This window comes from Ovis aries, chromosome 17, assembly GCF_016772045.2.
Source record: "Ovis aries strain OAR_USU_Benz2616 breed Rambouillet chromosome 17, ARS-UI_Ramb_v3.0, whole genome shotgun sequence".
NCBI lineage: Eukaryota > Metazoa > Chordata > Mammalia > Artiodactyla > Bovidae > Ovis > Ovis aries.
Genome location: NC_056070.1, coordinates 44,656,881 through 44,790,745, shown reverse-complemented (window position 1 = coordinate 44,790,745; position 133,865 = coordinate 44,656,881). Strand labels below are relative to the sequence as shown.

The 133,865-nt window shown below is 57.8% G+C and overlaps 1 protein-coding gene and 1 long non-coding RNA gene across 37 annotated transcripts; one reads left to right on the top strand and one right to left on the bottom strand.

Annotated features, from left to right (window-relative positions):
- Positions 1-23,822: 23,822 nt before the first annotated feature.
- LOC132657991 (uncharacterized) lies at positions 23,823-25,502 on the bottom strand. The gene is made up of 2 exons (XR_009596850.1): positions 25,093-25,502; positions 23,823-24,653 (listed from the first exon to the last, which is right to left on the bottom strand). It is a non-coding gene; the product is annotated as an uncharacterized LOC132657991 (long non-coding RNA).
- Positions 25,503-43,139: 17,637 nt separating this feature from the next.
- On the top strand, positions 43,140-127,175 carry FBRSL1 (fibrosin like 1). 36 transcript variants are annotated; one of them, XM_042234456.1, is made up of 20 exons: positions 43,140-43,811; positions 59,160-59,360; positions 76,033-76,137; positions 78,317-78,352; positions 94,506-94,535; positions 112,830-112,875; positions 115,376-115,691; positions 115,805-116,022; positions 116,758-116,826; positions 116,995-117,194; positions 117,899-117,949; positions 118,147-118,242; positions 118,785-118,853; positions 119,005-119,037; positions 119,254-119,325; positions 120,586-120,715; positions 122,908-122,985; positions 123,149-123,232; positions 123,418-123,625; positions 125,072-127,175. In XM_042234456.1, exons 1-20 carry the CDS (start codon positions 43,533-43,535, stop codon positions 125,901-125,903), a joined length of 3,153 nt encoding a protein of 1,050 aa, XP_042090390.1. In that variant the 5' UTR covers positions 43,140-43,532; the 3' UTR covers positions 125,904-127,175. The 36 variants fall into 36 exon arrangements, with proteins under 36 accessions (XP_042090390.1, XP_027812165.1, XP_027812163.1 ...); XM_027956364.2 differs by having other exon boundaries at positions 115,802-116,022; positions 119,008-119,037; positions 119,257-119,325; XM_027956362.2 differs by having other exon boundaries at positions 115,802-116,022; positions 119,008-119,037.
- Positions 127,176-133,865: the final 6,690 nt, after the last annotated feature.

The window sequence follows — 133,865 nt, the reverse complement described above, 5'->3', positions numbered from 1 at the left end:
ATGTGGAGCATCTATGTTTCCAAGCTTGAGAGGGCAGTTGCTGCTGGGCTGACTGGATTCATCCTTTGCTCCCTTATTCATTCATCAATTCAATCAACAAATGCTTATTGAGGATTTGCTGTATGTCATACACTGATTCGGGCCATAGGGATTCAGCAGGGAGAAAAAATAGACACACACAGAGAAATCGCTCTTCTCACGGCCCACACATCCTAGCAGCAAGTGAGGGGAGACAGGAAAGAGTGCTGAATGCTGACAAGGAAGAGGAAGGGACAGGGCAGTGGGAGGGGGTGGGGTTAAGCAGGGGGCCACGTGAAAAGCGAGAGGGTGACCTAGTCATGCAGCTCAGGGAAAAGCATCCCAGGCAGAGGAAACAGCCAATGCAAAGGCCCTGAGGCAGATGCAGTTTGGAATGTCCAAAGAACAGCACAACACTCATGAGGCCAGAGGAGAGGGGGCAAGGTGGTGGCACTTGAGAGTCCAGATCAAGGGGTGAGGAGTGAGGTGGGGCCATTCGGCTACTGCAAGGGCTCAGGTCTTTGCTCAGAGTGTGAAGGTGACCCTGGGGACTGTGTGCACACAAGTGATATGAGTAGTCTGACTGCTGGCAGAGAACAGCGTGTGGGGCATATACTAGCTATTTGTGGCTGCGTAACAAATGACCCCAAAATCAGCAGCTTAAAACTTGAGTTCACTACCTCACATTTTCTCAGGTCGGGAACATAGTGTGGCTTAGAGGGCTCGCCCGCTCAGGGTCCCTTGCAGGCTGCAGTGGGAGTCGGTGGGCTGAGGTCTCATCTGAAGGCTTCACTGAGGATGAAGCCTTTCTGGCTCACTCACGGCTTCTTGGCAGGACCCTTCCTCCAAGGGCTCAGTTCCTGGCTGGCTTTCAGCAGGGAAGGGCCGTCCTTGGTCCCCTGTGACATGAGCCTCTCCACAAGGCTGCTCTCAATGTGGCAGCTGCTGGCTTCATCAGCGAGAGCAAGAGAAGGGCAGGAAACGGAAGCCAGAGTCTTTCTACAACCGTACTTAGAAGGGGGCCTCTCATAACCTTTGCCGTTTTCTACTGGCTGGAGGTGAGTCACAGGCCCACCCACACTCCAGCAGCAGGGATCACATGGGGCGTGACCACCAGCAGGGAAAGTTCATTAATCAGCTGGAAGCCCACACAGAGGGTAGGAGTCGAGATGGGAGAGTAGCTGCTGCCTACTGCTCCAGTTCAGGTCAGGATGGCAGCAGCACGGAGCAGAATGGAGGTGGTAGGAAGTGGCCAAAAAGTAGGCTACTTTTTGAAAATGCTGAAAATGATCTTTGGGCCGGGAGACTGTGAGGTGTCTTGGTCTGATTGCCTTTCAGCTTGAAGATGAGGTTGTCCTGACCTAAGATGGGACTATCCCAGACCCCCCTCTGGACAGGGCTCCCTCCCACACTCTGGGACCCTCCTACCAGCAGAGGAAGGAAGTGAGGAGATTGCATGGGAAACCCCAAGTCCCAAAGCCCCCTGAGAGCAGATACCCACCCACACTCCAGCTCCAATCACCCCACCCTTTACACAAGCAGCCTCTGCCCCGTCTGTCACATTTCCCAGGTACTAAGTGAGTTAATTGCTACGTAAAAGGGGAGCGCAGATGCCTCGACTGAGTCCCTAAGCCAGCTAGCCCTCCCACTTAATCCGCTTTAAGACTGAAGGCGCAGGGGGAGAGCCAGTAATCAGTTTTTAAGGTTATAGACAACATCCCCACTCCAGCGGTTGCCCGGGGCAACGGTGCAAGGCTGAGCACCAGGCCTGGGATTGGATTACTCACCCTGTGGATTCATCCATACACTTTATCCCGCTCCACCTGAGGCCAAGAAGGGATTTGTGGCTGTGTCATGAACGCAAAGAAGGATTTATGTGGGAAAAAACACAGACCAATGTCAGGAATTCATCTCAGCTAGTCTCAGCTTCCTCGTTTATCTTTTGGTTTAGAATAGTCCCTGAACCGATTGTTCCTGACAAGGATCCAACTAGCAGAGAAGATGCTCAGCACCTCCCCAGGGAAGACTAGATTCCACAGGAAACTGATTCAAGAGATCATCAGTCTCTGCTCTCTGGGGAAGCAGTTTAAGGCAGGCCTCCAGAGACCAGAGAAAACCACCCTCTACCAGAGCTCATTCTCTGAGGGTTCTCCCAGGGAAGGAGACTGCACATACTCCCACAGGCTTCCGCAGTTCTCAGGACCGCTTGTAAGGCCATCTCCCCCTTTACCTGACCAGGTGAACTTCTGTCCTCTGCATTAACCACGCTTGCCTCTGCCTCAGGGCCTTTACACTTGCCAGGCCCTCCTTGCCCCTTTCACATGTCTGGGTGCCCCTCTGCAGGTCTCAGCTCACTCATCACCTCCTCCTGGAACCCCATCTGGAGCATCACACACCCATCACTCTGTAGCCCATCTCAGGGCACTCATCACTCCCTGAAATTAGCTTTTAATGAATCTCTTTACCCAGTGACCAACTCCCTCCCCAAGATGGAAGTCCCAGGTTACTGGCCTTGGGTCTGTGTTTTTTCTGATCTGGAGGGGGGACAGTGGGCAGTGGCTACTGGATGAATGAGTGGGTGAATGGGTGAAAGAATTGGGAGGACATGTGGGGTCAGGACTGGAGCAGGTGGAGAGGCAGAGTGGTGTGATGCCAGAAAGGATTAGGAGCCAGCATGCTAGGCATCACCTTGGCAGACCACGAAAGGCAGTCCAGGCAAACAGCACTGAGGTCAGGGGCAGTTGAGGTCGCTCACACCTCTTTGAGGACACAAGACCAGTCACCATCTCAGTTTGTCTTGCTGGGCCCCTACCCCACACTAGCTGGATGACCCCTGCACCCTGGCTGAGGATTCTACTCAGGCACCTGTTGGGGAGGGAGAGAGCTGCTTGGAGAGGCAGGAAGTCCTCCCGGGCTATGGCAGCTTGATGGGGCAGCTTCCAGGACACCAGCTTCCTGGAAGCATCCTCCCGTCAGTGGGACTTTTTCTGTGTTTTAGGGGCAAGGTCTGGGTAAAGAATCCGCCTGCCAGTGCAGGAGGCACAAGAGATACAGGTTCGATCCCTGGGTCGAGAAGATCACCTGGAGAAGGAAATGGCAACTGCTCCATTACTCGTGCCTGGAAAATTCCATGGACAGGGAGGGACGCAGAGTCGGACACAGCTGAGTGACTGAGCATACACGTACTGGGTGCTTCTAGCCCAGAGGCGCCTGCCCTTCTTCAGTCTCCAAATTCTTCCCAATAGCTCCTGAATAATAGTGCCCAGAAGAGGATGGAGCAGAAGGTAAGGGAGGCTGGGAGATGAGGCATCTGGGCCAGGCCAGTTCCTGTTTTCTGTGAGACACTAAGACATGCACCTGAGGGCAGGGCTCTGGGCAGGGACCCCCACTGAGTCTGCATCCTGGGCCGGTTGCAGCCACAGGTGTGTTGGGGCCATCCTGGGTGGGCTGGCATGTCCCTGCGCTCCCGGAAGAGACCACCAGGTGGCAGTGTAGGACATCCGCCTGGGCCGGAAGAGACTGGTGTTGCAGAGTTGGGGAAAACCCCTGTCTGCTTCCTGGGCAAGTGGTCATAAGACATTAGCAGACCTCCCACACTGGACCTGAGGCTGCAGAAGCCCAAGGTAAGACAAGCTGAAGCGCCTGGGCTCCTGGGCCTGGCACCCCCCACACCTGCACTCGCCTGAGTGCACACCTGCACACGTGTCTGAACACGTCTGTGCACACCTGCACACCCCCCATGCTCTTCTCATTTGGCTGTGGCATCTTTCCCGACAGGCTACCAAAGCTGAGGTCACAGGAGAAAGTGAAGAGGCAGGTTTCAAAAGGCGTTGCAAGGCAGGGGAAGAGCCTGGTGTGACCTCAATGGGGGTTGGTAAGGACTGCGCCAAGTCAGACCAGGAGCCCACTTGTAGGGGGTGGCCATTCCACACAGCACCAACTGACCATCACCCTGCAGAACTGACCAGCCTGACACATCCGATCCTCCAAGAGAAGCTGCAAGCCTGGCCCTGGGGGTGAAGATTCCATTTTTAGAAACATCCTGCCAGCCAGGCAAAATGTGTCTGTGAGCTGGATGTGGCCTGAGGAGCCCTGGAGTGTGACGTCTGTTTCAGGTGGCATCCGGGTTCCATGTTTGCACTGACCACATCCTGAGCAGAGGGCCAGGCGACGTCATCCCCTGACCAGGCAGCCTACTGGATGACAATGATGGTGCAGATAAAGGCCTCACCTGTCCTAGGGCCTGGCACACAGTCAGTGCTCAATAAACCATTTCGTGTTTGAGAACATAGGCTCTGGATCTAGAAAGCCTGGGTTTATACCCAGATTATAGGTAGATTGCATCAAAAATGGCCACCTCAGAAGCCTCTGGTGGCTCCGTGGTAAAGAATCTGCCTGCCAATGCAGGAGACACAGGTTTGCTCCCTGATCCAGAAAGAGCCCACACGCCATTGAACAGCTAAGTCATGTGCCGCAACTACTGAGCCTGTGCTCTAAATCCCGGAAGCCACAACTACTGAGCACCAAAGGCCTGGATCCTACGCTCTGCAAAAGAGGAACCACTGCAGTGAGAAGCCCACGCACCGCAACTAGAGCAGCCCCACTCGCTGCAGCTGGAGAAAAGCCCAATAACAACGAAGACCCAGCACAGCCAAAAATAAACAAATATATAAAATTATTTTTAGAATGGCCAACCCAATATTTTCTATCCCCCATGTGCTTCCAGAACCTTGCAACCTGCCACGCACCGATGGTGGAGCCTCGTCCCCTCCCTTTGAAACTGGATGGGCCCCTGTGGCTGCCTCAGTGAGAAGAGCGGTCAGAAAGGATGCTTCAGCCTTCTGAGGCTCGGTTGTCAAGAGCCAGAGTCTCCACCTGGTTTTCTGTCTGCGCTCTGGATGCTTGCTCCTGACACCAGCCGCCACTCTGTGAGGAAGCCCAAGCAACATAGCGAGGCCAAACCTGGGAGATGACCTCAGCCCCAGCTCCTGCCAAGTGAGCAGTGACCAGCCTTGCCCAACAAGACTTGCCCAAACCGCAGATTCACAAACGCACACACAATTTAAAAATCAGTGCTGTTGTAGTTGTGTGCCGCTAAGTTTAGGTGGTTTGCTACTCAACAGCAGGGAGTTGAAAAGTGTCTGCTCCCTCAGGGACCTTGGACAAGTCACTTAGTACCTCTGTGCACGTTTCCACATCTGTGCGTGTGTGCATGCTAAGTCACTTCAGCTGTGTCCAACTCTGCAACCCTATGGATCATAGCCGGTCAGGCTCCTCTGTCCATGAGCTCCTCCAGGCAAGAATACTGGGGTCGGTTGCCATGCCCACCTCCAGGTGATCTTCCCGACCCAGGGATCAAACCTGCCTCTTACATCTCCTGCATTGGCAGGCAGTGCGAGAGGATAAACTGCCCTTATTTCCAGTGGCCTGGTTTGTGGTGACATCACAGCAGACAAAGGCTTGAAAGGCTTGTCCCCGCCCCCCTTGGACAAAGGCAGAAAGTCTTCACTGTTACTTGCCAAGCACCCGGATCTGCCCCTGGATTCCAGCTGGGTGAAAATGTTCACTTTAAAGTAATAATAAAATGAAATCCCACTTGCTGCAGGCCCACTGGCTCCTAACGGGATTCCTGGGATGGAACCTTCTAGCGAGCGTCTGCTCCTTGGCGGATAGGGCTGTTCTCGCGAGAGTTGGCATTGAGTGCTGGCACCACGGGCATAGGCGTGGAGAGGAGAAGACCACTCCCGGCCCCGCCCCCACCCCGGCCCAGGCACACACTGCTGCCGGCCGCTCTCCCCAGCTGCCCTGTGCCGAGCCCAGGTCCCCAGCTGGAAAGCTCAGCCAAGGCGTGGGCACGGCCCTGAGATCCCACATCACCCCCCAGGCTCTGCTTCCTGCGTTGCCTGGTGGAGGTAGGGGATTTGCATTTGCAGCCCAGCAGCCACCACCTGCCTTTCCAGAGCCGGCAGCTCTGAGGCTGTTCACCACTGCGGAGAGATGTTGCCAAGTGGAGCCCGGGGCAGGGCTGGGCTGCAGCTGTTCCGGGCCTTCTCCTCCAAAGCGTGGCCTTCAAGCCTTTGCTTCCTCCCTGCCTTCGGGAGTTTTGCCAAAGGCGTTTAAGCGAGGAGCCAGCCTCTCTCCCCACCCCCACCTTCCAGAACAGAAGCAGGGTTGTTCAATCCAAGGGGAGACAAAGACCCCCCAGAAGCCTTGGAGCCAGGCCCTGCTATGTGCCCAGGCTGTGTCCTCCAGCCTGTCTGTGAGCACATGTGCATGCCGCGTGGACACACATGTGGACACAGCACATGGGCCCACAGGAGCACACGTGCACAAGGAGATACAGGTGTGTCTGCAGGTTCATACATGTCTGCCTCCTCTTATGGACACGGAGGCCCATGAGGCACGTGCATTTGCTACTGTTTGCGCATGCAGGGCTGGAGTCAGGCATGTGAGTCTGAGTCCGGGCACCCATGTGTTTGTGAGCGTCTGGAAATATGTGTGGACGTCTATGTCTGAGTTGCAGCTGGGCCCGGGTAGGCGTGAGTGTGTGTGGGTGTATGTATGTGAGGGGGTGTTTGCATGTGCTTGGGTGTGTGTGTGAGAGTGTGTATATCCATGTGTGCTTGTGTGAGAGTGTGTGTTTGAGTGTGTGTGTGTATGTGAGAGTCTTGTGAGTATGTGTGTGCAGGTGTGCTCATGTTTACCTTGGCAGTTTCTACATTTGAAGTACACGTGTGGATTTGCGTGTGTCCTCTCCATACCCACGTGTGTGCTCGTGGGATGTGCAGGATGGAACAGCGTTAATGCGAGGGGGTGGGCAGAAGAAGTTGCACCTGCCAGGGGCGGGTCTTCCGAGGTGGGGAGTCTGTCCTGTGTTGCCATCGGAGGGCTGGTGTTGGGAGTGATCTGGACACAGCCTCTCCTCTCCTGCGCTGCCCTCCCAGGACAGGTGTTTCTCCAGTGGGTGCATAGATAGGGGTGGGGAGGTGGTCCCAGAGGCCAGCACCAGGTGAGAGCTCACTGGTCCCCCTGCAGAGGTCCCCCAAGCTCCCGGCATCTGTCTCTCTAGCTCAGGCCCAGGCTAGAGGAGAAGTGAGGTAGGTACAGAGAAAGAGGAAACCGAAAACCCCCTGGAGGAATGGAGCACGTGCATCTGAGAGCAACTTCTGAAGGGCTTGCTGCCCTGCCAGCGGCCCGAGTCCCTGCTGGTCCAGCCTGTTTCCTCCTCCAGGGCCCGAGTCCCGCCCCAGCCCCGGATAGAGGGAACAGCAGCCCTATTCACTGCCTGAACAGTCCCCATTACAAGCTTCCCTTGGAGGAACCTGAGGTCTTAATGCTGCCACTGCGAGAATGGGGTTAGGTCACCAGTAAGAGGAATTTGCGGCATTTGAGACAGGTCTAGCCTAGGCAATGGCACCTCACTCCAATACTCTTGCCTGGAGAGTCCCAGGGACGGAGGAGCCTGGTGGGCTGCCGTCTCTGAGGTCGCGCAGAGTCAGACACGACTGAAGCAACTTAGCAGCAGCAGCAGCAGCAGCCTAGAGCTGGGGAGGTGGGACAGAGCAGTGCCTGCAGGCCGGGTAGGCTGAGTCAGAAGGCTGCTGTGAAACCAAACAGGAGGGCTGCGGTGGGGATGGAGGGTTGTTTATTGAAAAACAACAAAAACAAAGGAGTTGTTGGTGCCTTAACGCTGTTTCTTGATCGCTGCTGATCAACCATCCTCAGCACGGGACATGGGCATCATGAGACCCCAGGTCTGGGCCGGACAGGCCTTCCCTGAGGTCTGAGGTGGGGGCTCAGCTCCAGAATAGTAGGGCATCGGCTGGGGGGGCTTCCAGAAGAAGAGCTTGAGACCATGGGGACCCCTCTACTTGCTTTCTTTCCACATCATGACCCATGTGCACCCAAAGGTGGCTGGGAACCCAGCGCTGTGACTGGGGCTCAAGAGCACTTGCCGAGAGCACCATCCCCAAATTTGCTCCACGTTTTCCCCACAAAGGTGCAGGGATGCAGGAATGGTCCTCCCTGGGCTGGGTGCTGTGTGACCAGTCAGTGTGGGACCCACCCTACTGCCCAGTCCATCCTCCGTCCTCAGCCACCTTGCCAAGGGGGAGACACCTTGACAGCTGCACCTGCCAGGCCCCCCGTCCACTGGCTTCTGCTCCAGCCGGCCAGCCAGGAGGGCGTCCCCTCCCAGTCCCCAGGGCTCACTGCACTTACTTTGGAGGTGAAGCCTCCCATTCCGGCCAGTTCCGGCTCCTCAGCACTGCTCTGCCTTGCCCGCATGTCTGTAAGTCATCTATTTACAAGTTTTCTTTGAATTCTGTTTCCAGCTGGTAGCCTGGATGATACAAGCAGAAACCCAGCAGGGCTCCACCACTGCCTGGAAAGAGCCCTGAGCCTAGACACACAAGAGCCAGAGATGAGGGATGTTCCTGTGAGTCCTTTTCCTCCAAACCAAGCAGACATCCCCACTGCCTCACCACCATCACTGTCACCAACACCCACAGCATTATCCACCCCACCCCAAACAGAGCAGCACCGACTATTGCCAACACCCAAAATACTGGTACCTCCACAAATGGAGCACCCATCTGCTATCTGGGGCTTCGGAAAGTTCCCACCCTTGGGTAGCTTCCGTTCCAGCAGTGTGGAGCAGATGGTGAACAACTGTCCATGCAGAGGCACGGCACTCGTGGGCTGGCTACCCAATCTGTGGGGCCCAGGGTACAAATTAAACACCAAGGCCCCTTGTTCAAAACATGTGGGAGGACTTCCCTGGTGGTCCAGTAGCTGAGAATCTGCCTGCCATTGCAGGGGACACAGGTTTGATCCATGGTCTGGGAAGATCCCACATGCTACGGAATAACTAAGCCAGAGGGCCACAACTACTGAGCCTGCGCGCCTAGAGCCCACTAAGGGCTCTGCAACAAGAGCATGCGTGCATGCTTAGTTGCATCCAATTCTTTGCAACCCCATGGGGTGTAGTCCAGCAGACTCCTCTGTTCTTGGGATACTCCAGGCTGGAGTGGGTTACCATACCCATCCGGGGATCTTCCCGACCCAGGGATCAAACCCAGGTCTCCTGGATTGCAGGCAGATTCTTTACCATCTGAGCCACCAGGGAAGCCTGCAACAAGAGCAGCCACCACAATGAGAAGTCCACACTCCGCAATGAAGAGTAGCCTCCGGTAACCACAACTAGAGAAAGCCCACACGCAGTGATGGAGACCTAGCACAGCCAAAACTAAATAAATAAATACGAATTTAGGAAAAGAAAAAGAAACTTTAAAAAAACACATGGGAAAAGTGTTGTAGGCACTGAACAAGACTTTTTCTTTCTTTTCCTATTTCTCTGATTGTCATGGTGTTTTTCATTTGCTATTTAATGTTATTCTAACTAAATAAAAAGTTGACACTATTAGCATGAATTTTGTAAGAATTTTCATTTTTACATCATGTAATGCACATGCCAGAGCATATAATCCAGGTACAGCATCACCGTACGCACATGACGTATGTGGCTCATCCCTCAGTGGACCCAAGAGAAAATACAACCCAGACCAAGGGAAGTCAAAGGGGGAAGAGGGGACCCACAAATCTTGGAGGCTGTCTGAGCGATGTTGTAAAATACAGAGTCCTGATGGGAAACATGAGATGCCACCAGGCCGGTGGATCAGATGACAGCCACTAACAGGAGGGGATTACTCCCAGGAGGAGGGGCCACGGGGTGATCAGGAAGCAGAGGGCAGGGGAGCCGGGGTCAGGGCCTTTACTGGGTTCCCAGGGAAGGATGGGGGAGGCTGGGGAGCCCAGCAGTGGCTGGTTGAATCACTCTAGGGCTCTGGGGCATGGGACTGGCCCTGCCCTCGGTGTGAGAGCTCACAAAGAGGGTTGGGGTGGGGCTCAGGCTGGTTGGTTTGCATGTGACGGGGTGCTCAGGTGAGCGGTTTACAGCCTCCAGGAATCAGGAACCTGGGAGAGGCAGTCCCTCCAGGTTGGTGAGGTCCCAAATGCTCATAATTACAGAAGATGAAGGGTGTGGTTGATACTCGGAGAAGTCCTAGGCATGGGGATGACTGTGGGGCCTGTTCCTGCCACATGGGTGTCCTCTGGGACCTAACACCTGACGATTCTCCTCCTAAGGTCTGACAGCTGGGAGAGGGCCTCGGGGAGGTGGACCAGGCATCTCCTCTTCCCCCAGGTCCACACCCCACGGACCACGGCAGACGAGTCACCCCCGTGATTCCCCCAGGGAATCAACATTTCTTCACTGGGACCATGTGGTTCCCCATCAGGATCCCAGGAAGCTTGCACCCATCTGCTGCCAAGCTGCCATCTGGGCAGGACAGCCACCCCCACCCCACGCTGAGTCACTGCAGGGTGGGCTCCAAGGACAACCTGCCCCTCTGCTCACACCAGGCCCCATGGAGGGCGGGGAGCCAGGACCTGGGACCCTGGGGTGAGGGAAGGACCTTCCATCCCATCCAACTCCACTCACAAAGCAAGTTAAAAGATAAAATCATGAGAAGTTTCAAGACAGGGACCACAAAGCATTAAACTTCAGTGTGGTCCCTTGGGTTGGGGGCCCGGGCGCTGCTCAGGTGATACTCTGTGAGGTCAGCCCTAGGCTTTGGAGAGAGTTTTGATCACAGAAGCCCAGGGAGAGAGCTGTGCTGTTCAGTCCTAGGAGGAAGGTGGTTCCCTGCTGAGGCCCAAGGAGGGAATGTGGTGGGCATCCTGGGAGACAGGGAGGCTGGTGTGGTCCCAAGAGATGAACAGGATAGAGGATGAGCCAGAGAGAATGGGGGGGAGGAGTGAAGTCAGCCATGGACAGACAGGAGGTTAGAGAAAGAAAAACAGAAGCTGGGCGGATGAGGGGTGGGGCTGACAGAGAGTCATGTGTGCAGATAGAAGATCTCCTAGAGAGAGACTGTGGACGATGCAGAAGAAAGATGGTTGCTGGGACATCGAGGGACTGGTGTGAGGGATGCTCAGCCCCAGCCCAGGGAGCCAGAGGAGCCTGGCAGCCGGCCCCTCGTGGGCAGGTGGGCTCACAGCAGATCAAGAAGCAGGCGGATGCCATTTCTGGGGCTGGGAAAGCCCTCTTCCAACTGCTGAAATAGGAGAGCGGTGATGGGGCAAGAGCGAGTCTGGGGAGGAAGTGCCTGATGTTGGAGAAGAGAGGAGACTGCTGCTGCGGTGGTCAGGACAGAGTCAGAGAGAACGCATCTGGGCAACGCAAGACTGAGTTTCCGGACGTCCCTCCTTGGGGATCAACGGTCATGAGTTTAAAGTGAAAACCATCAGCACTTCATTCTTATCTTCCTCGCAGCCAACTTCAGCAGAATGGTGCAGAGAGCAGGCAAAGGGTTGCATTTAACCAGAGGAATAGATTCTCAGCAAAGCACGATGAAGGGAGAGCACGAGGGAGTCAGCGCATCCGTGCAGAAGTGACCCTGAGGTTTACCTGCCAAGGAGCAGTGGATGGGAGAGAAGTGGACAGTGAGAAGGCAATGGTCACGGGGCTGGAGGTTGTAACTGGTACAGCAGAGGAAGGAGGGGGTACAACTGGACGAGGCTCTGGAGGTGGGGCTTGAAACTGAGGTGCAGGATATCCTGCTGCAGGATGAGGCGGAGCATGGGGTGAGGTCAGGGGACCCGGGCACGCATGTGCTGGAAGGGTCACTTCTGTGGACCCAAAGGGGTGGCTCAAGTACCGTGGACAGGTGTACGGGTGTCGGGGAACCAGGAGCTGAACACCTCAGGGAGTGAGAGGACACCCAGGCAGTGGGCAGCCCAGACCCCAGTCAATCTGATTATGTCGTGTTGCCTGGGACACAAGATGCCATCCTGCTCCTACCTGATCCACCAGGAGGCCCCATGACACCAAGAGTAGCAGGCGGGCACCTGAAGGGCGCCAGAGCTCATGTGGCAAAGACTCCAGGCTCCAGTGGGCTCAGATCTCCAGGCTGGAAGAATCTGAGGTTGCTGCTACGCATGTGAACTGCAGCGAAGCAGCGGGGAATAGGCGTGTCCCCAAGCCTGGTCCTCTGGAATCAGAACAAGATAGAGGCAGATCCCACACACAGCAGACCAAGACCTCGAACCTTCACATGTGAGATTCTGGATCCATCATTTCACAGTGGAAGGACCGCTTGATGTGAGGGAGCGGAAACACCTTCTTGTGCTCGGACAAGTCCCTACTTGAGTGGGGTGAGGGGCAGCCCCCATCTCACTGTCTACCGTAAGTACAGATGTTGCCTCTCAGCCCCTGCAATACGGGACCCAGCTCTGGCCACCCAGACGTACTTGTGCCTGGTTTTGACACAGAGCAGAAGCCGTGTTTAGAGCAGTCATGGGCCGGAAAGGGTTAACTCAGAAAGTCCCACTTGTCCCCACTCCAAAAGCTCTGAAGGTCCTAAGGACTGGCCCTTGCCAGCTTCAGGGAGGTGACCTCTGAGCGCTGGGGAGGTCCTGCCTGATAAGAGTGTCTTTGTTTACCTGGGACCAGTCTCTCCTACTATCTGATTTACGGTCTGGCCTTTGGCCACACAGCATCAGCCTGACCTCTGGAGGGGCGGGATGTTAAGGTCAACCATGTGGGCAGCCAGCTATGTCTACATGACCAAACCCAATGAGAACCCTGGACCCCAAGTCTCAGTGACCCTCCCTTGTCGGCAACACTGTGCCTCTGATGAGCTGTCACTAGTCACAGCTGGAAGAATCTAGCGCTGCCCCAGGGAGGGCAAGACTGGGAGCCCACACATGGCTTCCCTGGGACTTGGTCCTGGGCATTTCTTCCCTCTGTGGATTCCATCCTGTACCGTTAGTTGTAATAAACTGTAAGCCCGAGCATAGCAGCTTTTCTGAGTCCTGGGAGTCCTAACAAATCATCAAACCTAAGGGTGGCCTTGGGGAACCCCAAACTTTCAGAGGATATCAGATGTGAGCTTGTCTTGCGGACCCCACACAAGCAGGAAATATGCAAGGATTTCCAGGTGTGCAGCATCCAGAGTCAGCAGGGAGGCAGTCGAGGGCTCTGCCTTCAAAGGCAGCCTTGGTCACTCCTCACCAGCCTGTCCTCTAGCTCAGGGAACTAGTCACGCTCTGGCCTCTTGACTTCCCAGTGTATCTTCCACACCTGTGAACTAACCAACATCCTCTGGACTACACTCATTGTCTGCGTAGATCATCTGGAGTCTATTTCTGCTACTCCAAACCCAGAATGCTGACTGATCTAAAGGAGGCCATGCTGGCTGGGACCCCAGATGGGACAGCTGAGGAAGGTCGTTGTGCCAACGGTGACTCCACCTGGAGACCAGGAAGGAGCAGGTGTGCAGCCCGTGAGTGGGACAGGTGTGCCACCTTGGTGATCAGCCGCAGGTGAGCCAGCTGGTCTTGCTCTTTGAGGGGGAAGGAGGGACAGATGTGAAGTCCAGGATGGGCTTTCTCAGGACTTTCCTGCAGGTCCAGTGGTTAAGGTTCCCTGCTTCCAGAGACAGGGATGTGCGTTTGATCCCTGATTGGGGAACTAGGATCCCACATGCCATGTGGTATGGCCAAAAGAAGCAAGAAACAACAACAGCAACAGAGTGGGCTTCTCACTGAGACACCAGGCGCCTTCCAGCCCACGACAGAGGGATGCACTTGGACGAGGGCTCAGCACTGAGGCTTCAGTCAAGGTCAGCTCAGCTATTTTATCTGATTCCTTCCCTGTCGTCTGCATCTTGGGGCTCCCCAGGACCTCCTTGCCCTGGCCCTGATTCTTTCCAACAATTATGCATAATGTATGCTCTTGCCTGGAGAATCCCATGGACGGAGGAGCCTGGTAGGCAGCCGTCCATGGGGTCGCTAAGAGTTCGGCACTACTAAGCAACTTCACTTTGACTTTTCACTTTCATGCATTGGAGAAGGAAATGGCAACCCACTCCAGTATTCTTGCCTGGAGAATCCCAGGGACGAGGGAGCCTGGTGGGCTGCCGTCTACGGGGTCACACAGAGTCGGACACGACTGAAGCGACTTAGCAGCAGCAGCAGCAGACTCGCTTACTTATTGTCTGTTTCCTGCACAGGAGCAGCCACTATGGGTTGGGATCCCTCTGAGTTACATACTGCTGGGTCCTGAGTGCCTGGCGAGGACTTGGGGAAGGTGGGGCGGGGAGGCCAAGCTCCCATGGCTGAGAACCTCCCCACTCCAGCCTGATACGAAGGACTTACCAGGGATGACAGGCCCAGGGCCCAGCCAGAGCCTGGAAGGTGCACGCCAGCACCCAGAGGGCTCACTGAAGGCCCTTCTGACCTGCAGGTGTGGGGTAGGGCTGGGTCTACATGGCCGACTTGCATTCATTGGTAAATGGTCCCACCCAGCATCACCACACCCTGTGAGGAGGACGCCCCAGATTTCCCTGTCAGCCAAGTCGTCTGGGTGTGGCTTGTCAGGCACTTGCCCAAACCTAAGGTATTGGTGCATGGCTCTCCTTGGCTGTGCGACTGTCCTGGAATAGGCACTATCCGAGCTAGTGTGATGCGTGAACTGCAGGACTTGGGAGACGGCTGGCACGAGGGCCTCCTCTTCTAGAAGCATGCTCCAGGCTGACAGGGCCAGGGCCTCCTGTCCCTCCCTCATGGCCTGCAGCCCTCAGCCCTCCCATCACTCTGATGGCAGCCCCCTGCATCCCACTCCACTATGTGGACTTCCCCCTACAGAGGTTCCTGACTGACAGATTCCAGACGCAGCCCCCATGAGGAGTTCCAACGCCTGCCCTTGAGCTCAAGGTCACCACACCTCCACTTCTGTGCAGCCAGCCCATTTCCACCCAGCACGAGGGCCACCCCATCAGGTCCTGGGAACACAACCCTTGAGAGCTCTGCAGAGGATGGCTCAGTCCTAAGCCCCTAGGGGAAAAGCTACTCCACCAGCTCCTAAGTGAGCACACGGGGTTAAGCTGCTGGTCGCCACTCAGAGTGCCTGCCGGAGGCAGAGGCGGGTATTCCATCTGCCCAGGCAAGTGTTCCAGCTGCTTCCTAGTACCTGCTGCACATGACTGAGAAGGCAGCAGAGCTGCCTCGGGTTCTTTATTCAGACACTTCTGACCAGGGGCAGGAGGAGGAGGAGGGACCAGAGAGGATATGGTCCCCTGGTGGGGGTGGGACCTGGAGGTTCCCGGGGGAATGATGCTATTCCAGCAGGAGCCACAGATGCTGAGCACGGCCAAGTTGAGTGAGAGGTATATGGCCCAGAGTCAAACTCCTGGCAAATCCTCCAAAGTTCAAGTTCAAGGGCATCCTGCTTCCACTCAGCTTGGAGATCTCTAGGAAGTGACAAGCGACCGCCTTGGAGCTCACCGCCCAGAAAGCTGGATCTGCCAGCAGGGCCACTTGAATGGGAGGCTTGTCCCAGGGTTGATGTAAAGGGTGCAGGATGTATGGGTCTTGGGGCTCAGACCTCCCCACCCCCACTGCCTGGACACACCCTGGAAGGGAGTACTTTCAAGGCAGGCCCTGCAGATACAACCATGGACACCCCAAGTGCCCCCGTGGGAAGCCCCGCCAGGAGCCAAGAGCCAGGCCTGATTGCCCCTCAGATGCCTCTGGGCCTGTGAGAAGAGGTCACACAAAGCCCAGTTAGAGAGGAGCACGGGCCTGCTGGGCAGTCCTCCCCAGATGAAACAGAGGGTCCCCAGGGGGCCAGGCAGGGCTGAGGGGTCCTCCCTCAAGAGACCAACGGGAGGAGGGTGAGCCCGACCGGCTCAGGATGACAGAGGGCCTTGAGGGCCGCCCAGGACCACCTGGAACAGCATCCCTCCCCCAAAGCCTCCAGATCCCACCGCCTTCCCAATCTCTCCTGTTTTAGAGAGTGTTCTTCCTCCTGTTGCTGCAGAAAGCCAACGAAACCCTCAGTGAACCCCCAGAGACCGAGCACCAGGAAGTCTTTATTCATTCACTCCTGACCAGCGGCAGGAGGAGGGGGGACCAGAGAGGATGTGGTCCTAGCTGGGGGTGGCGGGGGGCACAGCACACACACCCTTCCTGCTGGTGGATGAGCAGCTACATGAAGGGACCAGCTGGATCAGGGTCTCATAGTTGACTCTGGGCCCCCTGAGGACCCCAAGGGCAGGCTCAGAGGCCAGGCCAGGACCCCTACAGCCTGAAGTGCATGGAGACCAGATGGACGATGGCCTTGAGGTCAGGCCCGTGGGTCAAAGGGCAGGACGACCACAGCTGGCGAGGAGCTGGCGAGGTCTGGAAGGGGCCATTCCAGAACCCTCAGAGGGGCTGTGCTCCGCTGCTGGCCCCTCGGGTCCCCTCCTCGAAGCCTTTGGGTCACTGGGGAAGGTGTCCAGGGCTGCAGATAGGTCCCCCAGCTAAATGAGATGTCCTGGGGCAGCTGTGGTGCATGGAGGGAGGGAGCGTGGCCAGGCCCGGGGTCACCCCAAGCTGCCCCCACCACAAGCTGCTGTGATTCTCGGGTTAGGACAGGTGTGTGCTGGGGACCGCCAGGGTGACTGGGGCCCATGCAGGTGTGTGAGGGTGTGTATGAGTGTGTCACAGCCCCTGTCCTGCTCCACCTCCCCCACTCCCCCAACAGGCAGACCCCAGACCTCCGGGCAGCTCTTGCTGTCAAAGGCAGCCTAGCTCCTGCACCCTCTCTATCTGGGCTGCTGGCTCACCCTTCTCAGACACAGAGCCTTCACCAGCTCTCCCTTTTCCAGAAAATTCTAGAATATGGACATCTACCCACCAGGAAATAGCTATGGCTATTTCACGAAGATAATTTCTAAAAGTGAAACCACCAGGTCAGAAGGGTCTGAGCCACTAACAGCTTGCTCCCAAGAAGGGCCAGGAGTGTGTAATTCGTCTGCTGACTTCTGTACTGAGTTCCTGAGCTAAGAGCCGGAAACCCATCAGAGCAGCCCGGTTTCTCCCAGCCCTCATGTCCCTCCATGGCTGGCACTCGCTACTTATTTGTATATTTATGGGTGTGTTTATTCATCCTTTAGAGGCTCCAGGGAGGCCTCCTCCCCCTCCTCCAGCTTCTGGCAGCTCCTGCAGTCTCTCTGCCTTTGTCTTCATGAGGCTTCTCCTCTCTGTGTCTCCATCTCTCTCTCTCCTCTAATAAAGACCCCAGTTGCAGAGTTCAGGGCCCACCCTAATCCCTTACGACTGCATCTCGACTTAGTTACATCTGCAAAGAACCCATTTCTGAATGAGGCCACATTTTGATGTCCTAGGAGACATGAATTTGGGGGGTACTCTTGCACCCAGCTCATTAAAAAACCCCTATAAACAGCCTTGGAGGCCTGCTCCCTCAGCTCCCCCACTCCCCACCATGTGCTCTGGCCATGCGACCCTTGGGCTGTGGCCAACACTCTGACCTTGTGTCCACGGACCTTGGCACAGTCCGTTCCCTTTGCCCTCTACCCCCAAGTTCCCAGGGCTTGCTCCTCACCAGATTCCAACATCACCTTCCCAGTCACCCAGGAAACAAGGAAACCGGCTGTCCTGGGGCTTCTCTGCCCATCTCGAGACACCAACCTCTGCATGACACACAATTTGGCTTCAGGAAGGCACCCGTCCTTCTGACCAACTGCCCTCTGACTGAATGGCACCCTCAGGGCAGGGCTCCATCTCTCCTCACCCCAAGCCTCTGAGCAGCAGCTGGCATGGGCCTGTGGGGAGGCGGGGAGGGCCCCAGGCAAAGCCAGCAGCTGGCAGGTCCCTGAAGGCAGCCGCAGCAGCTGGGCTCCTGATCACCCGGCCCAGAGCGGGTTGCTCCACACGCCCCACAGCAGGACGATGGCTGATTTAATTGAATTCCAGAATCCCTGCAATAAGCCAGGAAATTTATACCTGCAATTTGTGCGGCTGAGCTGAACAGGCAGACGCCTCAGGCCTTGTTACACATCCGATGGGAGGATTTATTAGGCCCAAAGGCGCTGCAGCCCGGCTCAGCTCCAGCCAACCAGTTCACCCTGAGCGGCCAAACTGCAGGTCCGGGGCGCCCACTCAGCCCTGCCCTGCCCCCGCTCAGCAGGCCTCGGCGGGTAATGGTGAGTACCCAGCCAGTCTGGGTCATTCTCTCAGGCCTACTCCTTGTCCTGTATGAGAAGGGGTTACAGAAACATCTGTTCTGCTACTCAGTTGTCCCAAGTTCATCCAAGGGACTGAACGAGGGACACGCTTGCCAGTTGGCAGGGCAGAGCTGGCACAGGGCTCGATCTGCAGGGTAACCAGCATCCCCAGGCAGACGTGTCAGAGCCCCAAGTCAGGGTCCAAGTAGCTGTGAGGCTGCACCCCGCCTTCAGAAGTTTCTCTCCCAGCTCCTGGGCCTAGAGGGACCAGACGCAGCCTCCCACCACCCAGGGAAGAATGCCTGGCAGAGGGAACCACCTGCGCAAAAGGCCAAGGAGGCCACGTGGCCGGAGCACAGGGAGGCGGGGACACAGAGGCCGAGAGAGAGCAGGGGCTTCCAGGCCATCTGCACAGACTAGCTTTTACTCTGGGAGATGGTGTGCTGGGTGAATGGGTGAATGAGCTGCCTATTGTGTGAAAGCGAAAGTGGCTCAGTCATGTCCGACTTTTTGTGACCCCATGGACTGTAGTCCGTGGAATTCTCCAGGCCAGAATTCTGGAGTGGGTAGCCTTTCCCTTCTCCAGATCTTCCCAACCCAGGGATAAAACTCAGGTCTCCCACATTGCAGGCAGATCTTTACCAGCTGAGCCACAAGAGCAGCCCAAGAATACTGGAGTGGGTAGCCTATCCCTTCTCCATTGGACCTTCCCAACCCAGGAATAGAACCGGGGTCTCCTGCATTGCAGGCCTACTTGTATGACCCCCAACTTTTCCGACCCCCAACTTTTCCAGGCCCAGTGGTCCACACCCCTTCAGGTCTCTGCTTTCTCCTCATTGAAGCAGGTGGTAACTGCTCAGAGAAGAGGGAGAGGAGCTAACCAGTACGGAGTCTGGCCTTTTCTCTGCTCAGAGGCCCAGGGCAGGAGACAAGGATGTGCCTGGGGGTCAGCCCAGGGACAGAGGGGGCACCAGGAGGGACCAGAGGGGCTTGCCTCACTGGGCATTGCTCTGGCACTCTGAGAAGCGAAACGGGAGAAAGGACCCATTAACGTGGAATAAATACAGGTGTTTGGGGGTTTATGGGTTACAGCCTTTATAGGGAAAGCTCTGGGTCTGGGTGTGAGCCTGTGTGGATGCGTGTGCACACATGCGTGTGTGACTGAGTGTGAAGGTGTGAGTATACGTGTGTGGATGTGTGAATGGTGGGTGTAGGTGTGCATGTGCAGACTGACTGGGGGGAGCTAAGGTGACCCCCTTCCTGAAGTTCAGAACGAAGTGAAACGCCCCACTTGACTGCGGGACGAGGCTGCCTGTGTACCAGGAGACGCCGAAGAAGACCCCAGCAGCCACACTCCACGCCATGGACTGTCTTCCCATCAAGGTGGTGGGGGAGGTATACTTCCCATCCCCCGGGATCAGGGCTGGCCCATGTCTCCCCCAGACTGTCAGGATCAAGGAGTGTCATTGCTTGAGTCCCGGACTCAGATCTCTGGAGGCTCCAGCTTCCGAGGGGCCCCTAGGGAGGCTTCACAGGAAGACAGAAGACCTGGGCGGGCCAGCCGAGGACCAGAGGCCACATCACGTATCCCCCCCCCCCCCCCCACCCCCCTCGCCACATATATCCAGAGCCCTGAACAGAGCTGGAGCACCACATGGGCGGGGCTTCCTTCCCAGCACAGCTGAGCAACAGAGAAGGTTCTGGGGGAAGGCGGGAGGAGGAGGCCACCCTGTGAGGATGATGGACTCAGTGTGACCTTGCGGCCAACATAGCATAACACTGGAGGGCGTCAACACTCATTTAAAGACTTGTCACGAGTTGAATTGCCTCCCTAGACGATGTGCCCAAGCCCTAACCTCCAACACCTGCAAATGCGACCTCATCTGGAAAAAATCTTTCCAGTGTAATCAAGTTAAAATGAGGTCTCAGGGCCTCACTAATACCCAGGACCAGTGAAAGTACTGGGTTACACAGCAGGGGGAGGAAGGTTGTAATCAGCTGGCCTGAAAATAAAATGATCCTGGGTGACCTGGGTGGGCCCAGCTCCATCATAGTGCCCTCCACACGGGGGAGAGGGAGGCAGAGCTGAGGCTGCAGAGCGGGTGCCGCCAGCCCTGGTGCGGAAGTCAAAAATGTCTCCAGATGTTCTTCGGGGGGCAAAGTCAACCCAGCGAAGCTCCTGTCCTGGCCTGAGAGGTCAGCTGGGCTTCCTGCCATCCACATGTCCCATACCACATGGAGCGTGCTGCTGGGTGCGGGGGCGGCGGGCAGAACACAGAGCAGGTGCCAGGGAGGCGCCCTGGGCCCCCAGTGCCGCCTGTGCACTTACTGAGCACTAACCACGTGTTCTTAGTGTGCTAAGTGCTCCACATGGGGCCTCGGTTCTCTGCCACCGCCTGACAAGTCACCCAAACTGGGTGGCCCAACCCAAACAAATGGCACTCAGTTCTTTTGCTCATGCACCCACAAGGTGGGCAGGGCTCAGTGACCACACTCGCCCCTGTTCCACGCCTGGGCACCTCGGCTGGCAGGAGAACCCACTGCTGAGAAAGCGCCTTCACATGGCTGGAGGTCAAGAGGCCTCCCCCCGTGGCCTCTCCCCGTGTGAGCTGCTGGGGCTTCCTCACAGCATGGCAGCTGGTTCCAGCACCAACATCCAGCGTTGCACAGCACCCAGCACCACCTGCACCATGCTGTGTGGGCCAAGGCACCCACGAAGGCCTGCCCGGCTCCTGGGCAGGGAGCAGGACTGGGGGAGAGTACTCAGGGGGTGATATTATGCCTGCATCTTTAGAGACTCCCCAGCCACATGTGGATCATCTCCCTGTAACCCTCCCCACCCCTGCCCCGTCTGAGGCAGATCTGTGTTCCTGGTAAAGAAACAGGGATGCAGAGTGGTTAGTAACTTGCCCAAGACCACGCACAGCGACAATGGTGCTGGGACGACACCCAGAGTATCCATCCCCAGGGGGTGGACTTTCCCATGCTACAGATCATTGGAATCTTCTGGACGATAACCTCATCATCCAGCACTATGACAGCCATGAGGTGGATGAGCGTCCACTTGAGATCCCCATGTACCTCCAGGATAAGCAAAGGGGTGGGCCTTGGTCAGCTCTCTCTGTCCATCAGCAGATGGACAGTGACCTGTGGTCCAGAAGTTACTGCCTCCCTCAGCATCTAGCCATGCTTGCCGTTTGCCACAGAAGAGGTTGAAAGTCTGACCAAATGTCCTGCTAAAACTCACACATGTTTCACCCACCACATTACACCTCGCTGGTCTGACATGGGGCTGGTAGCCACCCCCCACAGCCCCCCGAGGTACTAGGTTCTAATCTCTGGGACCTGAGAATATGTTACCTTACAAGGCAAAAGGACCTTTGAAGATATTGTAGATAAAGGTTCTTGAGTGAGGAGATTGTCCTGGGTGATGACAGTGGGCCCAGTGTCATCACAAGGGTCCTTATGGGGGGCGGGGTCAGCAGATGTGACGATGGAAGCAGAAGTTGGGGGACTGGCTTTGAAGCTGGAGGAGTGGAGAGAGGCGCTTCTAGAAACTGAAAAAGGCAAGAGGTTCTCCCTGGAGCCTCTGGAAGAGCAACTTGCCCAGACCTGACCCCCAGAAATGGGAATTGAGGGGAGAGGGGAAGGTGTGTGGTTTTGAGCCATGAGTTTGTGTGATTTGTTGTGCCCACAGGGAGCCTGCCGCCCGGTGACTGCTCCCCTTCTCTGAGGGTCTCCAGTATCCACTCTGAAATTCACGGCCAAAGTCATGTCCATCTCAGAGGTCCGAGGGCTCAGCCCCAACCCTTGCATCCTTTTGGAAACTGAAATCTCACTTTGTCTGGTCCCCAACCTCGTCTCCTGGCTGCGAGCACTCTCCTCTAGCTTCTGGGTGGGACACAGTGAACACTACCTGGCCAGAGGCGATTCCCGGAAGGCTTCATGGAGCAGTGGGTGGCTCCGGCCATCAAACCACATCAGTCCAATGTTTGCTGGGAGGTGGGGGGCTGGGCTCGCATTCCATGGTTTGATGCTCATAGGCTGGGTGGGTGGGCACAAACTGGGAGGCAGAGCAGGGAGCCAGTCCTCCTCAGAGCCAGGGCCCAAAACAGCAAACCCTGGGGACCCACAGGAGGACTTCCTCTCCTCCTTAGGAGAGAGGACCATCAGGTCGGTTTCTATCACCCATGACCCAGCCCTCCCAGGTCAATCGCCTCCTATGCCTATAGCCAGGCCAGCTGACAGCCATCCCCCACTGGCCCCCCGAAACAGGCCTGGCTTTATGGGGACATCGAGATGCTAGTGTTTGCATCTTTCTCTCCTATTTGTAGGTCACACTTGGCATTGAAATTCTAATCTGCATTTAATTACCATCATTGCAAGGTATTATATGCTCAGAAATGAAGTCTAAGATGGGATGAGATGATGAGGTCATCCCCCCGACCTCCAGGGGCTTCCCTGATGGCTCAGACAGTAAAGAATCTGCCTGCAGTGCGGGAGACCCAGGTTCAATCCATGGGTCAGGAAGATCCTCTGGAGAAGGGAGGGGCTACCCACTCCAGTATTCTTGCCTAGAAAATTCCATGGACAGAGGAGCCTGGCACAACTGAGCAACTAACACAACACAGCAACCCCAGGCTCCAGCATCCCCAACTCATCACAGCCCTGAGAGGTCCCGACAGAGCAGACTCCTGATGTACAGTGAGAACAGCATCCATCTAGCACTACGTATATCACTCTGCTTTTATGAATTCATTTATTCCTGGGCTGAGGGACTACTGTCCTCCTGAATCCCAGCTTTCTCACTTTCCACCTGGTGGTCCCCAGAGATGTGTCCATCAGACAAGGGGAGGAGACACATAGAGAGGTGAGGTGATGTGACTTGTGGCTGGCCACAAGTGCAAGGCATCAAAGATGCCGACAACTCCAAGAGTGGGAGGAAGCCTGGACCAGATTCACCTGAGTCCCCAGGAGGAACCCGCCCTGCAACCTCTGAGCCTGGAATTCCAGCCTCCAGGCTGTGAGAGGATAAACTCTGCAGTGTTCAGCCCCTAGTTTGTGGTCATGTGTTTCAGCGGCCCTAGGTAACCAGCCCAGCTGGATGCGGAAAGCAGGTACAGCCAGGTCTGGGGGATGGGCTGTGGGACTCTGCCCTGGAACATTCTTACAGCTTCTCCATGGGTTCAAAAAATTTTCATAACAAAATGTTAGAAAAATAAAAATCTGTATCTTCCCACTTAAATCTGAATAAATATTTAAAGATTAACAAAGAACAGCAAAACTCTGTGCAGGGAATCCTGGCCAATAAAGTGTCCCCCCCTCCCCATCCCCGCTCTACCTCACCTCTGCTGCCCTCAGCCCTGCCTGACCCCCACTGGGTCACCCGTCCTTGTGAGGCTTCAGCAGGAGCACATTATTGCCCTCCAAGGCTGGACGTTTGTAGCGAGGGAGGGCCGGGCAACCCGCAGCAGAGCCCTGGAGCAGTACAACTCCAAGGCAGCAGGACCTCCCCATGTCTGGACTCTGCCTGCTGTGGGTGCCCAGAACAGGGCCTGACACACAGACTACACACAGTGAGCACCTGTCCACTCAAATGGACAAGCGAACAACAGCATCGGCCACCACCCGACAGCCTCCTCTGTCCCAGGGACGCCGTGGTGGACACGCGGCCTCTCACAGCCATTTAGGTGAGTCCCTGTCTCAGGCAGACAAAATATCTCTTCGCTCTTTTCATGTCAATACTGGTGTTATTCAACCAGAATAAATATGACCGAACACCAGCTGGAGGCTGGCCTCCTGCCCGCCGCTCCGCGGAGCCACTGGGCCTCTGCCAAGGGCGGCCCTGGCTCCTGACCCCTCCCCTTTGCGATACAGCCTAGAAGGAGGACACAAGCCTCTGTTTGGACTTCAGCACCAAAACCTGCTGCCGAGCTCTCTCAAGCCAGTCGCTTTGCCTCTCCGGCCTCCGTCTTCAGCGTGAGATGGGCGCAGGCCCGCCAGCCATGGGGGCATCAAGAGAGCCCCGATGTCATGCGGATGAAGTGCCACAGAGCGCCTGCAGTCAGTCAGACGTTTCTGTTGTTGTTATTCTGATGACCACCTGGTGTTAGATGTTTTCTCCTGGAACAAAGTCCATGTAGGGGGGTTGCTATTGTTCAATCTCTAAGTTGTGTCCAGCTCTTTGCGACCCCATGGACTGCAGCTCGCTGGACTTCCTTGTCCTTCTCTATCTCCCAGAATTTGCTCAGACTCATGTCCATCGAATCAGTGATACCATCCAACCATCTCATCCCCTATCATCCCCTTCTCCTCCTGTCTTCAATCTTTCCCAGCATCAGGGTCTTTTCCAATGAGTCGACACTTTGCATCAGGTGGCCAAAGTATTGGAGCTTTAGCTTCAGCATCAGTCCTTCCAATGAATATTCAGGACTGGTTTCCTATAGGATGGACTGGTTTGATCTTGCAGTCCAAGGGACTTTCAAGAGTGTTTTCTAACAACACAGTTTGAAAGCATCAATTCTTCGGCACTCAGCCTTCTTTATGGCCCAGCTCTCACATCTGTGGGGGGTGAAGGAGGGGGAATACCTGTTGAGAGACAAGCCATGCCCATGGAGACAGAAACAGGTCCTACTTCCAGGCCCTGAGTAAGCAAGCAAGATGCTGGGAGGGGGCCTGCACCCGGAAGAGGAAGAGGATGGGAGGAGGGCTGGGCAGAGGAGGAAGTCCAGGGGAGTACAGCTCAGACACAGGAGCGATGTGAGCACAAGCCGGGGACACCTGGAGCCACCAGCAGCTGGAAGAGGCAAGAAGGGTCCTTCCCTGGAGCCTCCGGAATGGAAAGAGAATGCATTCCTGCTGTTTCCGGTCTGCAGTGCTTTGTCACAGCAGGCCCGCGAAACAAGTACAACACCCCAAACCTGCCCCTTCCACTGCATCCCCCACTTGAGAAATGACTGCTCTTTCCTGGTTGCTTAGGCTGATAGGAGAATCTTCTCACCTTCCCGTGTTCTTGTCCGCCCATTCACATCCAGTTCATCGGCACGTGCTGGCATCTCGGGGCCAGTGCTTTTGACCAGGAAGAGGACACAGCCGGACGCACCTCCGCAGCCCCACCTCTGCTGCCCAGGTTTGCAGTGGCCTCAGCTGGCCTCCTGCTTGTACTCACGCATTCATTCATTCATTACAGGAATTGGCTCACGTGCTTCTGGAGGCTGGGAACCCACAACCTGCCATCTGCTGCCCAGCAGCCCAGGTCAGCGGGTCGAGTAAATCAGTCCAAGTTCTAAGCCCTGAAAACCAGAGCAGCCGATGGTGGGAACCCCAGCCCAAGGGCAGGAGGAGCGGCAATGGATGTCCCCGGTCATCAGCGAAGCAGGAAAAAGAGGCGTGTTCTCCTCCCTGCACCTTGGGCTCTATTCAGGCCCCACTGGGTTAGAGAGGCCCCACACCAGAGAGGCGTGTGCAGCAGAGGCCGCCACCCAGATGCCAATCTCGCCTGGAAACGCCCTCACTGACCTGGAGCAGTGTTGCTTGTGGGAGCTTATAGCCAGGCAAGCTGACAGGCGTGGTAGCCACTACTGGCTCTGTCCCTGCCTCTCCTGCCTCCTGAGTCTCACGTCCTCCCCTGGAGGGTGGTGTCACAGCAGTGACAGGCGACAGTCCCCACACACATGCCCCAGTGCTTCCCCTCCAGCCTCTCCCCCCACCGCTGGCCCTGGGCAGCCCGCTCACCCCCGTCAGGTAAGGCACCTTTTTAGCCAGCCCTGCCCTGCCCTTTCAATACCTTTGTTTCCTACCCTCTTCCTGCCTTACTTCTCTGTCTGTGCCGGACAAGACATATAGCAGGCAGCTGCATGTAGCTGCACCCCAGGCCCAGAACACCAGGATGGGGCAGGTCCCCGAGCCGTGTCACCTGAGTGACTGAGAGCCGGAGCCTTAGCAGCCCCACACCACGTGATCACTGGGTGTGTCCCCTGCCCCACCTGGCCTGGAGCATGGTGATGGGCCCCAGATAGCACTGCTGGCAGTTATAACTGTGAGTCTCTGCCTCATGGAAGGATGTTGAGAGGCAGGCACTGCATTCTGACCCCTGCCATGGGGCTCCTCAGTCTGCTCCAGCCTCAGACCCTGAGAGATGCCCACAAAAGCAAGCCAGCTCCACAGAGGGTGTGGATTTAACCCCCCTGAACCCCAAACTGAGGGCTGGCCTATTTCAGGTTCCGAATGGGACCCCAGGTTCCGGTGTCCTTTCTACTGGGAGGACTGTTTATGGGGCCAGGGCCATCAGAGGCCCTGATGGGGTTCACGGCAGGGTCTGCTCCCTCTCCAGAGGGGTTGGACACTGAGGGCAACCACATGGGCCCTGCAGCCCCGGTAAAGACTGGATGCCAAGGTGAGGAGCCCTGGCTGGCAGCACCCCATGTGTGCTGCCACACATCAGGGCCGGGGAGTCAGCTCTGTCCACAGCCCCGTGGGAAGGACACCAGGGCCTCATGTTTGGGGATCTCTTGGGTCTGCCCCAAGCCAGTCCTTTGGCTGATGATAATCCTGCCCCTTGCCTACAGCTAACCTGGACAGTGAGAACAGACCCCTGAGGGGCTGGGGAGGCCTCCCAGGGGATTGTCCAACTTGAGGGGATCTCAGGGATCTTGGACTTGCAGGTGGTGTCAGAACTGGGGGACTTGTGTGCACTGGGCCCCCCCTAACTTTGAGGTTGGCTAACTCTCACAGAGGGCTTCCCTGGTGGCTCAGTGGTCTCCTGCCTGCCAACGCAGGAGACGCAGGTTTCATCCCTGGGTCGGGAAGATCCTCTGGAGAAGGAAATGCCAATAGTCCAGTATTCTTGCCTGGGAAATCCCACAGACAGAGGAGCCTGGTGGGCTACAGTCCACGGAGTTGCAAAAGAATCGGACATGACTTAGCAACTAAACAACAACAACCCTCATAGAATAAGCTGCACAACTGCTATCCAAACTCCTGTGGGGGAACCTTCTCTTCTTGGCCTCACCGCACTCTGGTGATGAGAACAGCACCCAGCACAGAACAGGCGCTTCATCAGTATCACTTGGAATCAGTGAATTGCCTGGCAGGATGGGAGTTTGGAAGAGAAACGGGGGTACCTTCCAGATTCCAGGGGTGCTGTCCGGGCCTAAGGAGCCGGGTACTGGGCCATGACATGGGCTGACCCCCTCTTCTGGCACCTGGCCCCTTGCTGCCTCCCTGGGAAAGTGCTGGCCCTGGAGAAGGAAATGGCAACCCACTCCAGTATTCTTGCCTGGAGAATCCCATGGATGGAGGAGCCTGGTGGGCTACAGTCCACAGGGTCGCAAAGAGTCGGACACGACTGAGCGACTTCACTGTGGGAGCTGAAGGTGACCTTCCATCACTTCCGTGTGCGCGGCGGGTCTTTCCTAGGCTGCCGGGGCTTCCCACTTCTGCTCTGAGGGCTCCGTCCCAGGCCTGGGTGTGCCTATGATGAGCCAAGGGTCGCTCAGTGCATGGGTCTGACCTTGACCCAGGCTACAGATCACACCCAGGGGACATAGGGGACGTATGCTCGGCCCATGGGGTGCTGGACCGTCCACTTGTACTCTCAGCCTCTGCCCCCAGCCTAGTGGTGACCGCGTGTGCATGTGCTGTCCCCACTGGCACAGCGGGGCCACTCCTAGGGGCTTTACCCAAGTATCTGCTTGAAGCCTCCCTGCCCCCAGCCTCCTAAGCTTCCTGGACTCCGTCTTTGCCAGCCCTCACCATTGACTGTCAGCCATCCAACTCACTTACTGCGTCTCATTGGGGTGGGGGTTATGGCCTGACTGCAGGTGGCCCTCAATAGCAGGGTCCAGCTGGGTGCCTGAGTCCGTGGGGCAGACAACCTCCTGGGGCACCCTGCCAACCCCCGACCCCCGTGGGACCCCAGGCTCCTGACCTCCAGACTGAGAAGCGCCTGTGGGGTGGCCCTCAGTTACAGCGGCCAGGAAACCACACACCAGGCGGCAGTTGTGAGAGTGCATCCACCCCTCGGGCTTTGCCAAAGTCAGTCTTGTTTGAACAACAATCTGAATTCACCCTCCGACAGAGCCCTGGAGGGGCTGGGAAGGGGCTGGGGGGATGAATCAGACGGAAGCGGCTGTCACCAACAGCTGGTGGGTGCCAGGAGCCTCCCTGCTTCCCCCAACCCCACAGCCCCTGAAAGGCCCGGGGCTGACCCCACCCGGCTGGCCCCAGTGCTTCCCTGCTGCTCCCCGCCTGTGGTCGTTGGAGGCTGTGGGGTGGAGAAGGATTGGATTTGTCAGATGAGTATCGTCGCTGATTAAATTTGCTGGGCTGGCTGTTGGCACACTGCCGCCGTCTCTCCCTGGTGGGCAGAGAATCTGTTTGAGGTCGGTAAAAAGACGGTAATTGAAACATCCTGAGGACTAGATCCAGCAATGAGAGAGCACAGCCTCTAAGGGACACAGTCCCCGCCCATCACTTAGATTCCAGACCCCCAAAGGGGGTGTGGGGAATTAAAGCCCAGGAATAGAAACAAGCAGCCTAGCAGCTGGGGTGGGGAGGGAGGGGGGAGGAAGTAGGGGGCAGCAGGTCACCCATCTGTGCTTTTCCTGGAATTTCTCTGCCCCAGCCTTCACCATCCTGCTCTGGGCCTGGAAAGGACAAGTCAGGGGCTCCCTGTTCTCTGACCACCACTGAGTCCAGCCAAGGGAGCGCCAGGAGGAGAGCAGGGCCAGGGGCCGGAGAAAGAGGGCCCCTGACTGTGGCCCTCCACCTACCTGGACCACAGCTCCTGCAGGCGCCCTGCCCAATGGGGTCCCCTCCTTTCTCCCTCTCAAGTGTCTGTCCCGCTGTCTCTGCTCCTGCATCTGTCCCCTCCCCTCTGCCCTTCAGTCTCAGATGGGACCCTCCTTCCTGCCCCCTCCGGGGACACCTGTGCCCCAAACACACCTGTGTCTCTTTGCAACACAGCAACTACACTTCTTGTTAAAAAAAAAAAAAAAAGTTTAGCAGTTGCCCTAGAGTTTGCAATGTACATTCACAACCAATCCAAGTCCGTTTTCAATAACACGGCAAGCAGCACGTTTTCAATAACACTGGCTGGTTTCTGCCTCCTCTCCAGAGAACACTGCCTTGTTCATGTCCCCATGAACTATAATCACCCAATACACTCTGCTGGTATCATTTTGAAGAAACTGTTATCTGTAGGACAATTAGAATAAGAAAAAGCAAAAATTTTATTCTGCCTTCATTTATTCCTTCTCCAACCCTCTTTCCTTCTGCAGACCTGAGTTCTGACCTAAATTATTCTTTGTCTGCCTGAAGGCCATCATCCAGCATCTCTTTTGAGGCCAGTTCCTGGTGCCTGTCTCTTTCTACAACTTCCTCCGAAGGCCCAGGTGGAGAGTGCCTGACTGACTTTATTTCATTTAAACCTACAATTTTCAACAACTCTATGACATTGTTGTTCAGTCCATCAACCATGTCCGGCTCTGAGACCCCATGGACTGAAGCACAGCAGGCATCCCTGTCCTTCACTATCCCCTGGAGTTTGCTCAAGCATGTCCATAGAGTAGATGATGCCACCCAACCATCTTATCCTCTCACCCTCTTCTCCTCCTGCCTTCAATCTTGCCCAGCATCAAGGTCTTTTACAATGAGTCAGCTCTTTGCATCAGGTGGCCAACGTATTGGAGCTTTAGCATCAGTCCTTCCAATGAATGTTCAGGACTGATTTCCTTTAGGATTGAGTGGTTTGATCTCCTTCCTATTCAAGGGACTCTTAAGAGTCTTCTCCAGCACTGCAATTCAAAAGCATCAATTCTTCAACGTTCAGCCTTCTGTATGGTCCAATTCTCAAATCCATACATGGCTACTGGAAAAATCATAGCTTTGACTATACAGCCCAAAAGCATCAATTCTTCAACGTTCAGCCTTCTGTATGGTCCAATTCTCAAATCCATACATGGCTACTGGAAAAATCATAGCTTTGACTATACAGCCCTTTGACTATACAGCCCTATATATCCCCTTTGGGGATAGTGAAGGACAGGGATGCCTGCTGTGCTTCAGTCCATGGGGTCTCAGAGCCGGACATGGTTGATGGACTGAACAACAATGTCATAGAGTTGTTGAAAATTGTAGGTTTAAATGAAATAAAATCAGTCAGGCACTCTCCACCTGGGCCTTTGAAGTGATATTTCTGATTTTTAATGCACTGTCTAGCTTTGTTATAGATTTTCTTTCAAGGAGCAATCATCTTTGAATTTCACGGCTGCAGTCACCATCCGCAGTGATTTTGGAGCCCAAGAAAATAAAGTATGTCACTGTTTCCATTGTTTCCCTATCTATTTGGCATGAAGTGATGAGATGGAATGCAATGATCTGAGTTTTTTGAATGTTGAGTTTTAAGCCAGCTTTTTTGCTCTCCTCTCTCACCTTTATCATGTCCTACAGATGAGGAAACTGAGACCCAGACTGCTGAGCGCAAGCGTTTGCGGTCATTCACCCACATGATGTCATGCTGACTTCAAAGCCAGGCTCTGAGCCACTGCAGGATCAGGGAAGGTGAGCTGGTTCCAGCCCTGCCTGGCCCTCCTTGGAGTCCCAGGCCTCCTCCTGCCTGCTGGCAGCTATGTCACTGATGCACGCCATGGAACGTGCCCTCAAGCCTGGCTCCCTCCCTCATCAGCATGCAGGACACAGCCTCACAGCCTCTGAGAGGCTCGTGAAGTGCCTGCCGAGCTGCCAGCTGGCCCAGCTGTTGCCATGGAAAAGCCCAGAGCATGTGGGCCTCCTGGCAGCCTGACACCCGCTCCCCTGGGACCCCCCAGCCAGGCTGCGGGCCCAGCACCCAGAGTACACACGTGAAGGGGACCTGCTCCTAGCGGGCCTCAGTGAGAACAAGTGGGGCCTTCCCTGGGAGGGGCTGACAATGCCAGGCCTCACGGCCTCTGTTAGAGCCAGGGGAACCCCATTGTGGGGGTGGAGCTCTTTCTGCCTCCCCATGTCCATTCCCCCACTTTTTGCTAAAGTCACCTCAGCCTGCTTTGAGGAGCAGCCTCCCCCTGTGGGTACAGTCTCAGGGGACCCACCCTCACTTTGGTCAAACCCAGATCTGATCTGTCAGCAGGTATCACTCCCTCTCCCTCTGCCCATGTCAAAAATTTGTCCAGGTCTGGGCAGGTAACCTTAGTCAAACCACTGATACTCCTGGATCTGTGCCAACACTCAGCAAAGGTGAATGGCTGAACGTAGAGTCAGAGACACCCAGATGTGTTGGCCTGGGTTGACCTCTTGATCAAGCCATACCTGAAACCAGTGTCCCTGGCATCTCCAATTGTCTGAGCTAGCACAGTTCCATTTTTATTCATGCCTCATTGGGCTGGGTTTTTGTCACTTTTGATGAGAGCCCTCCCTAACACTCTTTGGCTCGTAAAAAGATTCCTACAAGTGGGCTATGTCTAGGCTCCACCCTAACCTACCCTGTGTGACTTTGAACAAATCTGTCTCTGTGTCATGGGAACTGGTGCCCACAATGGCTCCTCGCTCTGAGCATCCCTCATTTCTGTGCCATTAGGAGGAACCCCAAAAGAATTTATTTGTGATGTCAACCTTTCTCCATTCTCAGAAAAGTGCCAGGGCACACAGAGAACCAGGAAGGGCTGAGTGTCATCTCTTTAATGGAAGTTTAAGCCTCCTGCATTGCCGGGGCAAGAAGAGCTTTATCTGTGCATAGCCAGCCAAGAAGCTTCTTCTTATGCCCACCCTTGTGTTTCAACTTGTGCCCAGCTGTTTGCCCTGGGACTCTTTCTTTGCTCAACCCTGACCCTGCAGATGGAGCCTCCTAGGCTGGCTTCTGCCTGGGCTCAGCCAGAGTGAGCCTTGAGTGGGAGTCAGGGTGTTTCCATCAGCCTGGATAGGAACTCGTGGCCCTCAGCACTCCCTGTAAGGCCTGGTGTGGGTGTTCCAAGAGGGGTTTGAGGGACTGGGAAGAGGTCACCTGCAGAGCCAACTCTGCCTTCTTGTAGGAAAATTTCACAACTTACCCCAACTGTAGGCAAGTCCTCATGTCCCCCCAGCACACTGCATCTGTGAGAAGAGACCCTGCAGAGAAGGTGAGCCTGAAGCCAATATATTGACCCTTCAGTAAAGGCTGGTCCTGGCTCTGAACTTTCCAATGTGCTCCCCTGACTCTCCCCATGCAGGCACACCCCACTCTTGCCTGACATCTGGGCTGGAGACCCTGGTGGTCAGAGAACTCTTCCCTGCATCCCTCACCACTGTCACCACCTCCATCTCCACTTTCAGTATTGGAGTGTTGACGATGGTGCTGGTGACAGTGATGATGAGGAAGAGGAGGAGGAAGATGGCGAAATAGGTGATGAAAAGGTGAAGGTGATGACGATGGTGATGATGAAGGTGATGGTGGTGATCTGGGGTCGATAATACCTGGTTCAAGGCTTCCTTCATAGCTGAGTTGGTAAACAATCTGCCTGCAACACAGAACACCCTGGGTCAATTCCTGGGTTGGGAAGATTCACTGGAGAAGGGATGGGCTATCCACTCCAGTATTCTTGAGCTTCCCTGTGGCTCAGCTGATAAAGATTCTGCCTGCAATGTGGGAGATCTGGGTTCTATCACTGATTTGGGAAGATCCCTTGGAGAAGGGCAAGGCTACCCATTCCAGTAATCTGGCCTGGAGAATCCATGGGTTGTATAGTCCATGGGGTTGCAAAGAGTTGGACACGACTGAGCAACTTTCAGTTTCACTCTGGCTGTTGATGAGCACTCAATAACTGCTAACTATTATTGTCATTGTCACATCCCCCTAGTCACAGTGTTTGATCAAGGATAGGCAAATAACCCAAGTGGGTCCGATCAAAGTGAACCCTAGGATTTTACAAGGACTGTCTCACTGGGGTCACTGCCCTGGTAGAGTGTGATCAGGGAGCTTCTGTTTCAAGCCATTTTGCTCCCCATCCTGCTCCCTAGGGTGTGAGCCTGGTCAAGAACAGGGCCAACACAGGGGACAGCAGAGCTGATGGCGGGAGGTGGAGTCCTGGCAGATTATCTGAAACCCTAGGTCAAGCTGTATCTGTCCTTTTCAGCTACAGGAATAAAGTCCTTTCTTTCTATGTATGCCAGTTGGGTTGGGTTTAGGTCCTTCACAACAGAAAGAGCTCCAGTGGATTCTGTGAGTCTCTGCAGAGCCCCAAAGGCAGTGGCAAGTGAAGGATGAGCCATGCAAGGTCTGAAGAGTGAGAGAAGGAGGGAAAAGAAGACCTGGCCTTGGGCAGTGGCCTGAGCTTCCTCACAGCGTGGTGGCCAAGTTCCGGAACTGGCCTATCTCAGTCTGTTCCCTGTACCACAGACCAGGGTCTCCATATACATTCACACAGGTTGTACACTGCACAACTCCAGGAGATGCCAACCTTCAGCACTCAGGCTTTCCAGTCTGTATTTGGAGTGAAATTTTTCAACCTGAATTTCTAAAGGTCAGCCAAAGTCAGGCCAAGTCATCATTTCTCTGGAACTATCTGACACTAGGCTTAAAGAGTAACTTGAACAAGCAGATAAGGAAATCCAGGGCAACAAATATCTGTGGAGACAGGCAGGAACCAAATGTGTGAGGCATGTGGGTTAAAGGGAATAGGGAATGGTGGGGATTGTAGCAGGGGAAGATTGGACTCTGCCTAAAGGTGTTCAAATGCCTCGACCTTCCACCTGCCAGAAAAGTGAGCCCACAACAGAATTCAGATCAAGTTTGGAATCTTTGAAATGGAGACGCTGTGCCTCAAGCAGGCATGGTGTCTTATGTCTCCCACAGAAAGCCTGGTGCAGAGTGGGTGCTCAGTAATAAGGCTGACCTGGGTTAACCTGAGACTCCAGACCTCATGGGATCTATGAAGGACCAGAAAATAGGGCTTCTGCACTTGAGTCCAGAGAGTTATAACAGCTGGTGCTTAATGACTCCTATCTATACTCCAGAGCTTGTAAACACTGTTGGAGAAACATCTACTGCTTATAAATACCTGTGAGACCCTCTTACTCCAAGCCCCTTCTTGTGTTTTGGGGACCCAAGTGTCTGTCTCCCCTGTGTGACTTCAGGGCCACCACGTGATGAATTGGCATTCCCTCTCAGCTCTCTCACATGGCTGGGGCAACCGACAGTGTTCTGGGCAGCAGACCCTCCACCAGCCTTGGTCCCTGAATGATCACGTGAAGCAGGAATACAACGATACAGTGTGGACATCCCTGGTGGTCCAGTGGTTAAGAACCCACCAGCAAATGCAGGCGACACGGGTTCAACCCCTGGTCTGGGAAGATCCCATATGCCACAGGGCAACTGAGCCCGCGTGCCACAGCTACTGAGCCTGCATGCCTAGAGCCTGTATTCCACCCGTGCATTGCAACAAAGAGTAGCCTCTGCTCGCCGCAACTAGAGAAAGTCCACATGCAGCAACAAAGACCCATCGCAGCCAAAAAAAAAAAAAAAGATATGGTAGTAAGCACTGCACTTCCAGAGGTCATCTTACACTGTCACCTAGCCTGTTGTGACTAAGGTCTAGTGTTTACAAAGAGCTTGAGGTAGTAGAGAGAGAAGCAGCTCTGAGAGCAGCCACCACCCCTCGGAGCGTGGACGTGCACCTGATTCCCCATTCCAGAGGGTCCTGAATACCCCACCCTACCCCCCATGTCCTCCCTACACTCCTCCTGCCCAAGTCAGTGGAAGCTGAACTTGAGTGTCTGCCACTTGCAACAATAGCCAATGAAAATCTGATAAAGCCAATGAGAATCCTGCTCATCTCTGGGTTCTCCAGGCATGTGTGCTAAGTTGCTTCAATCATGTCTGACTCTTTTGCAACCCCATGGACTGTAGCCCACCAGGCTCCTCTGTCCATGGGATTCTCCAGGCAAGAATTCTAGAGAGGGTTTTGTTATTTCCTCCCCCAAGAGATCTTCCCAACCCAAAGATCGTACCCACATCTCTTACATTTCCTGCACTAGTACATGGGTTCTTTACCACTAGCACCACCTGTGAAACAGGTTCTCCATAACCAAAGATAAACTCTGGAGTTCCAAGGAGCTCAGGAAACTTTTGCTGGATAAACAAAGAAGCCATGGGCAGCATGGTGTCTGAAAGCTTCTCAGAAGAGACACCTCAGGGGCCACTTCCTGCCTGAGGAGGTGGGGGGTGGCATCAGCCCTGACTGAGGGGTGCGTGGGCTCAGTAGTGGTGGCACGTGGCCTTTAGTTGCCCCAAAGCATGTGGAATCTTCCCAGACCAAGGATTGAATCTGTGTACCCTGCATTGGCAGGCAGATTCTTAAACACTGGACCACTAGGCAAGTCCCTTCATGGGCTTTTGGCAGGTAATGAGGTCATTTCAGATGGGCACTTTCAGTAAGATGTGGTTGTGGCAGAACCACACTGGATTAAGCAAAAAAGGAATATGTTGAATCATGTGTATGTGAAGTCCATACATAGAAACTGTTTCAGGTACAGCTGGATCTGAAGTTAAAAAAGTCATTAGGTCACAGTCCCCTCAGTCTCCTTGCTCATCTGTCCTCATGTGGGATCCATTCTCTGGCAGGCACTCCCCTTGGATGGTGAGACTCCAGCTGACACCTGCCTGCCCCTGAGACCTGAGGGAAAGAGGGAACTCCCTTCCATGGTTACCACCAAGGCACTGGGTTGTATGCCCACTCCTGGACCAATCACTGAGGACAGAAATGGGTGGTTCCAACTGCAAAGCGTGAGTGATACACTCGCATCTGGAGTCAGAGATGGAGTTCACACTCCTTAATTTCATGGACCGAGTACAGAAGAGTAGGGATTTCCCAGAGGGAAATCAGGGTGCTATTACCAAAGATGTGATAGACAATGTATGATGGACTGTGCTCACTGTCTGCCAATAGCCATCCATGTCCCTCTTCCCAGCTCACAGAGCCCCACTTTGTTCCATAAGAAGCAGAAACCCTGGGACCACAGGAAAGTCAACCCCCTAACCCAGCCTTATAATGAATCATATTTGGTCACAGAAAGTTATTAGTAAATCCACCCCCTTTTCCAGATTTTCATTTTTCCCAGCCTCCTTTACAACAATTAATGACTATGAAACACTATTCTGATAAAGAGAACTCCAGGGATTGGTACCACTTTTGTTTTCCTCTCCTCAGGGAGTACTGGAGTGAGGGCATGATGGCTGGAGCTGCAGCAACCATATTGTATCAATAAAACATCAAGTAAGAGAAATAAAAGCCAATGCTATGAATAATATTCCATTTCTTGACTGTTACACAAGTAACGTGGAACACATAACATTTTGTAAGAATTCCCTGAGCTTTTCTGGCTGGGGACAATTAAGAATTGCAATTAAGAACTGGAAACCTGTAACAACAACACCTATCAACTAAAAGTCTTGTGTTAGCTCAGCTAAGAGATTAAATAAGTTAACATAGGAAAAGTATTTGGAACCACATCTATAGATAAGTTTTCCAAAAGTGATGGTCGTTAGTGTCCTCATCACCATCACTACTGCTGCACCACCGCATGTTGCTTCCTCCATGGGGAACTTCTCTTGGCCCCACCTTCCTCTCTAGGTATGGTATGGTCCCCTCCATGTCGCCCTCCACTGTCACACTTATTTAAAGAGGTGCCTATGCTTCCTAACCCCACACCCACAGCCAACTAGCTATGGCAGAACCTGGTAACTTGAGGTGTAATGACTTGCTAACTACCCACCTCCACTGCTGACTGCAGGCCCCAGCAGATGAGGGCTGTGTCTCTCAAAGTCACCACACCTCTGCTGCACAACTGTAGTTGTCCTGACAGTCACTGCAGAAACAACAGCTGGTTCCCACAGGCTTGCAGAGCAGAAACATTTCCCTGACTGCTGGGTTCATCACAGTTCATGCCTGCAGCACCCAGCTGTGGCTGAGGAGCTATGTGAGGTCTTTTCTGAGCCTGGCTACAGATTCCACCCGCCTCATCCTTATCTGCATCAGTCAGCTAGTGCTGAATAACACACAGCCCCAAGATCCCAGCTTCTTTGGACAATAAGTATTTATGGTTCATGTGTTTGGAAGTTGGCTGAACTGCTCCCTCTGAAGGCTCTGAAAAGATTGCCTCTTTGCTGTTGACCTCAATGTAGCAGCAGGAGGCTGCTGCACCCTTCTCTTCCCTAAGTGAAGCCAGCCTAAGTCCAGTCTGATCTGAGGTCCAGGAGCACATGTGAAGCTCCACAGCTGAGGAAGCCAGTCCAGGTTTGGGTTTCTGATCCCTTCAAATGGAAAAGTCCAGAGGCCCCTGTGGCCCTGTCCTTCCTCCCACAGGCTGTCCCCTCACCTGCTGTGCACACCGCTCAAGGCCAGGTTGGGGACACAAGGACCACTCAGACAGGACCTCACTGGCTTGCAAACGTCCTTTTCTTGCACAGGCCTCCCACTCCTCCTCGAAGGCTGGACTTGTTGGAATACCTCTAAGGAGAGTCAGGAAGCCAGGACTACTGGGTGCCTCAGACAAAGGATACTCAGGGGCCCACTGCATGCCGTCACTGAGTTAGGTCCACAGCTGCTCTCCTGGAGCTGATGTGCCCATGAAGGAGAGAAGACCAAGAGGGCACCTGTGCCTGGAGAGGCCTCAGGCCCAGAGAGATGCACTGTCTGTGCAGTTGGGCACCGAAGCCAGGCCTTCCATGATGGGCAGATGGGTTGGCAGAGACAGCCCTACCGGGCGTTGTCTGCGTGTCTCTAGGATGGTCAGAAGGCCAGGTGGCAGCTATAAAGATGCAGAACCTGGACACACCTGAGCTCCAGAGGGACCTCCCACAAAGCCAACCCTTTCTCAGGACTGTAGTGGGTGGCAGGAGATGCAGGAAGCCTCCGGGGCTGCAGAAGGAGCTGTCTGAGCCTCTGGAGATGGGGAATGGTGGATTCCGATCCATGCATAAGGGATGGTGGCAGACCGGGAACCTTTAGGAGCCCCGGAGGAGAACTGAGCGCTCTCGCTGTCACTTCTGCCTGCCAGAGCTCACGAATTCTCACGTGGGCCATCTCAGGGAAATTCTGAGAAACGTTCCCACTCAACTGAGTCAACCCAACACGGAGCCACCAACTGGACTTTGGGGAGAAGAAACATCTGAGTTAGGGCCGATAAAGAGAGGGGAAGTGGACAGAGCAGGGCAGGTGGGGTCAGCCTGTGGAGCAGCAGGGGGCTCAAAGCTCCAGCACAGAGAAGATCCTGAGGTGCAAGAATTAGGGGGGCACACTTGGGATGACTATACCCCAAATTTCAATTCCTTGGATACCCAGCTTAAGACAGATTCTAGGGAATCTCCTGGCAGTCCAATGCTTAGGAATCCACACTTCCACTGCAGGGGGCACAGGTTTGATCCCTGGTGGGGGAACCAAGATCACACAAGCTGAGCAGCATGGCCAAAAAAAAAAAAGATTCTAATTTCGGCACAGGACACTGAATTGGTATGTGGGCTCTCTATTGTGACAAATGGGAATATAGTCCCCAAATCTTTACCTCTTCTCTGTAGCAAGACTCCACACCCACCCCCCTGCCACATGACTACAATGCAACCCTCCCACCTTCCCCACAATGGACTGGAAGGCATCAACTTCCTTCCCCATGGTTGACAGTCTTGGCCAAGTGACTTGCTTTGGACAGGATGCAAACAGACACAATAGGCTTAAAACACAGACTTCCATCCATTGTGCCTTGAAATATGGCTTGGCCTTGTGAGTTTTGCAAAGAAAATGCCTCAAGTAGCTCACCTCTTGCAGGCTGGGGCCCAGAGAGAGACCCTTAGCACAGACCTGAACCTGACCCACAGTCTGAAGCAGAGCCCCTCCAAGAAACTGCAGCCTTATCAGCAAAAAAGAAATAGTTTATGTTCTAAGTCACAGACATTCTAGGGCTGTTTGTCACACAGCATTGTTGCGGAAACTAGGACACCTGCCTCTTCTTTGGTTAGGAGAGGGAGAAGCTTGCAGTGAGCTGTCTGCCCCTCCCAGACCGCATCCATCGAAATAGGCTAAGTGTCCAAAGTACATTGAAGTGCTGCTGCCAGAAAGAGGTTGCATGGATACTGAAAAGGCTGAAACCAACATTTCTCACCATGGTGGAGCAAACAGCTGTTCACAGATGTTGCACTAGGGGCTGGCCTGTGAGCCAGAAGTCATTTTCTGGCTGTCACCCGACAAACAGAAAGTGTGCTTCAATCCCAAAGGAGCAGCCGACTCTGATGATTTATAGGGCCTGAATGGATCTGTGAGGGCAAATTGAATTTTGAATACAATTCCATGTCAATTAACATTGCTCAGAGCCTGACAGAAGAGCAGTGACTCTAAAGCAAAGCCAAACAGCAAAGACTGATGGGGTTGAGCTCCAGGCCACCCTGGAAGCAGATAATTTTCATCACTGCCTCTCAGAATTCTTCTGGGGAGGACGCTCTGCTGCGTGTGGTGACCAGGTGAGGACTTGGCTCTGGGGGTGGGATCTGGTGAAGGCTGGGATTGAAATCATCCTGCACTGGGCCAGCAGGCTGGGGGTGGGGCAAAGCTTCTCTTTGGCAGTGTCTAGCCTGTGGGAAGGACCCATTTCCCCTATTGTACTGGAGGAAGGATGAGTCCTCAGGATGGGATGAGATGGAAGGAAAGACCCGGGCTGGCTGCAACTGAGCCCCAAGGGCCCCAAGGGGGCTAGTGGGGAGGCAGAGAGGAAGAAGGAAACCTAGTTCATTGGGATCCAGGTCCAGAAGGCGAGTACCTCTCTGGAGAGGCGGAGCAAGGGGTGAAGACGTCCATTCTCTGGGACACTGGTGTCTACACGCAAACAAGAGGGTTTCACAACCTGTGGTCTCCAGACTCGCAGCCCCAGCTTGCTGGAAATGCAAATCTCAAACCCAAAGTAGGACCAGGAACGGAAGAGTCTCTGGTATGTTAACAAAACCCCCAGCCCCTGAGTGATTCTAGGTGAATGTTCAGACCACCCACCACAGGAAGCATGTCATCACCACCCCGCCCCACCCCACTCCAGGTTTATGGAAGGGACAGCTGAGGCAGAGAAGTCAGACCATCCGCTCACAGTCTGAAGAGAGGAGCTGAGGTTAGAGCCTAGGCTCTTGAACTGCTCTGGCCAGCATGGTGGCCACCAGTCACAGGGGTTATTTCATTTCAGATTGACGTTAATAAATAAAATGCACAGTTGAGTTTTCTAGTTGCATGAGCCACATCTCAAGCTGGTGGTTTCTGGGCTGGACGGCATAGATCTAGAAAATACCACTAGCATGGTCTTGAAGCTATCCCTTAGCCACTGTTGGTGTCTGCACTCCAAAGACCCCCCATCCCCCTCCAGGAAGAAGAGAGCAAATGTGTGTGCAAGAACACATGGAAAGCGAGCAGAACAGCAGTCCTGCCACCCCTTATACCAGCAGGGAGTGGAGGTGTCAGCGCTTAGCTCTGCAGGCTCCTGGAAACCCTGAGGAGCAGGTTTAGAGCCCTGGGAGAGGCACCCCATGGACTCTAGCCTGCCAGGCTCCTCTGTCCATGGAATTCTCCTGGCAAGAATACTGGAGTGGGTCGCCATGCCCTTCTCCAGGGGATCTTCCCAACTCAGGGACTAAAACCCAGGTCTTCCACATTGCAGGCAGGTTCTTTACCGTTTGAGCCCGTGTGATGTGCATAGATGGTGGCGGGGGGGATGAGCACAAGGCAGGCAAGCAGGCTTCGGCCTCCTCCCACCCAACTCTGCCTCTCCCCTGAAGGGAGGTTTCCTGTGCCCAGGATCCTGAGGAGATGGCGGCTGGTCCCTAAGGCACTGGCCAGCCACCTGGAAATGAATCGAAGGAGGGAAAATCCTTGGGGGGTGTCTCCCAGGGAGAGTTAAGAAACCCAGAGAGGAGTCCCCACAGGGAGTCTACAGTGATCCCATCCTTCATCCTGAACACATCCAAGTGTCTTCAAGGGGAGATGAACAGTCATTCCTACACTTGAAAACCTCAACACCAAAACCTGGGCCTTCCCAAGCATTGTGCTAGAGGGTAGGAAGGGGGTGACAAGAAAGGAAGCCCCTGCAGTCCCCAAGATCAGCTCAGCAGCCCAGGCTGCAGGTCTCTGAGGTCTCTGGGCCTCTGGAGCAAGTGTGGGGCCTGGAAGCCCCACTGGGTATGGGCAGGCAGGCTCAAGGGCCTGTTTCCCAAACGAAATCCTTAAGTATTACCCCTGGGACCACCCCCACCTCCTGCCCCTGCAAACACAAATTTTCAGGCCTTCCATCCTCAGAGGAGAATTAGAGTAGGAGGAATGCCAAGGAAGCTTTCCGTCTTTCTAACAAGGCTCTTAAAAACCAAAGGGGATGATGCTGGGGAAGTCAGAGTGATAACAAAATCTGCAATGGGAAAGGGAGAGGGGAACTCTGCTCCCACCCCCAAGGAGCCTAGGAGAGGGTGGAAGGAGGGCCCAGAGCAGAGAGAGCTGGACAGAGTAGGCCTGGGTGAACTGGAGGTTGGCAGCTTTGGGGGCTTAGGCTCCCCACCCCCTGTATCAGGATGTTTGGAGTACTGCCTTCCCCACTGTCCCCAGGGACAACCCTGTCAACAGCCTGTGACAACGCAGACCACACACCTCCCTGCGCTGCTCACACAGGGGCCCCTGGCTCACTGGCTTCTCATCTGGCAGGTCTCAGCTCAAATTACCACTCCTCTGAGAGGCTTCCGGGACCACCCCATGCCCACTTCCTATGACAACTCCCTCTTCAGTCATCTTCAGGTTACCCTTCAACATTATTTTACTTGGCTCTGTGTTCAGGTTCTCACTCATTTCTAAAAGGGCCCTTTGTCTCATCCACTAGAGCAACACAAACAGTGCCAGTTGCAGGGCATTTAGTAAATAAATGTTAAGCGAATTAAGGATATTAAGATTTGAGGAAGACAGCGGTCCCTCCCCACCCACAGTGGGTCCTTAACCGCAGTTTCCCATGGGTGAAAGAGGAAGTTCCTCCTTTTATCTTTCAGCTCTCCAGCTGCCCCCTCTCATCCGCTCCTGCCACCATGCTGCCCTGGAAGGGGAGCAGCCCCCGCAGCCCAAATTGCTGTCTCTATGCAAACGAGGCATCCCCGGGGCCTCCCACCCAGAGGGGTGAGGTGAGGAACTTGACCCAGGAAAAGATAGAGGGAATGCACTTCGTGTAGAACTTCTCCCTCCCCATAATAGAGCCCAGAGGTCAGGTGCCTGGGCAAGGGGTGGTGGAGAGCAAAGGAAGCCATGGAAGGACAAGACCAGCCTGCAGGAAGACCCTTAACGAGAAGCAGGAAACACGTGAAGAAGTCCTAGACTGGGGTGCAGGATAGTGAGGGAATGAAAAACCCTCATCTTTAACATGCCCCCTCTCTGGGCTGAGGTGGTCTGTCCCCCTCTGCGAACCCAGTAAATCCCTTACCCGCCCCTGTATCTGAAAGGGCGTCGAGGACTACCCACCCTTAGGCCTCCCATCGCTGGTGGGAACCTGGACTCCCCAACTCTGTTCACCCTCCCCCAGCTGCGGGGGCGGGGGAGGGCGGTGACGGTGAGCGTGCCCCTCCGCGCATATGTCTCGCTTGGCTGGAGAGGCCCCCACTTTTCCGCTTATGAGCTCCCATTGATAGATTCTATCGGAACGAGGCCGCGGCTGGGGAGGCGCAGTGATGTACCCCCTGCCCCTCCCCAAACAGGCAAACAGAGAGCCAGGGTAGCACTTCAGCTCCCTACACCTCCCACGTGCTGGGACGCCAGCCCAGGTGCTTGCGGAGGGGCGGGAAGGGGCGCGGCCTCCCAGCTCCCTCCCCCAAGGGGCGGGGTATGGGCGGGGCGGGCCTGTGGGGCGGAGCGCGGCTTGGTGGGCGGGGCCGGAGGCGGGGCGGTAGGGCCTGGCTGAAGGGGCAGAGCGCGGCCTGGCTGGGCCAAGAGGGGCGGGCCCAGGGCGGGGCGGGGCGGGGCGGGGCTCGCATCGGCTCCGCTGAAGCTCCCACTTCCTCTAGCGCCGGCTGCCTGGCGGAAGTACGTCAGTTGTTATCCGCTCGGGGCGCCGCTGCCACCGCCGCCTCACGAGCCCCGGCGCCTCAGCCCCGGTCAGCGCCCCGCCCGCCTGCACGCCTGTCGGGCCTCAGCCCAGCCTTCGCCCGCCGCCAGTTGCGCATGGGGCGTGCCCTCGGGGCCGCGGCCTACGGCCGCTGAGCGCCGGCCGCCCCGCTAATGCGCGCGGCGTCCCGCGCCGGGGCGCCCAGGCCGCGCAGGGCCCGGGGCTGAGGCTACCCGCGCGGCATGTCCGGCCCGACCCGCCGCCCGCCGCCGCCCAGGGCCCGAGTCCGCGCGGACCGCAACAAGCCCGGCGGGGCCGAGTAGCGCAGCGGCAGCGGAGCGGGAGCCCGACGGCGCGGCCGCAAGGTCACCGCGCGCCATGGAGGCCAAGGTCCGCCAGAGCCGGCGCTCGCGCGCGCAGCGGGACCGTGGCCGGCGCCGGGAGGCGGCCCGCGACGCCCGCGACCAGAGCGCGTCGTCGGGGGATGAGCCTGAGCCCGGGCCCGGCAAGGAGAACACGGGCCTGCCCCGCGCGCCCCCGCCCCGCGCCGCCGCCGCGCGCCCCCCGCGCCGCCGCCGCCGCGAGTCCAGCTCGCAGGAGGAAGAGGTCATCGACGGCTTCGCCATTGCCAGCTTCAGCACGCTGGAGGCCTTGGAGGTAGGTGGGCCCCCGCGAGCATGTTGCCGCGCAGTCGCGAAAGAGAAGCCCCTGGAGCATGGGCACACCCACCCCCTTAGGGCTTCCAGGGCTGTGTGGGCCCCACGCGCCTAGAGGGTTGCTCCGGGAGGACCCGGCCCCCCCGCGGGGGGTGCGGGCCTGTTGGTGTTTTAAGGAGCTGGGGAGAAAAATCTTTAAATTATACTGTCCAGACTGGGGGCTGCCTGGCTACTCAGTCTTTTTCCAATTGTGTTTATGTTGCCAAAATATCACTTGATTCGGTTCAGGATGTGCTAGGGAGGTGAGCACTGCTGAACTTGCATGGAGGCCGTGATAAAATGGATACTTGAGGGTTCTTCCTGTTCTCCTCCTCCCTCCTCGAGGTTTCTGTTCACATGGGAAGAGGGAGGGTCATATTTTAGCCCCCTCTCTCTGCCACCGCTGTGTGCTGCGTGGTTATTAGGGTGGCAGAAAATATTGCTTGTCTGGTTGAGTTATCGTGGACAATATTTGTTGAGCAAATAACGTCCCTTCTCGCCTGAAACCAAGTGAGTGGAGAAGGAAATGAATGCTGTCAGAGCTGGCAAGTAGACTGGTCAGGAGTTCTTGTCTCCTAGAACTGGCCTGGGTAGGAATGCCGCCTGGCCTGGGAGTCCTGTGAGCCCCAGTCAGCTAGCCAGCCCCTTCACCCTCCAGGGGCCCTAGACAGCACTTATTTGGGGGGACCAGCGTCTGTGGGGTTTGGGGTCCCAGGAAATGCTTAGTTAACAGCTCCCCTTTTCTGAGGAGTTGGGGCCAGTGGCCTAGGACTCCCCAGTCTCAGAAGCTAAGCTTTGGGGGAGGGGAAGTCCCGACACTGCAGGTCCCCTTTCCAGGAGTAGCCCGCCTCTGTAGAGAGCCTCAGGGTCAGGTGCTGGCAGCCAGGGACAGGTGGCCCAGGCACAGGTTTGCCACTTTTTGTCTGGACGCATGGATGCACCTGTGTCAGAGCCTGGGCTAACACTGCCCCAGATCCTCTGTTGTGCTTATCTGGGAAGCCTGGGATGGCTCCTGGGCCTAGGGGTCCTCGGCTAACACCCTCTGTCAGGGTGTGGTGTCGCAGGCCTAGGCTCTATCCTGGGGAGGGGAGGCCCCAGGGCTGAGCTTTCAAGCCAGGTCCTGCCCTGCGGCCTCTGAGAGTGGATACACCAACCACCTTCCAGATGCGTAACTGCCCTGTCAGGTGGGGTAAAGACAAAAATGCTTACTGTGTCCTCCAGGGCCCTGCACCCCATCAGCTGGCCTCTGCCACCTGACATCCTCTCACACCAGCGTATCAGCCCCTTGCAGGTTCTGCCTCAGGGCTTCTGAACTTGCTGTTCCCTCTTTCTGGGCTGTTCGGCGCCTTCATGTCTCAGCGCAAATGACACTCGGAGAGGCTGTCTCTGGGCATGGCCTGAAGCAGCATCCCTTCCCCCCAGCTGTGCATCTCCCCTTGTTATTTCACACACTCTCTTTGCCGCCAGTTCCCACATCTCTCTGAAGCTGTCTGCTGTTTTGATGCTCCAGAACTTGTAGCTGGAAGAGAGCAGGCACCGAGTCTGTGTGTTTCCCCTGAGGGTCCTAGTGCCCCATGTTCCTGGAGTGAACCAGTGAGATGAGAAATGGAGGTTCAGGGAGGCTGCGCCTCGGGTCACTCAGCGCCCCACACACTGCCTGCAGTGGCTCTGGCTGTACCCTCCTGCCTCGGGACGCAGTGCGAGGGGACTTCTGTGGGCTCAGACCAGCCCCAGCCAGGTCGTAGTGAGAATGAGCTCCTTTTTGCTTGGCATTCACGCAGCCGCATCACGCAGGGCCCCTCTACGCACCTTTCTCTGCCTTTCTGAGCCAGGGAGGGGTCTGCCTGTCTTGGAAAGTACGGGGCTTCTGGACAAGTCAAAACTTCTAGATCAGCCCGCTTGTTTGGCCTCATTTCTTGCTAAAGTGTAGTGGTTTTCCCCCAGAGTTCAGATAATTCATAATGAGGCTGAGTGACAGCACGCAGCGAACGAGTAGGTGCTGTTCTGAACCTGCTTGTCCCCACGGCACAAATGGGGACACTGAGGCCCGTCGCCTGCCGTGTCAGGACCTCAGTGTGCCCAGACTCAGGGTTCTGCCAAGCCCTTGCGAGTCTGTTTTGGCCTCCATGTGGATGCAAGCTGCCACCTTGGGAGCATAACCTAATGTCAGGTGTGGGGCCCTGTGCAGAGTGCCAGTGTCCCTCAGGGCCTCCTTGCCTTTGTCCTGAGGAGGCACGCCCCACCCCCAGTCCCCTCCAGGCTCCCTCTCCCTCTGTGTCCTGGGAAGGCCCCCTCCACCCTGTGTCCTGGGCAGGTCTCAGGCCCCCTTACCCTCTACCCGGTGTCCCTGTGTCTGCTCCAGAGGAAGGGTGACACAGGTGCCTGCCTCAGGGCAGCTGGGAAGATCACTGGCCACCCCTTTTAAGTGCTGTGGACCCAGCAGGCGCTCCATAATGTGGCGGGGGTGTTGTCAACTGAGGAGGGGCCCCAAGTCTGTCTGGCTCAGGACATGTACACAATCCTGGGGGTAGGGTTATCTCCATTGGAATCCAGTGTCTGAGCTGAGCATGTGCAGAGGTCATGATCTGGGCACGGGGTCGCACACCTAAGCCCTTGTCCCCTGTTGGCTTTCCAGTTTTCCGTTTATCCATGTGGGGACAGTGAGCAGGTGGCCATGGGATAGGGGCCCTGTGGTTGGGGCGGCACAGGGCATCTTTTTCCCAGGGCTTTCCCTCAGGGCAGCCGGCCCTTGCCCTCCATGTTCCTTCGTGTTCTCCGGGTCTGGAGAGAGCATTTGACAGTAGAACCACTCTTCTCGCTTGGCATCCAAATGATTTCTTTGTTCATTTGCTTTTCAAACAGCAAAACACTTTTACCTGGATCGAGTCAATTTTTATGAAAAGGTATATTTTGAAAAAAAGTAGCACCAGACTCAGTCTCCTTCAGTAACTACTGTCCCCAGCTCCTGGTCTTTGTAGAGCATGTTACGCAGCTATAACCATACTTGTAGTCTTGCACCTCTCCTTTTTGCACAAGGAAAAGGTTATCTGCCGCATCTGTACATGTCTGGGGCATGTGTGCCCGGAAACAGAGATGGAAAGGAAAACGCCCCAAATTATAGCTGTGCTCACAGGTGACTTCCCTTCTCTAATTCTCTTTCTTACGTTTTGATCAATACGTGTAGCTTTTGTAATCCACAAAATGTACTACACCTCAAGCCGTACGTGACCTGCACCACATAGAGTCGTGCTTGAGAAACCGTGCTCCCACCTCCGACACGGCAGCAGGTGGATAGTGGTGTGTGGGCAGCTGGTCTTGGCCCGGCCCCGCTGCTCCCAGCCTTTGGGGCCATCCAGGGGCTCGCTCTGTGTTCCCCCCAAAATAATGGAACCCTTACCAGCTTAGGATGTGAGCCTTATGCCCACTGAGGGGTGGGTTCAGGCCTGGACATGGCCCCATGGGGGTGGGGAGTCAGTGAAGGGTGCCAAGACACCCCTTTCCTGGGCCACATTACGGAGGGTCAGTGGTGGTGATCCGTCTGCGAGTCAGGTTTAGTCCCCCCTCAGGGTAGAGAGCTCGTGGTCTGTGCTAGCTTGGTGCTCAAGGCCAGGCATGTGGGGAGTTGAGATGTAGCCCCAGCAACCCATGGACAGAAGCCCATGCTGTCAGTTAACCTGGGGGGGCCACGTGCCCAGCCCAACCCTCAGACAGGAGGAGTGAGAGCTGAGAACACACGGATGATTGGGTGCTGTGAGGAGAGCCAGCAGCCAGAGAAGCCTTCAGCATGGAAAACGTCCAAGTCTCCAGGACAGAGCACCTCCTCCAGGCTGCCTTTTGCTCTTCAGATGGGGAAATTGAGGCCCGTGGTGGGTGGATGGGGCTTTGCCTGCAGTCATAGGCTGGAGGTGTGGTGCCGAGCTTGGAACCTGCCTAGGATGAGTTAGGCTGCTCCCCCTGCCCCCACTCCACAAGGTCCCACAGCTTGCTGTGAGGTGTGCAGCCTCCAAGGGGGACCCTGGCAGCCAGTGAAAGCAAAGCCACCGCATGGCCCCTCAGCCCACCTGGGTGTCCACCAGCCCAGGGCAGCACCGGTTTTGCTACTTGTGGGGTGGGAGGAGCTCTGGGCCTAGCCTCAGTCAGGCCTGGCATCTCTGTACCATCACTATCTCCTGTAGTGGGGGAGATGAGCTTTGTGGGAGCAGTTTTGACAATAGCAGCTGCTGAGCGCCTGTCTTGAGGACTTCCCTGTCCTCACACACCCACTTAGTAGAGAAGAAGCTGAGGCCTGGGGAGGCCAGATCCTTGCCCAGAATCTGCCTGCCTCTGTCCCAGGCCACAGAAACTGCAGATCTTCCCCTGAACTTGGCTGCATTTTTCAGACACTCTTTGGGAAGAAGCTGAGCTTGAGCAGAGGGTGATCTTGCCCGACATGTGAAGGGTCAGCCTTTTCGTGGGCTGCAGGAGCAATGCAGTGGCCGGGGCCGGCTGCCTGACCTCTGGGGAAGGGCCAACCCCCCGAGCACCGTGGGGATCTGCGCCAGACTGCAGAGCCTGAGGCCGCACTGGGCTGCGAGGGCTCAGCCACGTCCCCCAGTATCACCCCGCATCCATCTCAGGAAGTAGGGTCACAGGGAACACTCTGGTGACACACAGCAGTGGCGGCAGCCAAAGTCCTGATGGACGGTAGCCTTGTCTCTGCTGGGCAGCGTGTTACCTTCACCTGCCCACGAGCACAGGTGAGGGTCTTGAGCCCCTTGTGGGGCTGGGCCGTTTCCTGGGCTCCCTTACGCTGGCTCACTCCCTTGTTCCCCCGTGACGGGGGCTTGTGTGCAGGCACTTGTGGCCTCGGCACCTCAGGCTTCCCTGTCTGTCTCACCTGCGCTGTGCCCAGCCCCGGTGAAGGCCGTGTGGATCTGACGACAGAGAGGGTGGTGGGCACCTGGAGGCTGTGCTGTACCTGGGGTAGAGCATGGCAGAGAAGTGGCTCCATGGCCTGGAGCCTCCCCTCCCTGCTAGTCACGTTTGCCTGGGAGGAGTGGCAGCCTGGGCCGTCGGGGCTCCTCCGTGGCAGCTGCGGCAGCATTCTCTCCGTCCTTGCTCTGGTTTCGGAGCCGTGTGTGCGCGTGTGTACTGTTGGGAGGGTAGGGGGTCCGCAGCCCAGGTACGTGTACGCAGCAAATTCTGTTCGGGTGGGCAGTTTTCTGCCTTCTGGAGGAAGGGTACTGGAGTCTGGAGGCCACCCCCACCATGGATGTGGGGGTCACCGAGCTGGGGGCAGCCAGAGTGACCGCAGTGGCACCCGCTGGGACAGCTTGAGCCATGTGGTTCATGTGCTGTGTGAGGAGCCCTGGGAGTTGGGGACCCTGCGCAGATGGGGAGACTGAAGCATTCACCTGGCCTCTCATCTGGGGCAGAAGTCCAGCTGCACGGGGGCCAGGCCCTGGTGCCTGCTGTGGTCACACTGCCCGGGCCGTGCTCCCTGCCCGCACCCCTCTGCCGGGAGTCCCTTTCTGCGCATCTTTGGTGACCAGGAACCTGCTGCCCCGAGGAGCCATCCCCCGGTTCAGTCTCCATGAGGCCTCTGGGGAGCCAGGCCACTGCCTGTTCAGAGGTTTCCAACGCTGTGGGTCGCATCACCCGACCACGGCCTCCCTCACCCAGCCCTCTTGCCTGGACTGTTGCTTGGGATGGTCTCTCGCTGCTCTCAGTCACTGGGACCCAGGCAGTGGTGGCCTTGAGGCAGGCCCTGCGAGGCTCACGTGGGTCTCCCAGGCCTCTGGAAGCGACTGCTGGCCACCAGGGAGGGCTCTGACCCATCCTGCTCTCCTGACTCATTGAGCACTGGGTGCGTCTTGTGCCCTGTGCCAGCTTTGGGCTTGGCTCCAGGCAGAGGAGGCGGACAGGTAACTATAGACTCGCGAGAGACTGGAAGGAGGTAACGGGCTGTGATGACAGCATCTGCCATGAAGGCAAGGCAGGTGCTGGGGCGGGTGGGGCTTTCGGGTTGAGAGGCTGTGGAAGGTCTGTGAGGCCAGGAGGGGCGCATGCGGTGACCGATCACCGAGGTCACCTGAGACACTTTCTCCTTTCGGGAGCTGGAATCTGAAACCTGCGTGGAATCAAGTGCTTTGGAGAATTAGGACAGATGTGGTATTTGGTTCCAGTTTGGTGTGGAGAATCTTCTAGGACCCTGATTTGCCACAGTAGTTCTAGAAAGAAATCTGAGTTTCCCCTTTTGTTCCGCTCACCAGGACTCATTTGTGTGTGGGAGGAGAGCTGGTTTGGACCCTGGTGTGCACGTGGGGCCAGGGGGTGGGGAGGCCGTTGTGCGTTTGTGTATGTGGGGCGGGACCTTGACCCGGGGAAGCGTCTCCAGTGTCCCCGGCTCTGCTTCTCCCTTGGAACAGATGTTTAGGGCGGTCACCGCCCTCTGGACTCTGCACGGAGCTGCACATGTTGACCTGGCAGCTTGTGCTGGGGGAAGCAGAGCAGGCATCTGTGCACGGCACCTGTGTGACCCTGTCAGGGGGCCCCCACTTACATGCCATTGCCAGGGAAGTACTAGGGGCCAGAGCCCAGCCCAGTCAGTGGGGGTGCCGAAAATCACAGCCACAGGAACGACGGCAGTCAGGGCCTCGGCTCACCCCGTCCTCCTAGCAGCCCCTGCAGCAGGTGCGTGCTGCTCCCGTTGTCCTCAGTTTTCCCCTCTGAAAACTCAGGAGTTAAGTCACCTCTTAAATCTGCATGGCTGGCAAGTAGCAGAGCAGGATGAGAACCAGGCACAGGACCTAGGTCTGTGCTGCCCTGTGGAGGGCGGGGGGTGGAGGCCATGTAACCAGAGAGCGGCAGGGCCCCCACCTGTCCAGCCTGGGCCTCACCCCTCTGGCCCGGGGCTGCATGTCTGACCACCCTGTTTTTCCTGTCCTTGGAGGGAGGGCCCTCACAGTTTCAGACTGAGTCAAGAGTTGGCCCTGTGGGGATCAGGTGGGACCTGGTGGGACCTCCAAACCAGCCTCCACAGGAGCTCCAGCAGTGTGTGGCCATCAGCCATGTCCTGATCCTCTCTCCCTGCCCTGTCCACTGGTTGCTCCAAATCTGACGTATTTTGCCACCTTTGGTGCCCGGTAGTTGCCCCTCTTCCTGCAGACACTCTCCAGCCTTGGGGGAGGGCAGGGGTGTTCATGGTCCTGGCCCCAGGTCTCCCGCCTCTCATGAGCGCCAGTCCCCACAGGGACCCATAGGGTCTGCCAAGATCCTATCAGTTACCTAACCTCACATACCATAGCTATCCCCTCTGGCCCCCAGGCTCGGCTCTGTGTGCTGATCCTCAGACCCCGGTAGGCCCCTGGCCAGTGCTTTTCCCGCATACTGCTTAGCCTGCCCTCACCTCAGTCTTGGCTCCACCTGCAGCCCCAGTGAGATTTGTCAGACAGGAATGCTCATAGACTCATCTGGATAAAGCCAAGGGCTCCTGACTCCTGAGATCACATCTCTTCCTCATCCAGATTCCCCAGAGATCCCCTGTCTGCTGTCCATGGAATGAACCCATGTTCCCCTTGAAGCCTGGCCCTGCCTACCTCCTCATCTTGGGCCCTGCACCCTAGGAGCGCCTGCCGCGGGCCCCTGCCCAGCTTGCGTCATCTCCCAGGAGCAAGCTCAGGATGCTTCTGAGGCCCTCCTATCAGCCGGGGCAGCCCTGTGCCTGCTCTGGGTCTCACTTTCCTCATCTAGAGGTGATAAGGTGGAAGTACCTACTAGTGGTCCTGTACCTCCCTGTCTCTTCTCAGAGTTTGTTTTTCTTCATCCCCCACCCACACGGAACACGAGCATGAGATGGTTCAGCAGCAGCCGCCCTGGCTGCTCCCCCGCTGGGCTGGGCTGCAGCTGCGCAGATTCCAGGGCCCTAGGGGGAGCTCCCAGGACCTCGAGCTTGAGAGGAACTGTGGCAGTCCTGGTTGAGCATGGGATAGGGTCTGGCTGTGGAGGAGCGGGCGCTGAGCCTCTGGGGCGGGGCTCATGGCCTGAGGGGCCCTGAGCAGAGACTGACCTCTCGTCATCATCAGAACGGTGGTTTGTGACCATTAAATCCCAGTGTAGTGCAAGTCAAGGGTCGGCCCGGGTCACGGGGCTGGGGGGGGACCCACGCATGGACGTGGTGTTGGGTGGTGGCTCGTGCAGACCTGAGCAGGCGGCTGTCTGTGCCACCTTCACACCTCCTCGTCCCCCAGGCGCTTCCAGTTTCCCCAGACCTCTGTCTGCGTCGTCAGCCATCTGTCTGGCTTGACTTTACCACAGGGTGGGTGGGTCTGCGTGTTCTGTTCCCAGGTGACTCTTCTCTGTCCTGATGGGAGAGGCTCAGTCAGTGGATGTGGGAAGAGATGGGTACCTTCACAGGGCCTGGGAGGGGCGTCCCTCTGGGAGGGGCTCCCTGCCCGTATGCCGGGAGCTGGGGCCCGGGAGGCACTGGCCGAGGCTGCGGTCATCCTGCTGGAGCCGGGCTCCTGACTCCATGCCCTTGACCGTCTGCCCTCCAGCCATGCCCACCTCACCAGGTGCTCACTGCCCTGCGCACACTGTGGGCGGGGGCTCGGGGTAGGGCACTGAGGAGGAGCGCAGTGGGACCGGGATGCGACGAGGCAGGTTCTGGAAGCTTCCAGAGCAGCAGAGGTGTCAGTGAGGTCTTCAGGAGACTGCCCTCAAGGGCAAGGGGACCCTCAGGGAAGCCTTGCCTAGAGAGTCAGCGTACTGGGTGTGGGGCTGGGGCGGTGTGGGTGTGGCGTAGGCGGGGGACAGGTCAGGGAGGAAACTCTGACCAAGTGGCGCCGCTGGAGGGGAGACTGGACCTGGCCCCCAGAGCAGCCAGGCCAGCTCCCAGTTCAGGACCTGAGCGCAGATGGGTCCCAGGCCGGGGGCGGAGGTGCCTGTGGCCTTCCTGCACCTGGAACAGGGCCCGGGGCAGGGGTTAGGGCAGGTGGAGGACCTTCTCAGTTCCCCATCTGGCCTCCAGGACCTGTGTGGGCAGGGAGGGCCTCTAGCAAAGCCTGTCTAAATGGAGGCAGATCCTCTTGGGGTGGTTCACAGGGCCTTCCTTCCCTGTCTCTCTAGAACTTCCCTGACTTTGGCACTTAAGTCCCATGTCCCCAGAACCCGCAGACATGGAGAGTTGGTCCCTTGGGGGTTGGAGGCATCGGATGCTGGTGGGCAGTGCAGAAGCTACCTGCTTTCTGGCTGGGGGGAGGGGAAGGGTTACCTCCTGGGGAAAGACCCTGGCAGTAAGCCATGGGCTCCCCCAGTCACTGGGAGGAAGCACCTGCACATGGAGTCTCTGCCCCACGGTGTGAACCACAGCCTAGAGGAGCAGGGTGGAGGGGCTGTGATTTTACTGAGGTAAGCGGGTGCGGGAGTGTTGAGCCAAAACTTGCAGGTGAGGGGCAGTGAGCCGTGTGCATGCCAGGGCAAAGGAAGCAGCTGGGCCAAGGCCCTGGGGCAGACAGACTCTGATGGGAGATGACAGCCTGCCAGGTGAGCTGGGGGTGAGGCTCTGAGGGTAGAATGGGTGGGGCCCACACTCAGACTGCAGGAAGGTGGGATTTGACCTGAACTCCTGGAACCACAGAGAGCAGATGCCTGAAACAGGAGTCGGGGAGTGCTGCTGGGGCCCTCGAGTCCAGGAGGTTCTGGGAGACAGGCAACCTCAGCCACCCTACAGCCCCCTGGCCCTGTCCCAGGGTGGCATGGCCATCCCACAAGGCCTCCCTGCAGGAAGTAAAGGGGCAGGTGGGGTGGGAAGCAGTGGTGAGGTCTCGGGTGGGCTGTCCACTGGGGCCATCTGCATTCTCACCCTGCTGAGGGGGGAGCGAGAGTTGCCCAAGTTTGGTGAGGAGGGGTGAGCTCTGTGGGGGTGGGGTCCAGGTATTGGGGAACAGACTCCAGTGTGGTTCACAAAGTGTGGAAGAGGGGGTTCCTGCCCAGTTGGAGAGAGATGGCCATGCTTTTGCCTGCAGAGTCCGTGGCCTGGAAGGGCCCGATCCACTTGAGAGCAAGCAGCCTCAGCCCCCAGCGAGGGGAACAATTCTGAGTCTGTGTTTGCCAGTTTTAATTACTTTTCTCTCTCCATGGCTGGTTTACTGAAGCGCAGTTTGAAATTTTATTGGTGGTGCATAGTATTAATGTTTAAGGGAGTTAAAAATAGTCACATGAAATTGCTACAGGAAAATCTAATCTGTGATTTCATAGCAGCTTCCCCTGACCCCAGTGGTCTGAGGGCCTGGTCACTCGGGGGCTTCACTGCCGGGCCATTGCGTCAGGTGGCCAGCGATTGTGCACCTCCATGCCCCACAGCACCCTCTCTGAGGCCCCCCTGCGTGCGGGCAAGGGTGCTGGGCTCTGCATGGCTGCATCTGCCCATGTGTGCCCGCAGGAGTGGCCCAGAGGCCCCATGCCGACTGAGGGCTACCTGGACACCCCTCTTGGGTCACCTCACTTGTCACCTCTGGTGATGGCAAGAGCTGACAACTCCCCGGGCTGGCTAGAAGTTCCTGGGTCACTGGTGGACATGACCGCAGACCCTGGGGCACTGGAGTTTGTCCTGCCTCACACTGCATCGTCACAACCTTGGCAGTGCCTCATTGCCCCGTTTGTACTCGGGAGCACTTGTAGTAGCATTATTGTGGGCCTGCAGTGTGGCTCCAGAGGCAGCTGTGGGTAAAACCCCCACAGGCCTGGGCACAGCTGCTGCTCCAATCTCCAGATGAGGAAATTGAGGCCGGCAGGGCAGTGACCCTGCGTGTGCCCGGGCATGGCTGAGCCTTTTAAAGGAGCCCAGACAACCACCCCCCACCACCACCACCACCAGACTGGCCTCACAGGCGAGGGCAGCCCCAGCCTTGGGCACCAGGGCTTGAACACCAGCTCGTGTTCACCAGCTGCACGCACAGAACAGAAGCCCGGGGAGCTCTGGGAGTGTTCTCAGGGCAGTGACTTGCTGTGGGAGTGGCGTCTGGACCCCTGTGTGCCCTGCTCCAGAGAAATCCTGCTGACATGGCGCGTTTCCTTCCAGGAGAGGAAACTGGTGGGGCCGTTGGCTTAGAGTTCATCCTCTTGAGCCTTCAGGCGGGAAATGCTGTGGGCCTCTCTTGGAGCCAGGACGTGTGTGGCACGAGGACGCCTGCCTCTGGAAGCCAGGGAGCCTCTGTCTGCACAGGGCCCACGCTGAGCGCATGGCAGCTTGGCCAGGGCAGGCAGCTTTCCTGCTCCCCCACTCCTTCCAGACGCAGAAGGTCCTGTCCTGGGGCCCCATGTGCCACCGTGGTCTGTGGCTGGCATGGAGCTGGACTGAGTTCAGTACAGGGGAGAGAGGCATGAGTGTTTCAAGTTTTCTGACAATCTAGTTGTTGTTTTTTAAAGAAAATGACAGGAAAAGTGGCAAGTTAGGACAATTCGTGGTTGACAGACGTGTCTTTTTAACCGCGTGAATGATGCAGTGGCCCAGTGTGTCTGGAGAGATGACCTAGAGTTTTCCTGAGGCCCTTCCAGAACCTGCAGAGGGGCTGGGGCTAGTGGCAGGGGGAGGGAGGGGTCCCAGCCCGGAGTGGGTGGGGTCCCGGAGGAGATTCTATCTGCAGCGTGCACCACGTAAGTCACCCCCATGCTTGCTTCCCTTCCCTGTCTGTCCAGCCCATTTTGTCTCCTTGGTTCACAGATGCTTGTTAGAAAGACAGGTCCCTGCCCCGTCCCATGTGACCCCTTAGGGCAGGTTGCCCCTGTAGGTTTCATGGTTAGTGGTGGACTGTCCATGCATTCTCTCCCTTTGCTCAGACTTCTGTCACGGGCAGCCCTGTTCTCTTTCTAGGGCTCAGACGTGAGAGCCCAGAGGTTATCCCGTGGACCAGAAACAGCCTTTGTGACTTTGGCCATGTAGGTCAAAAGTGGCTTTGGATGGCCCTAAGAAGGCCCTGAGATGGGTGCTTGCTCCTTCCTCCCTGTGAGAGCTCAGCCCACAGTGACAACGTGAGGTGCACACCTCAGGATCAGGCCACACAGGGGCAGGAGGCTTACTCTTTCCAGAATGAAGTGGTCCACGGGAAGGTGAGGGGGAAAAGCTTGCTGCTTTCTGTGGCAACGAGAAAGTCACAGCACCTGTGTTGGGTAGGAGCGGGGCTCCAAGGGATGGGAGATTGGGCCCAGGGGCCTGATCACCGCAGCTTCAGTGTCCTGCGTGGAGACTCTGCGCCAGCCTCCTGTCCAGGGTGCGGGGTCTGAGTGTGCATGTGCACGCCTGTGTGTGTGGCGGGGAGATGCCTCAAAGCCCCGCCTCCTTATATCTGTGGGCCCTTTAGGTGGTGTCTGCCCGTGTTTCCTGCGTTGGCGAGTGCTGCATCAGCCTGGCCACAGGGGCTCTGTCAGACGGGAGGGTGTGTGAACAAGCCTGCGTTTCCATCTGTAGACTGAGTGTGGCAGGCGGCTCCCTGCATGTGGGCCAGCCCAGTCCCTACTGCAGAAGACCTCGTGGGACAAAAGCCCCTCCCTCCCCTGAGGAAGCCTTCTGAGTGAGGTTACGGCCATTTCCACCTTCGGATGGGAGGCAGGGGGGAGGTGGGGACCCATGGGTGGTCAGTGAGGTTCTGAGGGGACAGACCTGGCACGATGGACAGGTGGGTGTTCCAGGAGCCTTGCTGCTTTCCAGGGCCTGGGTGGGAACAGTTGGGTGACCAGGAATCTCTCTGGACTTCTCTGGGCCTTGGCCTCCGTCTGTAAAGGGGTTGGCATTCATGTGTCCTGGGCACACCAGGAGTCCATATGTATTGAGTACCCTGTGTGTGGGAAGCGAGCCGCTGTGTTCACCAATGCTTTCTGTCCGTGGAGGCACAGCCTCAGTGTTATTCCCCAGGGAAGCCCGTGGCCATATGCAGGGCCAGCTGCTGACTGCTGTCAGACGTCAGAGCCTCCCTTGGCCTCCCTCCCATTCCCGGGAGACAGGAATGCACCTCTGAAGCGGCTCCTTCTCTTCCACTTCCTTGTCTGCATTAGCCTTCTCTCCTTTTGAGAGTCGTGACAACTCACCTAATGGCCTGGCTCCCTCCTGATCTGACCCCAGGTGCCTGGAGCCGAGCTGGCATACAGTCGGCGCTCACTGCCACTGTAATGAGTTGGCCTGATTCCTATGGGAGGGGCAAGCACGGGAAGTCCTGGGATCAGCAGGGACTCTTGTCGGCAGGGCATGAGGTGGGGAGTAGCCCCTTCTGACTGAGACAAGGTAGTGCCCTGGGGGTTTCCAGAGGTGGCTGCAAAAGTGCAGGTGACCTGTGGGTGTCTCTGGGGTCTTATAGCCCAGAGTGTGAGCATGGGAAAGGGGCTGTTCTGCACCCAGCAAGTCTCGGTCCCCCTTGCTGCTCAGGCAGAATCTGCCTGTGGAACTTTGGTCAGGTCCACAACTGTGGGCCTGGCAGGTCATCAGTGGGGACCTGAGTTCCAGGCTGGCAGGACTGCTGCATGGCATGGTGTCTGACCTCACGGATGTCCCAGGACAAGTTACCCACCTGTGGCCCCCCCGGCTCAGCTGACCTTTAGGAGCCCCCATCCCCACTGGGACACCATCCCTCTCTCTTCCTGGTACCCCTGAGTTGACATTGAGGATAGGGCAGGGACGTGCAGGAAAGTGAGCATGCTAGTGCTTGGTGAAGGGGCAGTCATCACAGGGTGTGACATGCTTCCTCTTGAGAGGCTGTGGATGGCATTTCACTCCCCACATCCTGCTCGCGCTCCAGGTCTGCGTGCCTGTGGGTTTGGGCCTGGGAGAGGGGAGGGATCTGTTACACCGCCGTGTGCAGCCGTGGAGCGGGGTGGTCAGTCAGCCTGCAGTTGGACGTGGTTGCTCCCGGGCCGGGCCACAGGCCACACCGGACAGGGCAGTCAGGGTGCTTCTGTTTCTGGAGGGACAACTCCAGTCTGGCCTCATTGGCGCCCCTGGTGAATTCTGGAAAGTGTGGGCCCCGCTCACTGGGTGGGAAGAGGGACGTGTGGAGTCTTCTTGAGGTGGCTGAGGACCCCACCCTCAAGCACAGCACCTCCTGTTTCCTGCCTCTGGTCCAGGGGACCAGAGCAGACTGGGACCTCGTCCTTCCTGCCACCCGCTTAAGTACCTAGGGACACTTCTTGCAGGGCCATGGGATAAAGTCACCACTGTGTTCATTCAGGCTTTCCTCCTCCTCTCCTCCCACAAATGCTCTTGGAATCTGCTAAGTCCCTTGTTGGCGTTTCCTTACCTCTCTCTTTAGCAGCCCAGTGGTGCTGGAGCTGCCTCCAGCTTCCTTGTGGATGCCAGCGAGTGGCACCTCACCTGCTCAGTACATATCAATCCCAGGTCCTCCTGGGTTCTGGGCACATGGGCAGGGCTGTGTGTGTTGGTGGGGACGGGGGAGCGGGGCGTCCAGACCTTTGCATAGTAGTAGCTGTGCAGGCAGTGCAGAGGCTTGATGGGATGGGAGACCACATTGTCGTTGTCAGCATCAGTGTAACACATGCTTGTTAAACACCCACTGTGTGTCAGGCTCAGCTCTGGGCACTGGGTACAGCTGTGAGCAGGGCTTGCCCACATCTCTGCTCTAGGGCTGGATCTGGGGTCGCTGAAGCCCTGCACACCTGGCTGAGATGGAGACTGCTTTCCCAGGACAGTTCCCATCCAGTCAGGATTCCAGGCTGCAGGGAATTTGGGCTGATAGACCCACAGGTGGCTCAGGACCAGAGGAGGAGGCAGCTGGAGTTGCACAGTCTCTGCCTTTGGCCAGCTACTGTGCTGATGGCCTTCAGCCCAGGGCTCACCCTGTCTCAGACTGGGAATCTGAGGGCCACTCCCAGGATGGACCATGTCTCACAGAGGCCAGCACAGCCACCAGTCTCAGTGCCTGCTTCCCGTGAGCTTGGCTGAGACTTCACATTGGGCCGAGGATCAGGGCACCCTATTGCTGGCTGGGCTCCTTGGGAAACACCCCAGTCATCCTCCCCAAACCCCCAGTCCTGACAGGCCCGCCCATGCTCATCCGACCCATCTATGCCCTACCCGCCCCTCCATCTGCCTTCACTCCCCTCACGCGGCCCTGCCAGGGTGGGAGGCTTCCTCGCAAGCTTAGAGTGGTAGGCTGACAGCCCGCTGTGGAGGGCGGCATGGGCTGCGGCCCCTCAGGTGGGCGCTGGCATGTGCACAGGGCCCCACCTTTGGCATGGCATAGTCTCTCGTGGTGTCACCGTTGGAATAGCTAACACTCCATGTATCACCACCGATTAACTGGCTTTGTTCTTCCTTGTCCCGCAGAAGGACATGGCCCTGAAGCCACACGAGCGGAAGGAGAAGTGGGAACGTCGCCTTGTCAAGAAGCCCCGGGAGGCAGAAAACTGCCCATCTGCAGAGCCAAGTGAGAACGGGCGGCCCCTGGAGGCAGGCAGCTCTGAGCAGGACCTGGAGACCCCCTGTGACCGAGGGAAGAAGAAGGTCCCTCTGCAGCCCACCAAGCAGGTGAGCCCTGGGCCCCTCCCACTCAGAGCCATGGGCTCTGTGCCCTCTGCCCCCGGGCAGCCTCGGGGCCACACCAGCACCTGGACACCACCCATCGTCAGCTGGGCCTCCCTGGCAACGTGCTCCGTCGTTGTCGGGGGTGGGGTATGGGGCACACGTGGACTGGGGCCAGGGGCACCTGTCCACCGGAAGTCTGAGGGTCCTGAATAGAGGCAAAAGGCACCTCGGGTGGGTCACAGCCAGAGAGAGGCCACACCAGGCCAGGAACCGGGGGCGGGGGTGTCTTGTCTCAGGCGGGACGGGAGGGTGCACCGGTGATAGGCTGGCCCCGTTTCCCCATTGCGTCTGTCAGGCTCCGCCGACTACGGGGTGTCCAGTGTGTCTAATGCGTGGGGTCCAGGCTCATTGCTCGGTGCTCTCCACGTGCTAAACTTAGGCGAAGCGCAGTGTCTGCGAGACTGAGGGGGTCACATCACTTCTGTTTGGTGGTCCAGGCGCAAGGAGCAGCCCCGCTGGGAGCAGGCCCTCAGTGAGGGGTGATCCTTGCTGTCACCCAGAGCCCAGCTGGCATGGGGCAGGGAGACTGGGGCCAGGGGCTTATCTCCCAGAGTACAGGGTTCTGTCCTAGGTGTCGGCTCAGCACTGCAGCTGCTTTCCTCTTCAGGGACTCACTGGTTTGCGCCTCTGTTCAGAGAGGGGGTTCTTCTTGGTGTTTCACACTCCACTTTCAACTCCCTTGGGGATTGGAATGCTGGTGAGGGGGCAGCATGTCTCAGGGACCCGGGCTGGATGGGGGGTCTACAGACACACCTGCCCAGGTGGACACGTGCTCTTTCTTCCATGCAGGTGTGCTCCCCAGAAGGGGGGCCGCTCCCAGCCAACCACTGGGACCAGAACGGCCCGGCCCAGCGCCAGCAGCAGCTCCAGCCCAGCCAGCCCCAGGGGTCACTCCCAGCCCCGTGTCAGCGCTGCCAGCCCCGTCGGGCTTCCCCGGACCCCGGGCAGCCCTGCCAGCCCCAGCGGCCACTCCCGGGTCAGCGCAGCTGGCCCCAGCGGTCACTTCTGGGCCCAAGACAGCCCTGCCAACCCCGGCGGTCACTTCTGGGCCCAGGTCAGCCCTGCCGGCCCCAGCAGCTGCTTCCAGCCCCAGATCAGCCCTGCCGGCCCCAGCGGTCACTCCCAGCTCAGCCCCACCAGCCACGTTGGGCACTAGCCCCTAGGCAGCGCTTCCGGCGCCTGCGCTCCCTCCTGGCCCCGTGGCAGCGCTGCCGGCCCCTACGGTCCATCCTGGCCCCGTGTTACCTCTGTCGACCCCTACGGTCCATCCTGGCCCCGTGGCACCGCTGCCGGCCCCTGCGGTCCATCCTGGTTCCATGCCACGTCTGCCGGTCCCTGCTGGCCCTCTGGCACCGCTGCTGGCCTGTGCGGTCGTGGATGGGCCCGTGTTTCCGTGGCCAGCCCAGCAGGGCATCCTCAGGACAGCGGTGCCGGCCCCTTCGGTCACTGCTAGCCCAGTGCCAGCGGTGTCAGCCCCCCCAGTCACTCCTCATGCTGCGTCCACGTCGCCGGCCTACCAGCTCACCCTCAGGCCAGTGCTGCTGCCCCCGGCGGGCGTTCCTAGCCCCATGCCAGCCCCGAAGATCCCTTCTGGGCCAGCCCAGCCGCCCCCGGCGGTCACTGCTTGGTCTCAATCAGCCCCAACAGTTAGTTGAAGCCTCAGAGCAGCCTGGCCCACCCAAACCTTCACTGCTGGGCCCTGGACAGCCATGCCAACAAAAGCGGCCACTCATGGACCCAGAACAGCCTCACCCGCCCAAGCGGCCACTCTTGGGCCCAGAACAGCCCTGCCGACGAAAGCGGCCACTCTTGGGCCCAGAACAGCCCTGCCAGCCCCTGCGGTCACTTTTGGGCCCAAGCCAGCCCTGCAAGCCCCAGCCGTTACTCCCCTTACCTGAGCGCCCCTCACTCCTAGGTCGGCCAACTCCACCCCGCCGGCCTCTCCTGGGGCCCCCGAGCCAGCCACGGCAGTCCCTGCTGAACCTGGTGCGGGCCCATCAGCCCCAGCTCTCCCTCCTGGCCCCAGGCCAACCCTGCCGGCCCCTGAGGTCACGACGGACTCGATCCTCCACCCCTGCGGTGGCCCGCCAGGCCCCATCCGTGAGCCCTGGAGCCTGATGCCCATTCTCCCAGACCACCCCAGGTGTGGCTCTGCTGAGCCAGGCCAAGGCCCCCCTCACCTTGCAGCCTGAGATGTGTTGTCAGACTGGTCAGAGGCCTTCTCCAGACAGACTGGGCTGTTTGCAGTTGGAAGCTGAGGCTCAGCAGAGGCAGGAGCCCCCTGCAGGGCCACCACCAATCTGAGACCCCCCTGCGCCAGGAAGAGAGGAGAGGACCTCAGCACCTTCCCACCTTCCACAGGCTCACCCCCACTGTGCCCACTGCGTTGTGACATGCACGCCCCCAGGAGAGGGAACACAGCTACCCCCAAAGGCTTGGGGTTGGGGGGGCGGTCCTTCAGCATCTCTCTGTGCCTCTAAAGTGCCCACTTGTCCTTCAGTGTTGGAGTTCCATGCCCAGGTGTACTGTTCAGAGAGTGAGCTCGTGTGTGCATGTACACTGTGTGGTCTGCAAGTATGCACGTGTCCATGGAGAGAGAGTGTGTGTATGTCTGTGTGTGAGATTTTGGGAGGTGTGCCAGCTGTAGGCCTTGCTCTCCTTGAGCCTCTATCCATCTGGCCAGTGTGCATTCCCCATGTCCCTTGCCAGGCAGAATGTGGGCACAACCAGAGCCTGGCCTGGGCCCCTACTTTCCTGCCCTCTGGCAGAGGGTCGCATTTGTCCAGCTCCAGGGTCCTGTGACTGTGGAGAGAAGGCCTGAAGAATGCTCAGGGCCGTCCATGGTGGTCTGCTGGTGCCAAGGAAGGTCCCCTCGGGAGTCTGTTTCCACCCTGATGGCCAGGCAATGAGGCGGAGGGCAGAGTCTCCCACCCGCGCCCCCAGCTTTGGACCAAGAAAGCCTGCAGGGCCCAAGGCCATTTCCAGAATGTCTGCTCCCAGCCTCCCACTTGTCCCCTACAGCTTTCTGGCTCCCGGCCCCCCAGGATGGCCCCTGTCAAGACAGACCTCACACTACAAGGCTTTCTCTGCCGCACCCCCACCCCGCTACCAGACCCACGTCTGCACTCAAGGGTCATCCACCCCTTGCCCCTGGAGTCCCAGCACAGGTGGGAGAGCAGTGTCGGCGACCAGGGCTCTGCTTTGTGCGCCTGCCTCACCCGGCTGTGATGGTCACTTCCAGTACTGACCTGGTTCACGGAGGCCACAGACACACGCACCGCCCCCCGCACCCCCCCCCACCCCACCCCGGTTTCCAGGCCCAAGCCTTCCTCCCTGCTTGGTCGTGAAGACCCTGACACCCAGAGCAGGGCCTGCAGGTACCTGGTCTCCCTCCCAGAAACATGGGGCTTATTTTTCTGATTAAAGAAAATAAAAAGTGCTGTGCCATTATTTTTATAATAGCATCAGTGTTTGTAATTTAACATAGTTTGTGTCGTATGGAAAGTGATTTATTCCAACAAGTGGTTTTCTGCACATCTGGACTTGCCTCTCGTTTATTCGATTTCAGCTGAGTTGCAGGAGAGCGGCCAGGGAGGGGGTGCCCAGGCGGGGGGCGCCTGGCTCGGACGTGGCTCACTGTGCCACATGGTGTGGGCCTGGGGGCTGCAGCTCGCTGTAATGACCCTCCACGCCCTCCTGGCAGCCTACTTAATGGACTGGCTCCTCCTGTCCTGTTTCTTGGAGCCCCCGCTGTGGAAGGGGTCTTTTTCTCAATGCCACTGAAGGCGCTTCTGAGATCTTATCATCGACTCCCGCGTAGTTCCACTATCCCGTTGTTGTCCTCTCCCTCCCACTGCCCTGAACTCTGAGCCCAGGTGCAGTCTGAGCATCTCTGCCTCCAGGCCCTGTGCGTGCTCTTGTCTGGGCATGTCTCAGGTGGGGCAGGCCAGGACTGGACAGTTGGTCACCACCTTCTAGGCCTCTGGGCTCTTGGACTGTTGGCTGCAGTACATGGGTGCCACTTAGTGGGGGAAACACAGCTCTTGGGGGCACCATCTCTGATGGCAGGAGAGAGGTGGGGAAGAGGGCTGAGCCCTCGGGATCGCCAGGGCCTGGGGCTACCCCACCCCGCCATGGGTGAACTCCATGGTGAGTTGGGGTGGGGCTGTCCCTTGTGTGATCACTGCTGAAGAAAGGACTCGGGTTCCATCTGGACTTAGCGGGGCTCTCTAACCCCATCATGACTCTGTGGCCACGGCTGGCCTCAGGTTCAAAGTGCCAGGACCCCGAGGGATGTGCACTTGGGCGAGGCATCCACTGGCCATAGAGGGGACTGGATCACATGCGTCGTGTCCTGGGGGACCCATGTTGCCATGAAGAAATACAGGTGTTCCAGTGTGACCAGATCAGTGTTTCTGAGAACAGTGGGAAGCCTGGGTTTGTCTGTGGATTCAGTGGGTATTTTCAAACATTGGTGGCTAATTCTAACTTGATGACTCACCTAGCTGGCCAGAGGACACAGCTTTGTGGGTTTTGCATGGCCTGGTGGCAGAGGTTTGGGCCCTGGCAATTGTCCTGGCCCTGAAGCCAAGGGTGTGCGATATGGCCCACCTCGGTGTGGGGAGAATGGGGCGGTCTGGCCTGACGGGCGGAGTTGGAGTCTTTGGAGGGGGGCATGCCTTGGGGGTCTAGGGGAGGCCCTGTGCTTGGATGGAGACTGGAGCCTGGGCACAGGCTGGATCCTGCGGCCCACCTCCTCTTCTGCAGACTGGGCCATGGGGAGGGGACATGTGCCTTCTCTACAGGAGCCCCTGATGTGACGCCTGGTCACTATTAATCCTTTGCTGTGTGATGGCTGTTGTGGTTTTACTGTCAGGTTGAGTAAGGGGTGAGCAGGTGGTCTGTCCAAAAGCAACACAGAGATGAAACCTACCTACTAAACAAGACCTCTTGGGATCCACCCAGTGGGTGGGGAGGGCCAGGAGCATGGGTGACCCCGATGAGTCTGCAGGTTCCCAGCCCTTGAAGGGGATCGCACGCCACCTCCAGCATCCACCTGGGACACCTGGTCCAGGCTGGCGGTTTCCGGGGGGAGATTGTTTGTCGGCTGCCATGCACAGGGCTTCCCTGCGTATGTGTGCACAGCTGTCTTGAGCACAGAGGTGCTCTCCAGGTGAGCGCCTAGTCACTCCCCTTGAGTTCTGCTCCTTCACGTGGGGGACACCCTGGGGAGGATGGGCCCCTGGACCAGCCACTCACTGCACGAGGACTTTGTCAGCACCTAAGGCGCCAGGCACATGGTGCATCTTGACCAAGGCAGATCATCCCTGCCCCAGGGAGCCTCTGACGGGGCAGACGTGGAATGTAACGCAGTCGCTTAATGTATTAGAAGAGTCAGGCCTACATGTGTGTGTAGAGACGCTTGGCTGGGCAGGGGAGCTGGTGGCCTGCCTTCCCCAGCCAGAGGCTGCACTGACCACGGAACATCCCCAGCAGCTCACCAGGTCGGGAGCTGGGGCGTCTGAGGAAGGTGATGTCCGTGTCCAGCCACCTGCTCTTGCCTGGGAGGCTTGAAAGGAAGCCTGTCCCAGGGGTGGGACTAGAGGGCTTGAGACTGAGAGGGGCGCCACCCAAACTCCTGGAGGGGTCCCAGGGGCCTTGTTAAAAGGCAGGTTCTGACCCTGCAGAAGCTTAGAGTAGCTCTCTTTGCTGGGACTATGATGGGACGCACATTAAAACCATAAAGAGACAAAATTAGCCCTAACATATTTTAATTCCATATACCATCAGCACTGTATATCCACCGATGCAGAGGGCTGACTGGGGCTGCATCATTTTATATAAAGGGCTTGAGCATCTCTGGAGTTCTGGTATCTGTAGGGGGCTCCTGGGGGGCTTCCCCAGTGGCTCAGAGGTAAAGAATGTGCCTGGAATCAACCTCCCATGGACACTGAGGGATAACTATATTCTAAATAGTATCATTGCAATATGTAATCAGTGTAAAAATTAACAGTGGGATATTCTACTTTATTTTTGTACCAAGTCTTGGAAAGGCAGCATGTGTCTTCCTCATGCAGCCCTTCTCAGTTGGCCTCAGACTGGTCCAGTGTGCTTCAGAGTCAGAAAGGTGTCTTTCCCAAGGTCACTGTCTCCTCACACTTGCCACTCTTGTTGGTTTCTCATTCTTGCACTCAGCCAGCCCTTGGTTTGAACCCCCACCACTGGGCAGCAAAGCTGAGCACCTGTCAGCCTAAAACCTCCCCTGTGAGCATCAGGTCTGTGTATCCAGGGCCAATACCCTCCACCCCAGAAGCCACAGCCCCCTCACTGAGCGAGAACGAGCCAGAACACAGCTCCAAACCTTCCTTCACTTCAGTGGGGAGCTTGGCTTCTGCCCCGGGGATCGGGCCAGGAACGGGGAGCCATCTTCCACTGCTCACTTCCCCCAGGCCAGCCCTTTGCTTCCACTTCCTAACTCTCCTTCTGAACAGGATTTCATTAGAAAATTAAAGTGGAAATAAGAATTCATCATACAGAATGCACCTAATAGGGTACAGCCAAAGCAGTGTTCAGAGAGACCGCTAGCCTCGGTGCTCATGTTGGAAAAGATGAGTTCAAGATGAGTGACATGAAGAACCTACAAGAGCAGAGAGTCATATGGAAGAAAGGGAGGAATCTGAATGAGAGCGTAATCAATGAGCAAGAAAGCAAGCGATAGGGGAAGTGAACAAAATCGAAAACTTTCCTGGAAAGCATCAACGAAATTGAGAACTCCCCTGTACTTAGATTGATCAAGTGAAAAGGAACACAGATTACCAACATTAGGAACTAAAATGGGAATACCACTGCAGGTGCTACAGACATTGAAAGAATGGGGCATAAACAATTTTATCCCAGTAATTGAACAACTTAGCTGAGATGAACAAAGTTTTTGAGAAATACAACTTAGCAAAACTGACTTAAGATGAAAGTTCCCGTCGTTCCCTCATTGAGTTGTGTCCAACTCTTTACGACCCCATGAACTGTAGCCCACCAGGCTCCTCTGTCCTACACTATCTCCCAGAGTTTGCTCAGATTCATGTCCATTGAGTCAGTGATGCTGTCTAACCGTCTCATCCTCTGCCATCCCCCTCCTCCTGCCTTCAGTCTTTCCCAGCATCAGGGTCTTTTCCCCTGAGTCAGCACTTCACATTAGCGGGTCAAAGTATTGGAGCTTCAGCATCAATCCTTCCAATGAATATTCAGGGTTGATTTCCTTTAGGATTGACTGGTTTGATCTCCTTGCTATCCAAGGGACTCTCAAAGAGTCTTTTCCAGCACCTCAGTTTTCAGTGCTCAGCCTTGTGTTACAGCTCTCACATCCACACATGACTGCTGGAAAACCGTAGCTTTGATTATATGGACCTTTGTTGACAAAGTGATGTCTCTGCTTTTTAGTACATGGTCTAGGTCTGTCATAGCTTTCCTTCCAAGGAGCAAGCGTCTTAAAATTTCATGGCTGCAGTCACCATCCACAGTGATTTTGGAGCCCAAGAAAATAAAATCTCTGCTTCTACTTTTTTCTGTTCTATTTGCCATGAAGTGATGGGACCGGATGCCATTATCTTAGTTTTTTGAACATTGAGTTTCAAGCCACTCTCCTCTTTTGCTTTCATCAAGAGATTCTTTAGTTCCTCTTCACTTTCTGCCATTAGACTGGTATCATCTGCATATCTGAGGTTGTTGATATTTCTCCCAGTGATCTTCATTCCAGCTTGTGATTCATCAAGCCTGGCATTTCGCATGATGTACTCTGCATAGAAGTTGAAAAAGCAGAGAGACAATATACAGCCTTGTCATACTCTCTACCACTGAGCCACCAGGGAAGCCCTGAGATTAAATAGATGATCTGAATAGTCATGTGTCTGACTTTGTAACTGGATGTCCTTGTCTACCACTCACTGCTAGCCCACCACCTCTTACCAGCAAAGAAAAGCTGACCTTTCACAGCCGGCCCAGGCACTGTCTCCAGTGACCACACCTGTGAGGCAGAATATTGCTAGTACCATTTTTCAGAGGAGGATATGGAAACCAAAGAAAAAAAGCATCTGAGTAACTTGTCTGAGACAAGCAGGGAAAGTGATGGAGCCAGGGTTCAAACCAGGTGGCTCAACTCCAGAATCTGTGCCCTTGACCCTGACCTTTCCCTGGAAGACAGCCAGCTTCAGTTTTCCTGCCCATCTGCAGGTGGTGAGGTCCCTCTAAAGGCCCATTTGAGCATGCCCTTCCCTTGCTGAAAGCACCCTGGAAGTTCCCCTCCACCCTCAGGAAGTCTGGGTTCCTAGACATGCCCCACAGGGGCCTTTGTGGTCTGAGTTCTCCCTCCTCCCCGACCTGCCTGCTTTCCACCCCTCCCCTGCTCCCATGCCCCTCTCTTGGGCTCACCCCTCTGTGGTGTGGGGATTGCCCGTTTCTTCTCTGCACCCCCGAGCAGGCCTGGTAACTGCGAACCTGGCAGAGGGCTGGGCCCCGGAAGCTTAGTCAACACAGGGAGTGAGACAGAGCGGGGCAGAGTTCTGGATGCAATCTACACAGCCTGTCTGTGCTCTTCACCATCACATCGGTCTGCCAGGTCTATATTTGCCAGTGTAGGGGTTTTCTAATCGCAATTTTTCACACTGGGCTTGGTAGAGTCCTTCCAGAATATTCCCTCGCCCTCTGGAGGATGAATGTCGTGGTGGGGAATGAGCTCTGGCACCTGCCAGCTGTGTGGCCTTGAGCAGGTGACTGCCCCTCAGTGCCTCAATTTTCTCATCTGTACAGTGGGACAGTGGCACTTCCTCAGAGTTTTGTGTGGGTCAGTTAAAGTTCAAACCACGCTGGGTCCTAGCTAACCGCTACAGTGCCTGGCTCCCATTAACACAGACGGTTTCTCCCACTTTCCCCTCTTCTGAGGCCTGGGCTGCAGCTTAGGGGGCGGCCGAGGTGGGCTTCCCTGGGACACTGCATCCTCACCCCACCTCATCGTGAGGTCCTCGTTGGCTCTGTGCTGGCCCCAGGCAAGTGCTCCTCCTTTCTGGGCCTATTTCCTCATCTGTAAAGTGGAGCTGTCCATACTGCATGCACACGTCCCAGGTCGTAGAGATGAGAAGCTGAGTTGATGTGCGCAGTTCCTGCTAGATAGGCACATATGCCGTTGTTACCGCAGTCACTGCTTTATCATTATCTCTCATAGAATGGTTTCTCCCGCTTCCTGGGCACAGCCTGGACAGGCGAGTCTCGTCTTCGGCCTCCTTGGCGGGCTCACCTGGTCCCCTTGGGGGCAGCCATCCCGGCAGGACCCATGGGCAGAGTGTTTGGCCATTGCCTGGCTTTGGCGCAGCCGACCCCCACTCCAGATGTGGCCCTCACAGAAACCTAACGTGGGGGACTTGCTGGGGAGCCCTGTTGGGAGAAGGGTAGAGGGGAGTGGATGCCGAGGGCATAGCCCATTCGGTGTATACTTCTTCGGGCTTTGTTGTTGGTCCCTGTCTGGGCTCGATGACTGAGACACCTGCTGGAATTCCAGACGTGACATGAGTGGCGGGGGGATTTGGGGTGACAGCAGACCTGCCTGGAAACGGAAATGGGGCTGCTTTAGACCATCAGATCGGGGAGGCCTCACCCAGGAGGTGACCCAGCTTGAGGCCCAGGGACAGCTGACAAGGAGTGAGCTGACCAGAACCCCGGGGTGGGGGTGGCGTGGGGCCTGGGCAAGTGTGGCCACCACTCACTCGCAGAGGGGCCGCTGTGGGGTTTAGGCTGCACAGCGACTTGAGCTGAGGTATGTTTTTCAAAGCTCGCACTGGAGGGGGCCTGGGCAGGTGCAGGGAGGTGCTTGTGGCTTGACTCAGCTGGACAGGTGGGGACAGCAGTGGCGCAAGCTGAGTGGCTCAGCTAGAGAGTAGAGGCCAGGTGGAGCCCAGGGGACCCTGCTCTGAGCCCAGAGTCCACTGGCTTGACCGAGGGGGCAGGACCTGGTGCACCGCCCCTGCCCCTCAGCCAGAGGGCCCACACTCAGGCACAGCCAGGGTGTCATGTCACTCACGTGGCACTTGCTCACGTACCGCTCGTGTCCCCAGAGCCTGCTGGCCGTGTGTCTCTTTGGGTTGTGGCCTCAACACAGCCAGCATCTTCTGTACAATCTGTTGTGCGTCTCCATGCTTCACTCACTTAGCTGTCCACCCGGCCGAATCCCGGGGGAAGGATGTGAAACAGTGGGAGCGGAGGGCCAGCCTCCGAGGGCAGCAGCCTGCTTCCTGACCCTGTGCTGGCTGTGGGACCCTTCATTATTGTGCCAGGCCCCTGCCAGGTAGTGGGGACAAAGGACAGCCCCTGCCTACTGGGCACTTGCCATCCAGTGACCCTGCTTCACTCAGGGACACCTGGGGCTGTGGGAGCCTGAGGAGCCTCACCCGGCCTGATTGTCGCGGGAGTGGAAGGAGCATCGGAAAGGACTCCTGAGAGAAGCGGGAGTCTCCTTACAGTGGACTCCATCCTTTTGGAGCCTCCACCGGACTCACAGCCCTGAGAACCCTCCCTCTAGCCCTCCGGTCACGTGGCGGCTGCAGTACCACACTTCACCAGCAGGTGCTGCTGTCGGTCGGGGGACGCTGGTCTGCAGTGCTGCACTTGGGGTACCATGGTCCACACTGACCTGGAGCGGTGCGCTGCGAGCATGCAAAGGAGAGGCCGGGCAGGTGGCCTCGTTGGGTGGGGAGGGGGGCCCTGGCCTTCCTTGCACACCCCAGCATTTCACCTGCCCACCAGCCCTCTCATGAGTGTGTTTGCATGGTTTGCGTAAGGGTTCCCCTCCCTGGCCCAGCCGTGCTGTGTGGCTCTCTTCCGAAACCCAGGTTCCATGCAGAGCTGGAGGCAGAGCCCAGGCCTGGGGCTCAGAGGGTGGGGCTCTGAACAGAATAACGTACAGGCTGTCCTCACGGCTGTCATGTGCTGGGGGAGAGAGGTGGCATGTGTGAGGTGGGGCGGGGGTGCAGGTTCAGTGGGGTCATGAGGCCCTGCTGAGCATCAGGGAATGTTGATGGACAGAGCAAGGGGCTTCCTGGTCAGAGCCTCATTTATACCCCTGGGGCATTGAGGTACCAGGGTGACAGAGGGGCCAGGGGCCGGGGCACCCAAAGGGGAAGGGAGCCCCCATCCCCAGGACAGGCAGGGCCTCAGGCCCTGCTTCAGTCAGGGCTTCGGGTAGAACAGTCTCTCACTTTGGAGCCTGTAGAACACACCGGACGCCAGGATCAGCTGCAATGAGTAGGGACCAGAGTGGGGGTGAGAAGACCAACACGGTTCTCATTGATAAACACAGCTCATCCTCCCAGTCCAGCTGGCAGGGGCCCAGTCAGGGCCATGTGATCTGTGACTGCCCACTCACCCTGGGGGTGCGCTCAGGAGACACCAGGGGGGCCCAGGAAGGTCTCTGAGACCCAGACCCATAATGTTGGATCTCTGAGGAGGCCCAGTGGTTTTAAAGTGCCCCAGTAGGGGCATTATTTGTTCAGGAGTCCCTGAAATAAGATTGGGGTGAAGGGGGAGGGGTCTCTGCCACAGGCCTGGGTTGCCATGTGGCCCCAGGGCTGGGATGCCAGGCATGTGCACATGCGTGTGTGCGTGTGTGTGTGTGTGTGTGTGTGTGAGTGGACATGGAATAGGGTGCCTCGGCCGTCAGGAGCCTGTGCTCGGTTTCTGTAAGGGCGTCGTGAGGGCAGTCTCCTGACTCCCTTCTCACTGGGACAGTGGGCTGGCTGACTGAGGGCTGAGGGGTGGGTGCTGATGCTTAGTGGGTGCCTGACCCTCACCTCACCCACCAGGTCATGTCCTCCTGCTGGTTTGAAGGAGACTGTGAGTGGCCTCAGCCACAGCCCCCTTTTCAGGGTTCCCCAGGGTCTGCAGCCAGGCCATCCTCACCCCTTCCCCTCCCAGGCCTGTAGGTGTGGAGGCTAAGTGGGCCTTTCCTCATCCCGGAGGCCAGTGCTGACTAGCTGTGGGCCAGAGGGCACCTCCCACCCCTGAGCTGGGCTGGTGTTGGGGCGGAGGTGGGCGAGGCATAGGGCAGAGCCCAGAGCTCCTGAGAAGGTGTGTGTGTGCTCATGTGCATTCCTGAGAGCTCCATGGGATGACACTTGTCTGAGGGTGAAGCCATCTGGTGGGGCATGATCTCCTGCAGGGGCCGCCACGTATCGCTGTTCAGGTTGTGCACTGCACAACTCTGGGGCCGCCACTCCCACTCTCGCCATGGAGGGATGGCATGTGCATCTGCAGGTGTGCACCAGTTGAGCGTGCTGCGCAGGGCGCCTCTGCTCCTTCTGCGCGGCAGGGCTCTAAGGGTGGGGGGAGCCTCTGCGTGCTGCCTCAGGCGTGGAAGGAGGGGAACGCACAGGTCATCAGGCAGGAGTCGGGGGCAGGCAGGCGCTGTGTTGGGGTGTGGGCAGAAGAGGCCTTGCTGAGTGCCTGCGGGGCCTCCAGGACTCTTGGTACTCCTTTGTTTCTGTGTCCTGGTGAGAGCTGGTCTGTGAAGGGTCAGGCGTCCCAGTGAGTCTTCTCGCTGCTGGAGTGAGGGATTCTGGGCCCCCGAGTCAGCCCTGGGGTATCTCAGGAGTTTCCTGTCCCCCATAGAGGGAAGGCACCTGGTGGCATAGCCTGGGGACACTGCCAGGTCCCACCTCTTGGACCCCTTCCCAGCCACGCCCCCTGGACTGACTGCCACTGCGCACACCCTGTGGGTCTGAGCGTCAAGTAGAACCACATGCTGCTTGTTTGTGGCTCAGGGCACTTGGCAGCCCGCCTGGGAGGCAACACTTCCTCCCGGAATTGCTGCAGAACCTGGTTAGGGAGTTGCCTTGCCCAGGAAGGGTCACAGGAAGGGGTTCCCTGTCACTGCCAGAAAGCCTAGGGCCCCAGGTGCTCCTGGGGTGCCTCAGTCTGAGGGTGGTGTCCCTCACCTTGCTGCTCCAATGGCTGTGCCCCAGCCATGCTGATCTAAGGGAAGTTCCTCTACCTGCCCTTCTGAGGGCTGTGTCCTGACCCTGCCTGCTGGAGAGCTGGGCCCTGTTTCCATATTTCCACCAGTCTCAAGGGGAGTCCTGCCCCCACCAGTTTTGTGGTATGCCACCTTGCACGAGCCAGTTGTTACATGTTCAGGAATTTTGCACAACTTGCAGAAACTGTCGGTGCTCATTAGGGCTCTCCTCTTCCCCAGGGAGCCTCGTTGCTCCGGCAGTGCCATTCCCCCACCCTTCCCAATGGCCTCATGACCTGCCTCATCACCTTTCAGAAGTGTCACCTTCTCAGTGAGGCCCCTCCCTGGCGACCCCTTCTTTGCTCTTCTCTGCTGTTGTCCTTCTAGAACACCTGTGGCCATCTGCCAGCCACATGCTCCATGTGCTGGCCTCTTTGTAGGCTTCGGGAGGGTGGGGACTTGGGTCTGTTTATGTTCATTGCCCAGAATAGGGCTGGTTCATAGGCAGGCACTCTAAGCCTTGGATGGGTAGGTGGATGATGGGTGGTGAGTAGATGGGAAGATGGATAGGTGGATGGATGGATGAATGGATGGATGGTGGGCAGATGGGTGGTTAAGTGGACAAGTTGATGGGTGGAAGGGTAGATGGATGGATAAAGGATGAACGGGTGGATAAAGGATGGATGGACGGATAAAGGATGGTTGGGTGGGCATAGGGATAGACCACAAGGCCCAGGGGTGGGCCCAGGCACGGGCTCCTAGCTGCCCTTCTGGGACAATCAGGGCCCAGATCAGAATCTGATCTTTCCAGCTAAAAATGGAGGCATGGCATCCCTGGCCTTCTGGCATAGCTGGCCAGCAGCATTTCTGAGCCACTAGGAAGCAGGTGGGGCTATAGGACAGCCAGAGTCCAGCTTGGGGCTGGCCAAGGAAGAGAAGGTGACCAGCCATCCCAGTGCATCCAGGGTTGGGATGGTTCCCAGGGCACAGTACTGAGTTTGATGGGATTTTCTGGGAAACGGGGCTTTCAAAGCTAAAACCTGCTGCCTGAGGAGGATGACAGACCCCAGCCTGTCCTTCCCCTGTGGGCCATCGTGAGGAATCCTCTCTGGGGTCCAGCTTAGAGAGACCACTTGTGTGACTGGATGAAGTGGAGTGTGGCATCCCCCCTTTCAGCTGTGTGGGGGTTATTCTTCAGCCTCCGCTTCCCCTCCCCCTTTGCTGGGTGTCCTTGTACAGTGAGCAGTTTGCACAACTGCGCCAGGCCAGTCCTGTCCTTGCAGTGTCTCTGGGTCCAGCCTTCCTCTTGGGCAGGGACCCTGCTCCAAGCCCACCCTGAAATACCGTCCCCCAGCAGTGAGGGTGGGTTCATGGCGGTGATTACTGAAGGTCAAAGCCAAGAGTCTCAGCTAGAGCCTTACCAGGATCCCCCAGAGGACCTGATGACACAGCGAGTCTGTAGTGGGGCCCGGAAGTGCTCATTTGCATTCCTGCCAAGCTCTCAGGTGCTGATGCTGCATGTCCAGGGACCCTACTTTGAAAACCACTGGATGAGGGCATTTGTTTTCTTGCAGAGGCTCCTTGCCAGCAAGGCAGTGAGGAAGTTCCCCCGGACCCTATATTCACTCCTTTTGGGGAGACCTGTCATGGAGTCCAGAGGCAAGAAAGACCTGTCTCCAGCTGGTGACAACAGTGACACCTGGTGGCTTAACGATGCTAGAGAGGGTTCAGGCCCACAACAGAACTTCTTACCCCCATAGAGCCTGTGAAGGGCCCTGTCGACACCTCCACTTCCCAGATGAGGAAACTGAGGCTCAAGGACAGTCAGAGAGCCAGCACTGGCCCAGGGTCTGCGCATTCACCACTCAGCTATGCAGGATGGAGCGCGTGAGGCCGGGGACCCGTGGGCTCACAATGGGGGTTTCGCCTAGGGTGAGCCTGGGGCCCCTCCGTGGGCCTGCCATAGGATGGGAGGGTAGTCCTGAGGGCTGGGCTTCCCCCTCGCTGTTCCTGCTTCCCCAGAAGGGGGCCCTCCCTTGGGTCCTTGCACCCAAGCCTGGGCTGTGGATGAATGCCAGATATGTTTTGTGATGACACTCTGATAGCCACACCGTGCAGGGACCTGTGGCTATGGGAGCTTGTACTCCATCTAGGGCTTAGGTTGGCTCTGGGGAGCAGGGGCTCTGAGGGGCAGCCTCAAGAGAGCGAGCCCACCATTGGGTCCACAGGAAGAAGGCTCAGGCCTTGAGGGGGTTTCCCGGGGACTTGAGAATATTCCAGAGCACAGCTGGTACACCTGGCTGACTTTCCACCCTAGCTGAGGTCTCCAGGGCTGAAGGATGCTTACGACAAAATGCCTGGATGCAAAGGACTGGGCCTCTCTGCCCCTGGTTGTGGCGCAGGTTCTGAGCACGCCTGAGCTCTGAGAGCATATGCGCTGGGCGGGGAGGCCTGGGGAGTGGACAGGAGGCCACACGCTGCCCCGCAGGCACATCGGCAGCACTTGGAGCAGGGGTCATTACTAGGCAGTGTGCTGGCTGGGAGCTGTGGCCTCGGTCTATTGCTAGGAAACCTCTGACATACAGTTGAAGGTTTGGGCTGTCGGTGCATGTCCAGACAAAACCATGGGAATGTTCCAGAACCAGGAAGCTGGAGCCACCTGGAGGTGGCGGGACAGCCAAGCTCTGTGGGTCCTGCCAAGGAGTCCAGGAGAGCAGCTGGGAGCTGATAAGACCTGGATGGAGGCTGGCATGATCGGGGTGGTGACTTCCTGGGCCCAGAGGTCAAGGGTCAGGGGCCGTGATGGATGTTCCTGCCCTGCAGCTTGGTGAAGTTTGAAACTATTTCCAAGTAAAAAGAATGCAGGCAGGTTTCTGGGTCCACTTCCCACAGTCACTTAATCTCCCTAGTGGTTAATCAACTCCCTCCTTGGTTTCCTCCTCTGTAAAGTGGGCACAGAGTGGACAACCAGGGCTTTTGTGTGAGGAGCAAGGAGCTGAGGGCCTGCCGGGTCTGCGGAGAGTCCGGCAGATACTTGACCCAGCAGCAGCTGTTCCAGTGGGTACTACTTGCTTCGTTCTGCAGGTGACAGAACCAAGGCACAGAGAGGTTGAGTAATGACCCTAGGACACACAGAGGGGAGTAGCTGGTCCACACCCAGCTCTGCAAACCGTACAGCCCTGACGTGCGTTGTGGTGAGGACTGAAGGGGGCCCAGGCATGGTGCACCTGCAGGGAGCAGAGGTGAATTGCCACAGGCAGGCCTGTCTTGACACCTGATCATGGGCCCCTGGCAGAGTGGAAAAGGCCGGGGCCTCCCACTGGCCCAGTCCCCATCCAGGAGTCTTCAGTCGCCCACCGGCCAGAGGAAAGGATAGAGCTGACAGTAGTTTACGCCGCTGAGTGCTCACCCTTTGCTGTCTGAGCTCTTCTTTCCTGTTCTGGGTAGGAATGGGAAGTACTTATTGGGTTGTCAGTGGTTGGCTCTGCCCTGCCGCCCCCCTCCCCGGGTTTCAGCCCAGAGGGACCGGGTGGGGTGGGGGAGGAGCCTGAGCCTGGCTGTGCCCCAGCCCCACCTTGCAGGGTGTGTGTGCTGAGCCCATCTCTCATCTTTCCCTGTCCCCAGATGAAGGTCGCAGTGTCCAGAGGGGGCGACCACAACAGTGACGGCGACAGCTTCCGAGAAGCCACCAGCTCCCGGAGGAGCAGTTCTCGGGACCAACTCAGTGATGTGAGTACCCCAGCCGCTCGCGGGAACACTTCCGAGTCCCTGGGTTGACTGCCTGGCCAGCCTCCAACCTTCAGCGGACACTGCAAACCGTTTGCTTAGGGGCCCAGGGTCTCAATCCAGGGTTTTGTGCTCACAATTAGTATTTGCCTCTAAAACATAACTGTCTACTAACTGGGGCTTCCCCATTAGGAAGTATTTAAATGAGGACCAACCATTAGGCACGGGCAGGGGTGAGTGGAGGCGGCCGTGCTGGGGTGCAGTCCCTATGTCCAGCTGGGGGCAGGCTCGGGGTCAGTGTCCAGCTGGTGGCGGGCAGGGCTGTGGATGCCACACAGCTCCCACAGATGTGTCTGAAGAAGGAGGCAGGGGGTATGTTTCTGGCCCGATGAGCTGCAAGCACTCCTGCCTGCCCAGGCGAACCCGCCTCTCTGCTCAGGCGGGCAGCAGCACGGGGCATCCAGCAGTCCAAGTCTCTGCCACTGGGGGCCACACGGAGGGGAGGGTGCCCCTCTGAGGCATAAGCTGGCCTGGGTCTGGGGACACCCTTCGGTGTGTCCTGTCTAAAAGGTCCTTGAGCTCAAGTCCCAAGGAGCGGGGGCGAGGAGGTCTTAGGACCCAGTTTGGGGATGACCCAGGCAACACACGAGGGCTCCCACTGGAACGTGGCCAGCAATGGGGGTGCAGGGTATTTCTCCAGGGCTGCTGCGTCTCCCTAGACCTTGGAGAAGGGGGATGGGGCAGGTGTTGCAAGGGCAGGGAGTGGGGGTTGAGGGTCCCTGGGTTGAGGGGGCGATGAGGACTCAGGCGGAAGAGCGGCCCCCCTCCCAACATGGGAGGCACTGCTCCTGGAAGAGGCCTTTGTCTTCTTGACCCCCAGCTGCAGGAGTGGCGGCCTAGCGGAGATGGGTTTTCTGCAGGGCTAAATGGAACGAGTCGTCTCTCATTATCATTTAAATGGGGGCTGGGGGAGGGCCGGTGCGGGAGGCCAGGAGGGGGGCCTAATTGCCCGGCTCGGATCTTGTTGCCACAAGATGGGAAAATAGGCTGGTAATTGTCTGGGGCCGCGGGGGCTGCCCTAGTTCGAACTCCTCTAATTGCCGGCTAGGATGGGAGCAGGCGGATTGTAGGCACAGCACAGGCGGCGTGAGTGCGCAAGCTTGGGGGCAATTATGGCACCTGACCCCCACCCCCCCAGCGGCAGGGCCAGGGGCCTGAGCTACCCCAGGGCACCCCCGCCGACACACACACACACACACACACTGGAGTGAGCTTGGTCTGGCAGACCCCCAGGAACTGGCCTGGGGCCTGGCCAGGGTCTGGCTGGGGAGGGGAGGTGTCCCCTGGCCCCAGCTGAGCTGAGCAGAGTGGTCCAGGCTGCAGTGGTCACCATCCTCCCAGAAGAATCTTGGCATCTGGACCTCAGTGTGGTCTGGCCCCAGGTCTGTGAGTCCTACACACCTCAGACAAGCTTGCCCTCGCCGGCCATGTGAATGCCCCCCAACCCCCACCTGCCGGGTCATCACATCCTATCTGCCTGGGCCTCGGGGCTCAACGCTGGTGACCACCGCCTGCCCTGGGGAGCTGGTGAAATGAACCTAACTGGTTTCTCCTGTCAGATCCTAAATGCCCATTTGAGCCAGAGGGAGTCCCATCAAGCATAGTTGGGATCACCCTCACAGGACCTCTGGGGTGACTGTTGGCCTCTAGGCCACAGCTGACCCCACCCCCACCCCCATCTGACATTTGAGACCCCAGGATTTCCTGCCCAGCTCCAGGAAACCTTCCCAGGCTTTCCCATTGGACCCGGTGACCCTGGGAGGCTGGTGGGTGGTGAGGGAAAAGCTGACCTGAGCACAGAGCGGGGTCAGCCCCTGGCCCAGAACCCCACGTGGAGAGGTGGGGCGCATCCTCTGGGAGGGGCTGAGCCCACCCCTGGGGAATGTGGGGGCTGTGCCGCCTCTCTGCCTGGAGACTCTGCTGGGCTGGACCATACCTCCAGGTCTGGGGGTGGAAGATTCCTCTGTGGGTCCTCGGGCCCTGCCACAGGCTGATCAGTGTGGTCCCAGCCTAGAGTTCCAGTGAAGACCCAGGATGGGCTCTGCCTGCTCAGGTCCTCCAGGGAGAGGGTGGCCATCTTGGGCTGCAACTGGTTCCTGACTGTCCTCTTCCTTCTCTGCAGAGCTCGGCGCAGGCAGTCTCAGGCAGAGGTTACTCCGTAAGTCTCCCACCCCGCTTCTGCTGTCTGTTCCCTACACACTAACCCCAACCCTCGACCCACGGGAGCCCCGACTGTACTGAATGCTGCCCTCAGGCTGGAAATGGAGTTTGTACAGGATGGGGATGGGCCAGAGTGGGCAGAGATTCAGAGGGAGCGGGACTCCGGGTCCTTCCCTGCAGAGTAGTGGGCAGTGGGCTGGACACCCTGGGTCCTGTGGGGCAGCGTTTGGTGTCGGGGTTCCTGCACGTGGAGCAATTGCAGCGTATGCCCTCCCCGCCCTACCCCCTGCCCCGTGTCCTGACACCCTCTCCCCAGCTGTGCTTGGCCCGACCAAAGAGGCTGGAGGGTGTGAGGCCCCTGCTCTTAGCTGTCATCAGGGGCCCAGGGGTGGGAGGGGGGCCGGCCAGCTGCCACTTGATACTCCGGCCATGGCGGGGGCCACCCTCACTGTCCCCCAGCCCCCTCCCCACGACTTTATTTCATTTCCCCTTAAGTATCAGGAGGCCCGTTAATGACACCATAAAACCCAGAGCTCCATAAAAGCCGTTTCTGTAGATTTACAGTCGTTTCGGCTCATTGGAGGGCAGGGGCCTGGGCTCCGCCCGCCTCATCCCGCAGCTCCTGATTAACTGCTAGTTCCAGAGTTCCAGGGTCTGACAGGCAGGCTCTCTAAATCATAGCGGCTTTTTATAGGGTGTGTAATTAACCCATTAATTCCCCGGGTGGCAGGAACAGCCGTGGGTCCCTGACCCTCCCCTCCCCCAGCTCCACGACCCCCAGGGTCTGCCAGCCCAGGCAGCTCTGCCTTCTGCCTCAAATCCCGGGCCAGGCTGTAGCATCTCTGAGCCTTTGACCGGGGGGGCTGTACACTTCTGGGCAGAGGTCCCAGGTGCCACCCAAGGGGTGCTTTCCTGGGAAGGCCTCTGCCCTCCTCGGGCAGCCTTTGTGCGCTCATCTGTTGTCGCGGTCATGGTTGGCGGCCCCAGACTGCTCCTTCTCCCCATGGGCCTGGGTGGTCTTGATGCGCCAACAGCTTCTGACCATGTTGATGGGGGTGGTCGGCCAGGCTTGGACAGGACCTGCACTCTGGGAGGTGCCATGTGGTCCAGGTTGGCACCAGGGCAACCTGGGGCAGTGATGGGGAGAGTTGGGGGCAAGACACAGAATGCCCACTGACCTGCACCTGTCCTGGAGGGTTGGGAGTCCCGAGAGGTTGGGCCCAGAGATGCCCCATGTGGAACCTTGAGACGCCCGGGGCTGCTGGGGTCTCCCTGCCAGAGCCTCTGGGCAGCCCTCTGCTTCCAAACCACCATGTGTCATTTGTGGTCTTCTCTGCAAAATGCTGCTTTGAATGTTTCCTGGAGAAGTAGTTGTAATTAACATGCCAGCTGCTTGCAGCTTAGCCCCCACTGAGGCTGCACGTGAGTGACAGATGGTGGGGGCAGCAGCCCAGCCTGCTGCTCAGCCTTGGGGGTTCCTGAACCATGTCTGCAGACATACCGGTGTGTGTGCGCCAGACCCTGGCGTGAGCAAGTGTGCCCGCAGGTCCCTGATGTGTGTTGGGCAGCACTGCAGGGCTTGTATGGTCAACCCTGGTGGCCCTTTTGTCCAGTTGGCATGGTGGCAGCCTCCCCTGGGGCTGGAGGAGTGGGCGGGGGCCTAGAGGACCCTTGCCCAGCAGGCCGAGGCTGGCGGCTGGCAGGTCACCCTGCCGGGAGCCTGAGGATGAGGCTTGGAGGCTGGCTGGGACCCTGCCTCTAGATCCAGATTTCACCATGGAGCCCTCTGGCACAAGGGTGACACTCAGGCTGAGGGCCCTGTTTGTGTATGACTCTCAGTGCAAGGGAAGTGTGTGTTGTGTAACCCTGTATGTTCACATGTGTCTATCTCTCCCATGTGCCCATGAGGTGACGTCTCTGTGTGGCTGTGGCAGGGCTCCACAGTTGCACCCGGTTGCACCCGGAAGCATTCCATGTTTCTCCGTGGCCATTTCTGTGTGAGTCTGTGTCTTGTCCTGTCAAGAGTCTGTCTGGAGGTGCCCGTGTGTGTCTGTGGATGCAGCAGGTCTCTGTGTGTGTGCGTGTGTGTGCGTGCACGCGCACGTGCGCACCACACTGCATCTAAGTGTCCATCTGGGAGCCCATGTCTGGACATGGCACCGATGTGTCTATATATGTATGACCGTGGTCATGCAGTGTGTATGTGACCTGTGGCCATGTGGCATTACACGTAGGTGTATATGTTTGCACACACCTTGCTGTTTGTGTGTCTGCATTTAGGGCCTCAGGCTCAGGATGGGTCACGCTTGTCCTTGCCTCTCCCCACAGCATCCCCTTGCTAGGTGACACAGGGCATTTGTTGTCTGACCTGGATTATAGACCGTACTTAAAAGTTTAATTTGCCAAGATTTATCCCCAGCAAATCCCAATTATTCCCCGTCCTCAACAACGTATGTCCCGAAAGCTCAGCGCAGCCTCCCCAGCACGCCGCCAGAGGTTCGTTAGTGCCATAAAATTAGTTAGAAAGTAATTTTCTTAATTTGACTGCTTGCAACCAAGGACACGAGGATCCATCTCCCGCCAAAGCAGGGGACTTGGGAGTTTCCTTTATTAAAGAGAAATGAGGACCTAGACACCTCACAAGCAGGAGGCTGCCCTGCCCCAACCCTGAGTGTGTAGCCTGGGGACAGGGCCGAAGACTCAGGTGATCCGGTGTCCGGGCAGGTGTCCTCAGGGTGGGTGTGGTCGGGGAGGGGTTAGAGAACCTGCTGCAGCCCCCACTGTTGGGAGGGGCCTCTGCTCAGGGCCACACTCCCAGCTCACCCCGGCTTTCCCCACCAGCTCCTCCCATCCGGTCCTCCACCCAGGTCCCTCTCTGTCACCCTCTGAAGGAATCCTGTCTGCCGCAGCCCACGGCACCAGAACCCAGCTGGCCGCTGGCCTCCAGGCGCCTCTCCCGCCCTCACCGGCCGGATCTCAGCCCGAGTCCTCCCACCCTCCCCGGGCTGGGGTACAGCTCTCACCTCCAGGTCCCTCCTCCCCTCAACAAACACTTAGTGAGTATCACTGCCACTGGAAGGAACCAAACAGCCAGTGTCCCTGTCCCCGGGGAGGTGGTGAGTGCTATGGAGAAGTTTGAGTAGCCTGGCGAGAAGACCTCCCAACCCCACCCTGACACGAGGCTGGGGAGCAGCCACGCAAAGGCCCTGCGGTGGGAGGAGGCACCACCGTCAGGAATAGCAGGAGGGCAGGCTGGGAGGTGAGGCTCTAACTGTGGGTTCCCAGCAGAGCCTCGGTGGGATTGGGAGAAGGGAGCGCCTGCCTGCACCCCAGCCAGGCAGCCTCCACACCAGGTGCGAAGGGCCCAGGGTGCTCACCAGAGTCGGTCGGGTGGGGCCCCACCTGCCAAACTGCCAGGGAGCCCCCGCCCACACACATGCATACACACGAGGCATAATTAGTTGATTGGCTTGATTGCCTTCAGGGGATTTCTGGAAATGAATTTTGGCTTGTTGGTTGGGCTGCTGACAGCTAATTTCCCAGAGAGCCTGCTAATCTCCCATTACCTCCCCCGCAGCACCTCCCATCCCAGGTCCCAGGCAGGCACACTTTGGGCTCCTGGCACAGTTGAGTTTCATCTTTCTCGGGGCCATGAGGGCCTAATGCAGCCTAGCACACCCCTGGCCAGTCCCTTCCCCTGGGAGCCTGGACAGTTGGACAGAGTGGAAACTAGCTGCTGGCATGGCCCAGGGAAAGCTGACATGAGGGCTGGCAGGGCCCAGGCTGCTGCTGTGCCAGACAGGCAGTTACTGAGGAAGTCTAGTGGGGACGGGCGCTCATTTCGGAAACACCTTGACATCTGAGGGGCAGGGTCATGAAAGGCTCTTGACATCTGGAGCTTGATGCCAGCTCATGGTCAGCAGCCTCTGTTCACCCGACATGGGGCCTACCTCCATGGGCTGGTTGGGCTTCCTTACAGCATGGCGGCGGGTTACCAGGGTCCCGAGAGCCAGGAGGAAGCAGTAACAGTGGTGTGGCGTGGCTTCCTGGTGCTGTTATCACCCCACCTCTATTCATGGGGAGAGGCTGTGGGTCCCTCCTCTCCATAGGAGGTGTGTCAGCAACTCATGAGAGGGGTACAGGTGCATGGCAGCCTGAGGTACAGGCCACCACCCGGAGCCCCTGCCCATCCTGCCAGGGCCTGTCACGTTCGGTGGGGCACAGCAGCTTCTACTGGGGGAGACAAGCATGCACACGTGTGTGTAACAGCTTGCAGCAGCCCGCACACATCTGCCGAGCACCTGTGGTGGCCAGGCCCTGTCCAGTGTGGTGATGGACGAGGCCAGTCAAGCTCTCACCGCAACAGCAGGGCCGTGTGTCTGTGGGCTCTGAGTGCCCGTGTGTGTTGACGCGTGTGCATGCGCTGGAAATGTAGCCATGGCTCTTGCATCTGCACCCAGGTTTCGTACGCTACCACCCTCACCCACTGGCAGAAGGGGCACAGTCTTCCCTTCTGGGAACCGTGGCCCTAGGGCTCGGGAGAGCAGGCAGGGAGACTCCTGGGGATGGGGTACGTGGTTGGCCGCATGTGGGTCACTTGCCAGCTTTGCTCCATGAGCCAAGGACAGTTGTGGTGAAGAGGAGGCACAGCACGTGGGGGACTCTGCTCTAGTGAGCGTCCAAGGGCAGGAAGGCTGGTGGACATGTGCCCGGGGAGCCCCTGAGCCACCTTGAGACCTGCCTGCCCCATGCCCACCCAGGAGCAATTCAGCCCCCCTGACAGCAGAGCCATCTGCTTGCTCTGGCCAGTGCAGGCCTCCCCTGACCCTCCCCGCACACAGCCATGCAGTGCAGGCTCCGTCTTTACGAGGCAGGTTTATGACATCCATTACCCTGCTCCTTGGGCCACTTCCGAGCAGCCGTAATTTGTACAAAAGCAATAAAAGCCCGTCAGGCTCTCCCTGGAGTCGGGAGCTGAATGCTCCTCTCGCCTCTGAGCACAGGACAGCCCTTCAGCCGCTGCTGGGAAGTGGCTGCTGCTCAGAGGTCACCAGGGACGGCAGGAGTGGGGTGGGCAATGTCCTTACCCGTGGTGCATCCCCAGGCCATGTCTGGCCTGCCTCTTGTCAGAGGAGCCACTGTCCACCCACCCACCTATCTGTCTATTCCTGTGGCAGCAGAAAGGGCGTGGCCTTGGGGGCCTCTGTTCAGCTTCCTGTGGGCAGGCTCCGGGCAGTAGGGGGCTCTCCAGGCAACTGGACAGCAGGTTCTTCCTAAAGGGAGAATAAGGTAAACAGACCTGCAAGGAGATCAAAGCAGTCAGTCCCAGAGGAAATTGACCCTGAGTCTTCATTGGGAAGGACTGATGCTCAAGCTGAAGTGCCGATACTTGGCCACTTGATGTGAAGAGCTGACTCATTGGGAAATACCCTAATGCTGGAAAAGACTGAGGGCAGGAGGAGGGGGCAACAGAGGATGAGATGGTTAGATAGCATCACCAACTCAATGGACATGAATTTGAGCAAACGTGGGGAGACAGAGGAAGACAGGGAAGCCTAGTGTACTGCAGTCCATGGTGTAGCAAAGAGTCAGACACGACTTAGTGATTGAACTACAGGAGGTGAGCAGGTGACCTGCACAGTGCTGGAGACGGTGGTGGTGCAGGCAGAGAGGTGCTGGTAGGGAGGGATGGGTGCTAGATTTAGTGAGGTACTGGTAAAGAGAAGAGCTTGAGGACTCGGGACTTGGTGTGAGCGGTTCCAGTGGCGCTGCAGGGGCCGGGGACAGCTCTGCGTGCCGGGGCTGTCATGTATGCATGCTCTGGGCCCCTCTGTGGCCATCCTCTGCAGGGGTCCTTGGCACTTCCTCTGCTGTCCCACATAGAGGTCAGCCTGGCCAGGGTGGGGTGAGTACCCGGCAGGCCAGGGCAGTGCGCCATTCCCCTCAGGGCTCTAGCATCTGAACTCCAGGGGTCCTGAGGACCCACCCTCCTGGCCAGGAAACTTCTCGTGGCTACCTTCTGTCCTGCTGGACGCTAGGGTGGGAGAAAGATGTGTCTTGTGCTCCCTGGGGGTCCCCGACCCGCTCATGTGTTCTGCTTTCCCTCTCATGAGACAGCACCCCAGCGTGTGCTGGGGGGAGGCTTTCCAAGTGCCCACACACATCACAGGTTGGGCTGGCGCAGACCTGGACAGCCACTTGCTCTGGGCGCTTGTCCCAGCAGGCTGGCTCAGCCCTCTGGGTTAGTGAGTTTTCTGACTCCTGACTCTGCTCTGTCAGGAACACACCAGAGCCTCCAAAGGTCATGCGTGGCCCCCAGGTGTCACATGAGCAGGGGAGGGGCAGGGATGGCAGAGCCAGAGGCACTAGCTAAACCCTACCCACTGGGCAGCTGCACCATAGGTCCAAGGCTCTGCAAAGCCCCAGGGGATGAGGGGCCCACTGGGCAGGGCTGAGCAGCATCTCGGGTCAGGAGAGGAGAGGAAGCTGCCACTGGGTGGCAGCCCCAGTCGTCTCATCTGTAAGAGGGAGGAGCCGTGGTACCCAGCCCACAGGGCTGTGGGGAGAATAAGCGAGTCTGCCAGGCTCCCGCTGTTAGTCTCTGCGCTATGGGGCGGGCCACTGTCACACTCCACGTGTCTGTCCAGGGCATCACTGAGGCCTGCGGCCTGTGTTCCACTGGGGACACGGCAGAGCAAGTCCTGGGGTCCCTGCTCTGATGGGGAGTTGGTGGATGCAGTGGGTGCTTCTCAAGAGTGCTGGGCACTGCTGGGGTTTCTGGGGACAACTGTGCCAGTGGTCAGGGGCAGCAGGGAGGTCAGGCCAAGGGCAAATGCTTGGTGGGGTGCAGGTGTGCCAGGGCCCCAAGGGGAGGAGGGGAGGGGCCTGCCAACCCACAGCTTGAGCAGGTTGGTCCCAGCCACCCAAACCACCTGACATTGGCACTCCTCTGGGCGAGGCACCGCATGGGAGCTTTGGAGAGCAGGCAGCCAGGCAGACTGGAGCTAGGAGGCCCTCTGCTCAAGCTGGGGGCCTGAAGCTTCAGGCTGGGTTGACCATCGGTTGTTAAGTGACCAGTTGTGCTGACTTGGTTACTTAGAACACCTGCATTCATCATAACAGTTTCTGAGGGCCGAGTGTTCAGGAGTGCGTGGCTCTGGAGTTCTCTAGAGGGCAGCCTGTTAGGAAGTGGGAGGCCGAGCTGTGGGCAGCATGGTCCCTCTGCAGTGACCTCTGGGAGAGCTTGTGGGGGCCACCACAGCCCCCTCACCCGTGCTGGATCTTCGCCAGCTTCCTCCCTGACCTCCAGTCAGGAGATAGCTTCTGTCCCTGGACTCACCCCCCCCACCCCCTCCTCGGCTGTTGCCACCTCCAGGGCAGCTGCAGCGGTTGGAGGGTATGGGGGGTGGGCGGTGGGGGTGGGTACATTCCTCTCCTGGCCCAGCCTGGGGGTGCAGGCAGATCCAAGCCCCTCAGATTAGCACAGAGCAGTTCAGGTCCCCTGGAGGCCCCAGCTGCCCTTGCCCCTTCAAATAGCATGACGTGAAGGACTCCAGTCCAGTCAGGGCCTGTCCCAGGAGGCTGGACACAGACGCTCTGGGCAAGCCTGCGGGACCCCTCACAGCTGTGGCCACATGTGTAGGAACCATGGCTGGAGGGACAGTCATTCTGGGGAGCCGGTGGGTGACGGGCCTGGCCAGGCCGCTGGGAGCTGAAATTCAATTATGCAGGACAGGCTGGGCTGCTGGGACCCAGAAGGTTAGGGATTCGTGTTAACACCGTTCTGGTTAAGACTTTTTGTGTTGATAAATAATTCATAAGGCAGTTAGTGCTTTGAGTCTGACAACAGGAGAATATATTAATGCAGTCGACTCCAGAAAGGTCAGCGGCGGACGGCAGGGCTGGGGGCCATCCTTTACTCATTCCTGATGGGCTCGTTCATGATTCCAGCCCAGCGAGGGCTGATTGAACAAAGGGAGAGCCCCCTTGGTGCGGCACACCATCCGCGGTGTGCGGGGAGGACTGGGCCCGGGCCCTGGAAAGGCCCCTGAGGGGGAGCCCAGGGCCACGGGCTCTTCTGAGGGGCGCCATCTGTCCCCCTACAGCTTGGGCGGGGCTGGGAGTGGTTGGAAAGTAAGTCCTAAAGTGGTGACTATTGGCTGTCCTCAAGTCTTTGTGGCCCCCTCCCTGTGGGTCACCTGCCACTCCAGGACCCAAGGTCAGAGGATTGAAGAGAACCCAGAGATGCCTGCTGTCCTGGGTGCCGTGGAGGGAGGGGCCGATGGGCAAGAAGGGAAGCAGGTGCACAGAGGGGGTGACAGAGGAGGGGAGAGGATGCGGAGGGGCCCCTGAGGCTCAGCGTCCAGGGGTGCCATCTGAGGGGAGGCCCGTCCTTGGGCTACCTGCGGGACAGGCATTCCTCAGGGAAACAGCACGCACTGGACCCTGCCCATCATGTGAGTGAGTGTGTGTCGGTGAGTGTGTGTATATGGCGCTGTGAGTGCATGTGCTTGCGTGCAGGTGTAATTACAATGTGGCCGGCCAGTTGCAGGAGCAGGTTGTGACCCTTGAGGCCTGTGGAGATTTGGATACACCTTTGCCCTAGGAACGAGGCGATCTCAGCCGCAGCACTGAGCAGTCATGGGAGAGAAGCTGATGGGGCAAAATGACTCGTTCACGCTCTGAGGGCCAGGCCTGGGCTCCGGCGTGGAGCAGAGGCCATGGGGTGCTACCAGCGCATGCCCTTGGCAGAGTCACCCACAGGCCCATGCCCCAGTTCTCCTTGGTGTCTGTGGGAACTGCACCCAGAGAAAATGTGACATAACTTTGTGTTTTTCATAGCAGTTACGGTCAAGGCTCCAGTGATAAGCAGGTATTCAGCCTCAGGAACTTTGTCTGACAGAACATTCCAGAATTGTGTGAGATACAAGGCAGTGTTGTGGGGCTGGCCCCCACCACAGGCGGCAACCCCATTCTGTGTGACACCCAAAGCCCCCTCTGGGTTCCATCCCCTGGAGACCCCATGAGGGGAGGAGGAGAGTGGGACTGGTCAGTGGTCAGAGCAAGAATCATCCATATATTCCCTCATTCATTCCCTGCCTCCACTGTCCAGGGTCTCTGTACCCACCTGAGTCATTCATTCGTTCACTCCCTGCCCACAGTGTCTGGAGTCTGTGTGTCCCCGCCTTAGTCATTCATTCATTCAGTCGCTCCCTCCCAGCCTGCCCTGGACTGCAGGAATGAGATCTTTGTTCTAAGGGAACTTGGGTTTCAATAGAAGGAGGCTGATGTTAAATTAGCAGCTAGTTGAAGATTGGCTACAGCGTGAGGTCTGGACTCTTGACTAGTGCTGTGTGGGGTGCTGCTCCACACAGAACTCAGGGAAGGGCAAGGAAGGCAGCCTGGAAGGGGTGGGGGGGTGTGGCAGCTGGCGGGTCATGACGGCCAGGCATGACAAAGCCCAGAGTTCTCTTCCAGGTTGGGGGGATTGGCTTTTTCTGTGCCGGCTTCCCCTCTCACCAGGCACCAGCTATACTCAGACTCTGCCCTCTGAGGACAGGCCACACACTGGCCACTCAACATCCTAGGCTTGGGGCCTGAGATGCTTCCAGGCTTCCACCAAGCCTTGTACTGTCTCCGTGGGCTTCCCTCCGAGGCTGCTGTCAGCCACATCTGAATGTGCAGGAAGAGACCCTGGAGGCGGGAGCAGGGTCCCCAACCTCTTGTCCCTCAGGCCCTATGAAACCCAGTGCCCTGGTGGCTGTCTCTCCTCAGCCAAGCTTGGAGGCCTCTGTGGCCCCAGAATTCTACTGCCCTCCATGAGCTCCCCACTGGCCGAGGCACAGCTGGATGGATGCATTAGTGGGGCTTGCTCTTCTGGCCCCGAGGGGCCGTGGGGCAGGCAGGTAGGCAGGCAGTGTGGAAGGGGCACCTGCCCTGGGCAGATTCGAGCCCCTCTGTCCTCGCTGCCCCCGCCTGTGACAGATGGCATTTCCCCCCAGTGCATCCCTGCTCGGTAGCCTCCTCCCCACCTTCTCTGCTCACAGAGGAAGCTGCGCCCGGCCATTAGGATGCAGTAACTTAATTGCTCATTAATTGGGTAATTAGTGCTTTGTTTTGCTTTGAAGTCGAAACAGTCATAAAAAGTGAATTAGCTGAGTAAATAAGAATAGGGTTTTCAGGATCCACCATCCAGATCTCTTGCCTAATTAGGAGTTCCTGGGTTGAGGTGGCCAGGGGCAGGACGGGGACCTCTGTCTAGTCTCAGCTGCCACGAGGGAGTCACTGGCATGGGGCCCTGACCACATGGGCCAGGTTAAGATCATGGCTTTAGGAGCCTGCTCACCAACCCTCCATCCATGCCCTGGGAGGGCTTCCAGTCACTCTGCCTCAGTTTCCCCATCCATAAGCAGGTGGATCTGTGGTGGGGACTCGAGAAGTGTGGAGAAGCAACCCCAGTGAGCAAACACAGCATCAGCCCAAGTCCTGTTGTCTTCTAGGCCCCTGCCCTTCTCCTGCCCCCACTCCTGCCAACCTCATAGCCCCAGGGCTCGCCTGTGGTTCTGGGGAGGGTGGATAGTGGCACAGGGTCTTTTGGGGCTTGGACCCAGCTCAGGCCCCTGCTCACTGGCCATGTGGCCGGAAGTAAATCCCTTTACCCTTTGAGCCTCTCCCTTCTCATCTCATGAAGTGGGCCTATACCATAGCGGGCATGGGTGGCTGCAGCCTTCTCCAGCCTTGTGGCTGACTCCCACCGCTGTACTGCCCCGCACTTCAGACCTGGCCACCCGACAACCACGGCTGCCCCGGTCCATAGATGGAACAACAAAGGCCCCAGCACTGCCCTCCTGGCCACCCCCACCCCTGAGAGCCCCCAGGGTCTCCTCCTGACAGGGCCAGGGAGCCTGGCTGAAACCTTCAGCTGCAGTGCTCACTCCCAAGGTGGAAGTGAGCACACAGGATGAACAGCAGCCTTGCAGCCCACTCCCGGTGGTAACCAGATAGTGCAGCCTCCTCCCAGGCTGCTGCCCGCCTGGGGTTCACACTCCTCATCTGGCTCTGTATTTTTGCTGAATCGCTTAACTGGAATGTGTTCTGCCTCCCCGCGGAGCGTTTGCAACAGAAATGAAGGTGACACCTCCGCCTGTATCAGTGGAGAAGGATGGATTTGCGCTCAGGGTGGGGGTGGCGTTCCTCTGCTCCCTAGAGGGTGAGGGCCTGCTCTTCTCTCCGAGTTCTTCCAAGGCAGCTCCAACAAGCAGGATATTTAATAAGCTGGGGCTGATGTGCGGGGCCACAGGAGGCCGGGAGCCCTGAGGACAGATGTGTACTGCCCACACGGACACTGCTCCTGGGCCCCACACACACGTGGCACCATGTGGCCTCACGGCAGGTCATCTGACCCTTCAGGTGCCTTGCATTCACTAGGGCATCTGGCGAGATACCCTCGGGTAGAGCACCCACTGGATCGGATGCCAGGTGCTCACGTCTGAGAAGCCTCAGGGCACGACTCCCCATGTCTCAGCACCCACATGAGAACACCCCCAGTGAGCACTGCCCGCACCAAGGACCGATGTCACCTGAGCTTCCCCAGGTGTCCCCCAGCACACCTCTAGCCTTACGGCTGTGGCCCAGGGCAGGGGTCAACACCACTGTGCAGCGGCTCAGATCTTCCTCCCCTCATACCCAGGTGGGCTGAACAGAAGGTCCTGTCGCCTTCCACTCACACGCAGACCACAGATCCTGCTGACTTCTGGTTAGCAGCTGCTCAGGCCTTTGCAGGTGACTGTGCCCATGGCAAGCCCAGCCCAGGCTGGGGGGCAGGTGCGGCCCCCCTCCACCCCCGGCAGGTCTGTGGGCAGGGCCTCCAGGGCTTCTGCACAGTGTAGGCCCTGCTGCTGGGACAGGGACCTGGCCCACCTCCCCCTCCTCCCCAAGCGCCAGGCCACACTGCTCCTCGGCCCTCTGACCTCTGGATGGAGGCTGGGTTAGGGGTGGTCTTAAACACCCTCCCCCCAGGGCAGACCCTCTGTCTCCATTGCGCATGGAGGGACCCTACTTGCCCCCAGAGGTGACTCTGGGCCAGCCCTGGATTCTAGAACGTATGCTGGGAGCACAGGCTCAGCAGTGAGGTCTCCCTGCCCATGAATTTTTCATGCCTTTGTTTGAGGAGTGGGAGACCAGCAGCCTTCCTCCCGGTGCTGTGACACTGTAATTAATGTTCACGCTGAGAGAACAAGGCTGGTCTCTGTGGCTGCTGAACGACCGTGTCAGTTTGTGGAGGGTGATGAGCGGCCCGCACCCCATGCAGACAGCTGCCTAGATTTCTGGAAGGGACTCGGCGATGGAGGCTAAGCCCCTCAGACCTCCTGTGCGGTGCCCTGAGGGAGCAGGCACTGTCAGGTGAGGGTGTCTGTGTGCAGGCCCCAAGGAGGACTCGGGTGCCTCCACGGGCTGGTCGGATAACGTGAAGGAAGGGGCTGAGGCCGATCGTGGTGATGGTGAAGGTGATGAGGGTGCTGATGGAAGTGACGGTGGTGGTGCAGGCGACCGTGGCGAAGGTGTGGCGCTGACAGAGGTGATGAAGGTGAAGCTCACTTAGTGACAGCGAAGGAGGTAGTACGGCTGTGGCAGCAGCTCACGTTACAGAGCCCAGCCTGCCAGTCAGCGGCCGTTCTAAGCGCTCCAGCGCAGTGACCTGTTGAACCCCAAGCCCACCCCACTGTGGAACCCCTCACCCCCGGCTCTACAGATGAGACTGAGGCTCCAAGAAGTGAAATGAGTGGCCAGCATCACTGTGAGTGGAGGAGTCAGGACAGAGCCCCAGGATTGGGCCCCAGAAGCTTCTGTGTGGCCATGTTCCCAGCATGTGACAAGGACCAGCACTCTGGGCCTCGACGTCAGGAGAGGCAGGGTGGGGTCACAGTGGAGCCCTGCTAGCATTGGGCAGAGCTGTCATCCAGGCATGTGGCTCCACGTTCTCAGTAAGAGGCAGGATTTTGTGAGGAATCTCCAGATTTTTAAATATTGGCAGCAGTTCTTTTTTAAACATTAGGACAAAGGAAGCCGCATCTAGCTTTTGGCTTCTTAAGCCTTGTCTCGAGGCCTGTCCCCCCGTGGATGGGACTCAGGGAAGGCTGTCAGTTAAGCCTGGGGCATACCACGTGTCCCTTGTTACATCACCTCCGTGAACATGGGCGACACACACAGACCTCAGACATCGCAGGTCACATCTGTTAGCAGAGTGACGCGGCGGATTGGGGCGTGGAGGAGCTGAGCTCGGGGCCTCTGTGATGCAGGACCCTGAGCTCAGGTATGTGTCTGACCTATGCTGGGTGGTCATGAGCTCCCAGCAGGGCACCTTCCCCCAGCCACCCTTCAGCGTCACCTGGGTCCCAGGCATTCGGGCTGACATAGCCTGAGGTCCCTTTGGTGAGCTGAGGTGCACTTGGGACTAACCCTGGGCTGACTGACAGATGGGCAGAGGGGATGGCCCTGGAGGAGAGGTGCCACAGCTTCATTGTTTGCTGGCTTGACTAGGCTGGGAGGAACTGGTAGAGGGGTGTGGTTCCTGCCGAGTGGGATTGGAATTAGGGGCAAGCAGGGAAGGTTGGGGTTGACGTTGGGCTCTCATATGGGCCAAATAGGGCTCCCTGTCTAGCCACCAGCCATTACGGTGAGGGACATGAGCCAGCACTTCCAGGGCTGAGAGACACCGCCTTGAAACTCCCTCGGTTAGGGCCTTCAGCCATTCCAAAGGGGAGGGAAGCCCTCATTCTCATCCTTGTTGGAAGACAACAGTAATTATATTGAGTGGTGGTGGTGAAAAATACCATCTTACTATATATAGTAATGAGTATGTACTCAGCCCTAGAGCTTTGCATGTATTCACTCATATAAGCCTTACAACAGTCCTGTGGGTGGGCCATTGACTGTTTTCCAGAAGCATACCTGAGGCACAGAGAGGTCACGGCACTTGCCCAAGGCTGCACAGCGGTGGTGGCAGCGCAGCGTCAGAGCAGGCATCTGCCCCAGAGCCGTTTCTTGTGCTCCTTGCACACTCAGCACTCACCTCGGGTCTGTCCCCTGCTCTGTGGGCTCCCTGCCTGGACCCACACCCACACCAGGGTGACAGTTTCCAGGGCCGCCCAGCCCAGCCCCATGAAGGTCGCCTCGCTCAGGCAGCTCCCGCAAGACAGATGCGGCTCTCTTTCCCTCCTTGTCCTGATTAATTGCCTCATTCAATTCCGACTCTATTGCAGTTAAACATTAATTCAGTAGGACTTAATAACGTGAATTCATTTACGACGCAGCCTGTGCTGGCTGAAAACGGTGAGCTGTTTGGTTAATTACAGGCTCCGTGTGCTCGCTGGCAGGCACCCTCACCCCCCTCAATGTCACATCATTTAGCTGTCACCAGGGGCCCCATCCGAAGGTGCAGGAGGGCTGTGAAACTGGGCCTGGGGCTGCTTCCCGGGGAGCCGAGGGACAGGTGTGCTGTGCCCTAGACTCAGCCTTCTGACGGCTTGGTGGGATCGCAGTTTCCACCTCAGGGGCTCTGTGCTGCTAATTAGGCATAAAGAAGCCTGACTGGGGGATCTCCGGCAGCTCCACTATTTCTGCAGGATCAGAGGCGGTTCGTGCCAGCCCTTCTCCAGGCCCCGCTCCCCACAATCCATGACCCCTTAGTCCCTCCACCCCTCTCTCCTAAAGTGCCAGTCACATGGTTGCACACTTAAGAGCGCGGTCCGGGCTCTGCACGTGAAGCTCTGTGTGTTCAGGCTGCTCACCTTTCCAGCTTCACCCCCCACGTTCCCCTCCTCACCTTCCTGCTCTGCCTCCCAGGTGTCAGCCACCGCACTAGAGCTGGCCAGCCCCGAGGGGCAGGGGCCTCTTACCATGGTTGTCCAGCCAGGAAGCTGGACCCACAGCCCCTTCTGCCTTTTGTGAAGGGATCCCCCCCCAACCCCCAGAGATCTCAGATCAGGCCCTGCAGGGTGCATGTCAGAGGGACAGAGGGTCCATGCAGCTGCTCTCAGCTTCAGGAAGATTCCCCCAAATACCAATCCCTGTTGCCACAGGTTCCGGGTTGGGGTCCCCACCGTCCCCAGGGTCACTTTCCCACCGCCGTGAAGCCCAAGGCAGGCTGGCACAACTCTATGAACTCTCACTGTACCACTCTAGCCCTTAGCCTAGGGCATAGAGGGCGTGTGCCCCACTGCTGAGTGGGTCTGGGGTGAGCTCCCCTCAAGAAGCAGCATGTGTCTGGGGAACACCCCCACATGTCTGTCTGCCAGGGTCCCATGAGCCTCCTGTGAGTTCCAGGGAAATTTATTTTCAGCGGTATAATTCGCTTGACATAAACACGTCACAATTACAGCTGCTGGGAAGAGCTTCTTTTTCCTTTATATTCTTTCAGGGGGGAAATTGCTGTGATTTCTAGAGCAGCCTTTCTTTTTAGAGCTCTATGCTTACTGGGAACTGAAAACAAAGATGTATTTACACGATTGTCACAATCTCCTTAACCAGCTGCTCTCACATGTGTAGCAGTTTCTACTGGGGCGTCTGCAGGGGCTGGGCAGTGGGAGTAGGCGTCCCTGGTGCCCCCGCCCTGCCCCTGCCCTCCTGTTGCTCCGAGGCTGAGCTTTCACGTCTCCCTCCCCTGAGCCCTGGTCCATGGGCCTCATAGCCACTCAGGAGCCCCTCTCATCTCACCACCCCCCGCCCCAGGGAGCTCAGCACCTGGGAGAGGACCAGAGGGGAGTGGGGTTTACTCGATGTGTTTCCTGGGGTTACCTGTTGGCTCTGGGCCCGCTTGGGCCTGGGACGGTGGCTGGTCTGCGTCTCCCCGGTCATGTGTTCTCCTTTGTCTCACTTCTGCCTCGCCTACACCCGTGCCCTTCCCCCGCACCAGGGTCTCAATGGAGCTCTGATCCAGAACTTGCCAGGGGCCCCCAGATCCCTCCCAGCTTCTGGTACGTGGGTCCCTGGCTGGGGCCACTCCCACCCCAGACCCGAGGCCCCGAGTCAGGGTGGGGGTCTGCCAAAGCCACCGCCTCTGGCCCTCCCTGCCCCCAGCCTCACCTCACCCAGTAGCAACTAGCCTGCCTACGGGACACTGACTCCCCTCTCTCTCTCTCTCCCCTCTGCAGTGTGACAGCGAGAGCGACGGGGATGACAAGGTAAGCCGCAACCCCCTACACACACTTCACCTGCCCCTCCTGCTGACCTGGCTTCCTGGCAGGCTGGGTCCCAGAGACCAGGCAGAAAAGTTGTGGTTCTCCTGTGGGGCATGCGGGGGCTGGGGGTGGCCTCCCGGGTGTGGAGGTGCCAGCCTGGCCTGGCTGAGGAGGCCAAGGACGTCATGCTGGGGTGCTGCTGAGGCTCCCTAGGACTGCAGGACCGTACCCCAGCTCCTGGCCTGTCTGCAGCTGTCAGTCCAGGGTTCCCTGGGATGGGAGCACCGTGGGCAAAGCAGGGGCCACGCTCTGTTGGGCCAAGTGCAGCCCCCAGTGTTTCCAGGCTGGGGGTTGTAAACATCACCCCCAAACAGACACTTCTGCTAATAGCAGCAGCGCCTGGTCCCTCGCAGTCCCCCCAGCCCCTGATTTTCAGGAACAGTGAAGTTTCCACTGTCTCGGGGTCTGTGCAGTGGGGAGTTAGCATAGGGCAGCGAGGGGCCCTCCCACGGTGCCACCGTCCTTCTGCACTCCTTTCCACAGCGCCTCCCTGGGCCCATGAGATTCGGGAGTCCTCGGTCCTGGTTATCCGCTGGGCCCTGTGTGTTCTGGGGGGCGGAGGAAGAGCTCTTAGCTCAGCAGCTGTTTGCAGAACACCTACTGTGTGCTGAGCTCTGTGGGCAGGGATACAGTTGGGGGCACCACTTGGGACTGGCTCTCAACTTGGAAAAACAGCAATGGGCATGAGACTCAATGGGTGCACACACCTGGCACTCACTCAAAGCACCATGGGGCAGGACCTGCCACTACCCGATGCAGATGTGGCAGCTAAGGCACAGAGAGGGTAAGGAACCTGCCCAAGGCCACACAGCTGGAACCCAGGGAGTCTGGCTGCACCATCTTTGGTGGACAAGTGAACAGCCCACCTGAAGAATCTTAGGTGGTGAGACTGGCAGGAGGTGGCCACACTGATGCGATGGAGCCCCTGGCCCTCGGGGTGGGGCCCAGGGGCCGGCACTGAGCACCATGGGGGACGTGTGTCCAGGCAATGAGGGCAGTGTGCGTAAGGGCACTTGGTGAGAGGCGGACGGGAGGGCTGCTGAGTGCTGTTTGCTGAAGGTTTTGTGAACTGGAGCGTGGTTCCATTAGGAGGTCTGTGCGGTGTGTGGCCATCAGTTGCCACCTCCCTGGTGTGGCCTGGCCTGCCTGGACTGGAGCTGTGGATGGACAGACGGCCAGTCTCTCTCCTGCAGGCTTCACGCTTTAGCATAGCTCAGCCTGTAAGCAGGTGAGCAAGTGTGGAAAGGATTCAGAGGCTGCCTGGCAGGGTGAGCAGAGTCAGGGCAGGCCTGTAGCGCACACCTGGGTCCAGATGACAAGCCTCATGGCAGGCGTACTGGTCTGGGCCGGGCGAGTAGGGCAGGGGTGGAGAGGTGGAGGTAGCAATGGGAGTCACATGGTGGATAGAGGAGGGGCGGGTGTGGGCACGGGGGAAGTCAGGGATGTGCTGTCCAAAGTGAGTTGGCCCAGATGCCCTGTGGGGTCACTGTGGTCTAGACCATCCTAGGAAGGTGGCGAGAGGGCAGGGCAGCTGGGAAGTGTCTCTGGTCGTGGATGCCCTCCCCTCAGCTGTCCTGTGAGCGGACAGGGCATGGTGGGCGCTGGCGAGGTGAACCCCGGGCCAGGTGCCGCGTTGCCACAGGCGCTATCACTCCTGATGCCTTTAATGAATTAGATTATAGCACCTGGGAGAGGGCTGTGTTGGCTTGTTGCCCTCAGCACCTCCTTTCATTTAAAACCAACTTGCAGGAAAAGTGCTCTGAAGCCAAGGGCCCTCTGAGGGAGGGTGTGGGAAGGGGGTTTTGGAGACCCTGAGGCTCCTGACTGCACCTTCCAGAGCCGCCTGGTCAGCGCTGGCCCTAGCAAGGTTCCCCCTCCACCCTTTGGTCCACCGTCCTGCAGGAGGCAGGACCCTGGGAGTGGAGACCAGGGGCTGGAAGGGCAGAGCCAGGGCCCAGCCGCACATGGCCGCCACGAGCACCCACACCGAGAACTGCACAGGGCCATCGGCTCCAAGCATCAAGGCCGGCGGGCTGTGACCGAGGGCGCTCAGAGGGCCGTGGCTTTGGCTTCCTCTACACTCACACCCACCCTCGAGCTGGCCCAGAAGCTCACTCTGGCCAAGTCTGGGGGTGGTCTGGAACCCGTGGTTCTTCCTGGCGATTCACTGTGCAGCCTGAGGGAAGAACTCCACTCTGGGAGAAGTCCAGGGTACGAGTCCCAGAGCCCTCTGTTGGCAGGAACTGGCTGGGTTCTGTGTTGGGCCTCAGGAGGTCCTGAGGAGGAAGGGCTGAGTCCAGCCTTCCTCAGGCTGACTGGGCCGGCAGTGGCAGGCCCTGCATGCGCTGCACGGGTGATGCGGGGACACACCCAGTCCCGCGTGCGACAGCCCCTGGCTCTGTTGCAGGGCTGGCCAAGGTCAGAGGAGGGAGAGGGAAACGCCCACTCTCTGCACCCCCGTCCCCCCACCGGCTCCATGACTGATGGGGGCTACAGTGAGCGAGTTAGCACAGAGTGAGTAAGCCTGTCTGCTGCTGTTCGTAAGGAGACGCGTCCTCAGAAGTGGACAGAGCCAAGTCATGCTTTAGAAAGCCCCTTGGCTGGTAAGCCAGAGAAAGGTACAGGTTTCCTCCCAGGTCACCCAAGTTTGCCTTCTCCGTGAGCGTGTGGGTCTCCTGTGACACTCGAGTGTGTCCCTGGGCAGCTTGAGTTGGAGGCCAGAGGCCAGGGCTGAGATTCCATGCAGCTGACAGCAGTGCCACTCAGCCTAGGCTGGAGGGGTCCTGGACGGAGCCCCATGAGCTGCCTGATGGAGGGGAGGTCATGGGGCTTTGCAGAGTGATCACCTAGGACAAGGGCTCACTTTAGGGCCCAGGATATTCACCAACCAGTATGGCTGAACCTTGGTATTTCTGCCCGTGGGACGGGGATGTGCATGGTCAGGACTGACTGGGCCCTGGATCAGTTAGGAAATTCATTTACTTCTGTAATGGAAACTGGACTTAACAGGGGCTTAGTAGTTTCTTTTTCTCACCTAAAGGCCTGGATGTCGGCCTTCTAGGTTGGCATGGCCCGTCTGCGGTCATCAGGTTCCTCTTTCTACTTGGCATTCTTGGCAAGTGGCTTCTTCCTCATGAAAGTGTTAGTCAATCAGTCATGTCCAACTCTTTGCGACCCCATGGACTGTAGCCCACCGGACTCCTCTGTCCATGGAATTCTCCAGGCAACAGCACTGGAATGGGTTGCCATTCCACTCTCCAGAGGATCTTCCCAACCCAGGGATCATCGAACCCAGGTCTCCTGCATTTGCAGGCAGATTCTTTACCATCTGAGCCACTAGGGAAGCCCTTCCTCATAGTCACCACTTAATCCCCGGGGGCAGTTCTAACACCAGCCATTTCATCTGCATTCCCTCTTCTCACACCATTGATCTCACAGAGTGACTGATCACCTCCACGGTGAGACAGGGATGATGTTGGTGCAAAGTATCCAGTGGAGCCGAAGCAGAAGGAAGGAGGGGATGAGCTCAGAGGGGTCACGATGTAAAAAGTAATCATGGCAAGAAGTTCAACTTTTGTTCCAAGCCCTATGGGGAACCACCATCCTGAGAGGTCCCTGCCACACAGCCTTACCCTGGCAGTGCTCCCTGGGGACATTAATTATGCACCAAGGGTATCAAGTGTGGTTCAGACTTCTTGGTTTCCTCCGTGGCAGGGACACCTGGTTACTCAAGGCTGTTTGGTTCTGAGTCGAGGTGGTGTATGGAGAGTTTGGATAACCAGAGAGATCTGAGTGCCTTCTGTCGTTTGCCCGAGCTGGGTTTCTGGACGATGAGTAACTTCCTCTGGAACCATCAAAAAGCAGGCGCAGGTCAGAGGGCCCTGGCAGACACTCACCTGGGACCTCAACCAAAGTGACCATCTGCCTCCCCACCTCAGTTTGGCTGGCCTGTGGCAGGGCCCCCTCCTTAGAGCAGAGAGAAGGCCTCTGCCCCCGGCAGCGCTCCGACTGCTTTCCTCCAGGAGCAGAGCCAGTAGGAGCTGGACGGGAGGAAGGCCACGTGTCTCCATAGCATGTCCAGGATGGCCTAAGTCCTGCCTTTAGCAGTCTGCAAGAGCATGAGCGGGACAGAGGACAGCGTCCACTTACAGCAGTGCCCTGGCCCCGCCCGGAACCTGGCAGCCAACAGGCCAGGGGCAGCTCCCTGCGCACCCACGGCGGTGCCTCCCAGGACAAATTGGAACAAGCTTGACCTGTCACCTTCCTTGGTGCAGAGCAGATTTGAAGCAGCTGGTTGGAAGCCACCTGGGCTGCTCTCAGAGGAGGGGTCAGTGAAGGAGGAGCAAGCTGGGCGTGCAGGTGGGGCAGGAGAGTGAGAGGCTGCAGCCGATGGAGTCTGTCCATGCTGACTCACCCACGTGCTGGGTGCTGACAACGCCATGGCAGGCAGGGAGGGCGGGACGGTAGGAAGGTCCAGGGCCCATCTCTCCTGGCCAGTTTGCTCCAGTATCTGAGGCCAGATGGACCTGTCCCTCCCACCTTGCCCCCCACCCCGGGCTCCTGCCAGCCCACCTGCCCCTCCTCATCAGCCTTGGGCTCTGCCTCTGGCTCCAGGTGCAAACACAATAAGGACATTGTGCCTCCCAGATACAGACAATCAGAGACCAGCCCAGCCCCTGAGGCTGACACCCAGACAGACAGATGGAAAACCTCTCCACCGCCTTTCCTTCTGAGGGACCAGGCCCTGCCCTGGGGGCAGCCCATGCCCCAGGCTTCAGGCCCCCCTCACCGCCCCAAAACATGTGGCTCCCCCTGCACATAATCTCCCACATGCTTTGCCATGCTGCCCCCAAGTCCTGCTCTGGGCACCCGACTGCTGGCGGGGAAGGTGGCCGTACTGCCAGGAGGCTTTGGAGCCTGGCGGCCAGATGGCTGTGGTTGGAGTCTAACTGCTTTTTTATTGGAAAAATATGGGGTGAAAAATTGTGTGGGGCTTATTAGGCAACCCGTTGGCCTGGCCAGCTGCCGTCTGCCTGAGCGGCTCAGTGAGGTGGCTGGCCGGCCAGCACCTAGCGCTCTCTGGAGGGCTGTCTGTCTGTCTGGCCTGTCTGCCAGGCTCAGCGCCCCCATCCCCGACTCTACCAGGACATGCTCCCTGTGCTGGGCTGCAGAAACAGGACCTGGGAGGGGGCAATCAGGCAGCTGGCTGGAGGGCCTGGGGCCCTCTTGAGGCCCAGACTCCCACAGCCAGCCCTCCACCCCCTGAGCCTCGGCTCTTTGCTAAATGTTGTCAACTAGGCGTCATGGTGGTTCCTGCAGCCTGGGGTTGGAGGCAGGGATTCCAGGGGTTGGTGCTGGCTGCTGAGGTGGTCTGGCCAGCGTCTCAGCCCCAGCCCCACTCTCACCCCCACTTCAACTCCCACCCCTTCTCCCACCCCAGCACATCCTCTTCCAAAGCCCCAGGTCAGCCTCGCTGCCTCTAAGCCCTGAGTCCGCAGTGAGCACAGACCCCAGTCCAGGCTCAGCCTTCTCTGAACCCCCATGTTTTCATCTCTGAAATGAGGCTTAGCAGGTCTACCCCTTAGGTCCCCTGTGACGACAAGGAAAGGGCACACAGACATGACACACAGCAGCTCAGACAGCGCCTGGCTTGCGTCCCTGCTGCCATCACAGGGCACCGCCCCTCTGGCCCTGCCACCACTACCATGGCCATCCCCGGCTGACACCCTCTGAGAAATGCTCAACACCCAGTTCCCGCAGGATGCCCTTGCTTGCCCTCGGATCACCCCTGCTCACAGAGGTTTTCCTCCGTATGCCCGGCCCAGCCCCAGTCTTGAGAACACCTGCTGGAGTCCGTAGGAGGCTCACCCACCCTCTCTCCTAGCCGCTGCCCCCCCTCCCAGGCCAGATGCTGTGAGGACAGAAGCGCCCGGAGCTAGTGCTCCTCGGGTGCCCCCGCCTCAGCTGGAGCAGGGCGACGTCACAGGGGTGTCCTCACGAGGGTTGGGAGGGGCTGTGCACCGGGACCTAGGGCTGCTCTGCCCAGAGAGTCTTCCCACGGGTCTGCCCAAGGAAGAGCCTTTGGCAGTTTGCTCTCTGAGGGTCTTCGGCTGGAACTGGGGGCAGTGCATAGATCCCAGCAAGGACTGTGATCTGGTGACTAAAACATAGCCCATACCTCCTGGGCCCTGCCCACATTGGTTAATTCTGCCCCAGCTAACCCTCTGAAGTGACGTCTGTTCTACAGCCCAACCCACAGCGAGGAGCCTGAGGGACCGAGTGAGGATCTGCCGGGACTGGAGTCCCCAGGGAGAGTCAGGCACTGTCAGGCTACTGCAAGGCTCCTAGCAGGCGATGGCGAAGCCTGGGCCAGAGGTGCAAGGGTGGGGTGGTCCTTGTGTCCTACAGCTGCCGCAGCAAAGCACCAGTGACCTAAAGCAGCTCAAGTTCATAGTTCAGGAGGTCGGAAGTTCAAAATGGGTCTCCTTAGGCTAAAGTCCAGAGACCCGGGGCCCTTCAGATCGCCACATCTGCCCTGCTAGCCTCAGAGGAGGCCTCCCTGGGCTGGGGGCACCCCGGGCCTGGTGCAGACGTGCAAGGTGGGTGGTCTCTCTACCTTGAGGCAGGTGGGGAGACTGGTGGGAACCATGGGATTCATCAGGACATACAGAAGGCCAAGCACACAAAACAAGTGGATGCTTTCAGACACAGTCAGAACTTGAGAACAAATAGGGTGGATGGGGCAGGGGTTAGAGGTAGACCGAGACAGCCCATCCCATCCCCCTAAACTTGAGGCCTCTCCCTTCACACCCTGACCCTGCCACAGAGAAGAGGTGGATTAGCGTCCACAAGAGGGCTCCGCCCTGTGAGTCCCGTTCCCTACCCCCATCCCACCTCCACCCCTCAGTAGGACCAGAGGCATCGCCCTACTCGATGCCTCCCACCCCACTAAGGGACCTGCAGACCAGACCCTAGTCCCCAGTCCCAAAAGAAAGGGCTTTGCAGTTATTCTGGCTGAAAAGAGCCAAGCCTGCCTCCTGCCTCCACCACTTCCTCCTGATACACAGAGCTCATGGCTCCTGCTTCAGACACTGGCTGAGAATGCACTGCCCTCAGGGATGGGCTGGTCAGGGTGCCCACCGCACGCTCACTGGACTCAAGCACTGCACACTGGGTGGCTCAATCCACGGCAAGTTACACTCTCAGGGTTCCAGTTACGGAGACTGGGGCCTAGAATCAAGGTGTGGGCAGGGCTGTACTCCCTCCGGAGGAGCCTTCCTGCCTCTGGTGGCCTCAGGCTTCCCGAGCTGGTGGAATGGCTCCCATCTCCGCATCTGCGGTCACGCAGGCCCTCACACCCCCATGACTGTGTCTCCTCTGTGCAGAAAAAGGCAGACATAGGACTTGGGCGCCCAGTCTAGGATGCTTACCTGGAGGTCCTGGATCCCACCTGCCAAGACCCTCATTCCAAATATGGCCCCATTCTGAGGTCCTGGGTGTGCGTGTCTCTGGGGGCCATACTCAGCCCAAGGCAGGGTGCCCTGTCCTCCTGCCCGCAGCCACCTCGTGGACAGCACGAACTGCAGAGGACTGTTGTGGCCACAGTGCCGAGGATGGCAGAGGGGCCGCTGCCTTAAAAGCTCCGCTGTGCATCCCCTCAACTGTAGTCCCAAGCCCATCACCAAGCTCCCTCCTCCAGCGCTTTCCGAAGGGTCTTCTTGATTGCATGAAATCTCACATCTCTGGCACAATTTGCATTTACCCCCTTGTAGCTGTTCTGCACTGGATTTCCTTTTTCTGGTCAGTGAGGAGGGCAAGCCAGCACTGAGTGGGATCTTAGTGACCTTCTGTTGCTCAGTCACTATGTTGTGTCTGACTCTTCGGACGCCATGGACTACAGCCATGTCCTCCACCATCTCCTGGAATTTGCTCAAGTTCATGTCCATTGTCTCAGTGATGCTCTCTAACCATCTCATCCTCTGCCGCCCCCTTCTCCTTTTGAAACCTTCAGTCTTTCTCAGCATCAGGGAAGTATTGAAGCTTCAGCATCAGTCCTTCCAATGAATATTCAGGGTTGATTTCCTTTAGGATTGACTGGCTTGATCTCCTTGATGTCCAAGGGACTCTCAAGAGTCTTTTCCAGCATCACAGTTCAAAAGCATCAATTCTTCGGCACTCAGCCTTCTTTATGGTCCAACTCTCACATCCATACATTACTGGAAAAAACCATAGCTTTGGCTATACACACCTTTGTCGGCAAAGTGAGGTCTCTGCTTGTTCATACATTTTATAGGTCTGTCGTAGCTTTCCTTCCATGCAGCAAGCTTCTTTTAACTTCATGGCTAGAGTCATGGTCTGCAGTGATTTGGGGGCCCAAGAAAATAAAGTCTGTCACTGCTTTCACTTTTCCCCCTTTTGTTTGCTATGATGTGATGGAACTGGACACCATGATCTTAGTTTTTTGAATGTTGAGTTTCAAGCCAGCTTTTTCACTCTCCTCTCTTAGCTTCACCAAGAGGCTGTTTAGTTCCTCTTCATTTTCTGCCATTAGAGTGGAATCATCTGCATATCTGTTGTTGTTTTCTCCCAGAAATCTTGACTCCAGCTTGTGATTCATCCAACTCACATTTCCCATGATGTACTCTGTATGGAGGTTAAATAAGCCAGGTGACTATATACAACCTTGACGTATTCCTTTTCCAGTTTTGAGCAAGTCAGTTGTTCATGTCTGGTTTTAACTGTTAAGTCTTCACCCACATACAGATTTCTCAGGAGGCAGGTCAGGTGGTCTGGTAGTCCCATCTCTCAAGAATTTTCCACAGTTTGTTGTGATTCACACAGTGAAAGGCTTTAGCATAGTCAGTGAAGCAGAAGTAGATGTTTTTCTGGAACTTCTCTGCTTTTTCGATGATCCAGAAAATGCTGGCAATTTGATCTCTGGTTCCTCTTAGTGAACATTTGTAGATCTTTCTGGCCTTTGCCTCTTTCCCAACCCTGGATGACCGACAGGCCCAGCTAGTATGGACCCTCAGCACTCTGCCCCGCCCTCCATGCCCTCCCCTCAGCTGAGCCTGCCAGCCTGGCTGAGAGGATCCAGGTTCCAGTCCACACCCATGAACTCCCTCTATGTGAGGCCACGCAGCTCCTTGGCAAGAACTAACTAAGGCAGGGGAGCTGGGCCCAGGAAGCCTATCCCCCTCCCCCCAACCCCCAAGCCACACTGGCCTCCTCACATACACAGCGCCCTGTCTTGGCAGGTGTTCCTGTCACATGGCCCATGGGCCTTCATCTGTAGCGCCTGTATCCACATGCCCCACTGAGAGAGAGCCACGAGGGAGTGGGCAGGCTGGCACCATCTTGGCCTAGCAGAGGGGAGCCCAGCGACTAAGTGGCAGTGGGGTGGGTACTCCTAGTGCCTCCCAGTTGTGGGTGGAGCACCGTGCATGGACCCCGTGACAAAGCCTCCGCATGCTCTGCGCAAGGACACCAGACACAGAACGTTGGTTGCTGACCTCCGAACCCTGGGTAACCGTGCTGCTGACCACAGGCCGCAAGTGGATTACATCTGTCTGGCCTGAAGGTCTGAGAGACATCCCTGTGCTCTCCAACGGCTGCTTTCATTCTTCCTGCTAATCTAGTCCCACTCCATTTCTTTCTAGATTTCTAACCCCATTAGGTCTTCTCAGATCATACCACTCTCCTTTCTAAAGGGACTTAAAGATGGTCCTGCCTAAAGTCTGGTTTTCCTCCCAAACCAGAGGATGGGGCCAGGATTGCAGCCTTTCCAAGGACTCAGTGCTCACTTTGGACTTAAGAATGACATTCGACGTGAAGCCGTATCATTACGGGAAGATGGGGTCTCCGCCAAGGTTTGAGGCAGCGGTAGGAGAGGCCCCAAGACAGGAACCAAGGGGGGACATTGAGACCTTGGTCAGACTCAGGAGCTTGTTCTACCAGGTTGATGAGGCTGGGCTAGGGCTGGCGAGTCTCCTAGCTGCTCCCACTGGTTCCTGGCACTGGCCCAGCCCTCAGTTCCCACCCGCTCTCCCCACCTCCACCCTGGCTCCTAGAACCTGTTACAGCCAGGGGTGGGGTCTCCAGGTAGCTGAAGAGGCTGGGTGCAGCCTGGCTGCTCATCTGTAGGACACATGGCAACGGAATGCCTTTGGGGGCCCAGAGGATTCAGCTGCTTAGTTGGGGATGGTGCCTGACCTGGTGCACCAAGGTCACCACCTCGGAGCTCTAAGCTCCGTCACCAGCTACTGGCTGACATCTCCCATGGAACAGTCCCTGTCCCCACGTCTGGAGGGGTCCCGCCCCTTTTCATCCCCACACCTGCTTGTCACGGCAGCTCCTAGCCCAGCTCCTTGCACCCCACCCAGCCCTGTGATGGCTCCTACAGCAGGGCCTTCTTAATGACCTCATCATGTCTGTATTCCTCAGACTCCACACACACCTCTTCCTGTCACTCAGCACAAGTGCCGGAGCTCTGTCATGGCCTTGAGGCCCTGCACCCCCACGCCACCTCTATGGAAGGCCCTGCCAGGTTGTTCCAGCCTCAGGGACTTTTACACTGGCTGTGGCCGCCCCAGAGGACTCTTCTACAGACCTCCCCTCAGCTTGGCCCTTCTCCTCTTTCAGGTGTCAGCTCAAATGCCCCTCATGGGAAGTCCCCCCCAGGTGCCATTCAGAGCATGTCACCCTTTACTGCCTGCCCACCCCATCTGACTCATTGCCTGTTTCCCGGCGTATTGCCCATCGCTCCCACTAGGCTGAGGCTGACTCAGGCCTGCTGATGGCGCCTCTGGGCAGCTCTGGAGGCCCAAGGGCTTGTTCTCCTGCATACCATCCCCTCATCGGGGTCCTCAATATGAGGATAGCTACTGTGACAGATTATCGCAAACTTGGTGGCTGAATACTACACTGTTAACCTCTCAGTCTGTGGGAGTCAAGTGGACTGGGGTGGTCCCTCTGCAGCTCCAGGAGAATCCATCTGTGGTGTTTCGGAGCTTGGAGAGGGGCCCACACTCCTGGCCCCTTCTTTCATCTTCACAGCCAGAAGGCCAGCGTCTTCCTACCTCCCCCTCCCACTAGTAAGGACCCTGTGATTAATGTTGGACCATAACGAGGACTGTGTGCTGAAAAATTGATGCTTTTGAACTGTGGTGCTGGAGAAGACTCTTGAGAGTCCCTTGGACTACAAGGAGATCAAACCAGTCCATCCTAAAGTAGATCAACCCTGAATATTCATTGGAAAGACTGATGCTGAAGCTGAAACTCCAATTCTTTGGCCACCTGATGTGAAGAGCTGACTCGTTGGAAAAGACCCTGATGTTGGGAAAGATTGAGGGCAGGAGAAGGGGGCGACAGAGAATGAGATGGTTGCATGTCCACTGACTCAATGGACATGAGTGAGCAAACTCCAAGAGATAGTGAAGGACAGGGAAGCCTGGCCATGGGGTCACAAAGAGTCAGACACGACTTAGTGACTGAACAAAAACAATATGGGGTCATCTCCCCATCTCACAGTTAATGGATGACCAGCCTTAATTCCACTTTGCTATGTAAGGTTCACAGATTTACAGGCTTAAGGCCCTTTTGCCGCTGACCCCAGAGAGGTACATAGGGACACACCACTGCATGAATATCTTCCCCTTTGCTACCAGAGGCCTTGGAGCTGGGCCGAGTACTAGAGCCCAGCTGGGTCATGGTGCGGTGAGCATCGGAGCACACAGGCCGGCAGACCTCCCAGCCCCCAGCCTGAGAGTCTGGATTTTCCCACCAGAATCCCAAGTCCTAGGTCCAGCCTCTGTTGCCTTCCTGGAGGCAGAGCATGTTTTGGCTAAGCTCACAGACCCCACGGTCAGACTGCCAGGGTTCAGATCCGAATTTTGCCACATACCAGCTCTGTGGCCTCCAGCAAGTCACCTCACTTCTGTTTCCTCATCAACATAATGGGAATGACTATAGTCTGTCCTCAAAGATAAGCATGAGGGCCCAGTGATTTCATGGTTGGAAGCCATTCAGCACAGTGCTGCCTGACACATAGCAAGGGCCACATATATGCTATTTTTATGGCAAGAAACTGAGTTTGGAGGTATGGTGTTTTAGGGGGCAGGGTAAGGGGTAAATTGGTACATGTAAATAGTAAGTAATTCTACAGAGCAAAAGGACTTAAAAGCCCCACCTAGAGGCTGGCACCCAGAGAAGGCAATGGCACCCCACTCCAGTACTCTTGCCTGGAAAATCCCATGGACGGAGGAGCCTGGTAGGCTCCAGTCCATGGGGTCACTAAGAGTCGGGCATGACTGAGCGACTTCACTTTCACTTTTCACTTTCATGCTTTGGAGAAGGAAATGGCAGCCCACTCCTGTGTTCTTGCCTGGCGAATCCCAGGGATGGGGGAGCCTAGTGGGCTGCTGTCTATGGGGTCGCACAGAGTCAGACACGACTGAAGTGACTTAGCAGCAGTAGCAGCAGCAGAGGCTGGCACCACTAGCCATTTGTTCTGTAAGGTTGGAGATTTCTTGCAGGCTGTGCAAGTGCATGTGTTTGCCAGTGTTTTGCCACCTTTTGAAAAGGGGGGCGCTGGCCCAGCCTGCACAGCTTCTGGAACTGGTTCCCATGGTCCCAACTGAATGGCTGCGCTCTTCCCTCCTGAAAGGACCCACCTCTGATCGTTCAGGGGCAGGTAGGTATCTGCAGGCCCTGATCCTGGGCTGTAAGCTGTGGGTCCCTGGATGCCTCACCAGAACTGACACCCTAGTGCCCCCAGTCCCACAGCAGCTTAGAGGTGGGGCTCCCAAACTCTTTCCACAGCCATTCCATCCCATTACTCTCCATGGATTTCTTTCCTTTAATAGCAAGTTTCTTGATTGGGAGTTGTGCTGCTGGCGTCCAGGTGTTGCATCTGTGTGCTGTGGAGTGGAAGGTGCTGCCCCATACACCTGGATCCATCTGGGGCATTGGTTGCTTAAGTCGTGTCTGATTCTTGTGACACGATGGACTGTTGCCCACCAGGCTGCTTTGTCCATGGGATTTCCCAGGGAAGAATACTGGCATAGATTGCTATTTCCTTCCCCAGGGGATCTTCCCGACCTCGGGATGGACCTGTGAATCTCCTGTGTCTCCTGCATTGGCAGGTGGATTCTTTACCACTGACCCACCAGGGAATGGCAACCCACTCCAGTATTCTTGCCTGGAAAATTCCATGGACAGAGGGGCCTGGCGGGCTACATATAGTCCATGGGGTCGCAAACAGTTTGACAGGATTGAGTGACTAACACGTGTACTCGACTTTCTAAAGGGGCAGTTGTTCCCCCTGGATCTCAATTCTTTTGGTCCACGGAGTGGCTTGGTGGCCCCGGGGTAGTAGTCAGGGTTGGCATATTCCGTGCATTTTGCAATTACAATAACTACTGGGACCTCTTCTCCCACTTTGCATCCCCATTTCGCCGATGGTGAAACCGAGGGCAGAGCTTACGTCAGACAGATGTGGGGGCTCTGTTCTTCCTTCAAATCTCAGCTGCTTGACCTCGCGGCTCGAGTTTTCTCCTCTGTAAACCGGGCGTAGGAACCGTCCATATTCGTTGCCGTGAGCATCGGAGTTGTCAGCCCTTACATAGTACGGTATAGCTGGCACCGCGCCCTGACCTGGTGGAGGGGATGGCACGGCGATTGCTTGAACCCAAACCTGCTGCCCGGCGCGGGCAGATCCACGCCTCGGGGCTGGATTAGTCGGGCCTGCCCGCGCCCCGCCCCCGCCCCGCCCCGCCGCGCTCCCTGGCCGCCGCCTGCGCGCCCGCCAGCAGTGCGCCCGCGGTCGCTGCCGCCGTCTCTGGTCCCCGTGCCGTGCCCGACGGCGCCCGGGACTCCAGTGCGCACTGCGAGCATCCCGGAGCGCGCCAAGTCGGCGTGGGGATCATGCGTGGCCCGTGCGCCCCCGGCCTGGGTTCCAGCTAGGCAGGGCGCGACGGGAGAGGGGCCACCTCGACGGTCCAAGGCTGGCAGGGGCCCGCGCTCGGCCGCGGCCGTCCATGCCGCCCAGCTTCGTCTCTGGCTGTGGTCCGAGGACTAGCGGCGATCGTCAGCAGAGCGCGCGGGACCCAGGGCGCGCGCGCGGTGAGTGAGAGATGGTGACTCCGGGGAGGCACTCGGGACTTTGGAGGCCGGGATTGAGAGAGCCGCCGCCGCCTCTAGAGCACCGAGAGAGGCCCCCGGCGCTAAGCTCATTCGACTCACGGGAGCCGGGCGCGCGGAGAGCCCCAAGTACCTCCGCCTGCGCCCCTGGGGCGCACGTGGTGGCAGACCCGTAGAGGGTCCCGGGCCTCGGCCAGGGCGCAGGGGGGCTCGGGGCGTAGGCTGGGCAGGGCGTTGGGCCGGTGGCGGGGGGCGGGGGGGCGCGCGCCTTTGTCTACGCCCCGGCGCGGGCTCGGCCACCCGGGTTCCCAGCGCCCGTCGCGCTCACCTGCCTGGAGTTGGAGCTCTTTGTCTGGGGCGGGGCGCGACCGGAGGAGGTTGTGCCGCGTGTCTGGGCCGAGGCTGCCCGGCAGGTCGGATCCTCGCAGACAAAGCGCGCCTTGACCTCCGCCCGCAGCTGGGATTGCCTACCTCTGGGGAGTTAGTCCTGGCCCTGACGCTCTTGGTACCGAGCTTGTCCCCTCCCCTTACAGGACCTCTAACCTGTACTCTGGCCGAGGTGACCCTTTCCTTCCACCCCTACACGGGCTCAGTGCCAGGGCGGGAGGATACCCGCGCTGCCTGGGTCATGTCCCTGTAGCTAATCCTCGGGAAGTTATTAGCACGGGTGTAGTGGTTGCGCTGGGACTGCTAGCCTGCCTTGGGTCAGCTGGCCGGCTCCAGACCCCTTATCCTGGAAGGAAAGTCACTGAAGGACCTCGACCTGGGACATGTCCCAGCAGTGGCTGGCTTTGTACCTGTGCTGGCAAGGGGGCTGTAGCCTGGGCCGCGGCCCCAGATATCCTGGGGCCTGAGGATTCCTGTGTTTGTTGAGAGCCTTCTCCAATGGGCGTGGTTGTGCCTAGCCAGGTGTCCAGGCCCTTGTCCATGATCCCTCAACTTCCTTGACCAAACTTTAACTTGAGCAGTGTGGTGTGGGGAGCAGATAGGGAGGGGAGAATGGCCAGCCCACTGCCTCCTGCTTTTGCCTGGGCACCGTCCCAGGGGTCTCCAGGGCTAGGGAAGACCCTCCCCCATTGCTGCTGCTCGCCCCCTCCTCCACTCTCCCCTCTTTGCTCCCTTGACTTTCCCAGGGTCTGGGGCGCCACCTCCTGGCTCTGGAAGCTGGTGCTCCAGCCTGGGGCCTTGAAGTGAACCGGAACTGGCCTGGCTGGGCCTCCTTCTGGGCTGGGCAAGGGCGCCTGCAGCCTTAACTGAACTTGCTGCTCACCCCTTCACCCCTAGTCTGGGACCTAGGACAGTCGTGCCCCACAGAAACAAACTCGTTTTCTCAGAGTGATGCCTCTGCTGTTTCCTTCCCATACTATCAGCCTTGGTGGGATGGAGATGCCCTGCTATATTGGAGGAGGGGGTTCCAGGGAGGACTGGCACAGAGGGTGCTGCTGAGGCACCACCTGCCAGGAGGTAGCCCCCCCTTCCCCATCCTGGTGGCCCAGTGACCACATCCCTGGAAGGTAAATGGTAGCTTTGAGACTCAGCCCTTTCGCTCATTTGTTTCACCTGCTGAGGGCATGTGATCAGGCACCGCAGGAGGTGCTGGGGACCCCTGTGGGCTGCTTGCACGGGGCCAGGCTCAGGGGGGCTGTCAGGGCCGCAGGTAGCAAAGACCTTCAGGAGGGTGTCCTCGGCAGAGCCCAACGGCGGCCCCTGCTCCTGTTCCTCTCATCTGGGGGGTGCCGAGTGCCCTCTCATGCCTTCCTGCTGGTGCAGGGCAGCAAGCATAGAGGATTTAAACCTGCACCAGCAAGGGAGGCACCCTCAGACTGAGGGGGTCTGGGACGGCCCGGAGGACTCGACCGAAGTCCCTGGGTCAGGGCTCAGGCAGGCCAGCTGGTAACAACCTTTGGGGGCTGGGGGAGAAATGCATACTGTAGTTTGAGGCTGTAGGAAGGCGTTGGACTGTTTTAAGTCCCGGGGTGACTTGTTCTGCTTTGGTTTTGGAAGATAGTCTCGGCTGCTCTGTGGAGAACTAATTGGTGAGACTGTTAATGAGACCAGCTATTAATAATAATTACAGCAGCTGTATGGCTTCAAGTGCGGGTGACACCAGGACCCCCTCCTGGGGTCATGGTGAGGGTCCAGTCCTCTGAGGCTGAGGCTCTGGGAGGTCTTTGGGCCGGCCCTGGGAGTCCAGGAGGGTACGTGGCTTGTGGGCCTTCATAGGAGGATACAGGGCTCCAGGGACACCTGACATCACGCCTGGACACGCGCTCATATCTCCCAGCAGAGCTGGGGCCACGCCTGGTGCCGAGCGAATGGGCATGAGGTGTCTGCATCCAGGCCCTGAGGGGTGGATGGGCACCACTGCTGACCCCGCCATCCTGCCCCTCAGACCCCCTGCTCAGGTGGACTGCTCACCCCTGTGGGGTCTCCTCAAGTGAGGCACCGATCCAGGCGTTCTGACAGCTGCTGTTCACCACGCGGGGTGCCTTGGGAACCCATGGGAAGAAGTCACAGCCACAGCCTCCCTGCTGCCCCCGAGCTCCAGTGGGGGAGGAGCACCCTCGCAACCACCCTCCACACCGGGGCCCCCCAGGTCTAGTGCCAGTCCAGCCTGAGGCTCAGTGAGCCTGTTTTTGGGCTGTTTGTCACTTGTTTTCTTTGGGATGTGGGGTTTCTGGGCAGGGTTAGGAAGGTGACCCCACCCTAGCACGAAGTGCAAAGGGGCACAGCATTCACGTGAAGGTGTCACGGTTCACTCTGCACATTTCCATCAGCAGGTCTGGTGTGACCCTGGCCCAGGGAGCTTCTCCGAGCAGCTCCCACCCTTTCCCTGCAGACCTGGGCTCCAGCCCGCGTGGGGCCTCACTCTGCCTGAACTCTTGTATCTGTTTACCTGTCATGTCTGTTCTTGCTTTCAATTCTTTGGACAGATGCCCACAAGTGGGATTGCCGTATCACATGGTAGTGCTGTGGTTAGTTTTCTGAGGAGCCTCCATACCGCTTGCCACAGCGGCAGCACCGTTTCCCATTCCCACCAGCAATGCACAGGGCCACCAGTTTCTCCGCACCCTCACCAAACCCAGGCGTTTTCTGTCTCTTCTGACGGTGGTTATGGGGCACAGGGGGGCCTCATGCGCCTCGGTACTCAGCCACCCCACCCCCAGGAGCAACCACTGGCTGCTTTCTCCCCAGGGAAGTCCAGGGCTGGGGAGATGCGAGGATGGGTGAAAGCGGAAGAGCATGTGGGTTCTTTTTGGGGTGCAGAAAGTCTTCTAAAACAGGTTGTGGTGATGGTTGCTCACAGCTCTGTACTTTCAGTGGGTATGTTGTATGGTGTGTGAATCATATCCCAGTAAAACTGTTTTAAAACACCACCAACTAGAGAGACAAGATCTGCTAAGAACAGCCTTACGGGCCTCTGCCTGTAAACCAGTGTGAGGGCCACGTCCTCATCCTGACTGTCCTCACCAAGGTGCTGTGCACACACGGGCCTCTCCCCAGGAAGGGAGAGGCTGAGCTGGGTCAGGGGGTCCACCAGAAACTGCCACATTCCTTCCTGAAGCACGTTGGCCCCCACTCAGAGGGGCCCACTCCACCCTGACACTCAGTGCATTATGGTGGCTGTGGTCCCCAGGCCTGTGACTCAGGCTGTCTGAGGCCTGACAGGTGGTGGCCTGCAGCCTAGGGGCGGGGGGCATCCCCACTCTGTTCCCCCCACCCTGCTGCCTCCAGTGCCAGGCCCAGGGGTGCCTCCAGGTTCCTGATGCTGGCTCTGCAGGGAGGCACCCAGGTTCCCCAGTCCTGGCTCCCTACCCAGCAGGGCCACTGAGCCCCTACGTCCCTGCTGAGGGCGGATCCTTGGGTCCCTGATCACAGGCCGAATGACCTGTGTCCAAGTCTGCCGGACCTGGGTGTGGTCACGCTCCTACGTGGGGCCAATGGGCACAGAAAGACGTGTTCTGCCAGGCTGGGTAGCCCTCACATGCACTGAGCCTGCCCAGACCTGTTCCCTGGGTGCCAGGGGCAGGAGGTAAGGGCCAGGTTCATCCCAGCCTTGAAGGTCCCTTTGACCTGACCCGCCTCTCTTTTTTCCAGGCATCTGTGGGCTCCGAGAAGCTCTTTGCCCCAGCAGCCGATAAAGGTAAGTGTGTCTCTGGACTCCATGCCTCTAGAAAAGCACAGGACACACTCCTGAAATGAACTGGAGGCCCCATGTTAGCTCTGTCTTGAATTTCAGGTGCAAAGCCTGAGGCTAGAGTTAGGTGTTCCCATTACTGAGGGATACAAACCACAGCCACAAGAAAACGGGGAGCTGGGAAGAGGACCGGTGTCTCACCCAGAGCCACATAGATCTGGAGCGGTGGTTCCCAAAGTGGGTGGGGGGGTGTCCCTGTACCCCTTGGGGACCATTAGGAATGTACTTTCCCAGGCCCTTCCCAGGTTCATGGAGTACATGCTATAGGGATGGACAGCAGCTCCTGGCTTGTGAAGCGTCCCTGCCACAGTGTGGACTGGCCCCCATGGCTGCCACCACACGTGTGGCTGTTTGTCTTAACATGAGACAGACTAGACTCACTCCTCAGCCACACCTGGGCCTTAGCCAGTTAACGCCGAGTGGGACGGCACAGGTGCCTGGCACCCCATCATCAGAGAAAGCTCTTCTGGCTGGCACCATCCCATCGAGGCCAGGATAGCCCTTTGTAGCCCAGCCTCTTGGTCGTGGCTGTGGCCCAGAGTGGGTGTCACTGGACCCAGCACAGAGAAGGAGTCTTTTTGCTTGGGAGGCTCCCTTAGGACATGACTACACAGAACAGGCCTTGGGGTACCCAGTGCACCGCAGATCCTGCTGGCCTGGTAGCTGGGCATGGCCTGTACGTGCCTTTAGCTCAGGAAGCCCTTTCCTCAAGTCAGGCATTGCAGCAGAGCCGACGCCTGCTGAAGAGTCCGGGTAAGGAGGCCCACCAGAGGCTCCTTGGAGCCAGGCATGCTCAGCTGACATTTCAGACAGAATTAGTGTAGGGTGTTACCAGTTGGAACAAATGAACACAAACCGCGTGGCTTTAAACAACAGGCTCATAGTTCTGGAGACTAGAAGTTTGGAGTCAAGTGTGTGCAGGGTTGTGCTCCCTCCAGAGGCTCCAGAGGAGGAGTCCCTACTGCCTCTTCCAGCTCCTGATACTGCCTGCAAATGTGGGCATCCCCAGGCTTCTGGCTGCATCCTTGCCATCTCTGCCTCTGTCTTTATGTGGCCCCTTTCTCTTCTTGTCTCTTCTAAGGACACCGTCACTAGATATAGGCACCCTCAATCCCCGATTCCCAGTTGATGTCACCTGGAGATTCTTAGCGTGATTATGGCTACCAAGACCCCTTTTCCAAAGAAGGTCACAGTCCCAGGTTCTGGAGGTTATGATTCAGCAGAATTCAGGGAATCGGGCAAGGCTTTGAGGTGTCCAGAGAGGTGCAGAGTTGGAGGGGGGTGATCAGTGGCAGCGCTCATGGTTTTGTCAGTGGCAGGAGGCTCTAGAGATTCCAGGACTCTCCAGAAGGGCTGGGGTCATGTCCAGGTCTGCATGGCCCGTGCCTGCCTCTTTCCGTTCTGATGGCTGCTGTCACTTTGCAAGAGCCTTGCGTGTGGAGAAGTGAGTGAGACAGGAGGGGAGAGAGGGCCAGCCTCCCCGGGCAGCTGTGAGCACGTGGGCTGACAGCTTCCTGTCCTCCTTGCAGGAGTGGTGGCAGTGGCCTCCTCCTCAGGTTTGTTCCTAAGCAAACAGGCCCAGGGCAGGGAGGTGTTGCCCTAGCAGAGGAGACATCTCTCTGCCAGCCTGGGTTATGGGTTACACTGTCCTGCAGCCACAGGGGAGGCTGTGGCCAGCGTGTCACTCTGCATGGCTGCCACCTGCATGGGCCCCTGGGCCTGGAGAAGGAAGTGGAGTCAACCAACAGGCCAGATGAAGCAACCACATTCAGTAACCTGAATTTCCACTCCTCCTGGAAAACTGGGATGTCATCCCCTGAAGGCAGAGCTGCTCCGATGGGTGGTGGTGCCTCCCCTGGCCTGAACACATGCTTTCCACCTGGCCCCTTGGCATGTGACCTGAGGCTTCACTCGGAGCAGCTTCAAAAGGAGGGTTTGGAATGAGCAAGTGGACTTGCTGATGGCCCAAAGGCAGGCCTGGAGCTCGGGAGCAGAGGCTCTGGGTGGTGGTGAGTTGAGGCAGCCACTTTCTCCCGACAGACTAGGCAAGGCTGGTCATCCAGAAAGTCTCCCCTAGGGTGAGGACCCAAAAAAGAGCTTAGGCCCTGGGTCAGTCGGGTGGGTCAAGAATGAGCAGCCACTCACTCAAGTGACTCTACTGTGGTGGGAGATAGGGCGGCAGAGCTTGGAGCCCAGTGCCCAGATGGAGCTGGCGCTCTCACACATTTGAGTCTCCCTCCATAAAATGGGGTCATAAGAGCCCCTGCAGTGAGATGGCCATGAGCAGGAGGTGCAGGGCACACCTTGGTTGGCCCTCCAGACAGGTAGCCTCCCCGGGAAGCAAGGGGTGGGTTATACCAAGGTGTTGTGGGCAGGGGTTCTGCGCCTGGTTCCCCTTCAGAAATGATCCTGAACCCCAAACTCACCTCTGCCACTCTCTCCACAGGCCCCACGCTGGGCGAGAAGTCCGAGGCCAAGACCGGGGCAGCGCCCAAGGTCTCGGGTCTCGAGCGCAGCCGCGAGCTGAGCACCGAGCCGCCCTTCTTGGCCCCCGTGCGCAGCCCCGCGCCGGTCTTGCCCTCCGCCAGCACCGCGGCCAGCCCGCTGGTCAAGAAGGAAGCCCCGGCGCTGCCCCGCCTTGCCCCGCAGCTGCCACCCGCGCCCTCGCAGCCCCGGGCCCCGCTCCTGACGCACGTGCCTCTCCCTCCGGGCGCCTTCCCGGGCCCCGGCCCGGCCGCGCACAACGGCCTGCACAGCCTCAGGTGGGCACAGCCTCAGGTGGGCATGGGGCCGAGCCTGCGCGGCCTCAAGCGGGCGCGGGGCGGCGAGGAGGCGGGGCGCGCGGCCGGGCACTGAGCGCCCCTCCCTGCAGCAGGAGCAGCAGCGCCAGCAGCGGTGCCAGCCTGGGGCTCGCGAAGCACGCGTCCCTGTCGCCTCACGGGCCGGGCCCCCACCTCTCTACCTCACACTTGGCGCTCCGCTCGCAGGCCCAGCACCAGCACCACGCGGCGGCCATGTTCGCCGCGCCCCCGACACTGCCCCCGCCCCCGGCGCTGCCGGCCAACAGCCTGGTCATCCCAGGACACCCCGCCGGTAGGTCTGGGTGCCGTCGGTGGGGCCAGGGTCACTGTCTGTTCCCTCTCCACTCTGGGCTCCTCATCCGTGGGCAGGGAGGGACATGGCCCCTGGGGAGGAGGGCTTGGCCTCCGAGATACAGACTTCTCTCCCACCTGCCCCTCCAGATCACCCCCAGCAGGATAGCAGCGCCCTAGCAGACCACTAGTGCAGGGTAGGGGAAGTTTCTTGCCAGGGCCTCGGTGTGCACACACAGATACATGGGTGCACATACGTGTACATGGACACACACTCCCTGCTCCATTCTGAACCCTTGCCAAGCCTAGTAGGGCAGTTGGGAGCCAGGAGTTGGTATAACTTGGAGCTGCTCAGTTGTCACTGCGATGTGGGCTCCCAGGGCCAGCTGTGTGTCTCTTCCCATCCCTCAGTCCCTAGGCTGCTAGAGGGGTAGGGGTGAATAGGGCTGAATTGTGGGGTAGAGGGGCCCCAGATGAACTGCAGCTAGCCTGACCTCTCCCTTGCTGCTTGATTCCAGCAAGTGCCCCCTCATGGCCAAATCTTAGGTCACTTAAGGATTTTTCCATGGGTCTCCAATTATTTTCTAAAAGTCTGAGCCCAGGTCAGTTGGGGGCACTTAAGTGCCCCAGACTGGGACCAAGACAGTGGTCTGGGGGAGACTGGGATGGGCAGGGCTACCCGACAGGGCTGTCTCGGGCTCCCAGGGTGGCTCACCGTGTTCTCTCTTGCCTTTAGATGCCAGCCTGTTGATCTCATTCAGCCAGCCAATCATGTATTGCCAGCCTCATTCGGGGATTCTGATTGGTACTTGGTCACAGGCACCTCTCTTACCTCCACCCTGGGGCCCGCACGTAGCGAGCGGCCACCACGGCTTGGCCTGCCGAAACCGGGAGTGCCAGGTGACTATCCGCCTCGCCCCGCCGGGAGCCCGCGGCCGACGTGCCTCTCTGTCTCTCTCTTTTTCTCTTGTAGATCACGAGCTGCTCAGGCAAGAGCTGAACGCGCGTTTTCTGGTCCAGAGCGCCCCCCTGGGCCCGGGAGCTCTGCTGCGGGCGGAGTTCCACCAGCACCAACACACACACCAGCACACACACCAGCACCAACACACATTCGCCCCCTTCCCTGCCGGGCCGCCCCCGCCGCCGCTCCTGCCGCACGCCGCACCCCCGCCGGTGCGTAGGCTGCGCGCCGGCAGGCGGGAGGGGGCGGCCCGGGCGCGGGACGCGCAGCAGGCACACGCAGACGCTATCTGCACGCATGCAGCTGACACCGTCCCGCACGGTCCGTCTGTCCGTCCAGCCTCTCCTCTGGTTCCCCCCAGCCCCCACTCCCAGGTCATCCCATGAAGCTCCATGCCCTAGGCTTGGGCGAACACCCCTGCCCACATGACCATGGGGCCAGTTGTACCCATGTGGGGTCCTCAGCGTCTCAGTTGGCAGCAAGGCAGCAGGTCAGGAGGACCAGGACTAGGGGCCATGCAGATCAGGACTCTTCCCATGTTCCTGAGCCTCAAGATCTCATCCCCAAGCCAGCTGCTGTGGGCAGAGTTTCCCCTCCCAGCTTTGCTTTGGCACTGGCCAGTTAACAGTGGCCTCAGTGTACCCTGCAGCTTGACCACCAGCCCTGGGCTCCAGGCCTTACCCTCCCAGTCATGGCTGCAGACACCCAGGTGGGTGAGTCTGCACCTTCTATGCTGAGGTCACTAGAACAGGGAAGAGCCATGGGCCAGCACCCTCAGGGAGCCTGGAGGACAGCTGGCTGGAGGCCGCCAGCCTCATTCTGGCGCTCCCTGGCCTGGCAGTGTGGGTGGGTGCTTGGCCAATGGAGGGCATCGGCAAGGTTGGGAGGCCTCACTCTCTGCCTCCTTCCCTTCCAGTTTGACAAGTACACGCCCAAGCTGGACAGCCCCTACTTCCGACATTCCAACGTGAGTGTCCCTGTGTGCCTTGGGATCACCAGGCAGGGTGGGGGGTGTGGAGGTCAGACTGCGCCTTGTCTATGTAGCCTCCCACCTAGTGCAGGCGTGGCAGGCTGGGGACCAGAGGGCCAGGCCCAGCGCCCCTGCCCAAGACGCCCAAGTGCCCGGCGAGGCCCCTGGAACACCCCTCCCACCTTCTCTTGCAGTTTTTCCCGCCCTTCCCTCCGGCCGTCCCAGGACTGCCCGCCCTGCTCCCACACCCAGGCCCCTTTGGATCCCTGCAGGGTGCTTTTCAGCCCAAGGTACCAGCTGCTCCCAGGAGGGGGTGGGCATGGGCAGGGGCTGCAGGACCGCCCCCCCACAATCCAGCATCTCTCAGGGCAGTCGTGATCCCAGGTGGCATCTGAAGGGCCTTCACCCGAGTGCAGAATATCCTGACCTTCAGGGCCAGGAGAGCCTTGCTTCACTTGTTCTCTCCTCAGCTGGGAGCACTCAGGGTTGGGGGGTGGGAGGAGCAGTGCAGAGGAGCAGAGGTGGAGTGTGGACAGCAGCTGTCCAAGGCTGTGCGCACTGCAGGAGGCCCAGGCACCAGGGACCGGGCTTGCTCTGCTCACCTTCCCTGCAGCTGGCTGCCTTCGCCCGGCACAGCAATCAGAGCCTTCTGCCACCTTTTCAGAAACCTCTGGACGGAGGATGTGGTGGGAGGCCAGACTATCCCGGGTGACAGTGTGCAGGGCCCCACAAGGAGGGCAAGGCAGACACTGGTGCCCTGGGGGGGGGTTTGGCACCACCTGGGCACGGAGCCTGCAAAGTGGTCTCGTGCGGTGTCCCTCTCTCCCCTCAGACTTCAAACCCACTCGAGTTAACAGGCCGGGCCAGTGCGGTTCACACCCTCCTGCAGAAAGCCCCCGGGGTAGGTGGCAGTGGTGTTCTTGCCTGTCTCCTTCCCGGGTGGGCATCCGGCCAGCATGGCTCCACGAGGCTGACCTAGTCCCCCCTCCCCAACCCCTCTGGGCTTGACTGCTTGCAGAACCTGGGTCTAACACTTCCTCCTCTGTTAACAGCAGGTGTCTGACCCGTACCGGACAGCAATCAGGGTGAGTGTGTGCGTGCTTGCATGTGTAAGGTCTGTGTGTGTGCCTGTGCGTTTCTCACCTCGGGAGGAAGGGGCCCAGTGGGACCTTCCGGGAGGGTCTGAGGCCAGGGAGGACTCTCTTGGGTGGCACAGGGGTGCCCTGTGACAGCAGGGATCTGGGGGTGGGGAGTGAGGAGACGGTTCTGGCCGCGAGGCTGAGCCCATCCCCCCGTCGCAGAAGCCGGGGAAGTGGTGCGCTGTGCACGTGCAGATCGCCTGGCAGATCTACCACCATCAGCAGAAGATAAAGGTGAGCTGGACTGCTCGTCCTGCCAGCCAGGCCTGCGGCTCAGAGGGCGCCCTTCTTGGGCCAGGCCCTCCCCAGCGTCCACACGTGTGCGCTTGTGCCCCTTGCCCCAGCGCTAGGCCGGGCCAGCAGGGGTCGGAGCTGGGGAGCTGGACGAAAGTGTATGGGGAACTCAAAGTCACTTCCCACCTGTCACCCGGGATGACCCAGGCAGGGTTAGGGAGGAGCTGACCCTGTGGGCCTCCTTGCTGTCAGTCGAGCCCTCCCAGGGGGGCCTTTGGCCTGGCCCCCACCCTTACCCCAAGTGTTTATTAAGTGTCTGCTGTGGGCCATGGACAAAGATGAACCTAAGTGCTCATGGAGCCTGCATGCTCCTGGGGGGGACAGGTGGTAAAGTACCCAGCTTGAAGCCATCCTCCCCCCAGTGGGTGATGCCAGATGCCCTGGCTGAGTGATTCAAGGAAGAGGCGGCCCTGGGAAGCCTGGGGACTTGCAGCCAGGGGCAGTGGGCTGGGGCACTGAGGGAGGCCAGGATGGGACCCCGCACCCCATATCACAGAAGGGTCTCCACACTTTTGTCTGTCATCTCAGGTAACACGTTACCCTTACTCAAGGTATTTTTAAATCATCACGCCCTAAGTGGGTTACAAAGGACAAGTCACAGAAAGGGATTTATGACGGATTAACACGCAGACACTCAGGCAGGGTGCCTGGAAGGTGCAGTGGAGGAGGCAGGGTGGGGGGCACCCCTCTGTTATCACCACAGCAGGAAGATCTAGGACGGACTTGGCCCGCCCCGTGCCTCCCTTGGCCCTAGTGACCCAGGAACTGGCATCTTAGTTTTATTAATACATTAAAATTTTAATACTCATGGTAAATTTAGCCATGGGAAAACTATAAAGACTCGGGTATGCCATGTACTTTTCCAACTCAACTTTACAAAATCTAAACAGTATTTTTAATGAAAATGTAGCATCCAAATTGAGATGAGTTTTAAGTGTAAAACACCAGCTTTCAAAGACCATATAAACAGGAGTGAAACGCCGCAATTGGGAACCTCCTATATCGACCACACACGACGACATTTCGGTTACCCCGCATCGCTGACACATGGTCAGGATGATTCTTACCTGTCTCTCCACCCACTGAGCGAGGCCAGCGGAGCAGGGGGCATCACACCTTGTTGTCCAGCTCATCGGCAGCCTGGTGGCGAGCAGGACAGAGGCCCGGCCTCCGGCCCCTATACACGCTCTGTCCCGGCAGATGCAGCTGGAGCCCCACAAGCTGGACGTGGGCACCAAGCTGGACTTATTCAGCAGACCCCCCGCCCCGGGCGTGTTCGCCGGATTCCACTACCCACAGGACCTGGCCCGGCCCCTCTTCTCCAGCTCGGGTAAGGCGGCCTGGCCCAGGGGAGCTGGTGGCCCCGGCCACTGTGCAGGCCTGGGGATGGCCCAGCAGACGTGGTCTCGCCTCTCTCCTCTGGCTGGTGTGGGCGCAGGAGGGCTCCGGCTGTTTGGGCGGCGCTTTTGTTTCTCCAGCCGTAGCAGGTGGGGTCTGGCAGTCCTGCCCGCCTCAGGACTCTCCCCCCACCCCTGGAGGTGTCCCCACAGCTGACCTGATCCCGCCCATGATCTGGCCCAAGATGCCCTCCTCTGGGGCTTCCCTCCCAGGAAGGGTTCGGCTATTGTCTGGATGGTGGGAAACTGCTCCAGAGCCTCTGTTCCGTGCTCACCTCCACCAGCAGCCACACCACAGCCTCACTGTGTCGGGGTCCCTAGGACCACCCCTAGGCTTGTGGCGCTCCCAGGACTCAGCCCATGTCTCACACACCCCCAGCTGTATGCATTGTAGCCAAGGGACACAAATCTGTCAGCAAGGAAGAGGGGGAGGGTGGAAGTCGGGTGTCTCTTGAGCACTGCCTGAGGAGCCCCAGGACGCACTTTATTCCCCAGAAAGGAGCCCTGACATCAGGGCAAGAGGCTGTCTCCCAGGGAAGCTTGTGGGGACCCAGAGCCCCGGCTTCTTACTGAGGGCCAGTCACATGGGCACCTGTGTGTGCCAAGACCAAAACCCAGACTCCTGAAAGGAAAGCGGGTGCTCAGCACAAACAATCTGAGCACATGTGAGTGAGGTATTCCTATCAGAGGAAGGTGAGAAACCTCCTGAGACCCGAGTTCCCAGACGCCGGCCCAGGGCAGCCATGCCGCAGGCCTCAGGTTGACGGTCTGGAGCCCACGGGGCTGCTGCTGCCTCCTCCCCAGCTGTCAGCCCCTTGAAGGATGTCGCCTCCTCAGAGAACCTTCCCTGACCACTCCTCACATCCACCCCGCTCACACCCTGCTGCAAGCTCATGCTCGCTCACCCCCACCCATTGTCAGTCTGTGCAGGCAGCCCATTAGTGCACCGCTGTGACGGGATCATGCCAGCTGGCCTGTGAGCTGGCCAGCTCTTCCCAGCCCCCACTCCACCACCCTCATGGCCTCCAGTCCCCAGTCAGGGCATAGGCATCTCCCAGGTGTCAGGGTCCCTCAGAAAGCAGAGCACCTCCCATCTGGGCCCCCCTATGCTTCCCTCCACCCACGGCCTCGTCCTGCTGTGCGTCTACTTTCCCCCAGCACATGCCCCACCTAGAGCAGGGCCCTGCTGTCCCTGCCTGACGCCTGGCCGCCATCTGGCGTGTGTTTCTTCCGTCTGTGTGCATGTTGCCATCCTCTCCCCAGAGAGTATCAGCTCGTTGGCCTTTTCTCGGGGTGAAGCTTTTTAAGGCAGCATGTTTCCCTGACTGCCCTCCGCGTCCTCTCATAGCATCCTCTTCAGCACTGGGACCAGCTGTTTCCTAACTTCTGGTTTGATTTCTTCATAAGGTCACTTAGAAATGAGATCACATTTCCAGGTGGAAGCTCTCTGGGAACTAAACCTGCGTTTGGGTGGAGGAGACGTGATGCCCACAGCAGGCAGACAGGAGCACTCCATTGTTAGGGTCCCTTAACAGGTGGAGGGAGCTGGAGAGACTGGAGGGGGCGCCCCTCTCACAGGTCTCACCAGAAATTCACCTTTAGACAGAAGGTGGGACACCCTAAGCAGCAGGGTTGGCCCTTGACCCAGCAGCCCCTTCTTGGGACCAGGCCCACTCTGCTGCCCTCCAGATTCGGTTCTGGGGGCGTCGAGGCAGCGGGGCAGATGCTGCACTGATGCTTGTGGGCTGTGGCCAGCAGCCAGGGGCTGCCATCTTCGGGCCATTGTCTGTCTGCACCAAGCCGCACCCACTGTCACACGACCAGGATTGTTTGTTAGCTCTGGTTGGGACCTCAGAAGGTAGCTGGCTGCGGGAGCAGCCCCTCAAGGCTGAACCTCAGGCCTTCTCTCTGTCCTGTTTCCTCTGGGGGCTCACTACTGTCAGCACCTCCCTCCCTGCTACCCCGTGTCATGGTCCTCCAGACTCAGGGAGATGAAAGCCTGCCTCCCAACTGGTCCTGAGGTTGGATGGGGAGGTGGAGCAGCCAGGGTGCAGCCACCCTGGGAAGGAGGCACAGATGGGGCCCCAGGCGCACCCGCACCTCGAACAGCCTCCCTTCTCTCCAGGTGCCACCCATCCTGCCGCCAACCCGTTCGGACCCTCAGCGCATCCTGGCAGCTTCCTGCCCACTGGTCACTTGACAGGTAGGTGTCCCCTGAGGTCTGTGCAGTCTGGCTGGCCTGTGCTGACCCCCAAGAACCAGGGCACCCTCAGGTGGTTCAGGTGGTACCTGCCAGGTTCTGGAGCCCTGGGGTGGGGGAGGGCCTGGTGCACACAGAAATTCCTGAGTGCTTGTTGCACCCACAGACCCTTTCAGCAGATCAAGCACCTTCGGGGGCCTGGGGAGCCTAGGCAGCAACGCTTTTGGAGGCCTCGGCAGCCACGCGCTGAGTGAGTGACCCCGCCATCTGCTCTCCCCTCGCACGGGCATGGGCGTGCATCAGGGCTGTAGTGACACCAGGCGGACTGTCACCCCTCGTCTCTTCAGGGCATGCGGGCCTGGGCTTGGGCATCTCCCTGTGTGTGCTCCTCCCTGGCACCCCAGCCTCACCCTCTGCTGCCAACCCCCACCCCAGCTCCCAGCAGCGGCGGCATCTTTGCCCCCAAGGAGGGCCCCACACTGCACGGTCTGCCCAGCCCCCACGAGGCCTGGAACCGGCTGCACCGAGCACCACCCTCCTTCCCCACGCCACCCCCATGGCCCAAGCCCTTAGACGCCGAGCGGGTCTCAGCCCTGACCAACCACGACCGAGAGCTGGACAAGGGCAAGGAGGAGCGGGACCGGTGAGTTGGGGCCCCTCCACTTACCCGTTCTGCCAGCTCCCTGCCCCCCCAACTTTGGCCCCCACCGTCCCAGCACCTGCAGCCCCCAGCCACCTCTACAGAACCCAAGGGGGCAAACTGAAATCTGTGGAAGGATGCAAAGACTGCATCCTTGGGGTAGGAAGGACCAGTGGAAGGGGACCCCTGAGTCCACACACTCTCCACCTTGTTCCCACAGAAGACTTGCTGGGGCACAATCTGGGCAGGTACCATCCAGGATGAGGGTTACTTCCACCAAGGCCCTGGCAGGGACGGTGGGCTTCTGGAACACGGTGGGGTCTGGAGGGAGCTCAGACCAGCACAGCAGAGCTGGACAGGGGCTGCTGAACCACCGGGGGGTCCCAGGTCTGGGAGGTAGACCTTTGGGGAGCCCCCTGAGCTGGAGGATGGGGGCTGAGGTGGTGTGTTCCCCCCACTCGCCCCACGGGCAGCAGAGCTAGGCCAAGGCAGGGCAGGAGGGAGCCTGCATTAATGGGAGCATCAGAGTCCGGGTTCTAGAGGAATCATGGGCCAGCCATGCAGACAGGAACAGGGGAAGGTTCCGTGGACCAGCCCTTGCAGCCAGGTCCGGGCATTGCTGCAAGCTAGGTGTTGGGAGAGCCTGAGAGCACAGTGAGGGAGGGGGTGGCCTAGAAGATGAGGGAGACATTTGTCACAGGCCCCAGGAAGGGTGCTGGGGAGCACCCCAGGGCCTGCTCATATCCTACAACCATCACTGTCACTGCAGAGGGTCAGGAGCCCAGCGAACTGCAGCCCCTGCAGGGACATCAGGGTCAAGAGGGCAGGTTGCAAGTGCAGAAAGGGTAGCCAGGTGCAGCAGGGAGGCTTGGAGGGGGACCGGGGCACCTGATGGGCTCAAGCTCAGCTGCCCTCCCAGTCCCACGGAGGCCATGACCCCCTTGCTCCCAGCCTCAGGGCCAAAGGGCTAAAACGTACAGAGTGGCACCTGATGGGTGAGAACCGGACTGGGATGGGGCAGGTGGAACTAGTGAGCCCCAGCTGGGCCACACACACCCACCAGAAGAGGGTTTCAGAACCCTGTCTGTCCAGCGGATCAGTGGGTCTGAGGCGGGGTGGAACTTCCCAGAGTTCTCTGGGTTCTGGTGGAGAAGTCTGTGCTTCTGTTGCAAAGTTGGACTCCAGAGTTGCTTGTGGGGGGAGGCAGATACGGGGGTATGCTTGTGGGTGTGTGGGTTATAATTACCGTGTGTGTGTTGATGGGTGCCCCTAGCAGTAATTCCACAGAAACCTAGGGTGCTAAGTGGACACACACCCACATACAAGGACCCTGAGGTCACTGCGGCGGACGGTGATGGTGCCCCATTGACGTGAGAACTTGGTGGCAGAGGAACTCACTGCAGGGTGTCCCGTCAGGCTGAGCGGGGGTGTCTGTGTTGTCGCTCCCAGGGACCTCCTGGAAAAGACACGCCTGCTGAGCCGGGCCTCTCCAGCGGCGCCCGTGGGCCACCCAGGCAGTGGCCTCGTGCTCCGGGGCCAGGGCGATCCGGGCCGGCCCGGGATCCCTGCCGAACGCGAGGCTGAGCTCCGCATCAAGGAGAGCCGCTCCCCGGCCAGGGAGGACGGCCCCAAGCCCAGCAAGATGGCCCTGGGGGAAGGCCTGCGCCTGGCCGGTCTCCTGGGCCGCGAGCCCGGGAAGCCGCACGAGGCGCCGGCCGAGCGGTCCCAGGGCGACGTGAAGGTCAAGGAGGAGCGCGGGGAGGACGGAGACGCGCCCCCACAGCCCGGCCCGGGCCCCGCGGGCCGCGAGCGCCCGGCCTTCGCGTGGGAGCCACCGCGCGACGCCTACCGCGGCCCGGAGCTGCCCCGCCGCGCCCCGCCGGGCCCGGGCCCCGCCGCCCTCCTCGAGCCGCCCGAGCGCCCCTACCGGGACCGCGAGCCGCACGACTACAGCCCCGAGCGCCTGCGGGAGGCGCGCCGCGACGAGCTAGAGCGCGCCCGGGCGGCGCACCTGGACGGCGCGGCGCTGCTGCCGGCGCTGGGCGCCCTGCACTACCCGCGCCTCGCGCCCGCCGCCGCCGCCCTGCACAACAGTCTCCTGGCGCGGACCCCGCCCGCCGCCGCCGCGCTCGGCGCGCCGCCGCCGCTGGTGGCCGCAGGCGGGCCCCCCACGCCCCCCGGGCAGCCGCGGAGCAGGACTACGCCGCTGGGGGCCCGCGCGCCGGGTGAGGCCCGCGACTACTCCCCGTCCCGCAACCCCCAGGAGGTAGAGGCGCGGTAGTGGCCGCGGGCCCGCTCCCGCGGCCTGTGCGGGGGACCCTCCAGGAACGCACTGCTGTCCACTTTTCTAAACGTCCGTTTCTAGAACCTAAGCACAGTTCCATCGGCCCTGGGGTGGCGACGCTCACTTTTCCACTCGCAGCGTCGGGGGTGTCACACACAGATTTTCTGGGGGTGATCTTTTGTTTTCCGAGCTTGAGATTAGGCTACTGGAAAAAAAATTCAAGTTTGTACCTTTTTTCCCACAGGTGAGAAGCATTTTTAATAGATTTGTATTTTTTTCAACTTTGTGCTCTTTAGACACTTAAGAGAAACGAAAGACACTTTTGCTTTTTTACTTTTAGTTTGGTTTTGCAATTTAATGGCCTCAGATCTGTCTCCAGAGCCCCTGGGGTTTTTTTGTCTTATTTATGGTGGAAAAAAAAACGGTCATTTTGTCCAATGCACTGTGAGGCCCCCACTCAGGCCCGGCCCTGGCCCTCCCTTGGTACTTGGAACCGAAGTTACAGATATATATTAAGATAATAATGTACAAAGCTTTTTTTGCCTTATTATGCAGAAGTGTAAAAGGGTTTCTTTTTCGGTTTGTTTTTTAAAAAGAAAGATGAAACTGTAAATAGTCTGTTAATATAAATATATGATGTTATTAAATTCTTAACCTAGGTAGACTTTATAAAAACAGTTTCTAGAAATTTCTCTGGTTGGTTGTTTAAGGTGGTCACAACAACCCACCCGCTGTCAGTTGGAACTGCCTTCAGACGTTTAATGGCAGCAACATCCTTCAACTATGCAAGCGCTTGAGCGGCCAGGCCACTGGGGGACTGCGGAGCAGCCCTGGGATGTGCGTGCACCTTGGGCTGGCTGTGCGGTAGCCTGGGGAGCCACCCCAGATGAGTAGGGATTTGGGAGGTAGAGAGGCTCAAGGCTGATCACAAAAGAAATAACCTGTGTTTCTTCTCCACGGAGGCCATCAGAAGACATTGGTCTCATGTTCTCCCACCGGCCAAGGCTTTGGCATGATTTCCTTTCGGTTTCAGTCTTACTCCCATAACCCTGTGAATGTCGCCGTGCCCTTTCATCAGCATCCCTTCTTCCCTGACGTCCACACCTGTGTCCTGAGCCTTGGAGCCTCGGTTTGGCCATCCTTGGCTGTTTGCTTTATCCCGTTCTGTACTTTCAACCCCGCGTTTTCACAGTGGACCCTGGTTATTTTAAACAGTCTGCTTTCACGTCAACCAATGAAGGTAAATACAGCCTCGACTTTGGATGAAAAGGTGGTTGAGTGTTTTGTGGGGCTTTGTGGCAGGTGGGGGTCGGGGGTCACGTACCCTCCCTCAGTTCCTTCCGCCAACCCCTGACTCCCACCCACCAGGGCTGCCCTGCCTGCCCTGGGCTTGCTCCCCCAAGCGGTTCCCGCTGCCAAGGCTCCTCCCTCTGACCTTTGCTGGCATCTCCATCTTGCCTTCAACTGCTTTGGTCCCACGGTCCTCACCCTATCACCTGCCACATCATCCCTGCCCTGAACTTGTTCTCTGCGTGGTGTTTCTCTGTGCACTGGGGGTCAGGGTGCACGTCCTCAGGAAGGCTGGCCTCGCCCCCTGCTACCCTAGCAGAGCAGGTGACCACTGTTGGAGAGGGGAGATCTCCGCAAGGAGGGGCGCAGGGGCAGAGCTGCTGCGCTGACCTGTTGAAGGAAACAGACGTGGGGGTGCCCGCCCTAAGTGGGGACCTCAGCTGCTTGTGCTTAGCACTCGGCCTGCACCCCTACCCTGGCACAGTTTGGAAATGGGGCCCTGGCATTGTACCCCAATTGGATTGGCTTCCTAGGGTGAGAAGCCTGGCTCAGAACTGCCTGGAGCCTAAGCTCATTGGAGTCCCCATGGAGAGCTGGGGGTGCCCTGCAACCCCAGGGAGACACTCCTGGTCACTTGCGACCAAAGCACCCTCCAGGGCCTTCTCCATAGGAGTTTGGTTCCCAGGGACCAGCCCCAGCTGACCCCAGTGCCTCCCTGCGGCACATCTTGGTTTTCCTCTGTCTCATTGGTAGCCTCCGCAGCAGAGTGTCAGGAGCGAGCTGTCACCGTGCTCTGCTGACGGACCGTGGGAGGCTGGTGACCACACCCACCCTGGTTCACACCCACAGGGTCCCCGTGGAGCAGACACTGAGAAGCAGAGGCCCAGCCAACTGGGCACCCAGGCCCAGCCATAGGTGTAGCTGGAGGATGGATGCAATTCAGGGTCTGCCCTTGACTGAGACCACTTGGGAGTCCAGGGATAGCACATGAAGGGCTTAAATATTTGAGTTAAAGCTAAATGACACAGTTTGCATTGAACCACAGGGACACAGGGAGTAGGCCTGTGCTTCTTGCCTGGTTTCAGAGGAGGGCCCCTGGCAGCACGTCACCTGCAGGGTAGGGTTAGTATCTGCCCTGGGGCAGGCCATCCCTAAGGGACCTCGATTTCAAGGGGTCATTCTCTAACGGAATGTCTCCCCAAAGGGCATGATTTTTCATGGAACAAAATCACTAGTGGAATTCTGCCCACTGAGGGGTGCCCTCCATGCTGGCACATTTCTGAGCTACCGTAACCTACGATAAGTGGCCCATAGGGACGGTGGTCTGTCAGGCAACACCAGCCTCCAGGAACCCCACAGTCCACACTGGAGCGCCATCTCCAGGAAACTTCTGTGAAGTTAAATGATTGTCAAATAAAATGTTTTAGTAAAAGCATGGACAGATAGAATTTGTAAAATTCCCTAGAAAGTAAAACAAAAAGACTGAGTTGAAAATGTGAGAAAAGCTGGACAACCTCCCAGGATGTCCATCCTCCAACTAATTTGGGGAATAAGAGCTAAGTGGAGTGGGACATCTTAAAGTAGCGATTTTAAAACCTCCCGGTCAACCAGCCAAAAAGAAGACATTTCAGACATGCGAGGATTCAGACATCCATTCACTCGCTGCATCTTTGGGAGCTGCTAGAGGAGATTGTGCGGTAAAATAAGGGTGTAAACCAAGAGAAATGGGTTGCCGAGGAGGACGCCCTTAGGACCCAGGAAGGAGGTCTCGGGGGAGGCGGTCGCTGCGGTCGCTGCCGGTCTTGCAGGTTTTCTCCATGTGAACTCCAGAGTTAGCTTGTCAAATTCTGCTAGTTTTGTCCTCTGGCCATTATATTGTTATATTGGGATAGCATTGGATTTATAGATAAATTTGGGAGGAAGTGACACCTTTCCAGTGTTGATTCTTCTGGTCCATCACAGAACTCTCACTGATGTATTTGTTTCCTTTTCTCTCACTTGGTAAAGGTTTTAATTCCCTTCAGCTGTCTCACAGCTTATGTGTGTTCCTAGGTGTCTTACGCTTTCAGTGGGCTTCCCTGGTGGCTCAGGTGGTAAAGAATCCGCCTGCAGTGCAAGAGACCCCAGTTTGATTCCTGGGTTGGGAAGATCGCTGGTGAAGGGATAGGCTACCCACTCCAGTATTCTTGGGCTTCCCTTGTGGCTCAGCTTGGAAAGAATCCACCCGCAATGCGGGAGACTTGGGTTCGATCCCTGGGTTGGGAAGATTCCCCTGGAGAAGGCTACCCACTCCTGTATTCTGGCCTGGAGAATTCCATGGACTGTATAGTCTATGGGGTCACAGAGTCAGACACGACTGAGCAACTTTGACTTCACTTCACTTCTGCTTTCAGTAAAGCTGTGTGTCCTCGTTGGTTATGACAGCTGTACAGAAGGGCTCCTGGTTCGCTTATCTGCCATGTATCTGATCCCTTCCTGTGGTGTCAGTGCTGGTTACCAAGGGTAACCAGGCAGGAGGACTGTACCATTGGCCTTTGTGGGCAGGTGGGGCTGGGGGACTCACCCTGGTCAGTGGTCATCCATGGAAGGGCCATAAACTGCTTCTGAGCGGGGGGGTATCTGATCACTGGTGTGGCACCCCCAGGGCCTCAGAACTAGGACTGCTCCCAAGGGGGCTGTTCTGTGGGCCTGGAGGGGCACAGACCAGACCCCTGAGACCTGAGGCTGTCACCAAAGCAGCACAACCTGACCTCTCTGGGCTAAGGTGCCCACCGGACCCTCCTACCAGTTCCAGTTGATTCCAGTTTGTATTGATTCTCTTACTCTCCAGGGAGGCTGGGGGGGTCAACTCCAAGAAGCAACAGTCTGGCTGTCCTTCAGCATCTCACTGACCCCTTGGGCTGCCCCTGAGCTGAGACTTCCCCAGAGGATGCCCACTGTTCAGCATGATACACACAGTACCAGTACAGCGGGGAGTTGGATGTTAGTTGCCAGGTTTTCATCTTGGTTAGCTCACTTTTTAATTTTTAAATGAGACACAGGTCTCATTGTCTATCAGTTGACCGTGTGGATTTTCTCCTTGAGTCTGCTCATGGAGACTGTGTCACACACCACACAGGCAGCTGTCCTAACACTGAACCACCTTTGTGCTGACTTGCTTGAGTTCTTGTGAAAAGGCTAAGTCTGACCACACGAACTCATGCTCTCCTGCATGACCATCGCTGCCTTGAGTCAGGCACTCTTAGTTTTTTTTTTTTTTTTTCAATATACAATGTTAATTTATTTTACTATATTGATAATTTTTTTTAATTGCAGTGGATCTCCTTTGCTGCTCTAGCTGTGGCGAGCGGGAGCTTCTCTTTGGTTCTAGCGTGCAGCTTCTCATTGTGGTGGCTTCTTGTTGCGGAGCACAGGCTCTAGGCTCTTGGGCTTCAATCAGTACTTGTGACACGTGGGCTCCATAGGTGCAGCTCCTGGGCTCTAGAGCACAGGCCCAATAGTTGTGGCACTGGGGCATGTGGGATCTTCCTAGACCAGGAATCGAACCTATCTCCCCTGCACTGGCAGGAGGATTCTTATCCACTGCGCCACTGGGGAAGTCCAGGCACTCTTGGTTTTAAAAATGATTTTGCACCCTTGGCCACTTTTGACCCAACAGCTCTTTGGTGACCAGATTTTGTTCTACTTCCCCGGTCCTGATGGGGAAGTTGAGATGTGGTTTCCTGTGCCTCTGCAGCTATTTAACATGTTGTGTGGAAACCTTGCCAACGTCTTTCGAGGATGTCCTGTTTGTCTGTGACCGCATCTGTCCCCTCAGGAGGTCCCAGCAAGCCTGCTCCTGGCCAGGACACTGACCCTTTCTGATCTTCAGCATTACTGTGTGGTTTTAGAGACAATTTGGGCAATTTTTATCTTTGTGAGGACTTCCTCGGTGGCTCAGATGGTAAAGAATCTGCCTGCAATGCAGGAGACCTGGGTTCGATCCCTGGGTTGGGATGATCCTCTGGAGAAGGAAATGGCAATCCACTCCAGTATTCTTGCCTGGAGAATTCCATGGACAAAGAATTCCATGGAGGGCTATAATCCATGGGGTTGCAAAGAGTAGGACATGACTGAGCGACTAACATTTCATTTTATCTTCCTGGGAATGGATCTGCTCTCTGAGGAACGTGGGCACCTCAATGTGGAGTCCACACCACACACTTCTTACCTTCTTTCAAACTGTCTTTCCTCTGAGACTCTCTCACCTTTCACATTCCTCAGGCTCATTGGTGTTTCCCCTTTTGTCAATCAGACTCTCAGAGTCTAATGTATTATACTTTACAAAATCCAAACCTCTGGGTTTTCCCTCCCTCCCATGCCCTTCACCCCACCCCCTGGGATGTATCATTCCCCTCCCCCATCCGCTCCCCTGCAAACCTCCCACAGAGCCCACACTGACTGGAGGCTCTAATTGCCACATTCATCACTCAGGGTATAAATACCACAAAGCACCTGCTCTCTCTCCACCATGTTACTGAAGCCACAAAGTACTTCCAGGGGTGTGGTTGCCCTCAAGCCTCGGAACCTCCTAGAGAGGATCTAAAAACCCTACCCTGGGGAACGAACACCTATCAGAGTTTGTGGGGAGGCCACATGGAGTGAGTCTGTCCCGCCATGGCCGCCAACCTCCCCTGTGCTTGTCCCCATGCACGCAGCAGGAGTCAGGGCACCCTCCCCTGACCATCTCCCCCACTGTGGCTCCACACCCTGGAGAATTTGGGGGATCCACGCAGCTTTAAACCAGAGCTGCTTAGTGCAGAAAGAGGTCACTGCTGTGCAGTGACCACCAGGCAGATCCCACGCCGAGGGGGCGGCTTCATCCCTCACACTTTGTTAAAGAGATGGTGCCAGTGCCAACACTTCACAGGCAGGGGAGCCTCGGGCTTGGCCCTTCTTGATGCTGGAGGCCTGCAGAAATGTCAGGAGTTCGAGGGGCCAGTTTCCATTTAGGAAGATAAGTGGAGATGGTGGGATGGTCTCTCAGTGTGAATGTACTTCAGGCTCCTGAACTGTGCACTTAAAATGGCTAAGAAGGAAGTTTTTATGCCAAGTGTATTTTACCACAATTTTTTTTAAAGTTGCATTCCTTGACTACAGAATAAAAAGTTTGGGGAGGACTTCCCTGGTGGTCCAGTGGTAAAGAATCCACCTGTCAATGCAAGAGATGAGGGTTTGATCCCTGGTCCAGGGAGATTCCACATGCCACGGAGCAGCTAAGCCCAGGAGCCTGCAGCTACTGAGGATGAGCTCAAGAGCCTGTGCTCCGCAACAAGGCAAGCCACCGCAGTGAGAAGCCCAGGCACCGCAGCTGGAGAGGAACCCCCACTCGGTGCAACTAGAGAAAAGCCCACAGGCAGCAACCAAGACTCAACACAGCCAAAAACAAATAAAAGAACTGTGGGCTCACACACACAAAAAAAATGTTTTTTGGGGAAAGAAGCCAGGAAAACTGCCCCACACCGCAGGCAGGCACATTTTGCATGTGAACTTTGGGGGGCAATGACACCTCAGGGGGAGGCATGCCATTCTCACGTCTCAGAGGAGGTCATCCTGTCCTACCCGTGTCATAGGAGCCCTTGGGTGAATTGCTTTGAACAAAGAATCACCCGAGTTCCTTCTGCAGGGAGGTGTCCCAGGCTGTGTCCTACCCACCCCAGCAAAGTCCCCTTGGTCACCCAGCTGTCGGGCCTCAGAGATGGGGTTGTGAGCAGGGCCACCACCAGCGAGTGACACCTTTGAGCCCCTGTGGAAGGTGGCCCTTGGATCACCTGTCACCAGCTCACCTGCAGATCCCCTCCTCTCTGCCCAGCCCTGAACCGGAGGTGCATCCCTGGATCCCTCCTCCCAGGAGTTCTCTGTCACCAAACCAGGGCCACCAGGATGGTGAGGAGGCCAGCGGGGGTGGGGGACCTTCAAGGGAACAGACAGGAGGAATCCCACGTGGTTGCTCCTCTTCCTCTCCTTCTCTCCCCAGGGCCTGGGGCCTGGCAGCTCTTTCCTCCCATCTAACATGTTTCCAGAATGTCTTGGAGGGTGTTGTGGGCTGAATTTTGTCCCCCCAAAATCCAGATGGTCCATCTAGTCAAAGCTATGGTTTTTCCAGTAGTCGTGTGTGGATGTGTGAGTTGGACTATAAAGAAAGCTGAGCGCCGAAAAATGGATGCTTTTGAACTGTAGTGTTGGAGAAGACTCTTGAGAGTCCCTTGGACTGCAAGGAGTCCAACCAGTCCATCCTAAAGGAAATCAGTCCTGAATATTCATTGGATGGACTGATGTTGAAGCTGAAACTCCAATACTTTGGCCACCTTATGTGAAGAACTGACTCATTTGAAGAGACCCTGATGCTGGGAAAGATAAAAGGCGGGAGAAGAAGGGGACAACAGATGATGAGATGGTTGTATGGATGGCATCACCGACTAAATGGACATGAGTTTGAGTAAACTCTGGGAGTTGGTGATGGACAAGAAGGCCTGGCGTGCTGCAGTCCTTGGGGTCGCAAAGAGTCAAGACATGACTGAGCGACTCAACTGAACTGAAATCCAGATGTTGAAGCCCTGACCCCCAGGACCTCAGGATTTGAGTGTGTGGAGAGGGAACCTTGAAACGGGTGATTGAGATCAAAGGTCT

Bases quoted from the DNA above. Each gene is read 5' to 3' on its own strand.
- FBRSL1 (XM_027956361.2), top strand. From the start codon at position 43,533: ATGGAGGCCAAGGTCCGCCAGAGCCGGCGCTCGCGCGCGCAGCGGGAC. The intron at 115,692-115,801 runs GTGGGCACAGCC...CCCTCCCTGCAG, and splicing joins AACGGCCTGCACAGCCTCAG to CAGGAGCAGCAGCGCCAGCA. The intron at 117,195-117,898 runs GTGCGTAGGCTG...CTTCCCTTCCAG, and splicing joins CGCACGCCGCACCCCCGCCG to TTTGACAAGTACACGCCCAA.